This window comes from Vulpes vulpes, chromosome 2, assembly GCF_048418805.1.
Source record: "Vulpes vulpes isolate BD-2025 chromosome 2, VulVul3, whole genome shotgun sequence".
Classification (NCBI taxonomy): domain Eukaryota; kingdom Metazoa; phylum Chordata; class Mammalia; order Carnivora; family Canidae; genus Vulpes; species Vulpes vulpes.
The window spans coordinates 146,556,858-146,666,073 of record NC_132781.1 but is presented as its reverse complement, the minus strand read 5'-3'; the positions used below and the strand labels follow the sequence as shown (position 1 = coordinate 146,666,073).

At 42.9% G+C, this 109,216-nt stretch overlaps 1 protein-coding gene and 1 long non-coding RNA gene across 4 annotated transcripts; one reads left to right on the top strand and one right to left on the bottom strand.

Annotated features, from left to right (window-relative positions):
• Nucleotides 1-30,730: 30,730 nt before the first annotated feature.
• Nucleotides 30,731-96,218, bottom strand: LOC112931812 (ATP-binding cassette sub-family C member 12). 3 transcript variants are annotated; one of them, XM_072744237.1, is made up of 29 exons: nt 96,100-96,218; nt 92,662-92,817; nt 90,345-90,492; nt 89,822-90,055; nt 88,020-88,193; nt 87,413-87,560; nt 84,076-84,224; nt 81,598-81,705; nt 79,267-79,542; nt 75,739-75,810; nt 74,109-74,233; nt 65,668-65,740; nt 63,761-63,964; nt 60,201-60,335; nt 60,023-60,098; nt 59,866-59,937; nt 56,821-56,910; nt 56,046-56,149; nt 53,936-54,133; nt 52,937-53,163; nt 48,697-48,834; nt 44,995-45,181; nt 40,616-40,705; nt 36,337-36,526; nt 35,725-35,884; nt 34,641-34,719; nt 33,499-33,612; nt 31,588-31,752; nt 30,731-31,482 (listed from the first exon to the last, which is right to left on the bottom strand). In XM_072744237.1, exons 1-29 carry the CDS (start codon nt 96,216-96,218, stop codon nt 31,390-31,392), a joined length of 4,104 nt encoding a protein of 1,367 aa, XP_072600338.1. In that variant the 3' UTR covers nt 30,731-31,389. The 3 variants fall into 3 exon arrangements, with proteins under 3 accessions (XP_072600338.1, XP_025870343.2, XP_072600348.1); XM_026014558.2 differs by having other exon boundaries at nt 30,737-31,482; nt 44,995-45,151; nt 59,866-59,967; nt 89,822-90,051; nt 90,341-90,492; XM_072744247.1 differs by having other exon boundaries at nt 30,737-31,482; nt 44,995-45,151; nt 59,866-59,967.
• LOC140596220 (uncharacterized) lies at nt 85,826-93,189 on the top strand. Its single transcript, XR_011998255.1, has 3 exons — nt 85,826-85,965; nt 88,704-88,792; nt 93,059-93,189. It is a non-coding gene; the product is annotated as an uncharacterized lncRNA (long non-coding RNA).
• Nucleotides 96,219-109,216: the final 12,998 nt, after the last annotated feature.

The window sequence follows — 109,216 nt, the reverse complement described above, 5'->3', positions numbered from 1 at the left end:
TGCATGTTTTCCTCTCATTTTACTAAGAGAGAAGAAACAGTTTATTGCCCCCTATTGCATCTCTACAAAGTCTCAGCTTCAGCTTAGTATTGGACTTGGATCATTGTCCAACCTCTTATTTTGCAGATTTTTTTTAAAGACGAGAAATACTACCTTTATCAAATTCAGTTATTGGCCAGAAGTAAATAAGAATGTGTTTTAACTCATATTTTTTCAAATTTATATCCTGTGTTCAAGGTCATTCTTAATCTAACAAGTTATTGTGTCTCACACCACATTAATTACTCCTCTATCCATCTTTCCATCCACCCATCCAATCATCCACTTATCTGTTTATCCATACCTCCACCATCTATTCATCTACCCATTCATCCATCCAACCAATGATCTGTTCATTCAACTATCCATCCAAGCATGTATCCAACCATCTACCCATCCATCATTATTTATTCAGATAAAAAAATAATAAATCCATCTTTTTGATATGTTTATTTATCTCAGTGACCATATGGAATCAGCTGCATCACAAAACATAGCTACCGTGCAAAATTGTTTTTAAGACAACCAAATATAACAATTTGACTAGGCAATTATTAAATGTATAACTGGACTTTTCTGGAAAGTATTATTCCCAAATCTTTAAAAGTAATTTTTAGTTGTGAAAGTAAAGTATGACTGTACTTCTTAAAAAGACAAAGAAAAGAAAGAGAAAAACAGAGAAGAGAGATGTGAGAACATCACAGATGTCTCTTTGCTAAGGTCTCTGCTCCCCATGCCCAACCTTGGTCCCCTCCCTTCTCTCTCAAGGCCACCATTGTTGAGGTAAGATTTGCAGACCTTTATGGATGCATTTATATAAATATAAAATATGATACAGTTTATATTAAAATACACACAAAATAAAGCCATGGTAAAAAATACATGCATGTATTTCTTCACAGTAATAAGTATATGCATGTATTTGCTGATTTTTTTTTATAGCAATTAACTTCAAATATTTCCCACAGTTTCAGTAGAAAGGTACTGGGTCATTTATTCCATGCTTTTTGGTAAAATTTTGAAGACCCTGGCTAAACATCAATGTTTTGGGTGGCATCAGTGTCTGAGCTTGGAAATATTGGCATAAATTTGGAGAAATGCAATTTTCCCAGATGAATTCAAATTTAAAACCACCCACTTTTACAGAGGGCATTATATTATCAATTCTCCCCGGGCTTTTCCTTATACGTAGGGGCTGGAGATTAGGAAAAACAGCCTGTCCACACCCTGACTTCCAGAGGCGAGGCTTCTCCCACCAATTCACTTGCTCTCAGTTCACTCTCCCTGAATTGAGAGCAGAAAAATTGCCACCCAGGGAAAAATAACTTGAACAAGAGAGAGTCTTAAAGCATAGGACTGTCTCTATATCAAGCCCAAATTGGAGGTGGTAGAAACATAAAAAGAGAGCCTTAAGTCACAATGTTAAGCTTGCTGTCACTCTGACAGGAATCTTTCCTTTCAGCTCTTCCCTCACATCATTAATTCACTGTATATTCACTTTTTGCTTTGCTCTGGTAGTTCTGATTACAATAAATTCATTAGCCTTTAAAATAGAAGCTAGTTCTTTTTTTTTTTTTTAGAAGCTTGTTCTTTACCCTCTGCCCCAACTTTATCACCAGCAGTGTACCTCAACATGGATTAAAAAAGCATGGGTACGATACTTCAACAGTGGCATAGCCATATATTAACATACAGGAACATTTCCAAATTGGAAGACTTTAAGCTTTAAAAATATGTATCTGAGTTATAAATTAGGGGGACTTATACTCAACTAGTCCATGAACATGACTCATCATATCTGTTATCCTAAGAATCTATACTAAATTATTCATGTATACAGCAGATTTTTCAATGAACCTAGAGTCCTTTACTTTAAGATGCTTTTTTTGAGAGTAATGATTGTAGTGGACTTAAAAAATAATAGTTGGTGATTATTCTAAAGAATTTAAGCAATACCAAATCTACAAAGAAGAGAGTAAAAGAATTATACCAAGTCTAACCCCTAGAAGTAGATATTAATAAAATAATGTGAATATTTTTTAAATTATCAGAATATCATTTCAGATGCCTCTTTTTCTTTTGCATGTATACAGATGGGAGGACAGATTAATCATGTAAAACATGTTGCTATGAAGTAGATTATTCCATACATGCTATTTCTAAAAAAATAAATTTATTTTACTTAAATTTAGTAGGAAAAAAATTGACATTAAACTAAAAAGAATTTATAAATTTAAAGTAAAATTACTGTACCATCAAAGATATTAATTTCTAAAAGAGCCCCCTTGGATTAAACTAATAATGACAATTAAATCTTGAAAGGGTCTGTTTTATTTTTAGCTAGTTATATCAATTTTTAGGTATTGTTTATATATATCAATTTCAAATAATATTTGCTTACTCCATCCTTTGGAAGATATGGAAATCAGCACTGCCCTCCCCTTATCTTTGTTGGAAATTTTTTCTTAATTTTCAAAGTTTATGATATTTGCAGGCTATTCTATAATTATAATTCCCAATTTACATAGTTCTGGTTCATAGTTAAGTGACTCCAGCGTTCATAACCTGTCCCTTTCCATGACTTCTCCAACCCTACTTTTGACTTCTTTCTCTTAATTAACCCTACATTTGACTTTTCTCTTAATTGGCTATATTTTGTTCTTTTCAAGAAAACTCAGTGTGTTGTTTTTCTGTTGTTATTTCCAATGAGAATCTCAGTCTGCAACTGTTGTAGCCGAATGGCATTTTACTGGAGTAGAGTAGATTAGGAAGGTGTTTTACACCCAGGCCCCAAAAGCCTTGGACAGAGATCCTGGCAGTATCATACTCTGCCTCTTGGGTCCTCGTGGTCTCAGAGTAATACTTAGAAGCAAAAGGAAAAGGGGAAAGAGGAGGAGGAAGAGGGACATGTGTTGGTGCAGGAGAGTGGGAATAATTCTGCATGAGCCTGGATGAGAAAAAGGGTTGTGGTGCAAAAGAAAGGCTGCTCATCAAAGGATGAGGCCCACACTTGTTCCAGCTCTTCCATCGGCTATACATGAAACCCAAAAGAGGAGCAAAAATGCCCTTATGAAATCACAGAAGCAGAGACGTGAGCAAAAAGCAGCCTGCCAGGGAATGAAGGAGGAAATCCTGCCACCTGAAAGCCAAACCCTCTGAGGAATAAAGCAGAGTAAAACTAACCAACTAAATAAATCAGAGCAAAAGCAAATTAACAGGGGCAGTGAGGACAGGAGGGAATGAAAAGCTGGTGATCAGGCACAGCTGGCCCATTCAGAGCAAGCTTAATATCTCCCAATTACAGGATGAGCTCTGCTCTTCAAAAACATTTACACTCATTTCCTCATTCAGTTCCAAGCTACACCGCAAAGTTGACGGGACTAGCCCCATTTTACAGACAAAGACACCAAGCTGGGATATGGCGGGGCTGGGATTGGGTCCCTGTGCGCTAATCCAAATAGGGCTTCCTGCATTAACGTCTCTGGCATATTCAAAAGACAAAGTGGATAAAACTGGGAGAGGTTCCTCTGGATTTTCCTTTGGTTGTCTTTGGTAAGATGGATGCTGGATGTCCAGCATCCAGCTGGATGCTGGTTGTCTTTGGTAAGACGGATGCTGGCCCGCTTTGTCATGGACATCCATCAATGGCCCACCACTTTCCTACCAGGATATTACTTCCTGTGCTCCCCACTGGGGAAAGTCTTGGTGAAAAACAATTTCAGATCATCACCTTTCACTATAAAACTAAGGGAGCCACCTCAGGATAACAAGAGCAGATGCTCTCTCTCTAGACTTTGAATCTTGAAACAGTGCTGAAAGGAAAAGTAAAACCACTTAAAAGTAAATGACCTGTGATGAGGCCATTCATCATGAAAATGGTGGAGGAGGTAAGGGCCATGGCATCCACACTTGAGATAGAACTACTTGTTATATCTTTCCCATAAGTCTCCACTTGTATAAAGAGACCAAAGGTGCTTTCTGTTGTATGCAGCCCAGAATCCTAACTGACACAAAGAGGTTGGCTCCAAGCTCCAGCCCCCTGCTTGGCCACGAAGACCCTAGTGGACAGTCAAGGAATTGAGAAGGCAGCAGAGAAGACTAGGTCTTTCTTGGGCCATGCAGCTAAAGATGAACAGATCCTAAGTATGGCAGATGTTCAGCAATCCTTGTCTAATCAGTGAGAAACATCCTAGAGCCTCCAGAATGGTGGATTTGTGACCAAACAGAGGAGTTCCTGGTGGACTGTGGGATTGCAGTCTGCATTAAGCTGTAGTTGCCTGAGGGAGAGGACTCAGGCTTTGTACAGGCACATTCTTCTAGAATGTAGAAATGCATCTTTATCATCAAGCTTGTTCAAGGTATCATTTTCTCCTGCAAATGATTCCCTGCACCAGCAGAACGGCAGGCATCCTGTAGAAAGGCCATCCTCTGAGTCTCACTGTTTGCAGCAGAGATGCTTGAAAGAACCTGCCCAGGAAATGTCAGTGAGTCAGCTCTTAAGCACTCACCCCTGGACCTGCCCCCAGGCAGCCTGTAAACAAGCATTGTCCATTCCGTGGCAGAGCTTTGTTTCCAGAGCACTCAGTGGAGTGGCCTAGCCAGCAAGCCTCCATAAATCATACCTCAGAGCCCACTTCACAGGCTCTTTCCTGCTGCCTGAGGGCTGAAAGATGACTGTTTCCCTGATGCACAGGTTTCTGCTTTCTCCCTTTCCACTCCTCTTGCTGCATAGGAAAGGCAACATAGTTCTCATGGTGGAAGTCAGTGTTAAATAAGAGTTGGCCAGGCAAGAAACAAAGAATTTGGGTTTTACTTTATTCATTCCTTCAGTCTTAAGAAGGCTGCTTGCAAAACAGAGATGAAGACCTGAATAGGGCGACAGCGATAGAAGAAGCAAATCCTTCTCTCTTGTCTCTCTTCTCGTTGACTTTCCAGCAACAGTCTGAGCTACAATACCTGCGCTGGAGCTACTGGAGGCTCATTTATGGGGCTTCTGTTTCTGGTCTTTCCCTCCTAGAATGCCCTCCATGAGGGCAGAGGCTGTTTGCTCTAGTTACTGCTGCATCTCCAGGGCCTAGGAACATGCCTGGCACTGATGGAGGGGGTGTGCTCAATAAATCTAGTGGAAAGGGAGTGGTGCTCACCAAGTGGTGCAATGTGGCAGGGTGTCTCTTTTTCTTCTTCTTTGTAGTATCCGGGATAAAATGTAGAATGTGAAAGTATCCTAGTGATGCACTCCAATAGCTATGCTTTAGAATAAAGATGTCCAGAGAGATAAAAGCATTTGCCCCTGAGTTGCACTGCTAATTGGTGGTAGCTATGGGACTCACACTTAGAGATTCCAGACAACTCCGTCCAGATCACAGAAGTCCCCTTAAATTATTAATTTTTCAGGTTATATTAAAAATATGATAGTTTAAAATTTAATTTTATGACTGCAAGAACACTTAACATAAGATCTACACAACGAATTTTTAAGTACATACAGTATTGTTAATGACAGATACAGCGTTGTACAGTAGATCTCTAGAATTTCTTTATCTTTCTTAACTGAAACTTGATACCTGTTGATTAGTAACTCCCCATTCCCTTTTCCCCCAACCCTGGGAAACCACCATGTCACATACTTCGTGTAAGTGGAATCACGCAATTTTGTCCTCTTGTGATTGTCTTATTTCACTCTGCATCATGTCCTCAAGATTCGTCTCTATCATTGTATATTGTAGAACTTCTCTCTTTTCTAAGGTTCCATTTATGCACCCACCACATTTTCTTTATCTTTGCATCTGCTGATGGATAATTTGATTGTTTCCACCTCTTGGCTACTGTGAATAATGCTGCAATGAATATGGGAGTGTGAGTATCTCTTCAAGATCCTGATTTCGATTATTTTGGATAAATACCCAGAAGTGGGATTGATGGACCATACGGTTAAATAAAGAAGAAAAATTTATGAAAGAAATATATGATCTTGCTTAAGTGTCAGATTTTAAGAGGGATTCAATAAATATTTTTTGAACGAACTGATGTTAAAAGAATTACTTTGACAACTTGGATGAACTGAAGAAGAATGACGAGGTCGGAAAGCTATATCATTTGAGAACCAGCTGAATACGTTGGGAGTCTGGAGAAGGAAGGGCAATGGGGTGCAGAGCTGCTATCTTCACATACATTTCTTTCCTCCCCCACAAACACTTAGCACATACTCAGCAGACCATAAATATTTGTTGGGTGAGTCAATTAATTGCTTTGCTTGGAAAAGAGAGGGCTGACATACTACATGCTGCTTCAGAAAGCTCATGATAGCTAATGAGTAGAAAAGTTTCGAAGAGCTGCCTCTCTTCGGGGGGAAGTGGGTGGCATCTGTCAGAACTGAAGGAGAACAAAACTTCTCAAACTTCAATTGTTCGTGAATCATCTGGAGGTCTTGTTAAAATACAGATTTTGGTTCATTAGGTCTGAGGTGCAGCTGAGATTCTGAGTTGCCATTGAGCTTCCAGGTGATGCTGGCGCTTGCTGCTCATAGACCACCCTTTGGGTGGGGAGGGTATAGATAAAAACTCCTCAGACAGGGTAGGGTCAATAATCATCGTGGGTCATTTCCATCTCTAAGAGTCTCTGAGTGCTGAGCCTTCAACAAAAAAAGACAAAAGTCGAGAAATCTGGTAGGATGTGATTTCCAGACATACAAATTAATCTATTTATGCAAATTCAGAGATCTCTGTGTTGGGAACTGTGATCAAAGGAAGGAGGAAGTATTTGTATTTTCACACCAGAAGAAAAGCAATCCTGGTGGCTGTGATTCTACTAACATGCTCGGAATATGTGCGCGGCATTTCACAACAAATCTGCTCAGTTTGATGCATTTAAAAACCTGTCAAATGCTTTACAAGCAGAAAATACATACCTCATGCAGAACCTGTAGACACTTAAAGCCCCTTGCTGTTAGTCTCAGCAAAATGAGGTCTCTCACCCTCCAACAGCCACTCCATTAGGTGTGTTTCTGAGATACCAGTTTTCCATCCAGATTTCCACCCTGGTGTTCCTCCCCCACTTGGCAACTAGAGAGCCGGAGGAAACTGCGCTCCCCTCTTGAGCTGACCACACTGGCCATTCCCGAAACACCAGAAAAAAGGCCAGTTCTTCTTCAGCAGAAATCCCTAGATTGAACACTTCTGGTTGACACAGGGGAGCAAGTCAACAGGAAGGGAGAAGAGGAGGGAATCACATTTGTTGAGCACCTGCTACATGCCAGACAGTGGACCAGACTCATTCCATGCATTTTTCCCTCATGCTCCTTGTACAGTGTCACAGGGCAGTAGAGGGTAAAGAAGTTTCCAGATATGCATGGGTTTCAGGGGTGAGTAGACCATCCATTTCCCAGACTGCTCCCGTGTCCCTCCACACACAGGTCCTGACTTTGACTATGTCCAGAAATCTCCCACTGTGTCTGGAGGGCCAGAACAGACACCAAAGCGTGCCCAGGTCATGGTTGCCTGGCTGCATGAGGAGAATCTAGTGAAGGTGGCTGTAGGCAACCACTGTTTCCCTTCAGTGTTGTCTGCTCCCAGGGGAGGACTGTAGAGAAGCCCTCACAAAAATCCTTTCCTGGGGCCTGAAGTGCCAAACCATAAGAGTACTCAAGCTCAGACCATAATGCTGCAGCATGAAGATCCCATTATTAATGCTGCCAATTTCAGGTCTATATCCAGTAGGGAAGGAACGGGTTTTTGTTTGTTTTGGTTTGAGACTAAATTGATAAGTAACAATGCATGTCCTGTGCAGACAATCGCTCGCACTGGCAAAAAATGTCCACAATAAGAACAACAACAACAATAAAACAATGCCACCATGACCTTTTAGCAATATGGAGGCAATCATTCTTCAGCAGGAATTCATTTTTCTAGCTTTGATGCTTTTTAGTCCTAAGAAATAAAGAAAGCATATACCTTACACTTAATTCACTGTTTTCCCCTTCCAGTTTCCGTTTCCTGGTAAATTAAATAAATGCAATTTACAGGTTTTTCTCACTTTCCTTGCTCCCATGAGCTGTTTTCAAAAGCCTCTCAATTCTCCCCCTACCCTACCTTACAAATTTCGAACTTGGCTCTTCCAGAGGGCTTACACAAATACTGTTGAACCAGATCGGGTATCTTGCACATAGTAGGTGCCCAGTAAATGCTGCGTGGGATTAAACTGAAGCCCTGACAGTTTCTTATCTTGATGTTAGCCCTATGGAGAACTACAGAATCTGGAGAGTGGGCTGATCACACCTCGTCCCCTAATCTAGTTTGCTCTCTTCCACATTCATTACTGGACTTGTAATGCAAAATCCAACTCTGCTCTGTATCTTCAGAAGAGCTTTTCCACCCTAGATACTGTGTTGGATGAAGCATGGAGTCCAGCCCAGCCTGGATCAGCCATAACAGCCTGCACCTGCCAACACAAGCCCTACAGATCAGATGGAGGGGACCTTCTAATGGGGCCGTCCTGGCAGGGCCACTTTGTAAGAAAGGAGTCGCATACTTGCAAAGTGGGGACAGAGGGCAAGCACACTACCCAAATCACAAAAATATTCACGAACTGAAATAATCACTGCTTTGTCTTTTTTTTCTTTTTCCTTTCACAAACAGCTCTCAGGTCTTGGTTCTACTCCCTGACCACAGCAGCCCCTAGTGGCAGTAAGCTGGAACACACAGGACTGCTAAAGGATCCCAGAAAGAAGGACTTTAGAATTTAGATAGTTCTAAATATGTCTCCAGATGTTAGTTAGAGCCTGAAACATCCTCACCCCCATTCCCCTCTCACCTCACTGATTTTATTTCTTAGGGCCTCAGTTAATCGTAGACTCATACTGACACTGTGGGGCCTGGGGAGGCATTTGGGTCAACCAGCCCTTGGGATGGGGGTGCAGAGCTGGAGATTGTTGAGGACAGGGAGTGACTCTCAGCAAATTCCCAAGTTCACTGGCCCAGTGTGCCTCAGGAAGCTGAGGCCCAGCTCTGAAATCTGAGGCCCAGCTCTGACTTGATTTTTGTCCAGAAGAGTTAGCTGTCAAAGAATGAGGGGTAGGCAGGCCAGGTGTCACCCAGGGGCTCACAATCTCTGCTTTTATCCTCACAGCCACACAAGCAGGCCACCAGCCAGGGTGCATAACAGCACCCTTGAGAGAGGGCCCTGCATTAGCAGCAGAGTATCATCTCTCTTCCTGGGAAATGACTTAACAAAACCTGAAACTCCTACCTTGGATGACGGCTTACACAACTTTTCTTAAAGAAAACCTAAATGCCTAAGCTTATTTGAAACAGCATGCCAAAGGTGTCCTTGGATGCCTAACCTCAGGTAATGAATTGATGCAAAGACTACTTTCCCTGAAGGGAGTCTAAATAGTCAAGGCCCTCTGAAATTCCCCTTCCCAGGATCAAAGGCCACTGGGATGCCCCAGCCTCCTCCCAGGTCTGTTTTGGAAGGGCTAGGAAGGAAGGGTGAAATATTTGTGAGTTCCTACTGAGTCCTGAGGCTCTGCTGGTCTCAGGACTAAACCTTAGCTTACTTCAGACTCACACAGAGAAAACCAGCATGTGAAGAATTCCTCTGGGAGGGAATTGACACTTGGAGGAGTGGAATCCTGCCTTCAGTGGACTCTGCAAATATTTGAATTGATTTTAATACAACTGAAGCTGAGTTGGTGGGATTTTAAAAAATTTATTGTTGAAGTATAGCTGACATGAAATGTTATATTAGTTTCAGGTGTGCAACGTAGTGACTCAACAATACTACACATTACTCATTGCTCACGGCTCTAAGTGTTGTCACCATCTGTCACCATGCAACGTTATTACAATATTATTGACTATATTCCCTCTGCTGTACTTTTCATCTCTATGACTTATTTATTTTATAACTGGAAGTTTGTACCTCTGAGATGGGTAATTTCGACATTGATTAATATACTCCGATAAAGTTAGCAGAATAGGTCTTTGAATTAAGCTCAAGAGGAAAAAAAAAAAAAAGAAGACCAGCCTTTATACTTCCTGTTTTAAATTTTATCAATGTTTGCAGGACAATACCCCCCAGGACTTATTACAAGAACCCAGAAGATGTTGAATCACAGGGAAAAGCCCAGAGCTCTGGTCTTGGAGGAAAATGTGAGTTAGTCAGTAAGGGGACAGTAGATCACTTTAACCATGTGTGCTGTTGGGCTTGCTATGGCATGCTTCCCAGCTGTTTGAAGGATGGATGTCAGAGCAGGCAGGATGTGTTCACTTCCAAGCCATGATCAGGAGAGAAGACCTTCCCAAGGGACCTAAGCATTTTAAGAACCCCAGCTCCTCCCCATCATGGCCTGCCTCCCTATCAGCTTGAATGTTAAAGACTGTCCCCTTCCCTTCATTGACCTCCATTGCCCATCATTTGTTCCTTTCAGGTCCCCAAGCCTGAACTGTTTCCACTTCTTCAACCCACCCTTCATCAGGCTGTATCCACTGACCTGGCTTTGGAGAAATTCAGTATGTTGAGTTCCGTCTTCCCACCCAGATCCATGAGCCTTCTCTCCCCTTCCTGCAGTTGGCCTGCCTCTCTGATGTGTTTTCCTCCTGGAGACATGGCTCCTGCTCAAGTGCCCTTTCCTCTTTTTTTTTCCTTCCTGTCCCTCAAGCTGACCTCTGTTAAGGGTTAATGCTCTCTGTGGTAACAGAAATCCAATCTTGAAACAAACTCAGTATCCACTTCCTTATCATTCAGTCATACTACAAATACTCATTAAGTACCTACCATCTATCAGACATTCTTCCAGCCTGGCCATACAGCAGTATATACAAAAAAGTTCCTGTTCTTAGGGGTTCTAGTGCAGGGGTTGGCAAACTTTTCTGTAAAGAACCAGTATATTCTTAAATTTTAACAATGCACACAGGACAATGCCTCCAGGGTTTATTACAAAGATCCAGAAGATATTAAACCCATAGAGAGGAGCTCAGAGTTCTAGATACTGGAGGAAAATGTGAGTTAGTCTGTAAGGGGACAAGACAGTAGGATTGTATATATTCTAGACTTTGCAGGCCAGATGGTCTTAGTAGTAATGACATAGCTCTGTTGCTGTAGCTCAAAAGACGCCATAAGCAATGCATAAACATGTAGATGTGGCTGCATTCCAAATAAACTTTATTTATAAAAATGGGCTCTAGGCAGGAGAATTTGGCCTGTGGACCCCTGTTCTTGTGGATTAACAGCACCTCTGATTTTCCTTTGTGCATACATACCTTCTCTACCATCAGTTCATATTGTTTCAGTAACCCTGAGCCTCAGGCCTAAGGGTGGTCATGAAACCCAGGCTCAGAGTCATGGGGATTGTCTCAAGGATGAGCACAAGAGCAATAAGCTGATGAGAATCAATCTTGGTTCCTTTTCTGGAACTGCTGGGAAAGACATGACCTTTTCCTATCGGTATTTCTAAGTTATAGAATAAAGCCTTGGTGCCATTTTTGCCCTAACACAGGAAGAACATACTTGACAATGAAACCATCCAGAAGGAGAGCAGAAAGAAGAATCCTCATGACATCCATGACATCTTTTGAGCACCTGGCTTTGACATGCAACCATGTATGAAGCCACATGTGTCCCTGTAAGTTCAGTTACTGGAGTCCATAAAATGTCCTCTCTTCTCCATTTTTGTTCTTAAGCCACTTGAGTTAGGGTTCTATCACTTATAACCAGAGTCCTGACCAATACAAAAACCACTCTTTTTTTTTTTTAATTTTTATTTATTTATGATAGTCACAGAGAGAGAGAGAGAGAGGCAGAGACACAGGCAGAGGGAGAAGCAGGCTCCATGCACCGGGAGCCCGACGTGGGATTCGATCCCGGGTCTCCAGGATCGCGCCCTGGGCCAAAGGCAGGCGCCAAACCGCTGCGCCACCCAGGGATCCCCAAAAACCACTCTTAAGCACCCTTTCTGCTTCCTCTGTATACTTTCCCTGGAAAATTTCAACCACCTCTATGAATTTCTTCTGTCACCTCTAAGTAGATGATCCTCCTATCTTTATTTCAGGCCCTGACTTTAGCACAAGCCTTATATTACCTACTGCCTATTAGACATTTCTGCTGAGATATCCTACAAGTATAACATGTCTAAAGCTCAACTCAGTGGAACCTCCACTCATCCTAACATCCTCCCCTATATTTCATAATCATACTAAAAATAATAACACCAACTGAGTTACTACTCTGTGCAAGGCCCTATGGTAGCATTGCATATACATTATTTTTAACTTTCCCCACTAGCATGAAAGGCAGATATTGTAAGCCCCTCGATACAGATAAGGAAGCTAGATCTCAGAGCCTAAACTCATTTGTTCAGTGAGTGACTGAGCTGCAGTTGAACTTCAGGCCAACTGTCCCAAAACCTTCCTCCTCTATTATGCCAGGTTGGCCACCTTCCTGTTTGGTTAATAGCACCACCACCCAATCAGGTGTCCAATCCAGGAACTTCAATATCCCATTGGTCACTAGGACCCAGTAACTTTTCTTCCAAACTGTCTTCTTTAGCTTCTTCTTTCTATATATATAGCCTTTGTCTTGGTGGAAGTTCTCACTCCTGAGATAATACAATAGCTTTTCAAATGTCCTTTCTTTCCCCAGGTCCTTCCATTCTACTCCAGTCCACACTACATTTCATTACATTATAAATCCAAACCCCCAATGAACAAAAATATTAAAAATCTCTGCATCTTAAACTTCCCTTCTCAGGAATCGACAGAACAGTTCCTCCATCACCCAAGCACCTTAGTTTGTAGTCAAGGCCAGTTTCTTTCCTTTAAAAAAAATAGTTTATTTATTTGAGAGAGAGAAAGAGAGACAGGGGGAACATGAAAAGAGGAGGAGCAGGCCCCCTGCCAAACAGGGATCCCCATGTGGGGCTCAATCCCAGGACTCTGGGATCATGATCTGAGCTGAAGGTATATGCTTAATCAACTGAGCCACCTAGATGGCCCCCCCCTTTTTTCCTTTTAGAGTGGGGAGGGTCAGGGAGAGAGAGAGAGAATCTTAAGCAGGCCTATGGTTAGCATGGAGCCTGATGAAGGGCTCCATCTCACAACTCTGGGATCATGACCTGAGCCTAAATCAAGAGTCAGACACTTACCCAACTGAGCTACCCAACTATCTTCTTTCTTTCTTTTTTTAAAACAGCTTTATTAAAAAAAATTAAAATAAAAAAAATAAAACAGCTTTATTGAGGTATAACTGATATACCAAAAAAAAATGTATGTATTTAATGTGTACAATCTGATGAGTTTGGACGTATGCATACACACAAGAAACCATCATCACAATCCAGGTAATAGACATGTCCATTACTTCTAATGGATTACTTTCTTTGTGTCCTTTTTGTGTATGTGGCAAAAATGTCTAATCTGAGCTCTATCTACCCTCTTAACAAATTTCACATTTTTAGGTACATAGTACAGTATTGTTAAATATAGGCACTATGTTCAATTTGTAAAAAATTTAAGTTATATATGTTGAATAACTTCTAGAAATCGGTTATGCAACATAGTCAAGGCCAACTTCAATCCAGCCTGTGACTACCTTTTTAATCTTCTCTTGCATTGACCCACCATTTAATATATTCTCAATCTAGCACTGATTCACTGCTATATTATAGCAGAATATAACAAGTTTAATCTCTTTTTCTAGAGCTATTGGGCCGCTTCAGCTTGGAATAATCCAATTTGCTATCTGACTGTCCTTAAGTCCCTTTTCAATTTCCAGTTCTTCCGCAAAGCTCTCCCAAATTCTTGAAACTACTCTTTCCTCCACACTTTCCTAATTTGTTTGTCTCTTGGAGTTGTTGTCTTATTTCGTTAGTTAACACATACACTATTATTTAACTGCATACATTTCCCTAATTAAGCAGTAAGCTCACAGAGGTCAGGTGTGTTTTATTTACTCATTCTGTTTTTCCATAATTCCTAGCACATTTCTTCTCAACTTTAGTTGCACATTAGAGTCTCCAGTGGAGCCTTTTAAAAAGTACAAGTACCATGTCCCACAACCAGAGACTTGATTTAATTGGTCTGATGTGAGGCCTAGGCCCAAGTGATTCTGATATGCAACCAGGCTGGGGAACTAGTGGTCCAGCATATCAGTTGCTCAGAAAATGGTTGGCAGGTATTTGATTGATTGGCTTGAGTCAGGATGTGGGCCCAAATCTCATGGTTAATTGCCCCAAGTTTATTTGGCTGCCATAATAACTGACTTAATAAATATTGTTTGGGGTTGAGGATGATAATGGCATTGATGAGGACGATGATGAAAGTTATGATGATACAAGCCTGAAACAAATTCCCTCTGTGTTCTACTTGCAGCACCAGGCAACAGTTCCCCAACAAGAAATCAGGTCAGCCCCAGTTCAATCTCTGCAAATTCTTTTCTTCCCTAATAGGTGCCTTGTGCCTTCACAGTCACTCCATTCAGGGCTCTTTGCAAGACAACAGGCTTCCTGCATCAGTGGAACAGACTCACTGGGAATAACCCAGTTCCTCCTCTTCCCCAAGGCTGCAGTTTATAAAAAGCTTGGTTAATTTTTCATTCTGAGGAACTTTTGGACCCATCTAAGTTCTTTTCTTAATGAGGCCTGGCTCCAGGGAATGGGTAGGGGCACAGACCTTTAGTCTATGGCCTAAAACATTCTTAGGAGGAGAGGATTTTGCATTAATGGCTGTTGCCAGTTGTTTAGAGACATTTGTTAATGAGGCTGGTGTCATGGCTCCAACCCCTCATAGAGTAATGAACTTTGTCCATTCTGTGAGTGGAACCTACCCCTGATCTCATGCGGCATCTTACAAATGCCTTCAGACATTCCTATAGATGGTAAGAGAATGTGGAGGATGGTTGGTTATTGCTGGACTGGAGAAAGCGTATGTCTCTATGAAGCAGTCCCCACAGTTACAGCCTAAGTATCAGGACATTGGGGCTGTTTCTGCCATTTTATGGCAGAGGTGATTAGGGACTTATCCTGATTAGAAATCAAATGAGATCTAAGATGCAAAAATTGAACATGAATTTATTTCTTCTATAGTCCAACTTCCATTTTAAGCCAGAAGAAACCAGGACAGTCTGAGCAGATTAGAAACAGAGGGTCTTGGGCAGTGCTTATTTTGGGACCATGTGGAGAACATGTCAGCAAATTGAGGAAATATAGGGGTCAGGAGTATAAGATCTGGAGTCAGACTGCCTGTGTTCAAACCCCACACTGACCTTTGACAATTGACTTCATGTTAGCCTTCAGTTTCCATATTTGTAAAATAGAATAAAAATAGTAAGTAATAGTAACAATCCTAGAATGTTCTGGGTCAGGACAGAAAGAACTAATTGTGGGAACTGTGGCACTGAAGGGCCTCTATTATGTGATAATAACATTGACCCAAATCCTTGTTCCCTATAGCCTGCCTTCTGTTTAGCACCCTCTTCAATTAGGAGAATCAGCTTCTCATCAACTTGGCCAATGGAAGGTAATAGCAACTTTTTGTCCTCAGCCCACAGGATAGACCATTAATAGTAATGAGGATCCAGTCATAAAAGCAAAGGTCAGTCCAGGTCTTCAAAGCAGAAGCAATTTGATATGGGGAAACTGTGACACAGATAATGCAAGAACCAGGATGCCAAACAGAGGACAGTGCAGTGAGCCAAAATTTAGCAACAATGGCAAGTCACCATCACCTGAGCCCTAAAAGGACAATGGGAAGAGATGGGTCCACAGAGTGCAGAAGCCAGGCCTCCAGGTAGAAGCTAAAACCATGTCACGGGCTGCTGGGAAGTATCTGGAACAATGGAGGGAGGGACTGCGTGGTGGATGCTGAAATAGAGGAGACATGGCCACTGCTAGAGATACCCAAGTAAGCAGAGGGATGTGGGAAGAAGAAATATCCTGGCTTTTCTCCTCCTCTCATCCCACCCAGGTAGCAAGGGAGTCTGGGAAATGTAGTTTCCAATGATGCCATATGGGATAGAGAATGTAGGAAATAGATCTGGGAGAAATAGGTAGCTAAAGATCAGAGCCTCCCTCCTTCCCCATTTCCTATTGCACTTGTTTTCCCTGGAGCCAGCACAGAATTTAGTTTCATTGGGTAAATTAAAATACAAAAGGGCATCTCTCACTTAGGAAGTATCAGAAGGCACTGGGTAAACTGGAGTAGAAGGGTCCTGGAAACACACTACATACCCAGGGCTGCTCTGTTAGAATACAGAATACTACAGAAAGCAGAAAGGCAAACACTGCTGGGATTTGGGGAATTAGATTTGCTTGTTGTCTTTAATTTTTTTTTTTTCTGACAAGTGCCTCAGTTCTTTTTATTATTAATCCGGGATTTTTCTTTCATGTTCTCCATACATCTTTGGAAGATTAGTTTAAACCAAATCTGTAGGTTCCCAAGGGGCTAATCCATTTTTCTGACTCTTTGAACAAAGGACAATTATTATTTCTTATCAACAGAAAAGCACAACTTTCTGAATTAAGAGTGCAAAAAGTTCCCCGCCTTCTCAGCAATCTGGAGGCTTGAGACGTGGCTAGTGATCTCAGCATAGATTGAGTTTCTTGTGGGACTGCTAACATGGTGATAAGGAAGGAGAGAGAATGGCCTTTGCCACAGCAGGTGATGACTTTAGGGCCTCAGGCCATTACCTTCCCTTGCCCTCCTCCCACCTCAATTCTGTGAAAAGGGCAGGTTTCCCCTCAGCCAATGGGTAAATCCGTGATGGGAAGCAGAAGTGAGTCTTCCACTTTCTGTCTGAAGCTCAAGGACTAGAGCCTTCCAGCAAAAAACAAATCTTGGCTGAGGCTGCCCAGGGACCACTAAGAGACACAGCTAGTGCTCGAGAAACCAAGTAAGTAGAGAGATAGGGAAAGAATGCCCTCTTTTTCTCTTCCTGCCCTCCAATCCTGGAGGAAGAATAAAAATGAAGACTTTAAAGTAATACAAACTTAGGGCACCTGAGTGGCTCAGTCTGAGAAAGCATCTGACTCGATTTCAACTCAGGTCATAATCTCAGGTTCGTGAGATTGAACCCCACATCAGGCTCCATGCTGTGTGTGTGTGTGTGTGTGTGTGTGGAGCCTCCTTAAGATTCTCTCTCCCTTTTTCCCTCTGCTCCTCCCCCTTCCTCCCTCTCTAAAAATAAAATAAATAAAAATTTAAAATCCACAAATGCAGAGACTGAATGTCTGGCCTTTTAACAAATGTCCCATCCCTTAACATTCCCTCTCCCCACCAACCCCTTCCCCTGACACCACAGTATCCTGATGCTCTTAGAATATGTCTAGTACTAGGAAGTTCACTGTCCCTCCATCCCTTTGGTGGCTGGTCCAACCATTATACTCCTTCCTTTCCCTGAGCCAAATTTGTCCACTGGCTTTCAGAAAAGAAGGGCTCAGTTGGCTTCCCTGCCTGGAAACATCTCATAGACTGACCCCTAACTCTCTAGTATCTTCTTTTATCCTGGTTAAAAAAAACTATTGAGCACCATGTTCCACAATGGTTTTTTATCTTTACCTGCTAAGTATTTGCGCCAGATTTATCCAAAATTGTCACAGTGTATGAATTGATGATCTTCGGCAGATACCATCAGCATCCACCCATATCCTTCCCTCTCCTTCTTTCAGGGCACACCAGCCCTACTTCCATGGTCAGTGCATGCATTTCTGGTCCTAAGGACCTTGTTCCTTGGAACCCTTTTGTTCAGCCAAAGCAAGTAAGAAGTGCTGAGGAATGAACACTCCTGAGGAGGGGTCCTCAAGCAAAGAGGGATGGAGGTGGTGTAGAGCCACAGCAGGCTCTCCTACACCACCCTCAGTCGGGATGACAAGCCCGTGTTCTATCTGGCTGCAAGGGTCCCCAGTGGGATTAAGCTTCAGTTCACAGTGGTAGCTGGTATCCTAACTCGTCCTTTACTGGCTGCTTTTCCTTTCCTGTCTCACTTCCCCACTCTTATTCTCCATCTTCCAGGAATCAGGAGTCTCTCGCTCAGTAAATGCTCTTGGGAAGCCCAAATTAAAACACAGCTAACATGCACAATAAATCTCCACACTCTGAGGCTTTTCCCAAATGTATTTAACCCTTTTCTCACTGCTCATCTTAGGGGCCAGGGTTCCAGAGAATACTCTTGGGAAGCCCTGTTCTAAATTCTAGGCAGCACACACATCTGCCACAGTGTTGTTGAGAGGAAAGAAGTTGAGGATGGATGCTTGAGGCAGGAATGATGCTGGCCAGTGAATATTCAGCCACCTAGAAATGCCTGAAATTAAGGCTTTTCAGGGACAGAGCCCAGTCTGCCAGAAAGTGGCCAAACGTGGTCATTAAATAGGTTCATCTGTTATTATAGGACCTTCCTTGAATTACCGCTCTCACACTTAAAGTGCAGTGTATGGATTAGGCTAATTCCTAGAAAATTCACACTTCATGAAAAAATTATATTTTCACTGTCTATGAGGGAACTAACCCTCTTGCTCTGCTTCTATCTGTAAGGAAATGGTACCAATCTCCTCCAGCTGCGAGGCGAAGAGGCAGAGACACCCCAGGATTGGGTAATTATGTCAGGAAATTCAACATTTGAGATGAATGGAAAATGGCTGGGGAGTTTTTTTTCAACAACTTGGCTTGAGCAGGATTGATTCCAGGACTGAGAAGCATTCAAGCAATGCAGTGCCTGCAGTGTTATAAAATAGGATCATTTTAGAGTTGGAAAATCTAAGGTGTGCCCTACCATCAAAGCACAGGCATTTAATAATGTTGGTTGAGAATGTGGAAGCAGTGAGGGGGGAAATCAACCATGAAACGCTCAGTCAAACCCACATCTGGAGTCTGGACCATCACAGAAGCAAAGGGAGACATCCTCTAGATTTTGACATGAAGTGGGAGACTTAATTTTGCCCTAGAAGGACTGAAATGTTCTCTCTGGGACACTTCACAATGCTCTCCCAGGAAATCTCCATGGTGTTCCATGGCAGACACAGGAATGCTGTCCAAGCCTGCACACGTACCCTTAGGCCTCCACCAACCAATAGCTTCACATTTGGCATTTGATGGTCCATCATATATGTGATGGAATATAACATTTAAAAGATGAATGTTCCCAGTCTTCCCTGACCCCCTACCTACTAATGAACATTCTGGCTGAGCCTCTGAGAAGGGCACCACTCAGCAGTCCAACTCTTTAGACTCATGAACACAGAATCTGGAGAAACGGAGAGGGGAGGAAAACACAAGAAGTCTTGGGGAGGCAGGGCTAAGAGGATGAAGATTTTTCAGGGTGGTTTGGAAAATAATAAGTTTGGAGTGCTACAGCACATGAGCAAAGCCAGTGAGAGAAAAAAACAAAAATGTGTTAAGGATGACTGAGGTCAGCATGTGCTCTCCTTGACATCTGAAAAATATAAATCAAGGCTAGGAGTGCCTGCTTTGAAATTATTCTTGATTGTGGTTTCTCTGGACCTTTAACCCACAGCTGGCACTGGGTTTTGTGGGTCATGGCTTAAAGCACTGCATAAATGTCCCTCTAAACCCTGAGCTTATAAATAAATCCACCCACCCACAAAAGGTATGGCTAATGACCAATAAAAATGGATGTTGGGGCCTCCAGCCTAGTTTACAGCTAAGTGCCTTGGATCTTCTCTCTCCCCCCATCCTGTTCCTCTAATCTTTTACTGTTGAGTCTTTTCTTGACTTTTGACTTTCAACAATTTTCCCGTTTTTGGCCCTGCCCTTCCTCCTTGAACTTGAGCACAGAAGTTGAATTCCCTGGTATTGATCCTTGCTGTCCCTAGGAAACAGCTCTTTTCTCCTTCTGGGTCTCTCCTATTCTAAGCCTCCAGCGTGAGCACCAGCCCAGACTGGCTCCAGTCCCTGGGTCACCATGATACCTGGTATTAGCTGGGCTTGCTCCATGCCTCACCCTGCTTTTGAGGGATCATTAGATAGTGTAGAACATGGCTGTTTCCCCAACAGCCTGTAACTACTGACTGTAGTACTCTAACTTCTGTAACTACTCAAGATCCCATATAGGTCTGGTCTATCAAGGTGTCCTCCCCACTCCTATCCCAGCACCTTGTCTAGAGCAAGGGCTTATCAAGTAGCTGTTGATTCCCAGACACAGGATCATCTTTAGACCTCAGCCTGGGGAAAATGCCAATAACAACTGTGACACTTTGAATTTACCATGGATATGTTTACATGTGTTAACAGATATTCCAGAAAGCCAGAGAGGCTCCTGGAGAAATTAGAAATTGTAGGAAAGAGAGATGATATTTTCTGGTCAACAGTCAATGCACTAATGACTGAACAAAGTCAATAGCTCATGACATCTTCATGACCTTACCTCACTGAATTGCTGTCCCTCCTTTTGCTTTAAAAGGTTGCTCCTTTCCTGACTCAGCTGATTTTTTCCAGCTGGACTGCACTTTCTCTGGTTTCCTAGACTCTTGCCCTTTGTAGCCCCTTACCTCTAATCTCCTCCTCCTCGTTACACCTAGAACTTGGAGCTATATAGAAACCAGATTTCCTCAGGTCTGTGATGAAATCTTGAATTGTTTCTGATTGGATTATTCACTTTTCCTGTTTTTATTTGCTTTTCAAAAAAATTGTTTTTAGTATGATAAGTAAACCCTCTGCTGGGCTCTAGGAACATAGTGGCAAACCCTGACATCAAAGTTCCAACACACTTGGGAAAAGAGACAAGATGGTAGAAAATTACAAAATGCTATTTTGGTGGGGCTGGAATGTTGCAGAAGCAGAGAGAAGAGCCACACAACCTAGCTTGGGGCTGAAGTTCTCTGTGTAGTGGTGGGCAATGAGGGAGGCAGGGGTAGAAGTGAAAAAGCCTTTCAGGAAGGGGCAATGTCTGAGTAGACATTAAAAGATAGAATAGCAGGTAAGTTAGTCCAATAGAGAAACAAAAGGATAGTATTCTAATCTTCCTGAATTCTCTGATTTGAGTGCTCTTTGATTCTTCTTTACCTGATACATACATATACTTCCCCCCAAAGCCCAGCTCAGACACCACCTCTCTAGGGTCTTCCTGACTCCCTGACCCCTCCTCAGCTTCTGAGTCTCAGCTCTCCAGTTTCCTCGTGGTACTTTTGAACCCAATGCAAAAAACTTCTCCCACTACATTATTATGTACCCATGAACCTGTGTCCCCAGACAAATGGAAATACCCTGAGTCTTACTCATCTTAGTAGCCACCGGGCCTACCACAGTACCTGGAACCTACTCAAAAGGTGCTTATTGAGTTTAAATAATCAAATCTTAAGACAGCTTACCGTGTTATAGTGCTTTTGCAAGTATCAGTTTGGATAGTGGCTGGTGCCTATTAGAGAGTGTATTAGGGTATAGTAGGCTATGATACTGTAATAAAATCTTAACCAAACAAAGGTTTATCCTGTACTTAATTTATTTCTTGCCCATACCACCTGATCATTCAGACTAGCCTGTGGTAGGAAAGGGAGGGAAAGGAAAAATTCTTCTTCACATACCTACTCCAGGACTCAGTATGGTGGAGGCTTCACCATTTGGAATACCATATATATTTTTTAAGATTTTATTTATTTATTTGAGAGAGACAGAGAGAGAGAGAGGCAGAGACACAGGAAGAGGGAGAAGCAGGCTCCATGCAGGGAGCCCGACGTGGGACTCGATCCCGGATCTCCAGGCACTAAACCGCTGAGCCACCCGGGCTGCCCTGGAATGCCATCTTGAATGTGGCCAAAACAATGGAAGAGCTATCTAGAGGGTTTTACCCTTGCTCTTCCAAGCATCAGTTTATGTTCACATGTCACTTCCATGTAAACCTATTAACCAAAATTGTAAGAGAATTGCAAAAACTCCCTGATAGCAAGGGAGTCATGAGTGGAGGAGGTAGGAAGGCACAGATGGAATGTTTGGTGAGGCCACTGACTCTGCTACAGGTAGAAACTAAAATCCCCACCACCTTTTCTCCACCAGATAAGGAAAATAGGCACCATTGGAGGAAAGTCACCAACCCACATGCCTAGCCTGGGATCCCATTGTCCCAGCTCCAATTAATTCACAGAGAAATTGTGAAGTCTGAAGCCTTAGGAAACATGCTATATTCACATTTCCTTGGAAACGATAACACTGCTCAGATCTGACTGGTCCCTGGCCTTCTCTAGGATAGCCACTGTCTCCATTAGAAGAGCTCCGTCTTAATGCAGGTGCTAGAGCCCCACTGAGAAGTGTTTCTCAGTCACTGCATCCACCAATGTCCAGTGGAACTCTGCCCCCATGGACTCCACTTTGCATACAGTTGCAAATGCAATTTTGTGGAGTCATGCTCTTTACATTCTTGATTTTCAGATTTTCCTCTGCTCATCCTCATTCTCCTCTCTGGTGCCAATGCCTTAAATACCGCCATGTTTTCATATTGCAGTTTAATCAAATAGCTCATCTCTTGAATTGTTGTTACCAAGGGCTTCAAATAAATAACTTTTGGTAATCGTTTTCAAAGTCTTTCCAACCCTCCCTGTGACTCCTCTCCCACCTTCTATTGTCCCCTCCATCTTCTTTCCATTCCTAGCTTGGACTCACTTATGAAAGTCGTTTGAATCTGCTTTCTGCTTGGGTCTATTAATACAATGCATTTCCATGCTATTGCCTTCATTAATTCTACTTGTGCTTTCGACTTCAACTCAGGAGATATCCATCAATCTACACATTAGCTATTTGGAAGGGAAGGGAAGAGGCTTGGCTAGCAGTGGGAGTTTGCACTGCCTCTACTGATCTACTTTCTTCATTACCTCTCAAGTACAGTTGATAGTTTTCATTCTCATGGGTTTCTCCTGACTATGAACTCCCCCCTGGCTATCTCCCTCATGTCTTCTCTGTGCTATGATACAGGGCCTGCTGGCCACGGCTGCTCACAGGCCTGCCTGGCTGGCTGGTCCAGTCCCATCCTCCTCCTGCTTGGCTCTCCCAGAGACTCAATCTGCGGGGGCAGAAGAAGACCAGAGGCCTCTCAGCAACCATGTCACATGAGAGGTCTGACCATCCCTAAAAGATTTTGGTCCCTTCATCATGTACTTGTCTCCCCCCACAGCTGTCTTTCCTAAAAAATTGAGGGAAACCTGGAAGTCTCTTGGATGCTGAGGACACTTCCTGAGGGAAATAAAGCCATTTGGGTTTGATCTAAAAAGGTGTCTAGTTTATCAGAGGGACCAGGACTAACACAGACCCTCTGCTTCTTCTGAATTTAGAGGGTGGCCATTCTGAGTAGGGACATGGGGGGTGAGGGTGGAGAGGAGTAGTTTCTGATAGGTGGGTAGGTGCATTATGTGTATGTGTGCATGTGTGTGTATGTGTGTGTGTGTGAGAGAGAAAGAGACAGAGAGAGACAGAGAGAAATGCAGAGACAAAAACACAGAGAATCACACATTCTCTAAGGAGCAGGGTGCCATACAAGAACTGGGAGATTAAGACCCCAGACCCCAGCTTGTGTTTAGGCAAACCTCTCTCTCCTTTGAGCCTCTGTCTCCCCTCCAGTTAGATAAGCAGTCCGAATTGGGTGTCTTTAGTAGTCCCTGCCCACTCTGAGCTTCTGTGGTTTTGTGAATGAATGCTGACGTAAAGTCATAGTTTGACCATTGGCAATTATCTCAACTTCTTATGCTTTTTATTTTTATTTTTATTTTTTTTATTTATGATAGTCACGGAGAGAGAGAGAGAGAGAGAGGTAGAGACACAGGCAGAGGGAGAAGCAGGCTCCATGCACCGGGAGCCCGATGTGGGATTCGATCCCGGGTCTCCAGGATCGCGCCCCGGGCCAAAGGCAGGCGCCAAACCGCTGCGCCACCCAGGGATCCCTTTCTTATGCTTTTTAAAGAAATTCTAAATGAGGGATAATAATCCCAATTCAGGAAACTGTTGTGTTAATAAAGTAGATTAAAGATGTGAAATCATTTAAAAAACTTAATGGTACTTTAAAAATGAGAGATCCTTAGGCAAGTAACAGTAAAATGTGGATAACAACCACATGTGCTCATCGAGCTCTTGTGAGAAGTAAATGAGGTTGTCAGGCAAAACTCATGAAACAGTGTCTGGCACATGGAAAGCACTAAATAAGTATCATTATTTATATGCTTCAAGATGCTTATAGGATAGTGTGGCAGAGGGACCTCCCTGTGCTGAGACCATGATTCAGGGACTGATCTGCAAGAGGAGGTGTATGCAAGGGAGGCCTAGGTCTGGAAAAGCATTTAGCTCCTAGCCTTGCCCCATGCACAGGGTGGGGGGGGGGGGGAGTGGGGGTATCTGGTGAGGGCCTTATTTCCATTTAGGAAACAACACAGCATGGCTCTGACACAGTGGGGGCATTTGGGTCCTCAGAGTGTTAGGAAGCTCTGGGGCTATCAGAAGTCAGCCCCCCAGGCAGGTCATTACAGCAAGTCCACAATATGGACTGTGCTACCTCACAGCAGATGAGGAATACCCAAGGTCCACAGTAACATCTTCTCCATGTCTGAGCTCTGCTTTCTTCTGTGTTCACTCTCAGCCAGACACTCTCCTTGCGATATCATAAATGGCATCTGGAAGCTTGAAGCTAAAAAAGGTCTGTGGACCTCACCATCCAAGAAGGAGAAATTCTCATTTTTCTCTTAGTTCTAGGGAACTTGACTGGCCCAACTTGGGTCATGTCCCCATCCCAAACCTCTCAGAGCACCATGGAAATTTGACTCATATAAGCCTAACCTGGGTCCCAGCCTCACCCATAGAAGTAATTGTTGGGGTCAGCATGAACTGCCTAGATCCTGGGCTAAGACTAGAGTGAGTGGTGGTCTCCTAAAAGGTGCTGGAGACTTGAAATGATGGGTTTGCTTCTAGGTTTTTCTGGTTTTCCTCATGACTGGCTCCAGTAGCCCAAGGCAGTCCTAGGAAGAAAAGTTAAAGGTATAGATGAAAAACACGCTCAAACAAGCAACAGCAGGGACCTGGGCAGAGTACTGACAACACTTCCTAGTGTTGTCACTAGGCTTGTTTCTCTACACCATGTGTCCCTGTCCTCAGTTTGTCAATTCAGATGTTAACATGTTGTCTTTGCTTAGAGTGAGGACACTTGGCTCTAAAATCCCCTCGTCAGAGAAAACTGAGGAATTTGATTAGTGTGGTAGTGCCATTATGATCACTTCCCAAAGAACTCCTTTGGTTGCCAAGCCAAATGTCCTCTCTGCACAGAGTGGCCTCATCATTTCCTAAATGATCCTGCTATGCAGATGATCTCTGATTTACCAATTGCAGAAGCAAAGAGACACACAATTGAAACGGATGCAGCAGAAGGAACTTGGCTTTCCTGTCTCTTCTACAGCATGCCCGAGAGAGAGCTTCCTGCTGGTCGGGGCAGGGTACATGTTACAGACTGGCAAATGTGACCCTCGTGTGCCACACTGGCCCTTTCTCCTCAGGACACCCCTCCTGCCCTGGGGAACAGAGTGATGTGTCAGAACCAACCAGTTTCTGTCTCCCATAGCTTGTTGGCTCTGCTGCAGTGGGATTGTCGTAAGCCCTGCTTTTCCTTGGCTAGACTCCTGTGATTGCTAATGGGTTCTTCCCAGCGCTGCCCTAATTGTTTCTACAACAAACTGTTCTCCTATCACCAATTGTATCCAAACCATTGGTGGTCTCCAACTGTGTTTGGAGATGCAGACAGTGAAGTACCTGACAATTTTCCAAACAGTTGTCAGCCCTAGTTAGACAGTTGCTTGCTGTCTCCCTCAACCAAACTAAACCTTATCTTCAGGACTCTGGATGATTTCCCCAACCAGGAACACCCTGTCCAGTCCCCATCAGATTCCTGGCCCCTGCATGTCCTACAAAGGTCATTGGTCATTTCCAGAATCATCTTCATCTCTGCCAACCATCATTCACCTCTCCCTTTTTTATTTATTTTTTTAAGATTTTATTTATTTATTCATGAGAGAACAGAGAGAGAGAGAGAGAGGCAGAGACACAGGCAGAGGGAGAAGCAAGCTCCATACAAGGAGCCCGATGTGGGACTTGATCCCGGGACTCCAGGATCACGCCCTGGGCTGAAGGCAGGCACTTTAACTGCTGAGGTGTCCCACCTCTCTCTTTTTTAAATGAAAGGATGGATATGGAGAGTGAAGAATCGGGTAAATGAATGAGTGAATGAATGAATGAGCTCACATCTAACCTTACATTCTGTCCTCCAGCATTTTATGGTATTTGGCACTTTTAAGTCATCTCTCTAGTAATACAATGATCCTCCAATAGGAGGAAAGACCTATTGTTTTCTATTTCTTTTATGACTTGGGTCACAGAACTGGGCCACCATTGGCCTTTTTGAGAGCAGTCTGTGCATCAATCAATGCAGAATCATGGGCATAGCACTAAGTTGGAATTCAGGGTACTAATCCTCCCCCGCTATTCTCCGGGTGACATTAGACCAGTTTGGAGCTTTGTAGGCCTCAGTTCTCTAATCTGTGAAGTGAAGGGACTGGGCTGAGAGATTAGGCTCTGGGCTTTCCCCTACCTACCATCTGGGTAACCTTGGGCAGGTTGCATGATTTCCCCAAGCAAACAGGGAGAACCATGTCTAAAGCTGTTTGAAGGACTTAATGATATGACGTACATCAGGTGCTTAGCCCATAGTTAATAATTATATTCTCTAAATTCCCGTCCATATTCTGACACAGACTATCTACTCCAGATGCTGTATTAGAGAAGGAACTTTGCAAATGATAGAACACTGTCTCTTCTGTTAAGATTTTTACATTCTATGTAAATTGTCTTTAAAGAAATGCAAGTCCAATAAGCACATGAAAAGATGTTCTGCATCACTAAACATTAGGGACACATCAAAACCACAAAGAGATACCACTTCACACTTACTAGAATGGCCTTAAAAGGGAATGAATGTCTGACACGTGCCTTAAGGACATTGTGCTAAAAGACTGTCCAGTCACAAAAAAACAAACACTATATGATTCCGCATCTCTGATGCACCTAGATTAGTTAAATTCACAGAGACAGAAGGTAAAATGGTGGTTACGAGAGAGCTGGGGGAGGGTGGACTGGGAAGTCATGTTTCAATGGGGAGAGTTTCAGTTTAGCGAGATGAAAAAGTTCTGGAGATGGATGATGTTGCCGGCTGCAAACAATGTAAGTATACTTCATGCCACTGAGTCCTACACTTGAAAATGGTTAAAATGGTAAATTTTACATGTATTTTAACATAATAAAACAATGTGTTTTGAAGAAATGTAAAACCAAATTTAGTTCCTTTGGGTGTAGTTTTTTGCCACGTGAAGGAGGCCCAGAGCTGCAGGGGCTCCTGGAGCTAAGGGTACAGATCATGCTGCCATGCTTCTTACTGAAACCCTAAAAACAGACTCAGCCTGGCCCTTTAATGCTGGTCCCACCAGGGGGAAACCTTTTCAGCAAGAGCTATGAACATGCACATTGTGAAGTCAGGCAGACCTTCTCTATGGAAATCAGCATTTATTTGAAGGCTTTAATGCCGGATTTAGCCTCACCCAGAGGTGACCTTCTACACAGGGCCAAAAGAAAAGTGATTTCTTTGATCGTCCATTTGACCCCAAACTGACCTCCTGCGCTTTTCAATTCATTTTAAATCATGCTGTTCTGGCCAAAGCGATTCCAACTCTTAGCAGAGAATATTTCACATTTTTACCAACAATTCTGGGCCAATTTCAGATCTGTTCACTCAAATAGCAAGAACAAACTCTGTGAGTTCTTTCTAAGTCCTTCTGATCTTAAGCAGCAGGGAGGAAAGTTGAGGAAAATATTCATAAATGGTGTGAATTTTCAGGGGGAGATGTGAATTGGAAACTCCTTCTTGCTTAGATATGACCTAATGCTCCTTTGGGCCACAACTAAGGCAAGGAAGACAGGTGTGATTCCCAAGGCAGGCACCCAGATTCTCCTTCCTTTGGGTCAGAATCATCAGTGTCCCAGGAAAGAAGACATCATTGTCCTCTGAATTGTTAGTGATGCTTTGGGTTGCAAGTAACAGCAAACCAGCTTAAGCTGGCTTGAGCAATAAGGAAAATATATTTTCTGGCACAAGAAGAGGTGGAGTGGGAGCAGAGTTGATAAGCCAGTAGATCAATGTTGCAAACATAGACCTATGCTCTGTCCATCTCTCCACTTCCTCCGTGGTCATAAGAGAGCTGCCATAGCTTCAGACGTGACATATATGCCAGGCAATGGAAGAAAATGCTTTCCAGAACCTGCCTCCCCCAATCCCCAGCTGACTCCCCTCTCACATCTCATTGACCTAAATTGTTATCACATACAAATGCCTAAACCAGGAGTGATCAAAATTCCTGTAAAGAGCTAGGTTAGTAAATCTTTTTGGCTTAGAAGACATGCATTCGGCTGCAAAAACTCAGCTCTGCCATTGGAATGTGAAAGCAGCCATAGGTGATGCATTAACAAATGAGAATGGCTGTGTTCCAATAAAACTTTATTTATATATAAAGACAAGTGGCAGGCTGGATTTGACCTACAGGCTGTGGCTTACCTACCCTTGTTCCAGGTCAAGCATTTCACAATCAGCTTCAGAACACAACTAACTGGGAAACAAGTCACAGGCAATTTATTTAATTTATAATAATAATATTTATAAGTGTTTTTTTTCTCTGCTAGCACCTAAGAAAGGATATTCAGAGGCTTTAAATCATAGATCAGCTGATAGGTAGGCAGATGAACAGAGCAGAATAAAACTGGGCCACCAAAATAAAATGAGAATAAAATTTCAAAGAAGCTCTTATGTGCAAAAAGCATCAAAGGAGGCACTAAGGAAGACTCAGAACTTGGTTAAACTTTGTTCGACTTACTTTACAAATATAGCCTTTACCATAAATGTTGAATTACAGTTAGGGTTCATTGTAATTCCCCTAAAAAGTCTAAATCCCACTCTTTGAAAAATTCCACTCCTTCTCATTTTTTTCCTCCTATAGCTAAAAGTCAGGACTGGGAAGAACCTTAGCATTCAGTCCAAACCCCAAATTTTACAGATGAGGGAATGGAAGCTCAGAGAGGGCAAGCTAATTTCTCCAGATCACACAGCTACTCGGTGGCAAAACCAAGACCCAAATTCAGTCTGTGAGATGTTGTAGTATTATTCAAAGTATCTGTTGCCCGTCCCAAGAGGTAGATTATACAACTACCTCTGGGGACAAATTTCACCATGTGCTGTGGTACCCCTCCCCAGAGTATGCACCCCCTTTACTACTGAAGTCAGGAGTGGCCATGTGGCTTGCTTTGCCTGTGTAACAGGGGAGAAATGGCACGTGTCACTTCTGATTGTCATGTCTGTCTGTCCTTTGCCACAAGACTGGTCATGTGCTAGGCAGAGGATGCTCTGCCAGCCTGGGCCACAGAGCGAAAAGGATAAAAAGCATAGGCACAGTTGACCTATTATGGACATGTTACACAAATAGAAAAGACACCACTGAGATCTGGGGCTGCTTGTTACCAACTATTTGAGTCCATACTGACCAATGCACAGGTTTTACAAGACTACAGCTGGGCTCCCTTCCACCTGGAGAATCTCCAGTTCCTAGCAGTATTAAATGGACTGAAGAACACACCTTTTAGAGTCAGCCTGCCTGTGTTGAGACAGGCAGACTTGTGACATTGGTCAGGTTACTCTCTGAGCCTCAGTTTCTTCATCAGTAATATAACACTAGTACCTACCTCCCAGGGATATGGTGAGGATTAACTAGCCTGTGTTTTGAGGACTACTGGTTAAATATTGGTTGCTATTATTTAGCAAAGTTTCTCCCTGGGGACAGTTCAGCGACAGTAAGGTGTGGGGGGCTCACTAAGACTGTTTTGTGTCATTACACATGAAAACAACAGCCATCCTTCCAGAAGTCACTCTCCCCAGTGTTCAGTGCTGACAATCATTGCTGTCCCTGCTACAGGCGGAAGGGAAGGGGCATGAGAAGCTGTTGCAAAGGGGTTAGGAGCAGGGATCCTAGGGTCAGCCTGGTTAGGGTTCAAATAATACCTCTGTTCCTCCTTCCTGTGTATCTGTAGCTAGGTTATAACCTCACACTCTCATGCCACTCATGTGTGTGTGAGTTTGAAAGGATGGGGAGAAGTATGTGACCAAGACTAAGAAGGGGAGGTGGATAGGAGACACAAGTAGAAGTTTTGCTGGCCATCGCTGCCCTGTGCCAAATGTAGAGCTCAGCCTGGGGGCTGCGAGGCAAGTCCAGAGAACCTCACCAAAACATCACTGGAGACTTCAAACATAAGGGGAGAAAAAGAGTCAGACCATGGGTGTGCCCTTGGCACACACTGCATAAGAGTCCTTTGGATATTTTCTTTTCTTTTTTTTTCTTTTCTCTTTTCCTTTCCTTTCCTTTCCTTTCCTTTCCTTTCCTTTCCTTTCCTTTCTTTTCCTTTTTCCTTTCCTTTCAAATATTACCATGAATCAACAGCTTTCATTCCTAGGCAACTAGAAACGTACTTTTCCTGCCTCTGACATAGCAAACCTTACGATTGAAAAAAACTTTTATTTGGGAGATGCTGTGGGGTTTATTACTGAGTCAATGTGGAAAGCAACAAGGGTCTGTGAAAGGAAATAGTAAAGAAAGTGGAAGAGCTTCAGTAAAATAATTGCAAGGCAACATTTCAGGATAGTTTAATTTCCTACTGCATTTTAATGACCAAAATAGAGGATATAAAAATGTCATTTATAGAGAAATGCCAACCTTTTGTTGTCCTTGTTATTCTAATATATCAAATGGAACATATAATATGATTTTTTAAAAAAAAACTTTTTCACCAAACACTGTAATCAATCTTTCATGCTACAGATCTATGTAGTTACTGCTTGTCACACACTCAAAATAGATGTGAATAGGACCTCAATAGGAAGGAAATTCTGCTCTTTTCCCTTCTGATAACAAGGCAGGAAACCTTTTATAAATTTCATACTTGGGTATTTTCACATTATGTTTGATCAGATGTAACTGAGAATTACAATGTTTCCATTCTCAGGCACTGCGGTAGTATTGATGGGGACACATTGATAGGGCCCTTAGGGTTTTAGGAGGTGAGGGTCAGTTTTTTAATTCATTAGCTTCTTCTGCCTCAATTTACCACCCAGAACCAATCCCAAGCCTGCCAGGTGAGGTCTGGAGGCATAGGTTGGGCGAGGCTGGAAAGCAACCTCTGTGTCAGGGGTGGAAGGGCTGCCTGCAATTGCAGGCCCTTCTCTGGCAGGCTCATCCAACTCATCTGAAGCATCCTTCTCCTCCTCTAAAATCAGTGGATGTGGCCCCCTCAGGGATCTTTACAGTCGGACTTTGTTTTCTGCTGCTAGTAACATTGCAAATGCAGAATCTGGCTTCTCAGCAAGGACTTCAGGCTTGTCAAACTCGACCACCTGAAAGTCAGAGAAAAAGAGCTGAAATTGGCAGAAAATACCCACTCACTTAGAGTCCAAAGCATTGAAGCCTTTGGGGGAGGTTATACCAACAACTTCCAGCACCTTCCCATTTTCCATGACCAGGACGAGGTCGCAGTTGAGAACCGTGTTGAGGCGGTGGGCAATAGTCAACACCGTGCAGCCTTTGAAGGCATCTTTGATGGTGCTCTGAATGAGGGTATCGGTCTTGGAGTCCATGGAGGCGGTGGCTTCATCAAGGAGAATGATCTGTTGAGGAAGGTACATTGTAAAAGTCACACTAAGCAAAAACTGCACCTGAGGGAAACTCACAGTCTTAGCTCTACTTACTTGAAGAAGAAGAAGAAGAAGAAGAAGAAGAAGAAGAAGAAGAAGAAGAAGAAGAAAAGAAGAAGAAAGAAGGAGGAGGAGGAGGAGAAGTGTTGAAAAGTCATGAGCTAAGTGTCCATCTCTAGAGGTTAGAAAAATAACAGCAAAAGTCAATTCATAGCACCTCCATTATCTTTGGAAGGACTGGCCAAAAGAATAAGGTGATATATTTTTTACTTCTCTTTTTAAGTGGTTTATTCTAATCTTAGAAGCTGGGAAGATGCTTTATCTACCATGCTAACATGAGTCAGCATGAACTATAATAATTTATATTTGTTTCCTATAGCTGCTACAACAAATCAGCACAAACTTAGAGGCTTAGAAACAACTAATTTAGTGTCTTGCAGTGCTGGAAGTCAAGATTCCTAAAGTCAGGGTATTGCCAAGGCTACATTCTAGAGGGGAGCTGTTCCCTTGCCTGTTCTAGCTGCTTGGAGCTGTGTTCCTTGGCTCGTGCTATGCTACTTCCATTGGTCACATCTCTTCTTCTGACTCTCCTGCCTCCCTCTTATACAGACCTCCCTGATTATACTAGGCCCACCCAGGTAACCCAGGAAAACCTCCCTAGCTCAAAATCCTTGACTTAATCACACCCGCAAAGCCTCCTTCTCTCAGGTAAGGTGGTGTATATTCACAGGTTCTGGCTATCGGGACATGGACATCTTCAGCAGGGGAGAGCGTTATTCTACCTACCACAGTGCTAGTTTGCAAGTCAGAGGGCTTGAGCTCAGCTCTAACTCTGCTTGACCTTGGTTAAATTAACTTCCCCGAGATTCCATGTCCTCATCTGTAAAAGCGGGTTATACCTTCTTATGACCATGAAATGCAAAGACAGCACACAAACCACTTAGCAGTGCATAGTGCCTCAGCCAGCACACAATGCATGCTGGTGCTGGCTCTCTCTCATGCCATTAGTAGGTCTACACAATACACACGGTGGGTTACACTTTGATCAGGGCTCAGAGAATGAGATTTCTTTTTTTTTTTTTTTTAGATTTTATTTATTTATTCATGAGAAACACAAAGAGGCAGAGACACAGGCAGGAGGTGAAGCCTGCGGGGAGCCTGATGCGGGACTCGATCCCAGGACCCCGGGATCATGCCCTGAGCTGAAGTCAGATGCTCAACCACTGAGCCACCCAGGCATCCTAAGAATGGGATTTCTAAAGTAACAGCAATCCCTTCTTTGATCAGTAACCGAGGATGACTAAGTCCCTAAGAAAAATGAGGATAATAAATTTTACAATTCTCAAATCTTAGCATTCTGAAGGTCTTCTTTAACGTCCTGGGTACTGTTTATCAGGCCTCAGAACTGTTGAGGGACAAATCAAAAAAAAGTCGAGAGGCAGATTTCTTATACTCAAACTACTCAGGACAGAGAGAATACCTAAGCACAGCTTCCCAGGGGGAGGCCCAGGGGAGGCAGGTGCTATTGCTATAAATGGCTGTTATTTTTCAATTCTTACCCCTTACAACTTTGTCTTAAAAGAAAGTGATCGGTTTTTAAATGGCTCAATTGTTCTCTCTTTGCTGAAAGACAAACACGTGGCTCTACCTCCTGGATTGAGTGGCGCTGCGGGAAATATCCAAAATTTGACCAATCCATTTTCCGTGCTGTTTCCTTACTTTTGAATTACGGAGAAGCGCTCGGGCCATACAAAGCAGCTGACGTTCCCCTACTGAGAAGTTTTCTCCATTTTCTGTGACTTCTGCCTGTAATTTTTCCGGGAGTTTCATTATCTATAAAACACAGAAAATGCCACATTTATGCTGATGATCTATAAAATTGTCCTGCATCGTCTATATTGATTGCCCCCTTCTCATGCATTCATCAGCTGGCTTTATTTTACTGAGGAAAAGAAAGTACAAAACAACAATCATTTCAACATCGCAAACAGGCACCAGGGAAGGACCAGGGAGTAGGCGGACATTAATAATTTAAAATCACAGTGTGATTCATAGAGCTTCATAGACACCTTGCCAAAAGAGGACAAATGGTGCACATATGGCTCTAGAGAAACACAAACGAAGTGTAAATGGCTTCCAGGGTCCTTACGTCCATGGACAAAATAGACATGGGATTGGAGAGTTTTCTAGTCATCAGAGAAAGGTAAGACAGTGTCTGATTTATGCAGTCATATTGGCATTGGGACATGCTCCCCTTCATACCAAGTCTTGGTGGAAAAAAATCCCCTCGTGCTGTAGAGGTGGCCGTGCTCACCTGCTGACCCCAGCTACAGCTCTTGTAAGACAAGACCCCATCTCACAGAAATTTGCCATTCCTAGAGCATGTCATGCCCCCTCACCGTCCTGTGGCTTCTCTGTTCCCATAAGCAAAGGAGACTATTGGCAGAGCAGTAAGATGCCCCATCTGCTCTAGAGTCAGATGCACTTGAGTTCAAGTCTCCATTCTGCTACTTACTAGCCTACACATGTTTTTTTTTCCCCCCTGAGTCTTCATTTCTGCACCTCTAAGTTGGAGCAGAAGTCCCAACCTCAGGGAGCTGCAGTCAGGACAGGACCAAGTGAGATAACACACGCAGAGCTCTTGACTGGACCATTACAGAGGCCTAATACATATTACCTGTGGTTGCTTTTAACCACAGAGAGGAAATAGGGATCACATTCTACTGACATACGTGATGCCAACAAATAAAAATAAGCCTGACCAAATGCTGGCTCAGTGCTTGTCCAATTCAAACCTGAGCCAGGTATTGGGTCCCTGGTGCTGAGAAACAGACTCATCCTGGACAGCCCCAGAGACCTACTGTGTCTCTCATGAATGTCCTCTCCAGAACCTGCCAGAGCATCTCATCTGAGTGGCTCTCAAAGGGATCCAGGTTGTATCTGCAATAAAGGAAAGAACAGGGAGCTGGATTTCTGAGGAAGGCAGATGAGGGGCGCATGTTTTCTGCAGCATGTGGAAGAGAGCAGGAGGTGGTTTGTGATGACCCCTGCACCTCCAAAAGCAGTGCCTAGCCCAGGAAAACCAACCTCAGGCCAAGGAAACAGGAACACCCAGCTCTCTGATGGGGCAGAAACCACCAAGGTGGGAGAGATAGCACTGAGCAAGGAACTCAGGAAGACCCATTTGGTCCTCACAGTGGCTAGGTGTGGCAGAAAGCATTTGACCCTCTGCGAATTCTTGGTGGAGGCGGAGGTGGTGGTGGGACTCACTCTGCCACTGCATTCGCTCTGCCTTCAGAAACAAGAGATATAGTTGCAACTCCCAGGCCTTTGTACCCCATTTGCAGGGTATGAGTCTAGTACACAGCCCACTATTTGATCTGGTGCTCAATGGGAGAAATACCCCTCTCATCAGAGAAGCAGCTGTTGCACTGGATTAAATGAGAAACTGGTTTTCTCCTTGTCCCTTGACAGCAGATTTTGAGCCCTGTAGAAGTTGCAACCCTACTGCTCTTGTACTTGAACAACCTCTGTTCACTCCTCAGTGGGAATGATGCGCTTCCCTGTGGATGGCTACATACATAGGTAACCGCTTACTTTATTTTACAAACTGGGTACTTTTGAGAGTGGCTGTTGCTGAATATGATAGGATGCTGAGACACAGGCATAAACTGGGGCTTTCCAGGACCAACTGGGATATCTGTTCTCCCTACGTGTAAACATCTCACTTATTGGTGATGTAGCTCCCAAGATACAGGAAATGTTTGGGGCCCTAGTCTTTAGCTCCTCCCAAGGCTTCACTCAGGGAACAGGTACTAGCAGTGCTCATGAGCACATCAGGATGCTGCTTCCCTCATTCCCACTATGGACCCTTCACAAAACTCCTGGCTGATCTGATTTTTACTATCCAAAAAATAGGAATGCACGACGATCAAAAACAGCTACCTTACTGTACCTACAAACAGGACAGGATCCTGGGGGATCACAGTCAGCTTGGTTCTGAGGTCTTCTAAACCAAGAGTGCAGATATCCACATCATCAATGAAGATCGTACCGCCGGCTGGCTCCACCAGACGAAATAAGGCCATTCCCAAAGATGACTTTCCTGGGAACAATAAAAGCAAGAACAGCAAATCAAACATCAGTTTCCACTTCTATCATATCCAAGTATTTAATCAAGGGAATTTGTAATGCAGTGAAATGGCTCTGTGCAGATGACAGGGCAGACAGGAAGGCCTCACTCTGTGGGGGCAATCTGCTGCCCTGACGCAGTTAACCTGCCCATCCCTGCAGAGGCTGTTAACACATGACTCATTCTCTGGGCCTCGTTTCACCAGAATGATTCTCATTTAATTAATTTAAAAACCAATGTGTGTTTGTTTCCAACTCCACACACCCATTCAACCTGAAATCCTAATTTACAGTAAAGAGATTTGAGGAGGAAAAAAACAGCCAATCCACCACACGCAGATGCCGCCCTCTGGTGTGGCTTAAGCATACCCAGTGGAAATGCAAAGAAAACAACGTGAAAGAAGCACAGTCAGAGCTGGTCCTCACCAGAGCCTGTTCTTCCAACGATCCCAACTGTCTGCCCACTTTGAATGACTAAATTCAGCCCGTCAAGGACAAGGGGAGTGTTGTCTCTGTATCTCATCTGATAGTCTTTGAATGTTATCTTCCCACAGCTGGGCCAGTCGTGGGGACAAGTCTCCACTTTGAGGGGGTGACTGCATTCAGGAACACAGGTCTGGAAAGCAGAATGACCAATGACAGGTTAATAACCATTCTCTTTTCCATTCATTCAATTCATTCATTCATTCCCACAATTCTAGGTACTGGTGTTCATTGTGTGAGCTAGACCAATAAATTCAGCCAAGAACTTACATTCCAGTGGGGAATTCAGATGATAAACAAGAAATTAAATCAGAAGTGAAGTCAATAAAACAGAGTATTGTAAAAGAATATAGAATGTGAGTGGTGGAAATGGGTAGGCAGAGTAAAAGTAACTTAAGGGTTGAAGAAGGCATCTATGAGGATATGGCATACAAGTGGAGACCTAGAAGCTGTAAAGATTTGAGTCCAGGAAGAGTGGACAGCTAATGCAAAGTCCCTGAGGCCTTGGTCATTTTGAGGAATAGAAAGAAAAGTCATGTAGCTGGAGCTTAGTGAATAGAGAGATGGATAACTATAAGGGACAGTTCCTACTGGGAATTGTGGGCCTGGGCAAATGTCAGGAGTGTGACCTTGAAGCTGTGTGACAAATCCAGACCAAATCTTGAGATTTGCAGAATTTGATCAGATATGATTTCAATATCTGCAAGAGTCATCATGGTGTTAGAAGTAGGAAGAGGGCAAGAAGGCAGAATGTCAAGTTCAGAGGTCTTTAAAGTTACATGGAAAAGACATTTTAGTTTCCCAAGGATTCAAGACATGCAAAGTCTAAGTAAGGAGTAGAGCAACTTGGCTGTGTTATAAAACCAACACCTCCTCTGAAAGTGATGAGTCTCTGTTGGTGATGAGAAGGCCTGCATGTGCCCTGTAGGGTGGCTGACCAGCCCAAATCTGTGATTAGCAACCAACATTAGCTGAGAAAATAATCATATTCCTAGACAGTGAATATTTTTAACCCCCAGGAAATCAAAAATTCATAACAAAAATATTTCAGAGAAGTATGAGGCACCTGGGTGGCTCTGTCTATTAAGTGTCTGACTCTTGATTTCAGCTCAGGTCATGATCTCAGGGCTGTGAGTTCAAGCCCCACATATATATATAAGAGAAGCTAAATTGTAAGAGTAGTATTTTCAGTTTAAGGAATCTGCATATCTGGTGTTTTAAGTATAATAATATTAGTAACATAAGGGCCTGTGATTCTAATTTAAATGTACAATTCAATAATTTATTTAAACATGATTTTAAGTTAAAAGTTTACTGTTCATCTACAGCATTGGGATGGTTATGCAAATATAAAGCTTGCTATATTTATAAGTGTAACTTATTAGATTTATATAATCTCTGGAAGGTTTATTTGTTAAATCAGATAATCAAGATACTTATAGTATTCAAGGAAATGCGCTAATTCTAAATTACAGTTTAAAATGTTTTAAAGAGTTTAACTAAATTTGTAAATGGGGCCAAATGCTATTCAGAGGCCCTTAAAAGTGATTGCTTAACTTGTCTAGACTTCTTTTCAAAGAATAGCAAGATTTATAAGTTGAACATAAAAGCTTTTAAAGAAGGGGCGTCTGGGGCGTCTGACTAGTAGAGTTGGTTGAGCGTCCAACTCTTAGTTTCAGCTCGGGTCATGACCTCAGGATTGTAAGATCATTGAGCCTTGCATAGGGCTTCTTGCTCAGCGGGGAGTCTGCTTGAGATTCTTTCTCTTCTTCTCTCTCTACTGCCCCCGTCCCATGCGCTCTTTCTTTCTAAGATAAATAAATAAATCTTAAAAAGAAAAAAAAGATTTTAGAGAAGAGTTCAACTATTGTTTTTTCTCCAATTTACAATTTTAGCCAATCAAATATTAATTTTTAAATATTTAAAAAATATTTATTTATTCATGAGAGACACAGGCAGAGGGAGAAGCAGGCTCCCCACAGGGACCCTGATGCAGAACTCCATCCCAGACCCCAGGATCATGCCCTGAGCCGAAGGCAGACACTTAACCACTGAGCCACCCAGGTTTCCCAAATTTTAATTTTTAGAAACGAAAGTTAGCCACTCAGGATACAAAATCAATGCCCAGAAGTCAGTGGCATTTCTATACACTAACAATGAGACTGAAGAAAGAGAAATTAAGGAGTCAATCCCATTTACAATTGCACACAAAAGAATAAGATACCTACTAATAAACCTAACCAAAGAGGTAAAGGATCTATAGCCTAAAACCTACAGAACACTTCTGAAAGAAACTGAGGAAGACACAATGAGATGGAAAAATATTCCATGCTCATGGATTGGAAGAATTGATATTGTGAAAATGTCAATGTTACCCAGAGCAATTTACACGTTTAATGCAATCCCTACCAAAATACCATGGACTTTCTTCAGAGAGTTGGAACAAATTATTTTAAGATTTGTGTGGAATCAGAAAAGACCCTGAATAGCCAGGAGAATATTGAAAAAGAAAACCATAGCTGGGGGCATCACAATGCCAGATTTCAGGTTGTACTACAAAGCTGTGGTCATCAAGACAGTGTGGTACTGGCACAAAAACAGACACATAGATCAACGGAACAGAATAGAGAATCCAGAAGTGGACCCTCAACTTTATAGTCAACTAATACTAGACAAAGGAGGAAAGACTATCCACTGGAAGAAGGACAGTCTCTTCAATAAATGGTGCTGGGAAAATTGGACATCCACATGCAGAAGAATGAAACTAGACCACTCTCTTGCACCATACACAAAGATAAACTAAAAATGGATGAAAGATCTAAATGTGAGACAAGAGTCCATCAAAATCCTAGAGGAGAACACAGGCAACACCCTTTTTGAACTTGCCCACAGTAACTTCCTGCAAGATACATCCATGAAGGCAAGAGAAACAAAAGCAAAAATGAACTTTTGGGACTTCATCAAGATAAGAAGCTTTTGCACAGCAAAGGATAGTCAACAAAACTAAAAGACAACCTACAGAATGGGGGAAGATATTTGCAAATGACGTATCAGATAAAGGGCTAGTTTCCAAGATCTATAAAGAACTTATTAAACTCAACACCAAAGAAACAAACAATCCAATCATGAAATGGGCAAAAGACATGAACAGAAATCTCACAGAGGAAGACATAGACATGGCCAACAAGCACATGAGAAAATGCTCTGCATCACTTGCCATCAGGGAAATACAAATCAAAACCACAATGAGATACCACCTCACACCAGTGAGAATGGGGAAAATTAACAAGGCAGGAAACCACAAATGTTGGAGAGGATCTGGAGAAAGGGGAACCCTCCTGCACTGTTGGTGGGAATGTGAACTGGTGCAGCCGCTCTGGAAAACTGTGTGGAGGTTCCTCAAAGAGTTAAAAATAGATCTGCCCTACAACCCAGCGATTGCACTGCTGGGGATTTAGCCCAAAGATACAGATGCAATGAATGTTCATCTACAGCATTGGGATGGTTATGCAAATATAAAGCTTGCTACAACGGGACACCTGCACCCTGATGTTTATAGCAGCAATGTCCACAAGAGCCAAACTGTGGAAGGAGCCTCGGTGTCGTGGTCTGTGTATACAATGGAATGTTACTCAGCCATTAGAAACAACAAATACCCACCATTTGCTTCAACGTGGATGGAACTGGAGGGTATTATGCTGAGTGAAGTAAGTCAATCGGAGAAGGACCAACATTATATGGTCTCATTCATTTGGGGAATATAAAAAATAGTGACAGGGAATAAAGGGGAAAGGAGAAAAGATGAGTGGGAAATATCAGAAAGGGAGACAGAACATGAGAGACTCCTAAGGTGGGTGGGGGGTGGGAGGGACTTGGTGACAGGCACTGAGGGGGGCACTTGATCGGATGAGCACTGGATGTTATTCTATATGTTGGCAAATTGAGCACCAATAATACATAAATTTATAAAAAAAATAAAAAATAAATAAAGTTATCCACTCATTTCTCTTTTTGTGTTCAGAGGCTGCCCTTGAGGAAAAAATTTTTTAAGTATCTCTTCCTCAACCTTAATAACTTTAGAGTAAGTATGGGTCTTAAGGAGAGGGTTGTGGTCCCATTTCTGTTTTTAAAAATATCCCTTTCTTGTGTCAAAAAATCAAATTCTGACATAAATTCTGCCAGAGTTAACTAGTCCTTCCTCTGTCATGCACTAATTTCTTACCAAAATATACTCTCTGAGCAGCTCCACTGAGGTGAATTTGGCCTGGGTCTCTGTCCCTGTTCGCACACACACCTGGAGCAGTCCACTTAGCTAATTGTAGAGAAGCAAAAAGTTAGGTTAGAGTCCTTTCCCCCCTTGGGTTCCACTGTCCCACTTTCAGGGGCAGCTTTTCTGAATTACCCCTCCCCAGTCTCACTCAGAGCCACACAAAAAGTAGGCCTGCATTCCCAGCTAAGTGCCTACAAGTGAAGATCCTGGAGTGTTTTGCCTTTAAACATTTCCTCTGCATTTAGAAACAAAGTGATGAAAATTTCCCTGGTCCTCCAGATAGCAAGAACAATCCCACCACAGTATCACTTGATCACTTTTAGTTTGAGTGCCAGGGAGATGTTGTTGAGCTGGATCTCCCAAGGCCACACAACTGCTGGTTATTCCCCTTGCTGCCATCTGGTGGGGGCTTGCACTTCTATGCCCTCCCTGTTTTATTCCACCCGCAGTCAAGCTGCAACTGATATCCAATCACCACAGATCATCAGAGGTAGAAGAAAGCCATTTAAGCCCATCTGTTTGCTTCAGGCATGAGAAAATCTAGGCTCAGAGTGGGGAATGTGGCTTCCTAAGCTCATCCACCTCAGGCTAAGATCCCCCAGAAGCCAGCCCTGAAATCTGAGTAAAAGCAGAAAGGTTGAATGGTGGTTCCCCCAAAAAGATATGTCTACATCCAAATCCCTGAGACCTGTTAATGTTATCTCATTTGAAAAAAAGGATCTTTGCAAGTGTAATTAAGGATCTTGAGATCATTCTGTGTTAACTGGGTGGACCCTAAATCCAATGACAAGTGTCTTTATAAGAGAGAGAAGAAGAGAAGACATAAAAGAGAAGAAGATGTGAAGGCAGAGGCAAAGATTGGAGTGATGCAGCTACATGCCAAGGAATGCCCAGGAACGCATCAGAAGCTCAGAAGGACAAGGAATGGATTGTACCCTAGAGCATGCAGAGGGAACAAGGTCCTGCCTACACCTTGATTTGGGACTTCTGATCTCCAAAACTGTGACAGAATAAATTGCTCTGGAGTTTTAAGCCACTAGCTTATGGTCATTAGTTATGGCAGGCCTAGGAAATTAATCCAAGGGGTAGACCCCAAAAGTACCAGTAGAAGCTGGAAGAAGTGGGTCACAGAAGAGAAGGTAAGTCATGAGAAGTTCGGTTGTGGCCAACTGAATCTTGATCCCACTGGAGGCTTTGGGACACTGCATGGAACACATTTGAGTTGTCCTGAGGGAGCTGGGCTACATCTCCACTGACCCCCTTCTATCATTGTGGGGCCACTCCTGGCTGGAAGAGCTCCCCACACCTGTAGGCTGCCCTGGGCTTGAACTTCCCTGCTGTGGAAGGTCGGTGCACCAATAGCACCTGCCTCAGTTGCAAGGTGGGCTAGTGGGCTCAAGACCTGCAGGACCAGGTCTTCCTTCTCTAGGTAAGCAGCAACTGTGGGCCAGGCACTGTTGGAGGAGCTGGTTTTCCAGGGCTGAAATGTGATGAACAAAATGCCAGCTCGCACATGGCTTATGTTCTAGTAGGCTGGCAGGATAAGACATGGGTAATTTCAAATGGTGAGAATGCCAGTAAAACAGGATGATGTGAAAGAGTGGCCAAGTTTGGGGGTGAGGTTGCCTTGGTTAGGGAAGTTAAGGAACTGTGTGAGTGGAGACATTTACAGTAAGAAGTCCAGCAGGCAAAGTCAGGGTTTAGGTAGCTCTGAGTAGTAGCCAGTGGCCTTAACAGGAAGGAGGTAGTGTCACCCAAGCAGGTGAATGAGGGGAGGAGCAGTGTAGGTCCAGACTCTTTTCAGGGTTCCCTTGCTACTTCCCTGCTTAACACATGCCACTGGCTTTCCATTTCTCTTAAAGCAATGACTCTTGACCTGAGGGATTATGCCCTTCAAGAGACATTTAGCAATGCCTAGGGATACTTTGGTTGTCACAATCTTGGAGGAGGGAAGTTCTACTGGGATTTCCTGATTAGAGGTCAGAGAGGCTAACATCCTATAACACATAGGGTAGCCTCTCACAAAGAAGATCATCGAGCCCAAATGTCCATAGTGCTGCAGTTGAGAACCCTTTCTTAGAATACAAGTAACCCCCTGCCATGGGTGACAATGCCCTGCATAGTCTATCCCTGCCAATGCTCCAGGCTTTATTTTCTACCAATCTGCTCAAGCTACATGACCTTATGAGTTTCTCAAATGCACTGAGCTCTGCCTTCCCAAACCTTGCCTTGGCCCCTCAGCCTGAAGCATTCTGCCTTCCGACTTCTTTGGTTCTTTGTCATTCTTGAATTGGGCTGGAAGTCACCTCCTGGAAGAGGTCTCCTCTAGTCATAGGGTCTAATGGTGCTTCCCCACTGACAGTCACATTCCCTGTTTTATTACCTTCATAAAAATTAAACAATTTCCAAAGTCTTCTCATTTATTTACTTGCCCACTTATTTGTTCCATCCTATGGGACATCTCTTTTTATCCCATAAAGGGACCTGTCCAGCTTGTTCACTGCTGAATCCACAGCACCTAGCAGAGTTCCTGGCTCATGGTAGGTGCTCAGTGGCTATCTGGTCAATGAATAAATGAACACTACCCTTGAGAAGGACCTATACATGCTTTGTTAAATCCAGGGGTATCAGCCCCTCAAAGTCCTAGCCCTCCACAAGTTTAGAACTCTCCTGTCAGCATAGTGCTAGTGCTGGCCCAGTAAATGCTCATTCTCCTCCCTGATGTTATGAGATGTCACTTTACATTCACTTTCTGCTCTGTGGGACTTCACACCAATTTCTCATCCATCTAGGGAGTCTCCTCTGTTGTCAAGGGAAGCGCCATCATTCAGATTCTGTGTTCTCCAAAGGGGGCTAATGTTCAACAAAGCAGCTAGAGAAGTGTTCCCCTAGATCTCAGTGTATGCAAATTCTCTAGCCTTATAGGAATGTTTGAAAACAATTTCATGGAAAGCTGGTGATATCCCCCAAAAGCATAACCTCACTTGAAGAAAGCTGTTTCACTTGGACCAAATAAGGGAATATATTCAACATCATCTGCTTTATATTTTACTAGACAACAACAAATAAAAATATGAGGGAAACTGGCTACCCAAGAAAAATTCATTTTTTCCCACTTAAGATAAAGACCTGAGAATATATTTTTTTTCTTTCTCCTTCCCAAAATGCCATTAAAATTATATCAGAGAGATTTTCAAAAAGGAATAAACCTTTAGGGGCAAGGGGGTAAGGAAAAGATATCAATGAATGAAAGTGTCACAGATTTCTGGAAGATGGAAAAGGGAAAAAAAAGCCTTTTGATAGAATGGAGGCAGAATGTGCTGCAGGGGCTTACAGAGCCTTCTATCTAACAGAACTCAGGCAGGCTCCAGTTGTGAGAAGGAGCCACAGAGAGATTGATTTGACTGGTAGTCTGTCTGTAGACCCATCTATTCCCCTCCCCCTCATCTTTCTCCCAATCAGAGGTAACTGGACACTTTATCCCCTGGACAACACATACACACACACATACACATATACACACACATCAAGATTCACACTCAGATGGATACCAGACCCAGGTCACCTGGGTTCAAAGCCTAGCTCTCACACATGACAGGTGTGTGATGTTGGAAAACTCTTTCTGAGCCTCAGTCTTCTCATCTATAAAATGAACACTATGGCTGTACCTATCTCATAGGGTTGTTATAGGAATAAATGAGTTAATTTACATACAAGATTTACAACAGTGCCCAAAATGGCCTGATCATCATTGTTCTCTACTAGTATTATGCCTATCACTATTATTTTTCAGAAGAAAAACACCAAAGCAACCAAAATGAAAAGTCAGTATTATTTGTCATGGATATCATGGTTGCCTCTCCAGCATTCTTTTCCTGTTCTCTATTGTGGACAGCTGTGTGACTTGGGGGTAGGATGGGGCATGATTCCATTCTTTGATATAATCCAATCATTCCAATTCTAACCAGGCACTAACTAATTCTGGGATGCCCAAATTAAGCCAGTAAGAGTAAAGCTCAGAGCTTTTGCTCAGTGGCTAGGGTAGGAAAAGCTTTCTTCCTCCTTCTTTCCTGTTACAGCCCTCAGACTGCCAGTCACCATTATACAATCAGGAAGAAAGTCATCACAGAATAAAGACAAAGCCAGAGGCTATGATCCAACTGCTCCTGAAGCCCACACAACCACCAGGCCTTTTAACAATGTGAGCCAGTAAGTTCTTTATTCTTTGAACCCATTTGAGTTGGATCTTCTCTTACATCCATCCTTCCTGATATACCACCTACCCTATCCCAGAGCCTCCAGACCAAGCCTAACCTTATACTAGGTGTTACCTGGATGATGTAAGACAAAGACAAGCCTTTGGATGAAGCGCTAATTGAAGAGAAGCTCAGGGTCACCAACAAGGCCACAATGAAGGTGACAATGTTCATGAGGACATCCATTCTTAGAGCAAACCACCTGAGAGCACAGTTAAAGTATAGGAGGTGGCTGGAGTTTTCATCATTTAGCATCTTAAACCTAAAGTTAAAACATCAGACAAAATAGGAGATCAGGTGTGCTTCCATAGACTTAGGATTGGGGCTACTGAAAAATTAAGGCAAGGGGAATTTTTAATCAAGGGCTAATGCACTCTTACATAGGAATCTCTTACAAAGTTGAAAAAATAGCCATACTCCAAAATCTGCTGCCTCAAAACATGTGCCTTTGATTTGCACATATTTTGCGAAATCCCATGTGGCAGTATAGTATTGTGCTGAGTGGGTTCTTTCTCTCTTTCTCAGAACTGGCAACTAGAACTCGTAGCTGAGAACAGAAGGTGCTCAGTATATCATGCTCTACCATCGAAGGATCCCTATTTTGGAGTCAGCCACTTGCCTCAAAGGTCTTGTAGAATTGGTAGTTGGCCCCCTCAATCTATAAAAAGGGTGAAGGCTGGTTGTGGAGGAGGTTGCCTTTAGGGAGAACCAATGTTTGTGATGGTAAGAGAAGGGAAAGGAAGGTGCTTGGTTCCCCCTCCAAATCAGAGAAAGATTCAAGGCAATTTCTTATAAAATTGGGGGTCTCCTCAAGAAGAAAAGGCTGACATCTCACACCCCTGCTGTGAATTCACTGAGCCAAAGAGAAGGGCACAGGGCAGAGGGACAGAGCAATGACATCACTAAAGATGAGGGAAAGACCCACTGGAGTTGGTCATTCCCCAGATGTGTAGAAGGCAGATCCTGCCCATTCCTGCTGTTGCTACAAATGAGAGTATTTTCGGTGCTGCATTCTTAATTTAGTGTTCTTTGATGTGAGGCAAAGAGGTCCCATATCAAGGAAATACAGTATGAAGCTGCCCAGGAAGAGCTCTCTGGAAGACCCAGGCAGGTCCTGACCATCAGCAATGCCCAGCAGAGCTTCAAGGGATTTGATCCTGTTGGAGTTCCCACCTTGCCACAGGACATGGACACAATTTTCTGCAATAGCAGAAATGAGCAGCAGGAAGGGGAGAATGGCCCAAGGATGTGTCCTCCCTGACTCTATTCCCCTGCACCAGTCTCGAGGAACCAAGCTTAGAGAAAAGGGAGAGGATGTTTAAATGAACCGACCAGGGGCTTCCCAGGGGCACACCTGCCCCTCATCCTGCACCACACACACACACACACACACACACACACCACAGTGTTACTACTCCAAGCCTCTGGATATGTTAGGGAGGGAATATAGCGGACCCTTGAATAACACAGGTTTGAACTGCATGGGTCCACCTATACATGATTTTTTTCAATAAATATTTTATAGTACTATAAGTGTATTTTCTCTTCCTTACCATTTTCTTAATAACACTTTATTTTCTCTAGCTTACTTTATTGTAAGAATATAGTATATATTACATATAACATGAAATATGTGTTAATTGACTGCTTATGTCATTGGTAAGGCTTCCAGCCAATAGTAAGTTACTAGTAGTTAACTTTGGGGGGAGCCTAAAGTTATATGCAGATTTTCAACTGTGTGGAGGGCAGCTGATACCACCAAACCGGCATAGTTCAAGGGTCAACTGTACATTCAAGATTGAAATTTTTAACTGGGCCAAACTAACAATTAACCACAAGAGATATCAAATTCAACTACCACTGAAGTTTCCCCTGACCTATTGGGAAAGGGGTTTCATCAGAACAATTGGTAGAAATCATTGGGAAAAAATGAAAACCTTTCAATGTTTAAACCCCAAAAGAGTTAAGATTCTTCCACTGGTTCAGTCAAGACCATCCTCAGGCATTGCTGCTCCATCCAGGTCCAAAACTCAAAAGACTCTGCCTGGAAGTACCTCTGACCAGCTATGCGACAGCCTGCAACACCCCCCTCCTCTGTTTCCACTCTATTTTCCCCAGAGCTTAGTCAAAATATTCTTCCAAACACCATGGTGCTTCTATCCTATAGCCATAAAGCTTACAAATCCAGTTTACAGTTTAAGTGACTTAGAAGTCTTATCTGTGTGGTTGGTTAGACTGCACAGGAACAAAAGAAACAGAAGGCCAGGATTGAATAGGAATTTGACCTCAAGTCACTATTTATAATGCTATGGCATTTCCATCTGGTGACAAAAGCAATACATGTCAGAAGCCTAAGCCCTCTGGAAAGTCCAGACAGGAAAGAAAGTATTAAAAGAAGGGACCTCATCAGTCATGTAGGACTCAACTGTCCTATAGGATTCCCTTGGAAACCTTGGATGATAATTTGCAGGAAGACAATGCTTGTATCTGTTTTGTTTGTCATGAGTAAGTCCATGAATGACTCCATGGACACTGGAAGGGTCCATGTGTGATTCAGGACTCTTGACAGATGACATTCAAGTTAAACTAGGAATAGCATAGTCACTGATTGAACTAAAACCAAGCTGAATGCCAAGTCTACACCAAGATCCTGAGTGGCAAAATGTAGGGAGAGAGAGAGAATTAGACTCAAACTTGAAGTGTGTGTTAGGTTTTTAAGGCAGAAAAATATGGGAGAAAAACAAAACAAAACAAAATGGAACACCTATGTGGCAGATTCACTGCTATAGATTCACCAAACTCCATTTTCTTTTCCTCCTATGCACAGCTGGACTACGTTTCCCAGACTCCCTTGCACCAGCCTGTGTGAATGAAGTCTGGCCAATGAATGTGCAGAAATGATGAGTATCCTCATTGGAGTTAACCCATAAAAATTTCCCAAGGAGTGTGCTGCACCCATTTCTCACCTTATCTTCCAGTTAGACACAGAGGATTCTGGAAAAAATCCCCAAGGCCCTCAAGCTGGAAAAGCCCCAGGTAGAACAACAGTCCATTCCCCTGCCCTATGAACTCTCATTACAAAATAGACTTGAGGAAGAATAAACCCATATTGTATTAAGCCCCTAAAATTTGGAAGTCTTTGCTACCACAATGAGCCTATATGGTTGATATAATTCCTTCTGTATTTTAGAAGTTTGGAGCTAGAAAACTCCAGAGAAATTTACTTATCTATTCCCCACATTTTGAAAAGAAGGAAAGTGCTGTATTCATCAAGTAAAACATAATATGGTCTTTAAAATTTGTTTTTATGAGAAATGTAACATTTAAAAATGTTATTTAACAATAAAATGAGACAAACATGATTATGATACTTAAGAAATAGGAGAAAAGAAAAGAGTAGAAGGAAATAAATGAATATATTAATAAGATTTAGGTTGGGGACCTGTGGGTGATTGTTTTTTCCTTCTTTTTTCTGCTTTCTCTTACTTTCCTGAATTGGAAACATTTAACTTCTAGTGCAAAAGATAAAACACATAAATTCACATATTGAGGTTGTCATTGAATGAGCGCACCACTTTTGGGACCCCAGATACTAGGAAGAAAGGCCTAGTGCCTTAGACTGCTCTTCTTGACTCTGCCAGCAATTCACCTACAGTAAGTCCCCAGCATCCCAGACTTCCCTTCTCAGAGCCAGAGTAGTCATCTATTCCTGTGACCTCCCATCCAGGGTGAAGCATGAAGTAGGGAGCCCTGGAGTGGGCCCCGTGCTGGACTCACTTGCTAATGCAGTCCTCCTTCTTGTCATAGGCGTGGATGATGCCCAGGCCCTGCATGGAGGAAGTGATGTGGGAGAACCAGGGAGACCGGCTGATGTTCTCTACCTTCTTGAGCTCCTGGACTCCTCTGTGGAAAATGCTGTGGAGAAATCAAGAGGGCCACAAAGTAGGGTCTCTGAGGGCTCACTCTTAGCACACACAGGTCTGACTATGCACTCAAGACAAAGTTTAAGTCAGATGGGTGTCATCTAAATAGGGAAAAGGAGTTGGCCCACCACTCTTCTCTAGGACAGGCCAGTTGTGGAACAGATGGGGTCTCAGAAATGTGTTTCAGGCATGAATAGACATTTTTCCAAAGAAGACATACAGATGGCTTCTTGATACATGGAAACATGTTCCACATCACTCATCATCAGGGAAGTACAAAGCAAAACCATGATGAGATACCACTTCACACCTGTCAGAATGGCTAAAATTAACAACGCAGGAAACAACAGATGTTGGCAAGGATGCAGAGAAAGGAGAACCCTCCTACACTGTTGGTGGGAATGCAAACTGGTGCCCCCTCCCTGGAAAAGAGTATGGAGGCTCCTCAAAAAGTTATAAGTAGAACTACCCAGTAATTGCACTACTAGGTATTTACCCAAAGAATACAAAAATATTGAAAAGAAACGTGCACCATGATGTTTATAGGAGCATTATCAACAATAGTTGAATTATGGAAGAGCCTAAATGTTGACTGATGAATGGATAAAGATGTGATATATATATGTGTGTATATATATATATATATATATATATATATATATATATATGATGGAATATTACTCAGCCATCAAAAAATGAAATCTTGCCATTTGCAATGACATGGATGGAGTAGAGTGTATTATTCTAGGTGAAGTAAGTCAGAGAAAGACAAATACCATATGATTTCACTCGCATATGGAATTTAAGAAACAAAACAGATGAACACAGGGAGAAAATAAAAGAGAGGAAGCAAGCCATAAAACAGACTCTTAACTATAGAGAACAAACTGAGGGTGGCTAGAGGGGAGGTAGAGGATTAAATGGGTAATGTCTATTAAGGAGGGCACTTGTGATGAGCACTGGGTGTTGCATGTGAATGATGAATCACTAAATTCTACACCTAAAATTCTACATCTAATTTTATGCTTTATGTTAACTAACTGAAATTTAAATAAAAATCTGAAACAACGGGATCCCTGGGTGGCTCAGCGGTTTAGCGCCTGCCTTTGGCCCAGGGCATGATCCTGGAGTCCCGGCATCGAGCTCCCTGCATGGAGCCTGCTTCTCCCTTTGCCTATGTCTCTGCCTCTCTCTCTCTCTGTGTGTGTCTTTCACGAATAAATATATAAAAATATTTTTTAAAATAAAATAAATAAATAAAAACCTGAAACTACAAAACTACCACAAAAAAAAAAAAAAATCAGGAAGGAGCCTCAGAAATGTGTGCCATTCCTTGCTGTGGTTTCAGTTTTGAATGCTTTTTGTAGCATGAATGTCTTGCTGCAGGAGATGTGATTCCAGAAATTTTCATACAATGCAGTTCCTAATAGAAGCCAACCACTTTTTGGGAACCAACTAAAGGAAAAGTGATCTGTTCCAACTCTGGAGGAAAAACTGGTGTTTCAACTGCCAATGCATGGTCTTCTAAAGGCATTTTCAAAGGTAATTTTGAATCATAGCCTCAGGAGCTGACTTTAGAACCAAACCCCTCCACAGGATGCAACTCCCCTGGGTGTTGAAGCTCCAGGACCCTGCTGAGAGCCAGACTACTGCCCTCAGGCATGCACATTGGCAGGCTGGCCCATGACAGCAAATCTAATCTGCCCTCCAGACTCTCAGCTAAAACTCACCCGGGGGAGAGGAAGGAAAACCTCATTAGCGTAGAGCTCAAGTGAGTTAGTTGGAAATATTTAGGTGATTCAGTTATAGCCAGCCACGGTCTGGCCTGTCTTTGTAGCAAGAAGTAGGGATGCAGAGCAGAGAAAAACCTTTTGCTAAGTAAATCAACAGCATAAAGTGGAGAACAGACAGGAACAATAGTTGGTCAAACACAGGGATTACAAAAAATGAACACCAAGCCAAGGAGTCCATTTTAAGAAGTGGTATCCAAGATATGCTATATCTTTGCAAAGAACTTTTAGAAAGTATTTTATTGGATCACCACAATAAACCTTTGAGGCTGGACAATGAGGCCATGTGACGACCTTTCTTGGAGCCACCAGGGAAATAGTGGGAGACCAAAGAGAGAGCCCGGGGCATTGATGCTAGTTCCCACCATCACACGAGTTCTTGTGTGGAAGTCAAGGATGCAGAGTCCATCCGTCTAGCCCCAGTGCATCCCAGACCCTCCCTTCCCTTCCCACTGTTTATTGGCACCATCTGAGGACTTGACCCACAGATTTGAAACATCCAAAAGTAAGCCTACAATCTTGATTACCCAAATTGTTTCCCTTCCCATAACACCTGCATCACTCCCCTTCTTGGACTCATCCTTGGCCTCTCCCATCCCCCAACCCTAAAGACCATCTCAGAAGTGGCTCCCAAATCCACCCCTCTTTTCTGTCCCCTACTACTGCCACCTGTCTCATCTCTCATTCAGACTCTACGTTTTAAGTCTCTCATCCCATAGCCCTGGTGCTGATCTTTCTGTAGCTCCATCCATCCTCCACATTGTGACCAAAGTGTTATTTCTAAAACTCAGCTCTGAGTGTGGTGTCCCTGGATGAAAACAAACTTGCTTACAGATGGAGGCAGGTCCAAGATTTGGGGCTGAATCCTTTACAATTGGGGGACCCTCTTTGAGACCCTCGGTGTCCAGCCCAAAATTTGGCACATCTAGGAGCATAATAAACATATTGTTGAGTTTTATGAAAACTCAAAGTTTCTATAACGTTGTATAGTTGACCCTTGAACAATACAAAGGTTAGGGACACTGATTCCCCATACAGTTGGAAATCCACGTATAACTTTTGACTGTCCAAAAATCTAACTACCAATAGCCTACTGTTGATTGGAAACCTTACCAATAACAAATAGTCGGCTAACATATATTTATGTTATATGTATTATATACTATATTCTTATAATAAAGTAAGATAGAGAAAAGAAAGCATCATTTAAAAATCATAAGGAAGGGATCCCTGGGTGGCGCAGCGGTTTGGCGCCTGCCTTTGGCCCAGGGCGCGATCCTGGAGACCCGGGATCGAATCCCATTATCAGGCTCCCGGTGCATGGAGCCTGCTTCTCCCTCCGCCTGTGTCTCTGCCTCTCTCTCTCTCTCTCTGTGACTATCATAAATAAAAAATAAAAATTTAAAAAAAAATCATAAGGAAGAGAAAATACATTTATAGCATGGTACTGTCTCTCTCTCTATATATATATATGAATCCACATATAAATGGACCTTTGCAGTTCAAACCTTTGTTGTTCAAGGGTCAGCTGTATTCCGCTACTAGTTTATAAGCCACTTACAGCCCTACAGTCTCATTTGATACAAGGACTCCCTGGCATAGATGAGGTGTATGTTTTAATGATTGCCTTTAGAGATGAGGAAACAGGCTTCCAGTATTTCTCTGGCTTCCCCAAGGACCTCCAGGTGGTTTTGCAGTACAGTTGGAGCTCTGGTGCAAATTTCTCTGATTTCCAACCCTTTGGCCTTATGCAATGGCCACCACACTGCCTGCTGAGAACCTCAGTTCACCCCAAGATTGGGCTGGGGTCAGTCCCACCTCCTGCTTCCCTCCAAGGTGGGTGAGGAAGTGGGAAAGCTGCACAGCCTCAGCATGACTCCACAGTGCCTAGCTGCCTGAGGCCTTTCCCTAGCCATACCAGCAGTTAGAGTGGGGGCCAGTTCCCAAAGCTTCGAGGGACTAAGGACTGGTCTCTCTCTGCTTCTGACAGCAGGATGGCAGAGAGAGCTCCAAGGCTGAGAATATTACAGCAGAGAGGCAGCAACCATGGTGACTAGTTTCCCCACCTAGGACCACTGACTTAAACTCCCAATCATGCCCACCTCTCAGGGTTACTCTGAGGCTAAAATGCAAAACCCTGAGTGTAGCACCTGGCATTTTGTCAGTAGTAAAAATCAATATGCTCCCCCATTCAGAGGAGATAGCAAGGATTCAGCATCACCTGATACTACTGGGTCATTGTGCAGAGTTAACCAAATACATAAAGGTTTCATGTGCTCCTTTTTAAACAGTGCATCAACCTACCGTAAAAGAATGAAGAAGCCGACAGCAAGGCCGGCTAGGACTAAAAGGACAGCAGGAAACACAGCAGCCAATATCACAAGAATAAACAGCACCATAAAAAATTGCTGCAGAAAGTTCTCCGCGTGAAATGGCAGCCTCACATCCAGCTCGTCCATGTCCTTGGAAAAACGGTTCATTAGCCTGCCAGTGGGCATCCTGTCAAAGAAGCTCATTGGGCTCCTTAGGATCTGTGGATAAAATCCAAGAGTCCGCGTCAAGGTGCGTATTTAGGAAACACTGAACCACTCTGCAGGGGCTGGGATACTTTGAGCGGCTCGAGTATTTTCCCAGGGTCCAACACAGCATCCCAGGCTATCCTGGGAAAGTGAGGATGCTGCTCATTCTTGTGGCTCCCATGAATGAGAGTGAGCTTGGAGAGCTTCAGCCTCTGTGTGGAGTCCCAGGGAGAGCCCTGCAGGTCAGGCCTCCTTCCAAACTTGGGATGCAGCCTGAGATGCCTTGGGAGGAGGGGGGTATTTTGTGCCCTGGGGCAATAAAAACCATCTGTCTACCTAGTGTGAACCACATCTGTGCGCTCTGGCCAGGGCCCTGGCAATAAAATAAATCATAAAATAAATCAATTCTGCCTACCGCAGCAGTGGAATGAGAAAATGGCCAGAAGCACCTCTTGAGGGCCTTGGCATACCCAGGGCTCTTTGGAGCTGGAGATGGCCTATGGGCCTGTACATGTCTGCTCCCGGGCAGTGTCTTCAGGGAACCTTCCTGACCACCTTCACTCCATCCCCAGTCTAGCCTGAGAGCCCGTGACCCATCCCCACAGTCCCTGGAGTTTGCCTTCACTGCTAGTAGTAGATATCAGGAGGCTTCTCAGACTCAAGAGTAAGCTCCTTGAGCATTGTCTATGCCCAGAGCCCAGCACAGTGCCTGATGTATCATAGGGGCTCGGGAAATGCTATTGGCTAAATGACTGGAATTGCATGCAGCTCCTGGGAGCAGTACCTTGTCAAACACGTGGTCATGTAAGGAGGAGGATGCCATCAATGTGGTCTTGGTGAAGGTGAAACCTTTGATGACACTAAATGTCAGCACAGACACCATGCTCCCTGCGTACACCCACTGGTACACATGCTGCCCGGTGTCTGCCAGCACTGCGCCAATCTCACATGCACTCTTGTTGCCCTGAGGCCCACAGGTCATCTTTGGAGAAAAATAAGAAAAGCACTAAGAATTGGTAAACGATCAGGAATGCGAGGATTTGCCAGAGGACCTTTCCAGGGAGAAGAAACTAAAAAGAGGTGTAAAATTGCAAAAAAAAAATGAAGCAGGTAGCCAAATCAGGTCACTTCCATTGGAGGACCTCTGAGCTTTGCATGGGTCCTCCTGCTGGGCTGTTTACCTCCAAGGGCATCTGACTTACAAGACTCAGCACAGTCAGCGGGCAAGTAAAGCAAACAAGGTGGCCAGGGCACAGGGTGGCCGATAGCTTCTTCCCAGAAGCAAACTATGTCTTAGGAGATAAGAGGTGATGTTGGGCCAGGAAGATTATAGAAGCACAGGAAATCCAGATTCCATGAGGCTGGCTCAACAGCCCTCTGGCAGCCCAGGCCTTCGGGGAGGTATAGGTGGCCTCTCTGTAGGATGGGCCAGCCCCACAGTCCCCTCCTTTTTCCTTTTCTCAAGGAGTATAATGGACAGCACTGGTGTACTGCCCTGAAGTCCCTGGTAGGGAGAAGGGAGCCTGGTGAACCACAGGGCTCCCTCCTGCTTCATCCTGCTGCGGAGAGAACACACATTTTCTGGGGAGAGGCCATCCCCTCCTCTTGAGAAATTGGCAGCTTCATCTTTCTCTGAAGCATGTGCTGAAAGTCAAGACTGCCTTTGGGGAGCAAATAAGCATCTTTCTTCTAAATGCCATTTTGCTGATTATAGCAATAGCGGAAATGTAAACCAGAGGTGACGGCTGATGGATGAACATCCATAAAAGCAAAAGCATCCCTGGGGAGCTAATTGATGAAAGGCCCAGCTTGAAAAGAGGTTGTGCCCACAGTGTCGGGGTGGGGGGTTGAGGGGGAGGCAAACGCCTGGTCTACTATCACTGCTGCATGCTCAATTAGCCAGTGGCACTGGCCCACTGGGGAAGCACCACACCTAGGAGGAGGTTCCATCCTGGCCAGAAACCATGGGGTCCCTAAGGAAAGAGCTCTTCATGTGTCAGGGAGGATCTGGGGGATATTCCAGAGATGGCTCTCTCTCTCTCTCTGCACAGTGCAGAGCACCCACTGGCTTCTCCATTTGGGAAGAACTGCCCTCAGGAAGCTGTGCCAACCTCCAAGAGAGCTGTAGTGACCTCTCCCCTACCTACATCTCCCCAGTGCTTTCCCATTTTGGTTGTCATAACAACAGAACTATACCAAAATGTTATCTTGCAGGATGGGCCCACAGCATTCCCAGGGGCTCCAGAAAAGCTCAGAAACCATTGCCCAAAAGCTGGGAGAGTTTTTAGCAAGCTCCAGCAAGAGCAGAATTATCAGTCCTTCCCAGGAGAGGCCCTGGTCTGGAGGAGACCCTCAGGTGACAAATACCCAGTATCTGAGAAAGATACACGGTGGCTCTGCAGCACGACCAGGGACTGAGTCTGGCTTTTGCATGTACCGTTCTTGTAGAGGGACTTTGAAGAGCAGAGAGAGATGGAACCCCCTGCCATCTGACAGTGTCAACAGTAAGATGTCAGTTTCTGTTCAGAGGCAGGAGGATTAAAATCCATGCTAGGTTTCCCTGGCCCCTCCAGGGAAAGGCCGTCCTCAGAGGTGCCTCACTGACAATCCTACACAAGCATGGCTCCATGGACATGCTGCATTTGCCTGGCACCATCACAATCTATTTAGCCAATCCTTTAAAATCCAAAGGTGGCACCAAAAAAAAAAAGGAAAGAAAAAACCCCACATTCCCATCATTCCCATCAAAGGGAATTTCAGGAATTGAATTGTGCAGGCAACTGATCTCAACTTTGCAGAAGAGGCAGCGGGAGGTTCATTGTGTGGTGTTGGGGGCATTTGTGCTCTCTGCCAGCCACTGACTCAACATTTTCCAATGCCAAAGGGAAACTCACCTGTGAGCTCTTGTCTAGCCAGAGACCCAGCCACCAATTGCTGAAGGCAGAGCTGCCGATCATCAGGAGGAAAAATGACACCACAAAGAGAGAGAGAAGGTACCCTGCAAGAGGAGGGGAGAGGTCCAGGGGGTTACAGAGGAGGGGGCTGCAGCGGGTCCAGCCTTGATGGAAAATTCAAAGCCCGCAGGAAGAGGGCCCCCTCCCCTGGGAACCACCTTCCTGGCTGCTTTCACAAGTCTGGGTGTTGGGACTCTGAACCTCCAGGGGACATGTGTTCTACCTGGTTGGAAAATGGGTCCAAATTGCCAATATATTGAAAAAACCCACCAATATGCACCTTAATAGGAGTAACTCGGTATTCCTCAAAACCAAACAAAAACCCAGTTGTGCTGAGCAGACAGGGAATAAAACTGTAAGGTAGTTTTGCACCCCGAGATGAGAACTGTGCCCCGAAGGCAGGCCATGAGCGGATTGCAGCTGCCCTCAGAGAAGAGGCCGCGAGGTGCGGAGGAACCGTGGCTGGTCCACGCTGCTGCTCACTCAGTTTCAATAAATAGAGTCTGGCAGCTTTAATGGGGATAAAGGGTGATTCCATTCAAAAGGCTGTATTATCAGACTTCAGATGGAAAAAAAATAAAATAAAAGGCATTGATAAAGGGCTTTAGCATAAAAGGAGTAATTGTTAAGGAAATCATAAAACGTGAACCCAACAGTTTGAGAAAGGATTTTTAAATGCAAATTAAATCAAGAAACCCGTTGTTTTATGTCGAACCTCCAGAAGCCTTAATGTACGTGTGATACGTTTTCCAGGTCACGGTTCCTTCCTGAGGGGATTCAGTCTGGACAAGCTGGTGCAGAGGAACTACGGAGATAGACACAAGTCCTGTGGCGCCTGTAGCCCAGGGGGTCAGGCTCACCCCTCCTGCATACCTGCACCCCCAACAGGGGCAGTTTTCACCCTTCCTTCCATTTGTCCTCCGCTTTGAAATTCCCAACACACCTTTGCCCATTATTGGGTTATTTTATTCGATCCTCATGACAGGTGGCTTTCATTCTTTTGAGAAATATTTATTAAGCACGTACTTTGTGCTCAGGCCTGCTTCTATTTTTTTAAAAGATTTATCTATTTATTTATTCATGAGAGACACAAAGAGAAAGAGGCAGAGACACAGGCAGAGGGAGAAGCAGGCTCCATGTAGGGAACCTGACGTGGGACTCGATTCCGGGTCCCCAGGGCTGAAGGCTGTGCTCAACCACTGAGCCACCCAGGCTGCCCCCCAGAAGTAGTCCCTAAGAAAAGGATATTAGGGCATGCAGCTTATTCGGGAGCTTTAGGGCATAGGAAAGGCAACAGTAAAAGGGATTTCATCAAGCCAGTGACCCCGTGGACAACTAGTGCTGAACTCCTTGCAGAGACGTGTCAGAGCCAGAGTGGAACACACACCTCGCAGGTTTTTCACCTGACCAGAGGGATACAGGCTATTTCTACAAATCCCATTGGCCACTGGGTGAGGGCTCCTCCCTGTGGGGGTTAATTCCCCCAAGTGCTTCTAGCTTGACAGGAGGCTGGCAGCTTGCAGGGAGAGCCCCCAGGCAAAGGAATACAGCTGGGAGTTAGGCTGCATGCACTCAAGTGCCACAGGGCCCACAGCAACTACTGAACCAGAAGGAGGTGGCTCCCGTCTTCTCGGAGTTCATGCCTCAGGGCATCCTCCTCGGCCAGCAGCTGCATGGACTCCTGATCCCTTCCACCTGGCTATTCCAAGTCCTCTCCACCTTCCAAAGGGAAGGGAAAGGGACTGTCATGTTCTCACGGAAAGCACATCCAGAGGTGAAGGTACGCTGGCTAAAGCAGCTCCCGACAGTCAGAACTGAGTACTTGTCCCCTTCCTTCCCTTCAATGCAGAAGCATGAAAATGTCAGCTCCAAAGCAGAATCCTAAACCATACATGGCTTTTATACACGGAGATAAATAGAGCTAGACACGGGGGTGTCCCTGCGCACAGGCTCTCGGCACCTTGCTATGAAAGGGAGAGCTGTCACACCTCAAAGGTGCCCTGAATAGAGCCACTGTTATACCCTCTGCCTGGGAACCTTTGTGTTTCTTTGAAAATGTTCGGCCTGACTTTCTCTCATTGTGTCTCCCTCTGGGCCTGCAAAGTCAGAGAGATGCCTCAGTGGATCGGTGGAGCCTAATGAAAGACATCCTGGAGAACAAAGGGAACTAGTCAAATCCCATTGCAGCCCACCAGCCCAGCCAGGAGTACTCGGTTCACCTTGCTGTGTTTTCGAAAATGCCCTGATGCCAGGTATGGTGGGCACTGCCACCTTTAACTGGCTCCCCTCCTAGAGCTTTCAGAATATGTGATTTCTCACGTTCAGTTTCCCACCCAGAGAAAGGGGGTGAAGAGAAATAGAGAAGCAGGGTTTACTTTCTCCACAGGACTTCACATCCTGGGTAGCCTGGAGCTTTCCTGGGAAGGAGTGGAAGAGATGGTGGGTACCTCTCTTCAGCCTTGGCCGCCTCCAGAGTGATAAAAATATGTTGTCTTTCCAAACGTGCATGCATTTGTCACAAGCACCATTAATGGTGCCAAATTTCATCGACTCAAAGACTCACATTTTTTTTTTTCACATTTTAACATCTCTGAAATCAGGATGTGCCTTCCATTCGGTAGCATGCCATATCATCTAATTGGCAGAGATTTTTCTTTCTAAGTGGTACATAAAGCGATGGTGATCTTAAAATGGATGGTATCTTAAATTTAACGAAGTATACTGAGGGTTTTTGTTTTTTTTTTTTTAGTTGAGGAACAGAGCTCTAACTTGGAAAGCCACCAAAGGCATTTTGAGGAAAGGGACAGTGGATCTGGACCCCTGCCCTCTCAGTGCCCAGCTCCAGGCAGGGCAGAGTAGGTGCTCAACAGGTATTGAATGGTTGCAGAAGTGGAAGGGAACAGTATCTAGAGTGAAGAGGGAGCCTGACGAAGCTGGCCCTCAACAGGCCTATCTTATCTCTCCCATCTCTTCTCCTGCCTTCCTGGAATTCCTGCCCTCCGCCCCCAAATCCTCTCCCTTCCCCACTTTCTCACCACAGTGCCCCCCAGAAAACTTCTACATATCCTTGAAGGACCAGTCCCAAGGTTGCCACCTTTGGGAGGCCCCCCCCCCGACTTGTTATGCTCATCCCAACTTCCTGTTACCTTTAGCCCAGCTTCCCCATGATTATCTCTTTGCCTGTGTCACCCACCAGACCATGAGATCCTGAGAACAGGGGTGTATTTTTGTCTGTGCAGACTTGGGTACCCAGCACATAGGAGAATGCTAAGTACTCACACCCAGTCTCTTCAGTGCTGCACATTCCTTTCTCAGTGCGTCCCCTAAAGAGTGTGCCACACCTCTTCTGTGTGCTTTTGCTGCTAACCAATCTCTGTGCACTGCTTTGACCTCTCTAACTAATAACAATAATGATTACTATTGAAAGTTACTATATATCAGACACTGGGCTAATCATTTTATGTGCAGTTTCTCACATAATCTTTATAAGAACCTGGTTATTATTGGTTATTATTTCCCCCATTTTATGGATTAAGAAACTAAGGATCAGAGTGGCCAAGTATCTTGTGCCAACTCATAAAACTAGTGAGTGGTGGAGCCAGAGTTTGGACTCAAGCAGTTGAACCCTAAGGCTCACATGACAGTAAACTGTATTAATTCTAGCTGCCCCAAAAGGACTTACAATGTGTCCACATTTCTCTACCCAGAACTCTCAACAAATATTTAAGACTATGTAACTGAGGGAATAAATAGCAAATACCTTTTATGTCTACAAATTCTGAGTCTGTTTCAGGTTCTTTTCCTTCATCCTTTCCATCTCCTGGAGCCAAAACTAGGATGAGAAATAAAGAGAGATCTGTGCCTCCGCTCATCAGCCCTGAGCAATAAGACAGGAGTGGTTTGGACTCGGATTGTACCAGCATCTTCATCTCTCTCAGCAGGGCTCTCCTTCAGGGCTTCCACCATTGCTGCATTGTAAATGTGCTCTGGATCCTAGGGACAAAATGACATTCCTTCTGAAAGCTGCATGGCAGGACTTCTCCCAGGCTGGAGATTGCAAGATCGCATACCTTGCATCCAGGTGTGAAGAGTTACCTTGAATTGCAACCCTCGGAGGTTGTGAATCAGTTTCGCATAGCGCCCTCTCTCCTCCATTAACTCCTTGTGGGTTCCCTTTTCACAAATCTCTCCATCTTCTAACAAAATGACTTCATCACACGACTCCAGGAACTGCAAAGATATTTAAAATGATCTACAGTGTACTTCTACCCGGTGAGAGAAGAGCACCATGCCAAACTCCCATCCAGTAGCATCCCAAGCTCCTCTAGTACAGAGGTGGCACTGAGGGCCAGATCATTCTTTGCTGTTGGGGTAGGGACGAGATGCTGTCCTATGCATTGTAAGATATTTAGCAGCTCCCCTTTCCTCTACCCCCTAGATGCCAGTGGCACCCCTCTATCCCAGTTGTGATAAGCAAAAATGTTATTGACAAATACCCTCTAAAAGGCAAAATGGTCCCCAGTTGAGAAGCACTGATCTAGTGCCCACTGGTGTCATAAGTACAAAGAGAGCCTCTTGTTGTCACTGTGAAGCACTGTTCCCTAAATGAGCTGCTCTGCTAAAAAAAAAAAATCTGATCGGGGGCAGGAAGGATTTGGAATATGAAATTGACAAGTTACTGCAAGACAAGATTTGGTGGAGAGGGGAAATGCGACCTCAGCAGTGGCCTTCCTCTGTGATAACATTATAAGGCCACCTCGGGATCCTCATCTAGCCCAGGAGAAGCAGAACATGAAACCACACCAGGCCCTACTCCTCCCCCAAATCCCCCCACCCCCTGGGCCTGAGGAGTTTACACCAGCTTTATCTGTATGATAAAAATTTAGCTACATTTAATATGGCATCCCACATTTTGCCAAAGCACTTCTGTTTTTCTAATTTGAGTTCCCTTCATTTACATATCACTCCTGAGATCAAAGAGTTGTGCTAAGAGGGGTTTCCTCTCTTTTGAAATGAGATAGAGTTCTTTCCATAGGATCAACCCATCTAAGAGCAGAAAGTCCCTCCCATGGGGGCACGATGCTGTAAGATTTAAGATGGTTCAGCCTGAAGCCTTTGCAATACAGGCCAAAGGTCTTCTCCTGTACTCCAGGTCCACCAAGGTCAAATCAACTTTTGATGCTCTTGATTCAAAGCTTGAGAGAAGTGGCTACATTTGGTCACTATACTCCCAATGGGGTGTTAGGAGAATGCGGGTGGTGCCCAAAAGGCTAGATGATAGCAGTTCTGACAGCATGGGCAGCTCCAGCCTTTCTGCCTCCCTTGGACTAATGACTCAGCTCCTTGTCCACTTTCCCAGACAGCTAAGCAGAAACAGTCTGGCTTTTAACATCCAATTTAGACACTTTCTATGAGTGCCCTTTTCCTGAAAATAGTCTCTCACCTTTATACAGCATATCCTAGCTTTTCAAAGCCTGTTCTTGTTTTGTCTCTTATCTCTCAAGCCAGTGAAGGAAGTGGCAGCTTTGTTATCAGCCCATTCTCCAGACAGGGAAACTGAGGCACCAGTGTGGGGCCTGCGACAACCTTACCGCCTTTCCTTCCTCTGTGGGGGCCCACATTCCAGCTCCAGAAGCTCCTGGTGAAGGCCCTCTGGCTAATGAGCACTCCAGCTCATGCCACTGAGATCTGGTGTGATTTGAGCAGCAATGTTTTGCAAACTCACAAAATCTGACCCTGCGTTGTGGTTTTCAGTGATGACCACAGGCCTCATTTCATTTGTTTCCTCAAATAAGAGAAGAGCAATCACCCAGCCCAAGCACTGGGAAGCATCCGGATTGGCTGTGGGCCCAAGAATAAAAGCAAGAGTAAGGTTCTAGAAAAGCCCAGGGGCTCCAGTTCAGGGGCTCTGAGCCCCCTCCTCCTGAGCAATGGACAACTGGACTTGAAACTCCAGTGCCATCTGGTGGCTGCTTGCATTTTCAACACTCAAAAAGTGAGACAATGACCTTGGTGGAAGGTAGACTCTTTGAGGAGACTTACACCTGGGGAAAAGAGTTCTTGCCTCAGGTCATGCTGCTAGTCATCAAGGTTCAAAGACTGGACCAGGGCTGAGGTAATGACTCCCCCCAGGGAGGACTCCTGCAAGGACAGCTATGACCCACACTTGTCAGGGTCCAGAAGTCCCCCTCCAGATCCCCAGGACCCCTCAGAAGGACAACCCTCCCTGCTGTAGGTGGTCTCCAGGGTTTAGACTTCCACAGTGCAGAGCTGCAGTTATAACATTTAGTGCCCTGACTGGGTGAAAGCCCGTTCCCACTGACCTCATGAGGGTCCAGAAGAAACCCAATCTTCTCCATTCTGATGCCTGACCAGCAGAGCAACTTGTCTGCACCAGCCCCACTGGATGCTTCCTGGAGGTGATTGAGCCCACTCAGAAGGAACCCAAAATTCAGATGATTTAAGCTTATTCTGAGAACTCCAGTCCTCAGCAAAGAGAGAAACAGGCTGGGGCAGAGCTATAGCAATGGGAAGGAATGGTTTTTCTGGGTCTTTACGAAACTTCCTCCTCTTCAAGCTGGCTCTTCTGGCCACTGAGAGAAGATCCTAGAAATGCTGGTTAGAGCATCCTGTAGCCATGGCGACCTCATTTGCCTACCCTTCCTTCCTCTAGGTTGACTTACCCTTGCAAAGACCATGAGGTCTGCCTCTTACCCCCAGACCAGACCCCTGTTGAACATTTTCCCCATAGGTAGCAGGAGAGGAAAGAAGACAGGACTTCTGTTCCAACAGTCCTTTCAGTGTAAGTCAGTCCCATGGGATCTCTCCTCCAGCAGGAAATGCACACATGTATATACACATACGTACACATGGACATACACGTGCACATATACCCCATGCCTCTAGGGGCTCACTGTGGAGACAGGAGATGGAAGCAGGGGAAAATCTGGTTTGTCTCAGGGTAGAGGGGAGTCTCAGATTCCTACTAGGCATTCAGAACACTTGATGAGGCTGATACTGTGAGAACTTTCCCCACCCTACCCAATTCTCAAGCACATTCAGGGCAAGCTTAGTAACTCCTTAAGAAGATTCATGTTCCAAAACCTGAATGAGTGGCTCTGAAAAGGGAAAAGAGTCTTGCCTTCACCCCAAAAGTCCTGGTCTCTGGGCTTTTTCCCCTGGCCAGTGATGCCAGGAGCATCAGGGCCCCTTACCCCCCTCCTGGCATTCCTGTCCTCAGGCCAATCTGAGGAAGGATGGGGCCTGAGTTATTTCCACCTGGCTTCCCACCCCTCCACCATTTCCCAATCATCATCAGTGGTCCAGAGCTGGAGGAGGTGCCCCATGGCCACTCATAGATATGAGACATTTGCTTCTGGAGAGTCTATGCTCTTGTGGAAGAAAAGATCTTGGCCCCACTAAAACCAAATTTAGGACCAATAGAGGCTATGCTCAGAGAGGAACAGGACTCTGTGCAAGCTGGGATGGCTGAGGAGAATCATGAGTATAGCCTACACAACTTGCTCCCTCCCTAACCCTGTCAGGTGAGGCCAGCCTCAGATATGAGAGACAGGTTTAGGCAGAAGAGGAGACTCTCTGAGCATTAGGTACCACACTCATCCTATGACTTTGTGGATCCTGCCAGTTTCAGTCACCTGCAGCTGATGGGTCACCAGGACGATGGTCTTCCCCCTGAGTGTCTTCTTAATGCATTCTTCAAAAACATGCTTCCCCACGTGGGCATCCACTGCTGACAGGGGGTCATCCAGAAGGTAGATTTCATGGTTTGAGTAGACAGCACGGGCCAGACTGATCCTCTGCCTCTGCCCCCCGGAGAGGTTGAGGCCCCGCTCCCCAATCTGTAGACAGGAGATATATTACTGCCCATATCTGGGCCCCACCCTCACCCTGCAGTCCTTAGGGAACAAGAGCTTCTTGAAATTTCTCAAAACTTTTCTGCAGATTGATAACTACTACATCCCAGTTTCTCCACCCCTTATAGTGACTCCCTGACTGCACCAGATGCCCTGGGAAATGGAAGACTCACTTCTGCAGGAAGTCTGATGGGCAGTGGCAACTAGGGAAAATCTCTTTCCAGTGTTGAATGAGGGGGACCTGTCTCACAATAGCCCCATCCCAGTGCATATCCCATAGAGAGGGGTATTTCTTGACTACTAACACCAAAAGAAATTGTTGAGCAGAAAGCTCTGGGAGAGTGGACAGGTGAACAGTAGGGAGAAGTGCCTGAGAGCAAATGGACAAGGGGGCTCTCAATTTACTTGCTTGTGGACCAACTCCTCACCCCTACTAGGACCTATGAGTTCTACAAAGACAGAAGGCATGTCTACCTTGTTCATTACTATAACCCTAAGGCCTGGCACCACATCTGACCCAGTGCAGGTGCTCAGTATTTGTAGAAAGAAAGAAAAGCTAGATAGCCTACTTTAGGTTATTCTGTCTAACTGAACCCGAAGTGAACCCCTATTATGTTCAACCAGGCATTAGGCTGAGCACTGGGGAAAGACACATGAAGCTGGACTCAAAAAAAGTCCCTTATCTACTGGGAGCTCATACCAGCAGAAAGTGGGGGCATGATCAGTTATACAGATTATGATACAAAGCAGAATTTAACTACTGCCAACTGAGAAGCATAAGCCAAGTATTCTGGGGCAAATTACTGTAGGTTATAGGATTCAAGAAAGTCTCCCTGAAGGGGGTGGATTTGTGGTTGGAACTTGAAAGGCGATAACAATAGCAGAAACAGGGGTCTGGAGGTAGAAGACAAGTATACACTTAGGCAGGCAGGTAGGGATGAGTAGAAGCAAACCCTGGGGAGGTGGGCCACAGATATGGCAAGAGAGGTCCTAAAGGCCAGGCCAGGATGGCTGTGGTGGCCATTTCCTTGACATAGACACATTGAAGGCCCTAGCAGAAAAAGGCAATGTGTTCTGAACTGGTCTTTCTTCAAGACACCTTAGCTCTCTGGTCTCCTCTGGGGCTTTTGGGCAAAGTAAAAAACTAAGCAGAGGGCACATTGGGAAAAGGAAATAGGAATATGGCACAGTGACCCCCATCCCTGAGTGACCTGAGTTGGCAGGCTTAACCCAGGACCTAGGCAGCCTTTTGGACAAGCAGCTGGGAGCAATGTTTGGAGAGTAGAGCAAATGAATCAAGAAGGGGCCCTTGAGCCTCCAGCCACAATGCAGCACCCCAGACCTCTGTCTTTGGAGGACAAGGCCAGCCCATAAGATAAGGAATCAGCTTTTACCAGAAACATTCTCTAAGTTAACAGACAGATTGGGAATGGCTCCAGGAGTGACCACACTGAACCCAATACAAGTAGAATTGATTCCACATCCATTGTAATATTCCCCCCAGAATAAACCCAGATGGAGAATTTAGGATGATAGAACCTGGCTTTTCTTATGCTTCCTGGGACCCTTCTGTCTTCTAGGGCATCCAAATGTGGATGGAACCAGGGCCTGCCAACCTTAGCTCTTCTGGCCTGGGCAGCCTGGCTGCCATGCTGCTGCAGTGGGATTGAACTCCTAGCTCTGCTCACCTCAGTCAGGTCTCCATATGGAAGGCTGTTCAGATCCCCCTGGAGGGCACAGACTTGAATAGTGTGCTGATACCTATGGACACAAATGACAGAAGTCAGCATGGTGACATAAGACCCCATTGCTGCTCTAAGCTACCTGGAAAGGCATTGCTGGTGTCACTGAGTAAGGCAAGGAGGTGGCCAGTTGCTTTATCTTTGGTGTCCAAAGGCAGTTTCCCCTTGATTCCCCACACATCTGATGCAGAGTTGACTCAGGGATGACTCATCCCTTCACAGCCTTCCTGCCTTTAGGGGAAGATATCAATATCAATGTACGTGAAACCTCTAAGGGAAAATAGGGGCACTAACTGCTAGCACTGCTCTTGGGAGTCAGAGAAGGGAGTGACCAGTGTAGGCTGAGGTCACTGTGGGAGGCTTCACAGAGGATTCGAAACCATGAATAGAAGAGATGCATGTGGGTGGAGGGTAACAGCAGGGTGCTGGGATGATAGTAAAGAATGACCCTGACATCAGCTCCAGGATGCTCCTCTATCTACCAGTCACTCCTACTGGGTTGGAGAGAGCAGGGCTTTCTCCCTGTGAGATACCTGAGGACACTTAGCATAGAGAATACTGCCTGAGGAACAGAGGCCAAGCAGGAATAGGATCTCAGGTCCTTGGACCTCCTGGCCTCTTGGTTTTGTCCCTCAGCATTGCCTACTGTCTAGCACGGGGCCAGTCTTGGGGAATCTAATGGGCAAGACCCTAACCAATTCTCAGCAGCCATACTTCTGGGACTAGCACCTCATCCTGCAAAGGACAGAAAAGCTGGGGGTCCCATGACCTATTGGGCATGACCCCAGTACCACCCCCTGGGGACTTCTGACAGCAAGGGATCCAGGAGAGTCAGTAAGTTCGTAGGTGGGGACTCAGACATGTCCAGGCCTTAAGCTACAGAAGGATTTCATACCCTTTTTCCTGGGTTTTATCTATGCCTCATTCCCACTCAGAAGGCTCCCACTGTGGGTAGACTGTTTCCCAGGGCACCACAGTACACCACATCTCTGCTTCAAAAACTGGTTCCTGCTCTGAATTTCTTGGTGTCCCTGGTGTCAGATCAAGTTCTTACCCTATCCAAGGAGCACCCAGTTCCCACCACTGAACCCCAGGTTTCTATCCCACTTGGCAGGCTGTCTGCCTCCACAAGGGTTAATTAGTTGACTAATTAATTGGTTGATTGATTAGTTGATTGATACCAGCATCATTGGGATCCTCTCTTCTCAGTGCATGACAGTGGGTAAGCCTCACACTCAGACTTTGCAGGACACACTTTCGCAATAAAGGGCACCAACAAGAGGGCGAGTAGGCAGATTATGGGTAGCTGCCCTTCAGGGGGCATGCTGGCCCCTGGCATCACTCAATGTCCTGAAGTGGAAGCTGGGCATAGCTCTGAGCATCACTCCCATACACCAACTTTAGGAGTGGTATACACAGTGGTTAAGACCAGGGGCTTTGGCAAGGTTGCAATATTTACATTAGAATAGACTTTAAAGCAAAGACTGTAACAAGAGACAAAAGGATATTACATAGTGATAAAGGGATCAATCCAACTAGAGGATAGAACCATTGTAAATATCCATGCACCCAGCATTGGAACATCTAAATACATAAAGCAAATATTAATGAATATAAAGAGAGAAATTGATTGTATTACAACAGTAGAAGACTTTAACACCCCCCACATACATCAATGGATAGATCATCTAGGCAGAAAATCAATAAGAAAACATTGTCTTTGAATGATGCATTTGACTGGCTGGACATAAGAGATATATAAAGAACATTCCTTCCAAAAACAACAAAATACATTCAGGTGTACATGAAACATTCTCCATAATACATCACATACAAGGCCACAAAACCATCCTCAATAAATTTAAGAAGATTGAAATCATAGTATACATCTTTTATGATCATAACAGTAATAAAACTAGAAAGCAACTACAAGAAAAAAAAACAGGAAAAACACAAATACACGGAGTCTAAACAACATGATACTTAACAACCAATGGATCAGTGAGGCAATCTAAGAAGAAATTTTAAAAATTCCTGAAGAAAAAATGAAAACACAATGGTTCAAAATTTGGGGGACACAGCAAAAGTAGTTCTAACAGGGAAACATATAGTGATACAGGCTTACCTAAGAAACAAGAAAAAGCTGAAATAGGCAATCTAAACTTACACTTGAAGGAACTAGGAAAAGAAGAACAAAACCCAAGATGAGTAGAAGGAAAAAAATAATAAAGATTAGAGCAGAAATAAATGACATAGATATGAAAACAGACCAGAAAAAAAGATCGACAAAACCAAGAGTTGGTTCTTTGAAAATATAAATAAAATTGATAAACACTTAGCCAGATTCATCAAGAAAAAGAAAGGGCCCCCCAAAAATAAAATCAGAAATGAAAGAGAAGTAACAACTGACACCACAAAAATACAAAAGATTATAAGATGATCCTATGATAAATTTTATAATAAATTGGACAACCTAGAAAAAATGGATAAATTTCTAAAAATATATAATATTCCAAAACTGAATGAAGGAGAAATAGAAAATTTTGACAGCCCAATTACTAGTAACTAAATTAAATCAGTAATAATAATAATAACCTACTGAAAAATAAAAGCCCAGGACCAAACAGATTCACAGGTGAATTCTACAAACACTTAAGGAAGGGTTAATACCTATTTGCCTCAAACTATTCCAAAAAAATAGAAGAGGAAGGAAAGCTTCCAAATACATTCTATGAAGCCAGCAATACCCCAATACCAAAACCAGACAAAGATACCACAAAAGAAAAAAAAACTACAAGTCAATATCCCTGATGAATATAGATGCAAAAATCTTCAAAATATTAGCACACCCCATTTAACAATCAAGATGCAAGGATGGTTCAATATTTGCAAATCAATCAACATGGTACACAATATCAACAAAATGAAAGATAAAAATCATATGATCATCTCAATAGATGCAGAAAAAGCATTTGACAAAAATTTAACATTCATTCAAATAAAAACTCCCAACCAAGTAGGTTTAGAGGGAGTATACCTCAACATAATAAAGGCCATATTTTAAAAATTCACACCTAATATGATACACTCAATGGTAAAAAACTGAGAGGTTTTCCTCTAACATCAGGAATGAGACAAGGATATTCAGTTTTGCCACTTTTATTTGATATAATATTGGAAGTTCTAGCCACAGCAATCAGATAAGAAAAAGAAATGAGAGGAAAATTCATATTTGTAAAGAAGAAGTTTAACTGTCATTATTTGTAGATGATATGATACTCTACACAGAAAATCCTAAAGACTCCACCAAAAAACTACCAGAAGTTACAAATGAGTTCTGTGAAGTTGCAGGATACAAAACTGATACCCAGAAAGTGGTAGCATTTCTATACACTCATAATGAAGTAACAGAAAGGAAAATTAAGAAAATAATTCTATTTACAATGGCACAAAAAAATTATAAAATACCTAAGAATAAACTTAACCCAGGAGATGAAAGTTCTGTACTCTGAATACTATAAAACGCTGATGAAAGACACTGAAGATGACACAAGTAAATGGAAAGATATATAGTGCTCATGAATTGGAAGAATTAACAATATCCACAGTATCCAAAGCAATCTACAGATTCAATGCAATCCCTATCAAAATACCAATAGCATATTTCACAGAACTAGAACAAATAAAACTAAAATTTGTATGGAACCACAAAAGACCCCAAGTAACCAAAGTAATCTTGAAAATGAAAATAAAGCTGGAGGTATCACAATTCCAGATTTTAAGATATACTGCAAGGTTGTAGTAATCAAAACAGTATGGTAATGGCACAAAAACAGACACACAGATCAAAGGAACAAAATAGAGAGCCCAGAAATAAACCCATACTTAAATGGTCAATTAATCTGTAACAAAGGAGGCAAGAATATACAATGGGAAAAGACAATCTTTTCTATAAATGGTGCTGAGAAAACTGGACATGCAAAAGAATGAAACTGGGCCAATTTATAACACCATGTACAAAAATAAAATCTAAATGGATTAGACCTAAATGTGAGACCTGAGACCTAAGACCATAAGAATCCTAGAAGAGAACACTGGCAGTAATTTCTCTGATTGGCTGTAGCAATATATTTTTAGATATATCTTCTAAGGCAAGAGAAACAAAAGCGAAAATAAATTATTTGGACTATATCAAAATAAAGATCCTTTGGAGTTACCTGGGTGGTTCACTCGGTGAAACATCCAACTCTTGATCCCAGCTCTGGTCTTGATTTCAGGGTCATGAATTTGGACCCCACATTGTCTACTATCAGTCCATCCATCCATCCATCCATCCATCAATCAATCACTTTTGCACAGCAAAGGAAACTATCAACAAAACAAAAAGACCCTGCATCAGACTCCCCACAATGAGCCTGCTTCTCCCTCTGCCTATGTCTCTGCCTGTCTCTGAATGTCTCTCATGAAAAAAAAAAAAAAAACATAAAGCCTTAAAAACAAAACAAAAAGACAAACTACTGAATGGGAGGAGATATTTGCAAATGATACATCCAATAAGGGGTTAATATCCAATATATATAAAGAACTTATACAATTCAACACCAAAAAAAAAAAAATCTGATTAAAAAATAGGCAGAGGACCTAAATAGACATTTTTCTAAAAAAGACATACAGATAGTCAACAGACACACGAAAAGATGCTTAATATCATTAACCATCAGGCAAACCAAAACCACAATGAGATATCACCTTACACTTGTCAGAATGTCTAAATCAAAAAGGGAAGGAATAACAAGCTTTGGAGAGGGTGTGAAGCAAAGGAACTCATATGCTGTTGGTAGAACTGTAAGTTGGTGCAGACACTCTGGAAAATAGTATAGAGTTTCCTCAAAAATTAAAAACAGAAATACCTGGGGATCCCTGGGTGGCTCAGAGGTTTAGTGCCTGCTTTCAGCCCAGGGCGTGATCCTGGGGACCCGGGATGGAGTCCCACATCAGGATCCCTGCATGGAGCCTGCTTCTCCCTCTGCCTGTGTCTCTGCCTCTCTCTCTCTCTCTCTTTCTCTCTCTCTCTCTCTCTCTCTGTGTGTGTGTGTGTGTGTGTGTGTCTCCTGAATAAATAAATGAAATCTTAAAAAAACAAAAAACAAAAAAACAGGGCAGCCCCTGTGGCACAGCGGTTTGGCGCCGCCTGCAGCCTGGGGTGTGATCCTGGAGGCCAGGGATCGAGTCCCACTTCGGGCTGCCTCTCTCTCTCTCTCTCTCTCTCTCTGTGCCTCTATGAATAAATAAATAAAAATCTTAAAAAGAAACAAACAAACAGAAATACCATGTGATCCAGTCTTTCCACTACTGGGTATTTACCCATAGAAAACAAAGACATTAATTGGAAAAGATACATGCACATCTATGTTTATTGCATCATTATTTACAATAGCCAAGATATGGCCAAGTGTCCATTGATACATGAATGGATAAGGAAGATGTGATGTATGTGTGTGTATATGTGTGTATGATAGAATATTTCATAGCCTTTAAAAAGGATGAGATTAGCAGCACCTGGGTGGCTCAGTGGTTGAGCATCTGCCTTTGGCTCGGGTCATGATCCTGGGGTCCTGGGATCAATTCCTGAATCAGGCTCTCCACAGGAAGCCTGCTTCTCCCTCTGCCTATGTCTCTGCCTCTGTATGTGTGTGTGTGTCTCTCATGAATAAATAAAATCTTTTTTTTTTTAAAGGATGAGATCATGTCTTTTGCAACAACATGGATGGGCCTTTAGTGTATTATACTAAATGAAATAAGTCAGACTGAGAAAGACAAACACCATATGGTTTCTCATATATGCAATTTAAAAAAAACAAATGAATAAACAAACAAAAACCAGTCAAAATCATAAATACAGAGAACAAATTGATGGTTGCAGGTGAAGAAAGGGAATGAGCAAAATGGGGAAGTGGGGTGGTGGGAAATTCAGGCTTCCAGTTATAGAATGAGTAAGTCATGAGGATGGAAGGTATAACACAGGGTATCTAGTCAATAATACTGTAATAGAGTTGTACGGTAACTCATGGTAGCTACACTTGGGATGAGCATACTGTAAGGTAGAGAAGCTGAATCACTGTTGTACATCTGAAACTAATGTAACATAGTTGTCAACTATACTCAAATAAAAAAAAAAAAAACTTTTTTTAAAAGACCAGGGATTTGGGGATGAGAACAATCTGTATTCGAATCCAGCTGGGTAACCTTGGACAAGAGACTGTACCTCCCTGATCCTCACTCTCCACTCTATGAATTGGGCTAATAACTCTCATTGGATTGTGAGAAGGAAACAAGAACACATATGTAAAGCCATTAGCACAATTCCTAGTACATTGCAAATTCTTCATCGGTGGTGGTTATTATTAATATTATTACCTCTGTCAATCTTTAACTATGAGATTCAGGTTGCTCAGCACATCCTCATCTCTTTGCCACTCCACACCCCCCATCTTAAGCTTCCTCCCACTCTCCTGCTTCCTATGGCCTGAGAGCCCCATGTTCACCCTAGAGATGACACATACAAAGGGTGCTTTGATCCACCCTACCAAGCCCAATTCAAGCATCACCCTGTCTTCCCTATCATGATTTCTGCTGCCTCTGAATAGTCCAGCACAACATCCTGCCACTTGGCACCATGGACTTGAAGACGTCAGGGGCAAAGATACATTGAGCCACCCTTCTTTCCTCTATCATCCTGTATGATCCTGCAAATTGAAAGTATTTGGTAAATATTTGCCCTGACATTCTTCTGCCTGATAAAGATAGGAATCCCTCCTCCTAGCCATTTACTGCGGAAAGAAAAGCCATTCCAGATGGGGTGAGGGGAGGCTAAGAAACAGTTAGCAGAGCAGTTCAGCTGGTGCCAAGGACTCCTGCACTGATCAGACCTTCCTGCCATTCTTGAGCCTCCTAGCAACAGGATGCCATGGCCAGGGAAGAGAAGGAGAAGTAAGAGCTCTCACTGGGAACCCACTTGCTGGCCAATGTCAGCCAGCAGGTTTTGTAGGTTCAGACAGTAAGATATGAAAGTCCAGACTATCACTGGAGAGCTGAAAGCCAGATTTAAACAAACAAAAACAGCAATGTCCACAATAGCCAAACTGTGGAAGGAGCCTCGGTGTCCATCGACAGATGAATGGATAAAGAAGATGTGCTCTATATATACAATGGAATATTTATTCCTCAGCCATTAGAAACGACAGATACCTACCATTTGCCTTGACATGGATAGAACTGGAGGGTATTATACTGAGTGAATTAAGTCAATCAGAGAAGGACAAATATATGGTTTCACTCATATGGGGAACATAAAAAATAGTGAAAGGGATTAAAGAGGAAAGGAGAGACAATGAGTGGGAAATATCAGAAAGGGAGACAGAACATGAGAGACTCCTAACTCTGGGAAACGAACAAGGGGTAGTGGAAGGGGAGGTGGGCAGGTTAGGGGTGACCAGGTGACGGGCATTGAGGGGGGCACTTGACAGGATGAGCACTGGGTGTTATGCTGCATGTAGGCAAATCGAACTCCAATTTTAAAAAATATACAAAAAAAAATCCCACTGGTTCTTACTTCAACATCATGGAGCTTGGGGAGGCTTTAAGGTGTCAGGAAGCTCAAGTGAGAACCAATGATGTTGGTCTGGCATTCAAGACTCAACCCCTGCCACTTACTAGGTTTGACCTTGAGCAGGTCAACTTTCCTTCCGAGTTTCAGCCTCTTCATCCGTAAAATGGGGATAGGATGACAAAATCTCCCTAAATAGGTGTTTATAGAACTCTGGGTATGTACACGGCAGCACACCAAATCCAGCAAAGAACCATAGAAAGCTACTACTTTCCAGAGTTTAAAATAATCAACCAAAGTGATCCAAAAACTATGACTTGAGCCTTGTTTATCTTCTGTTAGATCATTTTGAGTACATTAACAGCAACATATCCTTATATATCTGATGTCAATTAGTAATTTGGGGACTGACTAATTTGCATACCTGCTGCTCATGATTTTGAGCAGTTTTGGTTACTTGGCCTAAAGCAAAATTGCCAGATATATCTTTCTCCAGTCAGATAACATATGCACTGTTACAGAGAACCTCAGAACATATGCTACTCTGCACTGGGAATGAAGTGCCAGTTCCATCCATTTCTTAGAGTGTGATCACAGGTCTGCAGAAGGTGCCTCTCCTGAAGTCTTGGGTCAGGAAAAACCAATACTCATTTGGATGTGATGAATGTGTAATCAGAATTCATTAGAGGAGCCTACTTAGCAAGCCTTATAAATGGCAGCAGCATCTATAGCAGAGGGTATCAAATACTAAAGTGCCTCATGCTTTCAAAGTTAATATTACCTTTGATGATCATACTTTTCTCCAAATAATATGTTTTCTCTCACATTTCCATGAAAGATCCATGCTTGCTGGGAAACATAGGCCACAGTCCCGTTGACGGCCACAATCCCTTGCTGTAACCGCATCTGGAGCAAAATAACCAGAATACTTTCAGAAGCTAAACCTCACAGAATTCTCTTCAGGGTCTCACTGCACCTGCCACCCACTTATTGCATGAATGCTAATCATGATGGTGCAAGACGGTCAAAAGATGTCTTGACCACATACTGCAAAGCCCAACTCTATAGGCTGATGGTCTCAAAGTCAAAAATCTTCAAGCATCCAGGCAGGAATGTCATAGAAGAGGCAGCGGTAAGCTCTGCTGCAGGCTGGAGAGGCCACATGGCACCTCCAGAACAGGATGCCCTCTGAGAGAACCTATCACAAAGGCTCCCTTTTCCTCCAGGTATACCTGCTGGGTCCCACCCTCCTCAGCCAGGTCCCAGAGGCAGGACATAGCCTGCATGGCTGTGGATGGTGGTCTTCACATGCCCTGTCTCAAGGAAGTAGCCCCAATTCAGGTGCACATTTGTCACAGGGCCTGGTGCAAGGATGCCAGCCTGGTGCAGCCAGAATTTCCCAGTCTTGGGCAGCCCCGGTAGCTCAGTGGTTTAGTGCCACCTTCAGCCCAGGGCGTGATCCTGGAGACCTGGGATCGAGTCCCACATCGGGCTCCCTGCATGGAGCCTGCTTCTCCCTCTGCCTGTCTCTCTCTCTCTCTCTCTCTCTCTCTCTCTCTCTCTCATGAATAAACAAATAAAATCTTTAAAAAAAAAAAAAGAATTTCCCCATCTTCAAGAGAACTGGAAAATCCAGTTTCATGTGGCAGATTGGGCAATCCAATTAAAAAGTTACATGGGCTCTAGTGTGTGACCCTGACTACATAAGTTCACTTAGGATAATCCTACATGGTGGACATCTAACAGGTAACAGTGGATACTAGTGAGGATACCATGTTCAAAGGTGTTAGGAGACAGGATATGCAAGAGACAGCATGGTGCTCAAGGCTGGGTCACATAGCTAGAAGTAGCAAAGGACAAGAATCCTGGGCTCCTCCCTCTCCCTGCCACAAGGTCTACAGAGAAGTTGAGGGCACGTTACTGCTTTAGTTGATGCATGCATTCAGCTACTCCATCAAAGAAGATTTGACTGAGCCACTGCTCTGGGCAGATACTGGAGATGTGGAGATAATGAGGGGAAAAACACATCCAAAGTCATGGTGAGTCATAGGTTCTCTTTGGTCTTTCCCTGCCAAGCTGCCTTGCTGGCCTCTCTAATCAGGACAACCCAAGTCATGGGGACTACCATGCATTTAATGACTTGTCTCTTCCTTTGACAAAGATGGCACTCTAGGCAAGGAAACAGTCACTGTTTAACACATGTCCTTAGAAGGCAAGCTCAAGAGTATAAAAGCTCGGCCTCACCATGGAGCTGCTGCACACATTAACCTCCTGGAAATCACTGTTAACTGTGTGCACAGCGTCGAGTGCAGCCAAGCCCAGCCACTGGGTCCACTGTTCTCGGAGGGCCCTGACACAGCGGGCAGGGGACCATTTGACTGTCATATAAGTGTTCCCTCTTCACAGCTTACCTGTCCTAGGAGAGCTGCAATGAGGGAGCTCTTTCCACTTCCAACGTTCCCGCATATTCCTAAGACCTTTCCCTACCAGAGAAACAGAAAACAGATACAGTCATGCCACCAGATTTTAGAGGGTCTTGGGCCAAAGGTGTTGTTCCCAAACTGTGCCAGCCAGGCCAGGTGGTGACCAAGGGGTCACTGCTGACTTTAAGAGGTGGCAGCTATATCCTCACACCCCAAACCCGATACACAGCCTGAGAGGATGCAGGAACTTAAGTCTTAATTAAGTGCTTTCCTTGGCACAGCACAGCAGAGTGCCCGGAGGATTGCTAGAAATCATGCACAAGCACTGATGTGAAACAGCCTTGTGTTGGTCTGGGACAACACATGGGCCCTGGACATGAGAATTGTCCCTTGCGCACACTCCAGGAAAGCAAATCTAATAGAAGTTAAAGGCTGCACAACCCAGGGGGACAAGGGCAGCCTTTGAAGTACAGAGAGCTGAGTGTTTTTTTTAAAGTCATTTTTAAAGTATCCTCCCACCATACTGAAGTGTAATCTGAAATTACTGAGCAGTTGTGCTATCCCAACACATTGGGTTCATGGATTACTCTACAGCTACAGATCTATTAATTCAACCACAAATCTTGTAATTGACTGCTATGTGCCAGATGCCACCCTGGACACTAGCAATAGCACAATACAGTAATGAACATGACAGACAACAATTTGGCTCTGCCTTCATGGAGCTTATGTTTAATTGGGGGGACCAACAATCAACAAGGTAAGTAAGTAAAATACGGAGTATGCCAGGTACATGCCATGGTAACACATAAAGCAGGGAGGAGATAAGGATGAGGGTGGAGGGAACTTTGTAAGTGGTAGAGAAGGCCCTCAGGTACAGATACAGATCCAGCAGTTGGAAGATGGCCGGTGCACATGGATGGGTCACTGACAACAGGTAACATTTGAGGACGCCTGAAGGGGATGTAGATATCTGGGAGGAAACCAATGCGAGCAGAGCAAGAGTCCATATGGAGACTTTTAGGTGGACATGCGCCCACTCTTGTGTTCAAGCAAATACTGTAATGCTGCAGTTGGAATATCTAAGAGCATTCTCAATAAGACCTGCTGTCTATGACCCCTTAGAGCAAAGATGCCCATCACAGAGCTAAATATGGCTCCTTTCCCACCTGAAATATACCAGAAGGACCCATCACCTGTCTGCCATCCTCAACACATGAAGATTGCTTCTTGTCATCATGAATTTCTTTGACAAGTCTTTATGGAACACCAGGCATCATGCGAGGCACTGGGGATGAAGTAGTAATCAAGGCAGATGTGATCCCTGCCTTATGCAGCTCGCATTGTCATTGAAGCTACAAGTAAGTGAAGTAAGTGAAGCAGATCCATTTTAATTCCCCTAAAAGGACTTCAAGTAACTAGGGCATGACAGATTTGGGGGCAAAGAGACCACAGGTATGGATCCAGTTTCTAGGCATTTGGTTCTCTTTTGAGTTCTATCCACTACCTGAGACCAGGTCTGAACCTTCTAGATTCATCCTTGTCTTCAGAAGAAAACCCATGAGTTTCCAATTATTCATTTGTTCATTCAGAAAAGTGTTGGGAGTCTACTCTGTGCCAGGCACTTGCTTTGGTGCACTGTCACAACTGTAAATGAGACAGATACATGCCCTGACATCAAAGAGGCTATAATCCAATGGAATTCTGGAACTAAATTTGGGATAATATGGATGCTCTGAATTTAGGACATTTAAGGGCAACACTTAAGCTGGACTTGGTTGTGAGACGAAAAAGGGCAACAATAGCTAACATCAGTTGAGACTTACAATGGGCTTAGCATTTTTTTGTATGATACCTCCTTCAGTTCTCACACCCACCTTGTGAAGTGCTACTATTATTAAAATATCCATTGAGCAGGTGAAGGAGGAGAGGCGCTAAGAGGTTAAGCGATATACTCAAAGTCACACAGCTGGCAAGTGGGTAGGACTGGAACCCAGGTACACCAGGTTCCAGAGACACACCCTTAATCCACACAATGCTGTGTTGCCCCCACTATGTCTTCAACTTGTTTCAGAAAACACTGACCATGTCCTTGATGCACAAACCCAAGAGTTACCAACATAATGAGAAGAAGGAAAGCAATAAAGGGGATAAAAGGCAGCTTCTTTAAAACACAAGAGGAGTTCACTGAGGCCTCTCTGGAGCAACTCAAAGACATGGTTAGACCAATCCAGGTGCTGCACATCATAGGCAGGGGAAGGGAATGAGAAAGCAAAGTGGGCTGCACCCAGCAGGACTTAACTGAGAACCTAGCTCAATTGCACTCATCCAACCAAACACAATTTCCAATGAATTTCCACAATTTCCAATGTGGCAGACAACTCTGCTAACGATAAGAAGCACCACTCTACACCAGCTATTGAGCTTAGCATCACATAATAAACAGGAACCTCTCCTTCTGTAGTGCTCGCATGGGGAAAGGGTGAGTCAACAAGATGGGAGATTAAAATACTAGGCACAAGATTAATGCTGAGCCCTCTGCAGCAAAATCAACAACATTGCCATCCCTGGAGCACTGCTCCTGAGTTCTCAGTGCAAGAGAACCACATGCAGGAGAAGGCCAAACATCCCATAAATGCAGAGCTTTGTTTAAAGACTCTATTCCCCAATCCTGAGGGGAACAGTCAACAGACTGGCTGGCTTCCTTTGCTGGGTTGTTTGTTGATCTCATTTGCTTTTAACAAGTATGTTGCTTACAAGCACAGATTCTGGGGCCAGTTGCCCTGGGTGTGAAGCCCTCTTCTGCCACCTGATAGCAGTGTTATCTTGGATAAATTATGCAACCTCCCAGTGTGTCAGGTTTCTCAATCATAAAGTGAGGGTAGCTGTAGTACCTACCTCTTAAAGTTATTGGGGTGGTTAAATGAATTAATTTTGTACCTGGTAAATAGTAAGTGCTCATGATGGTTGGTTATTATCTATCATACTACTTCAATGTGAAACTAAGAACAAATCAAAGATTTTTTATAAAAGATATTCAATTTGAGCCTAGCAACCTGAAATGGATTGTCCATTCAACATTGCAACTGGCTACTTTGGAGTTAGAAGATCAGTACTAATACAACCACCAGGGACGCCTGGGTGGCTCAGCAGTTGAGCATCTGCCTTTGGCTCAGGGCATAATCCTGGGATCTGGGATGGAGTCCTACATCGGGCTCCCAGCAGGGAGCCTGCTTCTCCTTCTGCCTGAGTCTCTGCTTCACTCTCTGTGTCTCTTATGAATAAATTTAAAAACCTTAACAAATTAATACAACCACCATCTTCTCTCAGCTTGAAGAGAATGTTTTCAATATCCATGTACATAGTTTTAAAGTTGGGGGAAAAAACAACCTAGTTAGAGACATCCCTCCACCACCTCCAGCTCAAACTGAATTATGTTAGGCCTTGAGAGGGCCATAGCTGTGTGAATCAAGGAGGAAAGATGGAAGCCACCACACCTGTAGAACACATACCCACCTTTCTTACCACAAAGCTTATATTGTGCAGAACAAATTTGGGGCTACCACTTTGCTCCTCTGGGCCAGCAACTCCCTGGTCTGATGAACTCAAACTGTATGCCTCTAGCTTCTGTTTCTTGAGAAAATGCTTTTTCTGGTTCTCCACTTTCTTTAGGTCACTTTTTCTGCTGGTTTCTTGATCCCAAGTCAAGGTGGCATTTGCTAAAAGTAAGACAGTATCTGGGTCTTCTGGTTGGATGATGTAAGATGGGGCGCTTTTATCTATGAGAATTTTCTAAGATTAAAGAGACAAAATTAACTGGGCACACATTATCCATTTGCAAGAACCATCCCAATATATATCTTCTAATGACCCAAAACCATAATCTTGGCAATTGTACTCAGGACATTCAGAGAAGATATTCTGAAGATATTCCCCTAGGAGGAGCTGCAGCAGAAATAGTCTACTAGCTCATGCAATCTAGGACAGATGCCTCTTTAACCACAAGGTCTATGTGGGTCACCCACATTGGAGAATACTAATTGCAGCTACATTTAGTCCTCGTGCCCAAGGTAATCAGCTTTTGCCAGTCTTTGGGTGGGGGCTTCATTGACTGGCACTAATGCTTATGAAACAAAGGTTACATGCTCAGCCTCTACTGTGTCTTTTTCCTAGGCCCCCACTCAGTTCAGTTCAATAAAGCATTTGCCAAGTGCCTACCCTGTGCCAGATTCTGGGGTAAACAGCAGAAATGAAATTATGAATAAGGCATGATTCCTGTCCTTAAAGAGATTACAGTCTGGGGGAAGATGGGAATATACACAGACATTTCAGGGAAATGTGACAAGAACAAAACACTGTGACTTCCAGAGAAGGAAACTTAGCTCCCCATCCCAAGGGCCATGTACTGGTGCCTGAGCTGAGTCTGTACAGGTGCTGTACAGGCAAAGATGAGGGAAGGAAAGGGAGATAGGAGCCTTCTAACAGAGGGCATGGCATTAGCATAGGCAAGGAAACATGCAACACCATGGTTTATCGGGGTGGAGTATGAAACAAGCAATTCAGGGTTACTACAGAACTCAAGGTAGGAAGGGTATAGGCAATCAGGTGGATATATAACTGAGGACCTACTGATGGAAAGTTCAGTTTCAGTCCTGGAGGGAACAAGAAGTCAAGGATCTCAAGCAGGTGAATATCAGTGATCACACCAAAATTTTAACAGCTTTGTGGGGGGCTGAGTATGATGTGGATTTGAGGAGATCAATAATGGAAAAGGAAGATTGGTCCACGAGCCACTGTGATAATTCAGATGAGAGATGATAAGGCCTTGAGTGAAGGTGATGGCAGTAGGGACAGAGCAAAAGTTGAGAAGTCAAGAAATAGCATTATTCCTCTAGCCTAAGATATTTGATATAATATACAATTAATGCGATGGTGTTCATGTTTGTGTTTTGTTCAAAAAGTGATGTCAACAGCACAACCATCCAACCCAATCTTACAAACAGTGCCCTCTTAAAATTGAGGAAATACAGTGAGCAGAAGGTGACTCAGTGGGGCCCTTGATTGGTTAACTGTGGATAGTAAGGGAGAAGACAGATACAGGTAACTTGGATGCCTAAGATGACTTCTAGATTGCTGACCTGAGTGAATAAAATCATTCAATTAATTTGCTCATGCCTGAACATGCTGTTCTCTCATTTGGAACACCTTCCTCCTTTTCCTTTCCTTGCCTGAACTTCAAAACCACTTTATGCACCCTTTTCTCATGTCACATATCCTTACTGCATACAGCAATTCCTGGGATACCTGGTCCTACACTAAACTGGAGGCTCTTGAGAGTAAAGACTCTTCTCTTCTTTGCATTTCCTATAATGGTTTATATATAGGAAGCACACAGTACATCTCTGATGAATGGCTGACTGAATGAGTAAAGCAACTGAGTCCATAAATGTGATGCACCATCACCCTCTTCATCACTCCCATCACCACACCCATCATAAGACAAACCAAGTAGGTAAAGGGGCGGAGGATGGCTCAGGTCAAACTCAACCCCACTCCTGGAACAATTTAAGATTTATAGCTTGGGAAAAGAGGGTCAAGAATATCATCTCCATGTATGGAGATCTTATTTAATTTTTACTAAAAGGGCAAACCACCTTATAAAGCCTTGCTTGTACCTTCCTTGATGCACATTTGTTGATCCAACTCTGAATGCAGGGCCTTCTCCCAATGTTGTTCAAACAAGTGACCCTGCCCTCCCAAGGGTTGACACAGCTTCCACAGATCTGAGGATTTTCCCACCCCAAAATGAGATCTCTCTCTTCCCTACTCACCCGGTGTTAGTTATACCTGCATTCTCCTCAGAGAGACATTGGCTTCAGCCATTGCTTTGACTGAGAAAGGCAAGATTGCAATTGAAAACTTCATTACATTAAACATGGCAATCACACTAAATGCCTGAAGAACAAAAGAGAGGTATAGGGTTTAGGGTGAGATGTTGCCTTGGCTCTGAACCATTACATCCATGGGAATTATATTTGCTGCGATGAGAAATTGTGGCACAGTTGGAACTCTTACAGGAACATTTTTTTTTTCCATTTCATGGCTCACAAATCATGGGCTGGCAAATTAGGGATGGCAAGATCTTAATCTATTTTGCTTTGGATTTTCATCAAAATGGTGGGAGATTTATCACCTTGTCTCTGTCAGTACAGAGAGGATAATTTCCAAGGAAGACCTCTAATTGAATATGTTTGAAAGTCTCCAATCCACATCCTTGCTTGGCCTAGACCATTCACTCAAAACTCCATGGATTGTCCTAAATTATCCCCTTCTCCCAGTTGCTTCAGAGGCCTCTGACCCTTCAGATCTAGAGTATCCTTTTTCATACCATATTCAGTCCCAGGATGAAAGTAAAAATTTCCTGGAAGGACCTGCTTGGCCCATGCTGCTGTTGGGAGAGTGACTTCTGGCTCTCCTACCCCCAAGGTCTGGCCTCCATACCTTACCTCACCACATGCCTGAGACAGATTTGAAAACCTCCAACTGCCATTCCCAAAAAAATCACCTCCCCTCCATACTGAGGCTTTTCTCACTGAGGCCTGCCTGGTAGGTGTTTAACATCATACAGCTTCAATAAAGATGAGTTTTCTCACTCTATTGGTGCCCCAGGGGTACCTAATTTCATCTCTCAGATTTCATCTTCTCATCTGTCCAACTTGTAATTAGCATATTCTCCCTAACCACCCATTTAAGAAATTAATAACACAACTTCCATCAACAAATCCAGAGTCATCCTGCTGTTGAATGGGTCCCATGGATGAAGCCCTGGGCTTCAACTAATCCTCATTAGTTCCAAAAGGGGACAATGGAGAATGTTCCCTTCATCACATCTGGTCCCAAATCCATTCCCAAAGAGAACTCAACTCCCCCAAGCCCAAAATACTATTCTTGACTCAGAAAACACAGGCCTTGGTTGACAGAGCATTCAGGCTGCCTGATGTGAGCCAGCGTCTGAGGACTGACCTACTGATGTGGCCTTGACAGAGAAGGCAAGGGATTCTGAATCTGAAAAAATATATGTCTTGCATTCAGGAGAATTTGTTCTTGTCTACTTTTCTTCTAAATCATCACTTTAGAAAATATTAATTATGTGTACCCAGTTTGGTATAAAATTTGCTTGGTGTATTGCTGGGGAAAGAATTTTTTGTTGTTTGGGATCATAGAACACAGTCACAGTAATTGAGAAGCATTCTGTTGAGGCTTTGGTATGTCATTGCCATTCATTCTGGCTTGGGTTCATTGCTGAATTCAAGCCCTCAGAGTGACTAAACTGCGCGTGAAGAACCCAGGAAAATAAAAGCACATCACAAGGAAACAAAGGGCAGTAACAGGACTGACAGCCCCACAACAGATGCCCCAGCAAAAGCATCCTGATTTCTCACACATCCTCCCTTCCTCTCAAGATCGAGATTTTTGGTGCAACTACTGCTCTGTGAGCACACTTGCTTATTTCATTCTCTCTCTCTCTCTTTTTTTTCTTGCTTTTATTGACTTTCCTCCATTCACTTACCCTTCAGACACTGGGTTTAATATCTCAGCTGTTTATTTATTTCAGCCAGGGGCTGTTTCCCATCTAGCCCAGAGTTTCTTTACCTTTGAGTGCACAGGCCCTCTTATAAAAAACCTGAGCATCTCACCTTCATTCTAATTCTCCCTCTGAGGCTTTCAGCCCAAAATCGCCTGGCCTGGGTGAGCATCAGGCTAATAAGAACAACAAACACTTACACAGCATTTACAACGTACCAGGCACTGTTCCACGTGCCTTACATAAAAGGACTCCTTCAGTCCTCACAACCACAGGGACTATTATAACCCCATTTACAGATAATAAAACCAAGCAAGAGAGGTTCAATGAATTGCCCTCTGTCATAGTAAAATACCAGAGTCAGGATTTAAACAAGAGGGATTCTTACCCTAACCACACTGAGTCTCTCATCCAGAGAATTTCCACAAACTTCCCTTCTTATAATACGTATATATAATTGTGAATAAAATAGCCAAGTGCTCATCTGATTTCAGTTTTGTTTTCTAAATATCAAATTGTGTTTCACCATTAACCACTACCCTGCACTGACATAAGACTGGTTAAGAGTCACGTTAGACTCTCCTGAGCTCCTTGTCAGCCCAAGCACTTGTTTTTAAAAGTCAAGGTCAAATACTGGCCCTTCTGTGATTGGGTATTCTGATGCCAGTGCTGGGCCTTTGCCGGCAGGGAGTCTGACGTGTTGGAGTGTGAAGGAGGCCAGTTCTAGAGATGATTCTTACCACTGAGGCAGTGAGCCTGCGTCTCAGGAGTATGTGGCAGGTGAATGTCAATACAATGGCTATGGTAGATGCAATGGGAGCCAGGGCCGAGTTTCCACTTTGGAAAAATCCAGCTTTTTCCAGTAATTTCCTTTCCCTCTTCCTTATATCTGTAAATAGAAAACAGTCCATAATGGATTTATTTTGCAGCACCAAGAAATGTATTTATCCATACCTGATCCTCCTGCAAAAAAGTATTAAGGATTCCTGATATGAAGTTTAAATGAGACGAAGTATGGAGAGCCCTGCACACAAACTGGGAGCTTAGTGCATGTCAGCTGCCATACTGGATGGTTTCTGAGGCTTCTTCCAATCCTGATTCTCTGTGTTAAGAGTCATATACTTGGATGTGTACAGGAGTTGGCAAGTAATGTAAATGAAGGGAGTGGGAAGAGATTAAGACCAGAGGGAGAGTGTGGGGTGTAGCAAAATGGAGACCACATGCCTCAGTGCAAGGGGAAGCTACCTCTCAGTGCAGGGCTGCTCAGGGTCCCTACACCTTCAACTGTCCCAAAGTCTGGGATCTGGAATTTTGTGGGATGTCTTTCTACTTGTAAGTGTTGGGGACTAATTGAAAGAAGCTTTTAAATACTGTAAAGACCAAACAAAACACATGTGCCAAGCCTGAAGACTGTCGCATTTGGGCTCCTCTCTTGTGTTCCAGGTATAGCTACAAGAGCCCAAGAGTATTTCTCCCTTTTTTGTTGTTGTTGCTTTGTTTTGTTTTTTTAAAGATTATTTATTTATTCATGATAGTCACAGAGAGAGGAGAGAGAGGCAGAGACACAGGCAGAGGGAGAAGCAGGCTCCATGCCGGGAGCCCGACGTGGGACTCAATCCCGGGACTCCGGGATCGCACCCTGGGCCAAAGGCAGACACTAAACCACTGAGCCACCCAGGGATCCCCTATTTCTCCCTTTTGTAAGTCCAGATGGGGTCCATGCCTCTACGCTGCTTACAAGTCAAACTCAAGCCTCCTTCTCCTGGTGTTTAAAGTTCCTAACTCCAATTCCAGCCTTTTCTGCAAAAATGTTTTTCATACTGACAACATGGGGCCATCGCCATTCTTACTGAGTGCTCTGCTGAGCACTGCACAATGCCTTCATTTGATCACTCTCCTCACTGTGTGACAAGGGAGGAACTATCATTATGCCCTCTGGCAGGACAGGAAAGTCACAGCAGATTAAGTAACTTGCCTTTTAAGTGGTCATTCAGAATTGGAACCCAGTTCTACTGTGGTGCAAAGTTCTGCTGTCCATATGCCCTTTGCCTCTACGATACCACACACCTCCTCTTCCCCAAGCACACCCTCGAATATTCACCTCTAGGCCTTTGCTTCTGCTGGGAGTCCTCCCCAGCGCTGTCTGTATCTGAACCCTTGCTATCCTTCAAAGCCTTTCTAAAATGCCGCTTCTGCCATGAAGCTCTTCTTGACCTCTCCAACGCAATGTGCTCACCCTCTCACCCCCCTGGAGCTTCTCCTTTGTACCATTTTCCCCATTTCACCCTACAGTTAATTCATGTGTTTACTCATTCAACAAATTTTAACCTGATGTTTATATTGGCCTCGTGCTGTGCTTGGTGTTGGATAACATAGGAGTAAACAGACTCTCAGCTCTCTTTCCATAGAGGAGATAGACAAATTCTATCATTATAAATTTGTTGGATGATATGAAAGAAATAAACAGGGTGAAGTGATTGAAAGGAACTGGTCGGGAATGGACCTGCTTAGAACTGTAGTCAAGAAGGCCACCTTGAGTTAGTGACATTAAAAGGAGTCACAAGGTTGCCATGAACATCTAGCACAAGAGCATTTCAGGCAGAGGAAACAGCAACTGCAAAGATCCTGAGGTATGAATGAGCATGGATATTGTTCTAAAAAAAAAGATAGCAGGTTTGCATGGCTCAAGCAAGTTATCAAGGGTAGGACAAGATGTGATGAGATTAGAGAGGTCATCAGGTGTCAGATCATGTTGGATCTAATAGGCCACATAAAGGAATTTGGATTTAAATCAAAAGTCCTAAATTGGAATAATCTAAGTGTGATAAGAAACCACTAAAGATTTCCTAGCAGGGAAGGACAGGATCTGATTGACATTTTTAAAAGGTCACACTGGTTTCTGAGTACATAATGGATTTTAGGAGGAAGGAAGAAAGCAAGTATTGAATTTGGAAGTTCTTTCCACAGTCCAGAAAGGAGAGAATATTGGCTTACACTAGGGTGGCAGTGGAATGAAGAGAAGTAGATTCCAGATATATTCTAGACATGGAGCCAACAAACTTATAGCTATTGTTGAGCTTAATTAGCTCATCCTCGCTTCATCTTAAAAGCAGACACCCTTTTTCTAACCATTTTTTTATAGATCCCATGACCTTTTTATAGATCCCATGACCTTGATCACATGGTCAAGGAAGTTGATAAATATTTATTGAATTAAACTGACTTCAGTTAAATTGAGTTGAATTAAATTGAACTAAGTCAAATGGAATCAAATTTAATCAAATCATTGTACTAGAGTTCAATGTGTGAGGAAGTGTTTCTGGTTCTTCAAGGAAGGTTCCATTGGGCTGCCAGTGTCCTAACCTGCAGCACTTCCTTTGGCAAGCTCAGAAGCAAGTTTTGTAAAGCCACTCCCTAAAACATGGATACACAGCTTCAGGCCCAATTACACGCTGGTCTAAAAGTGTAATTGTAGATCCAGAGAATCAATTGTAACAGTGGTTCAGATCATTAACCAGCCAACCACCTGAGTCTATGTCAGCAATTATGTAAATGTTCCTGCAATTAGATTTGCATTTATATTTGATTGTAATGGTTTTAATATCTTTTTTAAAAAGCTATATATGTGTCCTCATATCTGTGCAAGGAATGTCAAATCAAGGGGTCATCCAATCATGATGAGGTTGCTGCAGGCAAGGAGATATATATGTGAGTGTGTGCATGTGTATGTGTAGACATCTTCTAAGTCAAGGAAATAGCTTAAGACAGCTCTTCTTCTCATAATTTTTTAGTGATTTTTTTCTTTTTTGGTAAAAGGTAACTGGTCAGTACCAACATCCACATGCCTTCATAAAGGCTAAACCATATGTCGCTCACCTGGTGAGTGAGCACTTGGATTCATCAGAACAGATGCCTGGGTCTATTAAAATCTCTGTAATCCTTTGAAAAGCCTGCAAAGCAGCTCAGGGAACCCCCACAGCCCCCTTTCTGCAATGCCTGGCCCCAGGAACCTTAACAACCCCTTAGAAGAGCACATTCTACAGGGTAAGTAGTTCTTCAAGCACCTGCACATCCTACCTTGAATGGTATTGGTAAAAGATTTCTCCCAGGCATACATTTTAATCAGCTTGATGCAGGTCAGAAATTCATTCATTGTCTGAACTCGCTTGTCTGTCACTGAAATTGCTGATCTTCGGAAAGCTGAATTGAGCTTAGCCATAAACATCTGAAATCAAGGTATAAACAGTGTTCAGAGAGAATTGCTGAGTTGCAGTTGGCCTAAAAATTCAGGGATCAGAGTATAAGTGCCAGGGAAAGTTCTAAGGGAAGCTGGCCTGAGATTCTTGCCATCTTTCTCTTGAGTTGTGGCAGCTAATGTGGACGAGGGGACACCACTGATGATCAGACAGGTGATATAAATACATGAATTGCTAGGATGCAAAGAGATTGTTGGGGACTTTGACAAACTGAAAAGCATGTACCCCTCCCCTAGGGCATTCAAATTCAAGTTCTTAAAAAATAATACACTGTGCCAACAACAAAAAAAAGTACATTTGTGAGCACAAAGTGGGGGCACAGGCTTCAAGTCCCTGCCCTGGAAAGGAAGCCTTCTATCCAATTCAGTGAGAACATGTGTGCAAAATGCAAGCGTACAGCAGTTACAATTGCAAAGGCCTGCCATTACCTGGATGGGGATGAATATGATGTACACAGATATCCCGATGAGGGCTGTGGGCCCCAGAATGAAAAAGGCATATACTGCACAAACAGTCATTAAGATAGGGATGGTGGCTGGCAAGGGACAAAACAAGGCAGCTTCAAACAAGGAATAACTGTCACTTGATAATGTATTGAGCACCTGGAAAGAAAGCACATGGGTTCAGGCTTTGGAAGCTTCATGCAAACATCTCCTCAACTGAAGGCTTTCAGAATGGTTGAGGGGTCTGAGGAGAGAAGAGAAAAAAACTGCCTTAAGGGGGAGGGGTATCATCAGGGGACCAACATGATGAGTGACTCTCATGCTGATCTAATTTTGGAGAGGCCCGTCTTTTAGGACTGAGAGTCCCAATGAAGAAATCTTGGCAAAAAGAGTAATAAATATTACCATCTAAGAGCATTCTGGAGAGATGGCTAGCTGCCTACTCTTTATCTATCTCTTCTTCTTGCTTTTTTCAGAGCAGCAATGTGCCCAGCTTAAAAATTACATTTTTCAGCCTCTTTTGTGGAAAGAGTATGGCCATGTGACTGTGTCAAGGGCAATGAGATAAAAGCCAAAAGTGTCAAATGGGAGTTTGAGAATGCATTCTTATAGGGAGCCAAGTCAATTTAGAGGACATATACCTTATTCTTCTCTCCTTCATCTTACCAGCTATCTGAAACATGACCGGCATGGCGGGACCTCCAGCATCCATCCTGAGCCATTATGAGAGCCATGTGCTGGCATAGTGACAAAGAAAGGTACGAAGATCCAGAAGTGTTCATACCAGCCCTGAGTTACTCTCTTCCAGACTCCTTTTACAAAGAGTGGAACAAACTAATCTTGCTTAATCTACTGTTATTTTGGATTTTCTTATTCTATGCAACCAAGTTCATCTTCAGTGATACGGGATGCTTTGGACATAATGAAAGAGCAACTATAAGAAAGAGGCAAGGCTTCTCCCTTACCTTATACCACCTGGAGTTCCCTTGACTAGGGAAATCTTTTGTGTAAATGATGAGAATCTTATTGCTAAGGCTCAAGGGCTCAAGAAGATATAAATTCGGGGCACCTGGGTGGCTCAGTTAGCTTCTGACTCTCGTTTTTGGTTCAGGTCATGATCTTGGGACTGTGAGATAGAGCCTCAAAATGGGCTCTGTACTGGGCATTGAACCTGCTTGAGATTCTCTCCCTCTACTTCTCTCCCCCACCCTCTCTCTCTCTCTCCCCCTCTCTCAGAGGGAAGGAAGGAAGGAAGGAAGGAAGGAAGGAAGGAAGGAAGGAAGGAAGGAAGGAAGAAAGAAAGAAAGAAAGAAAGAAAGAAAGAAAGAAAGAAAGAGAAAGAGAGAGAGAAAGAGAGAAAGAAAGGAAGAAAGATAGATCCGGAAGTCCAGCAGACGTAGTCTTTACTATAGCTTTAGGACTCCAAACTCTACACAGGCAGAAACATTGGACCAATTGCTCACTCATTTTTTTGTGCCTGTGGTGTGTTCCATACTGCCTCAGTGTCCTTTTTGACAATCAAAGGGATTGAATGAGGTTATCCCCATGCCCTGTCTCAGTTGAAACAGGGAAGCCTTTCCAAATTCCCCAGCTTGAATGGAGCCCTCCTTTCACTGAACTCCTCCAATGTTTTGAGTCTCCATCATCTCATTCAGCAGAATGTTGGGATATAATGGGTAGGACATTGGACAAATAAAAGGCATATGCATTATCCAGGAAGCATATCTCACTCAATTTCAGAAAACTTAGGATTTAATTTTCTAAAATTAAACTCTGGGCCAGCTTACCTCACCAATAGAGATGTGTGCTAGTGTCTTGAAGGACACCAGGTTTTCGAAAACCAGGGTGGAGACAGCCACCTTCAATCGGATCGCTGTGCGGTAATTTATGGCCCAGGCAAGGGCCCAGAAGAGCACTTTGGTAAACTCAGTAGCAAAAAGGGCCATGCACAGGCCAGTGCCAACCCAGACATTCCTAGAAATGCTCTCTGTCTGTTGGAGGATTTGGTGAATGAGAACTGTCTGTAAAATAGCACAATGGAGAGAAGAAAGAGCCATTGGAGGTTGAGGTTGATATAGGAAGCCTCAGATAATGTCAGCAAGCTGACTTTATGAGGCAAACTTTTTAATTAATTTCAGTGGCTGCTGCTGTGCTTGTCAAGGATTAGCTTTATGAAAATTTGCCCCCAAGGAGCTCAAAGATAATGACAATGTACTAAACCCAGCAGCTCATAGAGAAAGTAACTAATGGCATTCTTTGCCAATCTGGGGACCTATTTGACAAGGCAGAAAAAGGGCCACCCCCACTCACCGGCCCTATGGCTGCCATGATAATGCACAGGATGTTGGCCACAATATCCATCAAAACACGTGTCCTCTGGAATTTCCAGACCACTCGGCCCAGAGAGGCTTTCTCAGGGCCCACACTTTCTACCTCTTCATCCCAAAGGATTCGAAATCTGTGATGAAAGAACAGGAAGAAGGAAAGGGATTTCATTTCCACTTGCTATTTGAAGTTACTTTGATGAACAAACCTCTCAAGTGTTCTCAACACAACCCTCATCCCTAGCAGTGGTGCCTCCACACAAGCACCACTGATTCTCTTTTCTTATTTTCCAGAGCAGGTGGGGTATGGGAGGAGCAGAAGGACAAAGCCTTGGCACGAGCATAAGCTGGTACCTGATACTTGGGCACTTCATTTCCTGCTCCTACTGCCCATCTCTGGCACAATACCAGTTCTGATTAAAAAAAGAGAGAGAGAGAGAGAGAGAGAGAGAGGCAACAGAAAAATTACAAGAGTAATCTTCCCCAGGGCAGTAAAGAGTTTGTCCATTTCAAAGATCTGAAAGAAGGCCAGTGTGACAGAAGTGTGGTAAAGGAAGAAAGAGTTGACATGACACTGGGAGGAGGGGCAGAGCCAAACAAATCCCATGGGACCTCATAGTTCTCAGGAAGGAGTTTAAGTTTATTTTCCTGAGCAAAATAAGCCATTGCAGGTTTTAAAGCCAAAATGATAAGATCATTTTACATATCTAAAAGAACATTCAGATTGCTGTGAAAATGATGGATTATAGGGCAACAAAGGCAAAAGCATGGGGACCACAGGAGGAGACTGTTGACATCCAGGGCAGAAGTGGCAGAGGTTTGACACTGGATTTAAGGGAAGTGCATTTGAGGGGGATGGACAGAGACAACAGGACAACAAACCCCAATTTTCTGGCTCAACCAACCATGTGAATGGAGTTTGTCAAGAAGAGGATAAGAGTATATATAGCTTTAGATATGAAGTCGCATATTATTAAGGTTGTGTTTGGGGTTGAGTCTTTGCAGTGGATAAGCTCACCTAGGAATAAGCATAGCACGGAAGAGAAGCAGATCCAAGTTGATGTTGGGTAGATGGAAGGAAACATTAAAAACAGAAAGAGAAGTTTGGACCAGAGAAGTAGAAGGAAAATGCTGCCCCTTCTGTCTGATCTCACTGGCAACTTTCTCCAGACTATGATCTGGGGAATTACTACTGAATGAGATATCTGAAGTACATGGGTGAGGGGAACCACAGTTATAGAAACAATTGCAAGACCATGATTAAAACTCTCAGCCCTATAACCACATACTCCAGACTGTGCCTTGCACTTTACCCCATGTGGCCAAAGATAAGAAGATTCCCAGAAGAAATAAGTGCAGAGAAGACTTAGAAAAGTTCCCCATTGTTTAAGACATTATGACTCATCCCAACCTCAAAGGTCAAAGCAGCTTGTGGAAAGAATGAAGTTAATGTCTTTATCCTTATGCTGATGTGGAAAAAAGTCTATAAAGACTTTTTTAAAAGTCTTTTTTAAAAGCATTTATAAAAATGCTTACTGAAAATAGCAAAATGATTGATTCTGTAGTATGCTTCACTTTGTTTAATGAAAAAAAAAAACGTGATGTGCAAGTGAGAGGAACAATAAGAGGTACTGATCTGCAGAAGATGGTACCACAGGGTGTGCTTAATCAGAGTAGAAAAAATTCTGGACAGATCAACATCAACTTTTAACAATGCTGACCTCTGGGGAGCAAAGCAGGAGTATGGTAGAGATACTCGTAGGGCTTAAAATGTCTGTTGCTTTAACATTTTTAGAATGAATACGAATTAGGTTGAACCGATGCAATTTACATTTTTTGCAAGTCAAAATTATCAAATATTGGTGTCTTCATTTGCTTCAGCCTAAACATATTTTGCAATATAAAAGCCCAAGAATGATTTTTGAAGTAAAAATACAATGTGTGGAGCTGCATGTAGCAGCAGCCCAGGTGGGTCTGGTCAGCACAGTGCAAAGTGAAATTCTGGCCACCTTTGTCCTGATGTAGTACTCCTACAAACTAGCGACAGCCCAGCCAGCATGGTCCTCAGCTTCAGCCTGTAGCTCACAAGCAGTCCTTTTTCCACACCAACTCTCCCCATACCTCACCTCCCCAGAGATTGGGACAACAAGTTCAGTCAGCCCAACCCAGCAGCCACCAAAGAGGGCCCCCAAGGACCTAGAAGTATCCATTTCCACACCTGGGGAGGGGGAGAACTCAAAGGGCTCATGGGCCCCGTATAGGGTAGGCTCCTCTCCTGAGGTGACCCAAGTGAATCCTGGTACCTTTTGGCATTGGCATCCGATGAGTCATATGGTGACAGCGGAGGCAGGGTGTCCACAGTCAGTGTGTGCTTGTAGCCCCTAACCATCACTGGTGTGAGCCAGGAAAACGTAGCAAAGGAGAGTAGCCCTGCATCATCCACAGGGTTGGATGCCAGCCTAAGACAAATGAGATACTCCATGTTCCAGGGCATAGTGGTCAATGCCTTGAGTCCCTGGCTTGAGCTCTTAATAATCACAGCCACACTTAGAAGCCATGATTCCCACCCATTAGCCCTTTGAGCAGTGGTGTGTGCTGGGACCAGCACCAATCAGCTTGTGAGAGCTGATTGTAAGATTTTCAGGAGTTTTGCAAGTTAGTTGCTAAACACAGCCAACATTTAAAATTTCATAATTTTAGGGATGCCTGGGTGGCTCAGCGGTCAAGCGTCTGCCTTCGGCTCAGGGCGTGATCCTGGAGTCCCGGGATGGAGTCTCACATCAGGCTTCCTGCATGGAGCCTGCTTCTCCCTCTGCCTATGTCTCTGCCTCTCTCTTTTTGTGTCTCTCATGAATAAATAAATAAAATCTTTAACAAAAATTTCATAATTTTAAATAAATTATCTTAAGGACAAAGGTAATAAGTACTTGAAACTCATCACTTCTTAATTATTTTACTAGATTTTGCTAGTATCTATGATCTTTAGATTTTGTAAATCTATTGTATCTATATGGTAGAAATACCTCATAACAGGGTGCTAATGCTCATCTCTTTTCAATTTGGCAGCCAGTGACATCACATTGGCTTGAAATCCGCTATGTTAGGCATGGTCACACCATAAGAACTGATAATGTTACTAACCAGGGAATTCTTTTAGTGAGCCAGTGTTGAACATTAAGCAATGTTCAAGTCTCATGACCATCCCATGTGAAAGAGGACACCTGACCCATTTGTCATGAGGAAATAAAGACCCAGAAGCTGAGTATCAGAGGAGTAGGGTCCATATCTTGTGCTCTCAGAAGGATGGGGAAGGTGCAGAGCAAGTCATGCCACCATGGTGGAGGGGCAGGGAGGCTACCTAATCAGGCACGTGATGGAGGCAAACTCATGGTTCTGCAGATCAGAAGGATAAAATGAATTAAAACATTTAAAGTGCTATGGCTACATACATATTAGCTAACAGATTAAAAAAAGGAGGATGAGGAAGGTGAAAGGGAGGAGTAAAAAGAAGAAACAGAGAGGTACAGAAGGAAAAGGAGAACAAAGAAGTAAAAAGAGGAGGAGGAGGAGGAGAAAGAGTAAACAGCCAAGGAGAAGGAAGGAAGAAAAGAAAGAAAAGGAAGAGGAAATGGAGGAGGAAAAGACCTTGGTTTTCCCCCTTGAGAAATTAACCATCTAAGACAGAATAAAATCAGAGACCTGGAGTAATATCTACTGATTATTAAGTGATTAGTATATTCTGGACACTGTAAGAGTTTTATATTTGTAGCAGATGCTGTCCGGATGCCCTGAGTCACAGACTCTTGTCATACAGACCTCGGATCTCAGCTATAGAGGACAGTGTCATGCTAGCTAAGGCTGAGTATCCCATCTCAAATGTGAGCTATGCTGCTTTTCACTACCTGTTTTAGTGCCTTCTCAGGAGCCTAAGTGCAGCCCAGAATTGTAGAGGGCTGATGCCTCCAGAGGCAAATCTTAACAAATGGAGTATAGGAACCCCTGGATAAATGCATTCTCCATTCTTTGGGTGGAAAACTGTACACTTTCTCAGGAGGTCCTAGTAGAATCCAGTCCCCATTCCTACAGCAGTGACACTGATGACACTATGTTGTCCTTCCCTGCCTCACTTCCCCTAAATCTTGCCTCTTGCTTCTTGGGATCACCTCCTAAATGAGCTACCAAGTTCTCAGCTCAGACTCTGCTTTTGGAGAATTCAAGCTAAGAGAGTATTAACAAGGTACTATGTCCCCAGCAAATAGTAAAATTTCCTAAAAGGTGGCTTTTATGATAAAGTCATACATTACCTCATAGAATTCTTAAAACAAATCAGCGAAATGTACAGAAGAGTAGTTTAATGACCCTATTTCATAGACAAGAACATCATGATACAGAGAAGTACTTGACCAAAATCTTACAGTTGATAAGTGGTGGAACAATAATTCAAAGCCACTGCTTGCTGACTCCAGGGTCCCATCATTCTCTTAAGCACTACACAACATTGCCTCTCCACAAAGCCATTATAAACTTAGCCAAAACAATGGGTAGTTATTGTTTTCCTGCCTGGGGCTAAGGAAATGGTAGCCTATTCCTCCACCTTTCAACCTTCATCCCTCCTTTTAGAGGGATCAAGGTACGTCTTCCATCCAGAGGTTGTAGGAGAGAGCAACATTGTGTCACCTCTCTAAGGGGATGCTACTTGGCCTTCTGCTGTTCAGGGGACAGGACACAGGGCCCTTTCTAGGTTAAAAAAAAAGGCAGAATTTTATAATATTGTGACTAATAGAATATTAATAATATATCATATCATATCATATCATATCATATTCTAGTTAAGCATGTGAGCTTAAAAGTCAGGCTGCATGTGTCCCTATCCTACAGTTCAAAACTGATCCAATTCCCTCTCCCCACCTGTATAGAGTAGATCCATTCCCCTTGGAATGTGAGCTTGCAGCTGCTTCCCTCTGTAGATCTATTTCTTTATACTTTGAATCTGGGCTGACTTGTGACTTAATTTGGCAAATAGAATGCTGTGAAAGAAATGGTGTGCTAGTTCTGAGCCTGAGTCTCAAGAAACCCTATATGCTTCCACTCATCATTTTGGCAGTTTACTAAGTGATCAAGCCCAGGATACCCTAATGAGGATTGATAGCCCATGTGGCCTACCTGTCCCCATTGCCCCAGCCTACAGTCAACTGACCCTGAGAAGTAAACCACATTGCTGACCAGCAGATTTATAAGTAAGCCTAGTCAAGACCAAATGAATCACCCAGCTAAGCTCAGACCAAATTGCTGACCCAACCATAAAACTGTATGCTAACTAAATGGTGATTGTTTTAGGCTTCTAAGTGTTAACAGAAAGTTTGTTACAAAGAAAAAGCTAACTGATGAACTTACTTACCTTCTCTATGCCTCACTTCCCCACCTATCAGATAAAGATAACAATACTTCCATGGCGGTTGTGAAAAATGAATGAGACCATGTTTGTAAAGTGCTTGGACAACTTGTGCTGGCACAATGAAAGCTGTCCTTAAACATTGGATATTGTCTCCCTCTCACCAAAGGATAATGGGAGTAAAGAAGTGGTTAATAAATGGATGGATGGATGGATGGATGGATGACCAAAGGACAAGCATATAGAGCACCAGCATGGGGGGCAGAGCCAGTGCCTACTCTCCTGATGGGGAGAAACTAATTCTGGAGGTTCCACCCTGGCCCTCCATCCAATCCTCTTTCTGGCTTACCTTGCACAGGGTCTCACCGGGATCATGGTCTTTAGGCTGGGGTCATATCTTTCTATAAACGATCTTCGCTGGCCTCGCCGATCCAGATCTGAGATAAGGTAGGGACCTTCACCCACCATCCTGATGGTGGCCTAGGGACACTTTCACTCTGCAGCACAGAGATGAGGAAGGTCACTGAGGAATGACGACACTCTGGAATGGGATCAGCCAATCCCTACTTCACCCAGACTCTACCCAGATCAGCTTCCTTGCTTCAACCCCTTAGACAGTTTTATCAATTAGGTTTCTACATTTATGGGGTAGATGGGGAATGGGGTTTGAGGTGTGGCCAGAAACCCTGCCACATCCCTCAACTCCACTATGAGGTTTCCTTATTAGCAAGGACATTCAGTGCCTCTTCTTTCCCAGTTTGGGTTGACTGGGAGAAGAAAGTCTACTGTGAATTTTCTGTTGGGAGCCAGTCTGAATCCCAAACCAACAAAAGAGCTCCAGGAAGGTATGTTTGCTATCACACAAATTTCCTTCACACAGAGTGAAGTTTGGCATACACACACACACACACACACACACCCTTTTTCTTCCTGCTTCTCTTAGATACCCAGGAGCTTATACATCCACATTGCCCTATACCAAAGAGCTAGAGACCTTCAATGAGACTACCCCTCAGGACTGGGCAAGCCCACACCCTCTATTTCTAAGACCACTACCCTTAAGGAAAACCAACAATCTAGGTGGAGAAAACACTTTCTGGAGTGCCTGTCCAGTCTATAAACCAACCACCATATTCACCAATCACCTAAACCTAATGAATAAAGAATAATCTTACAGGTTTTCCTATTCCTTATTTCAGTCCTTCCCTAAGACCCAGCTCTATTCTTCCTCTAGGGTTCCATAACACCTCCCTCTCTGTATGCTAGGGATGAATTCTCCCTTTTTATCCAAACTGTCTTGATCTCCTTTCTGTCGCTTATAATTAGAGGCCTCACTATTAAATATATATAGTGGTCCCATTCCCATAAATTTTCTCAGGAAGTTTTCATGGCTAGAAACATCAAATAAACCAATTCCCATCAAGGTTTTAATAACTGATAAATCAATTACAGAGTCGGAAATGTTCTCAAATTCAATCTTCTACAAACTCTTCATTATACAGAAGAGGAAACAGAGCCCCAAAGAAGGGAAAGGACTTACTCAAGAATATATGTGGTAGTGACACTAGCATCATGGCTGAATAAGACAGCCTTTGTTCATGTCTCGCCTGCTCCCAATAACAATTTGGCATCTATTCACAAACAAAAGTGCCTTTCCGGGAGTTGTGGAATCCTGCACTATATGCCAAGAAACCCAGGAGTCTTGCCCATCCATGTATCAGGTAATGGACATACAGATCTTGGTCTTGGCTGTGGGACCCTGAAGTGGCCCATGAACTGGCTCTAGCCCCTCTTGGCCATGTCTAGGAGCCCCAGGAAATTTTGCCTTAGACAATCACTAAGGACGAAAGAACATTTGGGGAAGTCCAAGTTGCCAGTGGAGAATTTCCAGCACATCATTGGAGCAAAACAATATAAATTTGGATGTATTGGAGAAGGAAAGAGGAATAGTTTGATTTTATGCATATCACTCCTCCCTCAAGGCAGCATAGCTTAGGGCCAAAAGAGATCCTCTCAGCCCATGATTTCTCTCACAGGTAAAAGTGAGAGCTGGCTTCCAGAGCTGGTAATCCAGCTATGCAGGATGCTGACTAAGAAGCCTATTTCTCTTTCACCACATTCAGAGGACTAAATTCTGAGCTACATGAGAGAAGCAGGAAGAGGCTAGGAGGTATGTAGGACCCTTGGAGGGCATTAAAGGACATGGATCCTACTAACTGCATCACAGACCACATCAAGAAACCCGCCCTTGAGTCGCTAAGGACATCTCACTCACACATGGCTCAGTACTGGTTTCCAGGTACTCCTAGCATTCCACATGCCTCATCTACACACATACCCATCCTGTGGCTGGAATGCTGTCAATGGCAGCAGTGAGGGGAAACTTTGACAGACAGCTAGTAAGCATGCACAAAAAACCATGTCAAATAGGTAGGCTAGGTAGAGACCACAAACTTGAGCTTTATTACCACTTTTGGGAAAATACAAGGGAGACTGTCAGCACCCAGTCCAGTGCTCTGCAGGATTGAGAGAAAACATATAGGCTTAAGAATTCTGCCACAAGAAAGAGCAAGAAGTATGGAGCTCGTGTATCCAAAGAAGTTCTAAGAAAGCCCTAGTCACCCTAGCAAGGACCATGGAAGATATTTCTCTCCCAGAGGCAGTTAGTAAAGATTGGAGGAGGTAACTGATATTTCAAGTGTGCAGACAGCAATGCAAAACTTCAAAGAGCATGAATAATTAAGGGAATATGACACCATCAAAGGACAATAATAATCTTCCCAAAGATATGGAAATCTGCAATTAACCCAATAAAGAAATGAAAACAGCTGTTTTAGGAAACTCAGTGAGTTACAAGAAAACACAGAAAGACAATTCAGATAAATCAGGAAAACAACACATGACCAAAATGAGAAGTTTAAGAGACAAAAATTATTAAAAGAATCAAACAGAAATTCTGGAAGTGGAAAATACAATGAATAAAATGAACAGTGAAACAGTATCAACAACAGAAAGAATCTACGCGTTAGAAGACAAGAACTTTGAGATCATCCAGTCAGGAGAGAACAAAGAAAGAAGTTTAAAAAGAGTGAAGAAAGCCTATGCAATCCATAGGATATCGTCAAAAGAAAAAAGGAGAATGAGGCAAAAGACTTATTTAAAGAAATAATGGCTAGGACAAATTGCTAAATTCTATTCCTGAAACCAGTATTACACTATATGTTAACTTACTAGAATTTTTTTTTAAATTGGGAAATTAAAAAAGAGAAATAATGGCCGAGAAGTTCCCAAAACTGGGTAGAGATTTGAATAGCCAAGTTCATGAAGCTCATAGTTCACCAAAGAAACTCAACTTAAAGAGATTCTAACACATATTACAACAAAACTGTCAAAAATCAAACAAAGAGAGAATCTTAAAAGCAACAAGAGAAAAGAAGCTTGTAACTTACAAGGGAATCCCCGTAAGACTATTAGTGATTTTTCAGCAGAAACCATACAGGCCAGGAGAGTGGGATGGTATATTCAAAGTGCCAGAAAAACAAAGCAAAACCTACCAACCAAGAATACCCTAACTGGCAAAGCTATTATTTGGAAATGAGAGTCAGATAAAGACTTTCCCAGGCTAACAAAAGCTGAGGGAGTTTATCACCACTAGATCTGCCTTAACAAGAAATGCTGGAAGAAATTCTTTAAGCTGAAATTAAAGAATACTAATTAGTAACATGAAAATATGCAACATACTAACTAATATAAGCATATAGTCAAGTTCAGAATCCTCTAATAGTGTATATGGTCGTGTGTTAACAATTCTAATATGAAAGTTAAAAGACAATAATTTTTCATAAATATATAATATAAAAAGAACAAAATGTGATATCAATAACATAGCATAGAGGAGTAAAAATGGTAGAGTTTTTGTACGTGGTCAAAATTAAGTTGTTATCAGCATAAAATACACTATTATATCTATAAAATGATTTTTTAAAGATTCTATTTGAGAAAGAGAAGGAGAGAAACAGAGCATGAGGTCGGTGGAGAGGTAGAGGGAGAGGGAGAAGCAGAGCAGACTTCCTGCTGAGCGGGGAGCCTGACACAGGGCCCAATACCACGACCCTGAGATCATGGCCTGAGCCAAAGGCAGACACCTAAGCAACTGAGCCACCCAGGAGCCCCCATAAAATGTTTTTATGTAAGCCTTAAGGTAACCACAAAGCAAAAACCTATAGTAGATTTACAAAAGATAAAGAGAAAAGAATCAAAGCATATCACTGTGAGAATCATCAATTCACAATGGGAGGCAGTAAAACAGGGAGAAAGGAACATGGACTACAAAATAGCCAGAAAACAATAAGATGGCATTAATATTGATCCTTACCGATCAATAAATATATGAAATGTAAATGGATTAAATTCTTCACTGGCTGTATGAAAAAAATGAGACCCAACTATGTGCTGCCTACAAAAGACTCATTTCAGCTTTAAAGACATACATATGCTCAAAGTGAAGGAATGGAAAAGGTATTTCATGCAAGTGGAAAACAAACGACAGCAAGCACAGCTGTACTTATATCAAACAAAATAGATTTTAAGCCAAAAATTATAACAAGAGACAAAATTACTACACAATGATAAAATGATCAATTAATCAAGAAGATATAACAATCCTATATATATTTATCCATATATGAATATATATAAATGTATATAGACAGATGATAGATATATATAAATGTATAAATATAGACAGATGATATGTTTTAAAAATGATGCATGTAAATATATTAAGCAAATGCTAACAGATCTGAAGGGAGAAATAGACAATAATACAATAATAGGAGATAACTTTAATTCTCCACTTTCAACATTAGCTAGATAATCCAGACAGAAAATCAATAAGGAAACACTGGACTTGAACTACACCTTAGATCAAGTGGACTTAACAAATATATACAGAACAGTCTGTCCAATAACCATACAATACATATTCTTCTCAGGAACCCATGGAACATTCTCGAGGATATATCATGATAGGTCACAAAACAAGTCTTAGCAAATATAAGAAGATTGAAATCATACCAAGTATTTTTTCTGACCACAATGGTATGAAACTAGAAATCAATAATAAAAGAAAGCTGGAAGTTTCACAAATATATGGAAATTACACAACACATTTTTTTTTTTTTGGAAGACTTCTTGATTTATTTATGAGAGACACAGAGAGAGAGAGGCAGAGACACGGACAGAGGGAGAAGCAGGCTCCTCACAGGGAGCCCAATGTGGGACTTGATCCTAGGACCAGGATCATGCCCTGAGCCGAAGGCAGACACTCAACTGCTGAGCTACCCAGGCATCCCTAGACAACATATTTCTCACCAACCAATGAGTCAAAGAAGAAATCAGAAGGAAAATGAAAAAAAAAAAAATCTTGAAACAAACAATGTAGAAAAACAACATACCAAGACTTCTGGGATGCACCAAAAGTAGTCTCCAAGTGGAAGTTTATAGTGATAAATGTCTACTTTAAGAAAAATGAAAGATTTCAAATAACCTAACTTTACACTTCAATGAACCAAAAAATGAAGAACAAACTAAGCCTATAGTTAGCAGAAGGAAATAACAAAGATCAGAACAGAAATAAATAAAGACCAGAAAAACAATAGAAAAGATTGATGAAACTAAAAACTGTTTTTTTGTTTGTTTGTTTGTTTTTTGTTTTTGGAAAGGATAAGCAAATTGACAAACCTTTAGCTAGGCTAAAGGGAAAAAGAGAAGATTCATAAATAAAATTAGAAAAAGTAGACATTACAACTGATACCACAGAGATACAAATGACCGTAAGAAACTATTAGAACAACCTTACATTGACATATTAGATAACCTAGAAGAAATTGATAAATTCCTAGAAACACACAACCTACCAAGATTTAACAATGAAGAAATAGAAAATCTGAACAGACCAATACAATAAGAGGATTGAACCAGTGATTGAAACTATCACCCAAAAAGAAAGTCCAAGACCAGATAGTTTCCCTAGTGAATTCTACCAAACATTTAAAGAAGAATTAATGCCAAACCTCCTCAAACTCCTCCAGAAAATTGAAGAGGAGCTATTTTACCTTCAAACTCATTTTATGAGACAAGCATTACCCTGACACTAAAGCCAGATAAAGACATTACAAGAAAATAAAACTACAGGCCAATACCCTGATGAATATAGATGCAAATATTCTCAACAAAATATTAGCAAACTGAATTCAACAACACATTAAAAAAATCATACATCATGATCAAGTGGGATTTATCCCTGGGAAGAAAGGATGGTTCAACATATGCAAATCAATAAATATGATACATGACATTAATAGAATGAAAAATATAAATCATATGATCATCTCAAGAGATACAGAAAAATCATCTAATACATTAAAATACATCTTAATAGATGTGGAAAAATTACTTGATAAAATACAACATCTGTTTATTATAAAAACTCTCAATAAAACAGATATAGAAAAAATATACCTCCACATAATAAAGGCCATATATAACAAACCCACACCTAACATCATACTCAAAGCAAAAGGTTGAAAGTTTTTCATCTAAGATCAGAGAAAAGACAAAGATACTCACTCTTATCACTTTTATTCAACATAGTACTGGAAGTCCTAACCATAGCAGCAATCAGGTAGGAAAAGGAAATAAGGGTATCTAAATTGGAAAAGTGTAAAACTGTCCTTGCTTGCAGATAATATTATTTTATATATGGAAAATCCTAAGGACTACCAAAAAAAAAAAAAAAACTGTTAAAACTAATCAACAAATTCGGTAAGGTTGCAGGATACAAAATCAACATACAGAAATCAGTTGTGTTTCTATATACCAAAAAGAAATATATGAAAAGAAATAAAAGTCTTATTCACAACGTCATCAAAAACAATAAAATACTCGTGGCTAAACTTAACAAAGGAGATGAAAGATCTGTACACAGATAATTACAACAACTTTGAGGAAAGAAATTGAAGACACAAACAAATGGAAAGCTATCTTATGCTCATGGATCAGAAAAATTAATATTAAAACGTCCATGCCATGCCAGTTATCTATAGATTTGATGCAATCCTCATAGAAATTCTAATGACATTTTTCACAGAAATAGATAAAAAATTCTAAAAAAAAAAAAAAAGATAAACAATTCTAAAATTTGTATGAAAACACAAAAGATCCTAAATAGCCAAAGAAGAAAGAGGAACAGAGCTGGATGCATGACACTTCCTGATTTCAAACTATACTACAAAGCAATAGTAATCAATAGGGCTGACATAACAACAGACATATAAACCAATTGAACAAAATTGAGAGCCCACAAATAAACATATACATATGCATATATACTTGCATATACAGTCAACTAATATTTGACAAGGGATCCAAGAATACTCAATGAGAAAAAGATACTCTCTTTAATAAAAAGTATTGGGAAAACCGTATAATCACATGGAGATGAATAAAATTTGACTCCTATCGTAACACCACTCACAAAAATTAACTTGAAATGGTGATTATAGTTAACAGTACTGTATATATTCTTGAAAGTTGCTAAAAGAGTGGGCCGTAAACATTTTCATGTAAGGTGATGGAGGTATGTTACTGTGGTAGTCATTTCACAACAAAGTCTATCAAATCTACATGTTGTACACATTTATGTGTATAATACAATAAGTTATATTATGTGTCAATTATTTCTCAATAAAGCTGACAGAAAGAAAAGTATATATAATATCAGTGGCACTATCTCATCTAGGGCAGTCTGGATACAGAGAAACTGATGCCCCATTTTTTCTAGTTACCCCGGAAAACCCCTTGCATATGTTATATTACAAGAAGCACTCCTTTAGAATAATATATTCTTTCTCACAAGAGAATTTGAAAATTAAAATGTCTTCACTTCAAAAAGACAAAATCCCCCAAAATGGAAATAGGCATTATAAACACCTGGAGGGGACAAATGTGTTATAGGCAACAATTCTGTTCAAAATCTCTTCATTCAATTAATGAATATTAATGACATGAATACCATGGAGCCAGCTCTAGATTTCTAATTCAAATAGGAACTCCCTAAACTTCTTTTCAACACTCCATTTGCACCACTTAACACTGCGCTTCAGCAATGCCACATGTCTTACTGCTCCCTGAACAAATTGTCAGTTACTTCTTCCTCTTTGTCTTTACACTCACCACTGCCACAACCTGGAACTATGTAACATCTTTCCCTTCACTTGACCAATTCCTGTTCAGCCTTCAAGGCTCAATTCGGACATTTTCTCTTCTGGGAAAACTTTCCACTTATTTATCTATTTCCCCAAACAGACTGGAAAATAAGCACACAATAACATATGTGAAAATGTAAATCACAACATAGTGTGTTAGCCCTAGGGGAAAAACAACACAAAATATAAACAAAGACTTAAAGCTAAGAATTCAATCAAAAAAATAAGATGGAGCATGAAATAGTAGATCAACCCCAAAATGTAGGCAAGGAGGAACAGAAGAATAAAAAAGAGGGGTAAGTGGAAGACAAATAGCAAGCTCATAGGCTTAAACCCAACCATATCAATAATTACATTAAATATAAATGGATGAGTAATAGCTGAGTAATATTCCATTGTATACATAAACCACATCTTCTTTATCCATTCATCTTTCGATGGACACTGAGGAATATTACTCAGCCATTAGAAACGACAAATACCCACCATTTGCTTCGACGTGGATGGAACTGGAGGGTATTATGCTGAGGGAAATAAGTCAATCAGAGAAGGACAAACATTATATGGTCTCATTCATTTGGGGAATATAAATAGTGAAAGGGAATAAAGGGGAAGGGAGAAGAAATGGGTAGGAAATATCAGAAAGGGAGACAGAACATGGAAGACTCCTAACTCTGGGAAACGAACTAGGGGTGGTGGAAGGGGAGGAGTGCGGAGGGCGGGCACTGAGGGGGGCACTTGACGGGATGAGCACTGGGTGTTATTCTGTATGTTGGCAAATTGAACACCAATAAAAAATAAATTTATTATTATAAATAAATAAATAAATAAATAATATAAATGGAGTGAACACTTCACTTAAAAACTAGAGATTGTCAGGATGGATGTAAAAGCAAGAAGCAATGATATGGTGCCTACAAGAGATGGATTTTAAATATAAAGACACAAATAGATTGGAAGTAACTGGATGAAAAAAGAACCACCATGCTAACGGTATCAGAATTGTCAACTCTTTGAGCAACAACTTGATCAACTAGAATATGGTGCCTCCGAGAGTGTAGTGCAATATGGAAAAGGGAAGAAAAGAATAATTTGACAGTGGAGAAACCTGACAAACACTACTTCAATCAGGTCACCAAGGTCAACATCAACAGTAACAAGTCATAGTTTTGTTTTGTTTTGTTTTTAGTAACAAGTCACGTTAATCAAAAGACACAATTTTTAAAAGATCAAAATTTTTAAAACATTGTTTAAAGATTAAAAAGTGAAGCAACATGCTGGTATAAATGTGATTCACTTAACCGCAGAGAATTAGTATGCAAAAGTTACAAAGAATGCTCTATATATCAATAACAAAAGAATAATCAATTAGAGAAGTGGGCAAAAGATATATACAGGCAATTCACAGATAAGCCAAATAATCAGACACAAAAATGCTCAATCTCTGAGTATCAGGGAAGCATGCATTAAAGCCACAATCACAGTAAGAACTATTTCTCATTCTTCGGATAGGTTATATTTAAAAGTCTGAAAATTGTAAGTCTTGGCATGTATATGGATCATAGCAGCTCTTAAACCCTGCTGATAGGAGTATACATTGTACAACTAACTTATAAAGCAATTTGGCATTATCTGATCAAGTTCAAGATTATTTTACTAACATAGCCAGCAATTCCCCTCAGTAGTTATATAAATGTTCAGAACCAATTCTGTGTGTTCCAGGAGTCCCATACAGAGTAGCCACAGACTTTGCATGCTCACTTTCATTGTCCTCACAAATTCTCCTCTACCTCTGCTAGCCTCTTTTCAATCATACTAATGTCAACACTGAACTTCAATCTGGAAAAACAGAAGCAAACAATCCATGGAACTAGAGGATATTATGCTAAGCAAAATAAGTCAGTCAGAGAAAGACAAATACTACATGATTTCACTCATACATGGAATTTAAGAAACAAAATAGATGGACATAGGGAGAGGGAAAGAAAAATGAAATAAGATGAAAAGAGAGAGGGAGGCAAACTGTAAGAGACTCTTTTACTGTAGGAAACAAACTGAGGGTTGCTGGCAGGGTGTGGGTGATGTGGGTGGGGGATGGGATAACTGGGTGATGGGCATTAAGGAGGGCATTTGATATAGTGAGCACTGGGTGTTATATGCAACTGATCAATCGCTAAATTCTACCCCTGAAACTAATAATATAGTATATGTTAACGAAATTGAATTTAAATTAAAAAAAAACTTTTTAATTTTTTTTTTTTATTTATGATAGTCACAGAGAGAGAGAGAGAGAGAGAGAGAGAGAGAGGCAGAGACATAGGCAGAGGGAGAAGCAGGCTCCATGCCGGGAGCCCGACGTGGGATTCGATCCAGGGTCTCCAGGATCGTGCCCTGGGCCAAAGGCAGGCGCCAAACCGCTGCGCCACCCAGGGATCCCAAAAAAAAAACTTTTTAGACAATGCATAGGAGACAGAATCTCATGTAAAAATATCTCAGTGGCACCTCTATAAAGATATTTATAGCAGCTCTGTTTGTAACATTTTGAATATTCATCAATAGTAAAATGGGTGTGTTGTATAATATGAATACCATATATTACTATTCAACAATAAAAATGAATGTAAATCTGCGTGTGAGTATTAAACATGATAAATCGAAAGGGGGAAAAGCATTGCAAGAAAATACATACATTCCGATAACCACTTGTGTAAAGTTCACATACTTGCAAAACAATAATATGTTCATTTACTGATAAATATATTTGTAGTAAAATTCCGTTTCCCCAAGGAAACTTGATTCCTCTTCCTGGAAAATAGTATTTGAAACCAAGATATGAGTACTAGGTATGTTCTTTGTTACTAGGATGTTGTTGCTTCTAGACCCCCTTGGCTTCTAGACAGAGCAAGGAAGCATCTATAGACATATCTAAAATTATTTCTATATGCAGCCATAGGAATATATTTAATCTAAACATGGATTCCTACTGATTCTTCAACTGTAACCCATTACTGTAATTGTCATAATTCTAACCTCTTCCCCTTGCTTACCTGTAAACTCCCACTCCAAAAGTGAGAAACCTGGCTCTCAGCATTCACCAGCCATTCACTTAATTCAGTGCCAGTATACAGACGCAGAAGTATCAGAATTGCCAAGATATGGGCCTGCAAGAAAGAGCTCTATGAACTAGAATACAGTGCTCCCAAGAGTACAGTACAGTATGGAAAAGGGGAAAAAGGAATAACTCGACAGTAAAGAAACCTGACAAATACTACCTCATCCAGGTGATCAGGGTTGGTATCAACAGTGGTAAGTCACGGTGATACTCTGTGCCCTTGATATGATGGGATATCATCCTCCTCCCTAAAACCCATAATTCCAGTCTAATAGGAAAAATACCAGACAAACCCTAACTGAGGAATATTTTACAAAATTCCTGACCAGCACTACTTAAAACTGTCAAGGTCACCAAAAAAAAAAAAAAAAAAAAAATAGGGAAAATCTGAGAAATGGTCACAGCCAAGAGGAGCCTAAGGAAACATGGTGACTAAATCCTACATGGGATCTTGGAACAAAAGAGACATTAGGTAAAAACTAAGGAAAACTAAATGAAGTATCGATATTAGTCAATATTGATGTATCGGGATCCCTGGGTGGCTCAGCGGTTGAGCATCTGCCATTGGCTCAGGGTGTGATCCTGGAGTCCCGGGATTGAGTCCCACATCTGGCTCCCTTCATGGAGCCTGCCTCTGCCTCTCTCTCTGTGTCTCTCATGAATAAATAAAATCTTTTAAAAAAATAATGATGTATCAATATTTGTTCATTAATCTTAGCACACATGCAAGATGTTAATACTAATGTAAGATGTAATAATCTTCTGCACTGTTTTCACAACTTTTCTGTAACCTAAAACTGTTCTTTAAAAATAGCTTACTTTTTAAAAATGAGTGAGAAAATACACACCAATTTCAAGATGGTGGTTACCTCTGGGAGGCAAAGGAATGAGATCGGGCAATTATGCAGGGATTGCCCCATGACGTTGTAATATTTCACCATATATTTAAGAATGCAAGCTCTGGAAGCAGGCTGTCTGTGCTCAGTGTCCCGGGGTAATGCAGACCACCTGTGCTATCCAAGTTTTGAGGAAGGAGAGAGCAGTATGATGTGGGAGGAGGAGGGAGTTAGGGAGAACCTCTTACAGGAAGTGACACTACAGCTGGGTGGCTGGAAAAAAGAGAAGAGGTGAGAAGAAGAGTTTGAGAGAAAGCCCAGGTGAGGCATTGAGCTGAGATGGGGGTGTGGTGCTTGTACAGTGAGGCTCTTAAGGGCACCATGTGGGCAAGCCTGGGAACAGCAGTGAAGGGCTTTAGATCTGCTCCTACCTATTATATAGACAGTGGTTGCATAGACCCAATCCTGGGCAAAAGTCCCCCCACCCACCCCAAGGGCCTTCCCCACGAGACTTCCACTTGTCTGTTTACCAAAATGCCCTTCACAGCTTTCTCTACCCAAAGCATCATGAGCAGCATCCCCCTCCTCCAGCCCCTGGGCTTTTCAGGATTTGCCTCAGGAAGACAATGAAGGGGGATGCTCAGGGATGTTCAGACTGAGAAAAGTAAAGAAATTGGCCTCTCATCCTTGGATGGGTCGTTGGCTCCTCAAATAAATGCAATCCAGCCCTGGCCAGAGAGAAAGGAGGAGGGAAATCTGGTTGTGGTCACAGCCTTGCATGCAGTCTTTCTACTAGATTCTTGTCCTCCCTGTTACTGTCACAACATGAGCCTGAACAGCTGAGCCATGGTCCCTGACCAGCTGCCCGTGGCTTTCCACTGCCTCTGGGCCACTTCCCCTGCCTGCAGTGCCCTGAGGGCTGCGCAGAAGATTAGTCTGAGCAAACCAGAGGTAGAAAGCTGATAAAGAAGAAAGAGCTCAATACAAGTTCTGAAAGCCAGCTGAAATTACTTAGGGGAGACAGAAATCACAGAATCCAAAAATTAAAAGAATCCAAGAAGAAATCAGCCATGGAAAATTCAGTGTCTCAAGTGAGAATTTTCCTTCCAGCCAATCAGACCATGATTCAGCAAGCTGTGGCCACGGATCCCAGTCACTCCTCAAGACAGCCCTCATGTGTATTCTGACAAACAAATGGATAGCCTGAATCTAGTCAAGAGGAAATATCAGACAAACCCAAAGGAACATTGG

What these genes read in the sequence shown, in the direction of transcription:
- LOC112931812 (XM_072744237.1), bottom strand. Translation starts at nt 96,218, where the DNA reads ATGGTGGGTGAAGGTCCCTACCTTATCTCAGATCTGGATCGGCGAGGC. An exon ending in TCATATTCATCCCCATCCAG is followed by an intron (nt 87,561 to 88,019) that starts GTAATGGCAGGC and finishes CCTTGATTTCAG; the next exon opens with ATGTTTATGGCTAAGCTCAA. An exon ending in TGCTCAGAGAGTATATTTTG is followed by an intron (nt 36,527 to 40,615) that starts GTAAGAAATTAG and finishes TCTGCTTTCCAG; the next exon opens with ACCTGTGTTCCTGAATGCAG.